This window comes from Puntigrus tetrazona, unplaced genomic scaffold, assembly GCF_018831695.1.
Source record: "Puntigrus tetrazona isolate hp1 unplaced genomic scaffold, ASM1883169v1 S000000689, whole genome shotgun sequence".
In the NCBI taxonomy this organism is placed as follows: domain Eukaryota; kingdom Metazoa; phylum Chordata; class Actinopteri; order Cypriniformes; family Cyprinidae; genus Puntigrus; species Puntigrus tetrazona.
This window is the reverse complement of record NW_025048303.1, coordinates 128,791-272,969: the sequence shown is the minus strand read 5'-3', so window position 1 is coordinate 272,969 and position 144,179 is coordinate 128,791. Positions and strand designations below refer to the sequence as shown.

The following is a 144,179-nucleotide window of genomic DNA, read 5'->3' as shown; positions in this document are numbered from 1 at the left end:
GATGGAATTTGGCTAGAGCAGGTTTCCCTGTGGGAGGCTTACCAAACCCCTCAGCTTTCCTTGGTTGAGTCTGTGGAAGATGGATCGACGGTCATTACCAAATCTCCAGGCCCAGGGCTTACTCTTCCCCTGGCAGCAACAAATACATCTGCCAAGGATGCCGCTTCTCCTGCCGTACTTGGGTCCCTTTCTCGAATCCACACCTGAAGTTCAGGAGATAACAATCTAAGGTATTGTTCCAAGATAATAATCTCACTCACCTCCTCCACAGTTTTCCCTTTAGGCTGGATCCATTTATTGAAAAATTCCTTAAGTCAATTGTAAAGCTCTTTTGGGCTCTCAGATGAATCTACTGATAAGGAACGGAACCTTTGACGATAAGTTTCAGAATTAACATCATATTTCTTCAAAATAGCAGACTTCACTTTATCATATTCAGTAGACTCACTCAGATCCATATTGACATATGCTGCTCTTGCTTTACCCGTCAATAAGGGAATAAGATGCCAAACTCCTTTCAGCCGAAGCTAGAGAATGTCTATCAGAATCTAGAGGGTTATGGTCTGACCTTTCAGTAGCTTCCTGGTCCGCCTCAGAAACATGAAGAGTAGGAGAAGTGCGTGCCTGGACCTCCATTTGTAATAAGCTGAACTGATGCTGAAGAGCCTTAAAGCGTCGTTCCTGATCTGCGTGCTCCTGCTGCCTCATTGTTTCTCTGCCTTCAGTCCTGGACATATGGGCTCGAAGCAGACCTGCCAACTCTGCCACTGAAACTTCGTTTCCACTGCCTCGCCTTCTACAGCCCCTTCCTCAATATCCTCATCCTTTTCTTCCTCCTGTTGCAAGGAAAAACAGCCACGTGGGGCAAAACAACAAAAAAAACCTGATGTCCTTAGGCAACCGGAGATCCCACTTCTGACACCATATGTCAGGGACCGAGAGGTCAAGAAAAGGAACACCCAGGTTTACACAAAAAAAATGGGTCTTTATTTACCTAAATCAAATAAATCAAACTTGTCGCAAAACCAAAACAAGTGAAAACAACAAAAACAAAACGAAAACAACCAAACAAGAACTCACACAGGGTAAGCTGGCCAATTACAACTCCCCAAATAAACAAAACGCACAGCTTATAAAGGAAAAGATGGGCCCATTACAACACAAAAAGGAGACACAAAAATGTTACATTACATTAAACATTCAACACAAAAATAAATGACAACATCAAACAATACAATTCAAAATTAATATTAAAAGAAACATTAAATAGATAACTACAATCCAAAACCCCAAACAATTATTTTAAAAAATCCTCAATTCTCTGTTTCCCCCATGCAGGCGGAACCAATAAACAAATCCTTTGTTCCCGCCAGGACTCAATTTCCCAAGTATCGCAACTCTCCCATCCATGCTAGCCAGGCCGGTTGTTACGACCCCACGTAGGTCTAGGGGTACAGGGTATAACATTTAAAAGATAGACCTTAAAAAGCGTGCGCATAGTGTGTGGGACAAAGAAAACAGTGCAAACTAATGTATAAGATAATAATTTTATTTGTGTAGGTGATGATTAAATACAAGAGGTGCAATGGTGATGGAAAATGGAAAAAGGTATACATACGCACGTACACTATTTACATTATTTACAGGAACAAAAAAACACAAGACAGAAGGAACGGGAAGAAGAGACGAGGGTGGTGCTAAAGTCAAGAAAATAAATCAAAACCGTCTCCAGCTACTTAACTTCCCCCCTAGACTATCTACCAACAATAATCATTTGAAAAGAAAAATGTCTTCAGCGTCCGTGGCCCCTAACTTATATTACGCTCACTGATCAAAACCAAAAAGTACATGGGGTGGCACGCGTCCCTAACCTAATGTACTATACAAAGTAGATTCCTACGTGTTGCAATGTAAGTCATGTGACGTTCTTACCTGTCCACTTCTCCCCGGCCTCATAACACACAACGAATGATAACTAACAATATGAGTGGAAAAGGGAACGGGAAGACAATACACAGTAACGAACATCAAACAACGCAATATACAATAATAATCAGTATTCCAAACAAGTAACGAGCAAACAGCAAAACAAAATGGGGGGGCTTGTGGGTGGTCTGGCGGGCTCTTTTATTTGAGGTGGTTTGGAATGATTGGAGATTGCGGAATGGGTGACGTCAGCGCTGATGATGATTGATGGGTGACGGGAACCAATGACCGGCAACTAAGAGTGTAAAGGGCGGAGAACAGAGAGAGGAAAAAAAAAACACACGACAAAACGCGAACACGTAACACCGGTAACTTAAACTCAGAATAGAAAACAAATATTAATAACAAAATACAATGCAATCCATCTGTGTGCACTCCAAATGAACGCGATTGTGAATGAAAGTGATGAAAAAAGGTATGCAAACCAAAATAAAGTAATAACTGTTTAACAGATGCGTGTTGTGTATTGTTACTATAAACGTGATTAAAAAAATAAACCAAACAAAGAATGGAAATGATAACCTTAAATCTATATGAAATGTATAAAAGAAACTGAGTGAGCTTTGGCTACCTTAATGATCTTGTGCGGCCACATCTCGGGCCGTCACAACACCCATTGACATGAATAAAGAAACTCCGTTCGGACTAATCACGTGGTCACGTGATGACGTGTCAAACAAATTAAAACTTCTAAAAGTTCTTTGACACGTACAAAATTAAATAAAATCTTTGAAACGTGTTCATAAATCGTAAAAACTACTCCCCGCTCAACGAGATCACTCCAAACTGTGTCTCTTTGTTCATGTAAACGGGAGTTTATATCGACTTTAGCAGAAATGGAGTGTTCAACGTGGTCGCTGTGCGATACTGATACCCTGTTTTCCGAACTACTAAGCGAATGAGATCAAATCAGTTCCACCACATCCACACTCCTGTAAATGGAGAGAGAAAAGGTTTGTCGGTCCGACACAGAGTGTCAGTAATGTACAACGACCACGTCAAACAGTCCATTTCCAGCTAAAGGCAATAAAAACACCCATTGACATTGTTGGAAAAATCTTCCTTGTTTCCCTCCCAGGTTCAGGTCTGTCAATGATGAGACTTACTCTTAAATTTACTATTTTAATTAGTTTAATAAAGTCAGAATAATTGAGACTGAGCTCAGGATACAGAACAACAGCATCAAGGCATGCAGGGCAGTCCTGTATGCTCACACTACATTTCACACAATAGTTATATTCTTGTGCTTGGGTCTTCCTCCCACTCAGGGTGTCCTTCACAGAACCAGGTGCAGTTGTTTTCTCCCTCTCAATCAGTAGATGGGCTCAGCAGCCTCCACGTCCTGTTTCTGTAGATAAGACATTTTGCACAGCACATACACACATAATATCAAATAGAAAAACTCAGAGCCTTTATGAGGCCTGGGCACAGTGCTTCTATTGAGTAAAACTTGTAAAACATAAATCCTTTAAAACATAAATACCACAACATGAATAAAGAAACTCCGTTCGGACTAATAAATCGTAAAAACTACTCCACGCTCAACGTGATCACATAACGTTTCCCACGTCTTGATTTTTCCATCTTGTAAAGTAAAGATTTGTAAAGATTTTTTGTCTTTGTAAAGTCACCCTGTTCAGTGAGCACACAGACTGCCTTGCGTACTTCTCTGATATATTGACGTGGGCAGCCACTCCACTTTATATACGGCAGCGCAATCTAAGAGAAGGCAGAAATGGAGCTCTGATTTTGGATGGAGATGATAAGCCACTGAAACCTCTACTACAATGTCTAAGTCGTTAGTTAGCATCACCCTCTGCATCCTCATCCCCACGGTTCATCCTCCTCTTGCATGAGCAGGCCATCAAACAGCAGCTTCCATCAAACCACTCTGGACAGACATGGGTCCTGCTTGTTAACCACCGTCACTCTCAGCCTTTGCTCAAGGATTTTCACTGGCAATGATGCACAGTGAGCGCATGTTTGTAGACCTGTCAGCGATATCTGAGTGTGTTTTGAGCTCATACACATGATGCACGCTCACAATGAGGATGGACGTGGGCGGGATGAAGATGTCACAATCTACTTCCTCATATTTGGTGATGGATTCCAATGACGTCTTGTCTGTTGAAATGTTTAGCGAAATCAGCAAAGACAGAATGTGCTGAGAGAACTTGCTGCAGTCTCCAATGGGACAAAAGTGCAAATGAGGTTGGTAGAGGTCAACTGACTGATAACTTCCGCACTTGATCAGGCCCAAAGCGACCCATTGAAAATAAAGAATCTAAAAAAAATACCAACTGATCAGCACAAGAATACTGATCCATGATGTTGATACAATTTTGCAGTCACAAACTGGCAACATGGCAACATATCCAGGAATTTAACTTGTCACAAGATAACTAGTTACGTCGCATTATATATATATATATATATATATATATATATATATATATATATATATATATATATATATATATATATATATATATATATATATATACACATAATATAAACATAATAAATATACAAAGTAAACATATGTAATCAAACACTTTGACTTTGTATTCAATTAATTGTAATTAATCATTTGACAATCATTATCTTATCAATATTACAAACAATACATCATTTGACATAGTCAGATAATAACATTGTGTGTCATTTTTAGTCAGATTGTATTAGTCAAAAATTCCACCACCATCATTTTCAACATGAAATTCATAATATAATACATAAGCCTATAATTTACCTATTGCCCAAACTATGTAGAAGCCAGATAGAGACTTTAAGGTGGGCTCTTTTGTAACCACCTGGCAACCGCCCTTAACACCCTGACTACTAAAAACTTCCTTCATCACCGCATATAACGCTACAAAGATTTACTGCTGCTAATTAGAACTGGAGCGGCGCCAGGTAAAAGAGCTACTGAATCACTTCCTCAGATGGGTTGATTGTGGCAAATGGAGCTCAGCTTTGTGCTGGGCTCTTTCTGTCCCATCAGGTCTGTGGCTGGCGCTGACCTCACTGACACCATCTCTCTGTTTAATGTGTGTGATGAGAAAGGAGACTTTTTCTGAGTCCACATTGGTAAAGAGGGTTCAATCCCAGAGGCAGCAGTCAGTCGACAGGGGTAACAAGGTGGGACTGGAGTTAGATAAGTTAGATAAATTAGCCATTGAGATAAATTTGGGTTTTCTGTATGATGGCTTGGAAAGACGGCTGTGCCATTACTTGAACTTCTTTTATAGGACATAGGACATAGGACATAGGATATATATATATATATATATATATATATATATATATATATATATATATATATATATATATATATATATATATATATATGTACTGTTTATAAACTAGGGTTGCGCAATGTGTCAGCACTGGATACAGGAAAATATTACATATTGTTTTATTTAAGCATATAAACTGACAATTATGCATTATCATTCTCATTTGCACTTTTTACCTTTGACATCATATATATATATATATATATATATATATATATATATATATATATATATATATATATATATATATATATATATAAATCTCATATAATATAGTGATGCCTGAAATTCACTTTTAGCATTGATTTTAGGGTCTTTTGCGTAAAAGTGAATTCTAGCCTAACAGAAAGATTTCAATTAGTAAATAATTGTTAAATATTAGGACAGATTTTGATTTGACAATCATTGTACTCTTGGAACTAGTCAGTAAAACTGACATTTTCATTGTATTAAAACCGTCAAAGCATCATACGTCTGAGCTGATCATAATGGATGGTTTCTACTTAGTCTTAAAATGTTTTTGGAAAATGTAGGACATTCTGCAAAATATAATTTTTTTGTGTTCCAAAGAAGAAAAAGTGAAATGACATCAGGGCAAATAAATGATGACAGAATTTTCATTTTCTTCCTCGAATTGTTTCCAATGCTCTGAGACAGAAAGCGAGATTGTATTGTGGTGTGAGTGATATCTGAACAGCATTTCACGCTTTCTGCTGGCCCAGACTTATCTGCGTCAGCTGTGTGCTGTTGTGGGCCAAAGGGTAATGACCCAGTTGAGCTGCTCTCACCCTTGATTGGTCCTTCCCGGAGTGAGACAGCCAGCCGAGAGAGAAAGTGAGGCATCTGTAAAAACCCTTCAATTGAGTTCCAAAAGATAGTTTGGGAGGAGCATGCTGATATAATTCCACCAATCACGACAAGGACATGTAAAATGCCTCCACACTCAATTTGACAATTCTTCTGACGTTCCTCCTCCGTCTCACCTCCTCCTTTAATTGTAATCAGATATAATCTTTAATTAAAAATAATTAATCTTTAATCTGTAATCTTTACTTAAAAATAATTCAACCCAGGGGAGAAACTTTGAGTTGGATTTGAGTTTCATGCTCCATTGAAGACACAAATCCAAATGTTTGCTCCGTCTCATTGCTTATTCTGATTAGAATGTGAACATTTTATCGTTCTGTCTAAACATGTTCATTTGAACACTTTTAGAAACTGTTTTCCTTCCTCTTTGTCTTTGATTAAAGCTTAAATCTGGGGACACAGTAAGTAACATTAAATGAATAGTCGTTCACCAAAAATGAACATTGACACACTTATGTCATTATAAACCTGTATGCATTATTTCATAATGCAATGGAATGTGATATGTAACTATTTTACATTTACAAGGACACTAAAGCTTAAAAAAATAAATAAATAAATTAGGCTATACAATATTTTAGGCATGATATTTATTTGCTATTTAGGCTTTAATATCTCTTAGAACGACAGATCAATAAAATGGTAGAATGAAGGGATGGACGTGAGTGAATCATTGAATCATTCACTCCGCTCTAAGATTCGATTCAGGCTGTTTGGAAATTTGGCGGTTTCTGTAAGTTTACTCCGCGTTGTTTTCATCGATGACACGGTGATGCTATGTAACTATAGTTGACTTAAATCTTTTTGAATAATTCATTTCAAGATCTGCTTATTTTTTTGTGATTTGAAGTCGCTGTTCGTTTAGGGTCGGACGCGTTTTCTCACGATTATTTCGTGATATCATTATTTACTGACTATCAATGCTGACTTGCCATGTTTCCAAACTCATTTACAGTCACATGCTTTGAAGCCTACTACCTTAAAGCTGTTTGGTAGGATTAACAGCGAACTGTGTGTAACATACTGTGGAGTTGTTTGTTTAATATTCATTGTGTTCTATTTTTGCATGTTTCTGTTAAGGACTTTTATTTTGGTGTTGCGTCCTCCTGGGAAGGAGGGGGCTGGTGAGGTAAAGGGAACGCGCGGAGAGAGGAAAAAGATTTAGCGGGCTCGGAGACGAGTGTGGTTGTCCTCCCAAAGCTGGCTCAATAAAAATTACTAGTCGTCGGTATTTTCAAGTCCTTCGTCTTTATTTACACCAGCAGAAACCTCACGCCTTACATATTTATTGGTGGCAGCGGTGGTTACCTCCGGCATCTTTGGAGAAGTTGCTGTTGGACTGGTATGGTGACAAAGCGTAAACTATATGATTATCACTGGCCTTTCGTCGTATACTGGATCAGTTGTACTGGTGGATTAATTTAGACTGAACCGTGTTTTGCTTTCCATACCATTACAAATTCGTGGACTGTATTCCGACAGACTATTTGTAATTTTAGAGTATTTTTGTTTTCACCATCGTGTGAGTTTTCATTTCATGTTAAGTTATTTCGTGATTTCGTTTCTTTTCTGAGAAAAAGTGCAAGAAGACGTTTGCGACTGGATTATTAGAAGTTGGCTTTTTGCCAGGATTGAACAGCGCTCACTTTTCTCACACGTGTGCGCGTTACTCCCTCCTGTGGCGGACTTGGTAACTGCACATAGACTCAGAATCCAAGGACACGTATTGTATTGCAAAAAAAAAGAAAAAGAAAAATAACTTCTTCATCGACCTTCACCATACTAAATCTGTCCTGCAGATCATTTTCATCAATAAGAGACTTTGCGGGATTGAACTGATAAAACACTTCATTGACTTCACTCTTTTGAAAAATGGCGGAGGACAATGGAACAAACCCACACGTGCACTTCAGAGCGTTTTACCCCAGACTTCACTGGGGATGGCAACGAAAGTTTTTCTCAATGGGCTCGTCGTTTTCAAGTATGCTGTGAGACCTCAGGTATGGACAAACCTCAGCTTGCCAAAGTCCTTCCTTCAAGATTGGCAGGTGCTGCATTCAGTTACTGGGATAGTTTGGCAGATGACACAAAAGCTGATTATGACGCAACGTGTAGCAAATTGGCTGCAGTTTTTGATCAAAAACAGCTACTAAGAACATTTCAAACTTACTTGCATGCCAGACCGCGTCTGAGTAACGAGCCATTGGAAGTATATGCTGCTGAATTGACCCGCCTTGTTCACCAAGCTTTTCCAGATTATGGAGCATCGGCCATTAAAGGTGAAATTTTGCGGAGATTTATAGCTGGACTTGAACCTGCATTGCAAACTAAGTTGTATGAGTTTGGTGTTACTACACTGGAAGAAGCCATTAAAGTAGCTGGTCGGTGTGAGAGGGCACGCCCGCAGCCACTGAGACTTTTTCTCTGCCAGCACCTGCTTCACCTCAGCCTGCCGCAGTGCACAGCCTCACAACAGAATCTGCCAATATGCTTGCAGCTCAGCTCAGCGAACTCCATCTGAAAGTAGACAAACTTCAGTCGGTTGTTACTATGCTGACACAACCCAAGTCTCCTTATACCAGTTCAGTCTCATCTCCTGACCGTCGCCGCCTATCGTCAGCGATCCCCTGTTCCTGAGAGAGCAAAAGATGATCGATATTTGTCACCTTCTCGCTATCATTTCACTGCATCTGATGAGCCCTACTGCAGGGGAAGGTCTCCTGTACGTTCCACTGACAGCTATCACAGACCACAAGGGAGCCCTAGGCCGAGTTATCAGCAGCAGCGAGGCTATGACAAATCTTTACACTATGACAGTCGAGATGTTCGCTTTAGCCCTCAGAGGAGATCTGCTGCATACAACGACTCAGTGACTTCTCAATGCAGCTACTGGCGTCATTCGAAGGATGACAGCAGCCCAGGTGGGGACCGAGATCGACGGAGGGTGAGCAGTACTACAGACACCGCTCTCCAAGTCCACAACGACCACATTCACGCCATGTACATTTCTCCGAACATCAGAGGTCGGGAAATGAATGGTAGCTGGAGATGAGGCCAATCTTCAGTTCAACTGTCAGCGGCCCATAGTGACAACAAAGTGGGATCTTCGGACTCTGCGATCTGGACACCATACATAAAATGACTCATTGAGGATCAAGAAGTCAGTGTTTTCCTTGACACTGGTGCTGGTTTGTCACTCATTAGTGAGTCTTTACGCCAGCGTATCCCTGCCTTGAAACATCGACCCTTACTGAAAAGTTTCCAGGTGGCACACACTCTGACAGGACAACAATTAGACATTTTAGGCTCATTACCTGTCACGTTACGTCTTGGGTCACACACATTCAGTATGAACATGTTTGTTGTAAGAGACTCTAGACAGGATGTTCTTCTTGGGTGGGACTTTTTCAAAACATATGGTGCCTCAGTTGACACAGCCTGTGGGGCTTTTATGTTTAATGATGAGAAAATTTCCCTTCTCAGTTCCTCACATGCATTGCCATTTTGCTGTAATGTGTTCTTGCTCTCACAAGTCTCAGTCCCTCCTGACATAGATTGTTGTTCCTGCCTCAGTAGCATGTTCCTCAGAATCAAGAACGCAGCTTCATGGTTTTCAGGGTATTCTAGAACCGAATTTGACATTTGACAAAGACTTAGCTGTTGCTCGTAGCTTCTCTAATGTTGAAAATGGGCTCACAGTAGTTCATCTACTTAATCCTACACACCAAGACATTGAGCTGCCCAAAGAAACCCAGTTAGGTCAATTTTACACTGCACGTAATGTGCCTTCTGATTTCTATAGGCCTGTAGATAGTCTTGTGGCTCAGGTTAGCCTTCCAAGCCCTTCATGCCAAATACCTGATGTTCACATGGGTACTGACACACTTACTTCCAGTGAGGTAGAAGTAGTTAACTCCCTCCTACAAGAGAACTGTGATGTCTTTAGCACCACCTCTACCGACCTAGGAAGGTCTGATTTGATTAAGCATAGCATACGGACATCCTCTACGTCCCCTGTGCGTCAAAGAGCATACTGTACATCCCCTGTCCTTTCGAAAGGAAATTGACAACCAAGTGCAGAAACTTCTTGATGCTGACTTAATTGAATCTAGTCATAGCCCATGGGCATCCCCAGTGATACTGGTCCGTAAGAAGGATGGCTCTTACAGATTTTGCATCGATTACAGACGTTTAAATTCAGTTACTATCAAAGATGCACACCCACTTCCACGTGTGGACGACAGTTTAGATGCCCTTTCTGGGGCCACCTTGTTTAGCACTCTAGATTTGTCCAGTGGCTACTGGCAGATTCAGATGGACGATTCTAGCAAGGAGAAAACTGCCTTTACTACAGGTGATTCCCTCTATCATTTTAAGGTCATGCCCATGGGCCTTACTAATGCCCCCAACATTTCAGCGACTGATGGAGCTCTTTCTCCGTGGTCTCCATTGGTCCAATACTCTAGTATATCTTGATGACATAATAGTCTTTAGTAAGACCTTTACAGACCACATTCATGATCTCTCTGAAGTGTTTGGTAGGTTACGGCAAGCTGGCCTCAAACTCCATCCTCAAAAGTGTCAGCTTTTCAAGCAGTCTGTACTTTTCCTAGGACATGTTGTTTTGAAGGATGGCATCCAACCAGACCCCAAAGTGACTGAGAAAGTACTGACCTGGCCTCGTCCGACTACACCTACAGAGGTTAGAGCTTTCATAGGCCTCTGTTCCTACTACCGGCGTTTTATCAAAGACTTTGCGGAAAAGGCAGCCCCCTTACATAATCTGACAAAGAAACATGCCAAATTTGCATGGAGTGAACAATGTGAGGACACTTTTCAGCATTTCAGACATGCTCTATCTTCTCCACCTATTCTCACCTACCCTGACTTTAGCAAGTCTTTTATTCTGTATACGGATGCATCTCACCATGCCCTTGGCTCCGTTCTTGCACAACAACAACAGGGTGTTGAGAAGGTAGTAGCCTATGCCAGTCATGTGCTAAGTGCAACAGAGCGCAACTGGTCCACTTTTGACAGAGAATGGTGGGCTATTGTTTGGTCTGTTAGACATTTTTCGCACTATTTGCAAGGGTGCCCCTTTGTAATTGTTACAGATCACCGCCCATTGTTGGGGTTAAAGAAAATGCCTATTGATCGAGATCCAACAGGTCGTAGGGCACGCTGGGCATTGGAGCTTGATGTGTACAGTTGGGTCATAAAACACAGGAATGGGGCTAAGCACACAAATGCAGACTCACTATCTAGACGCCCGACTCAAAGTGATGCCACTCCTCAGCCTAATTCTAATACCTTGTTGTCAGGTGAGCCAGGATCTTCTGTAATCCCAGCCCCTCTTACTGTGCACTCTGCCATAGACCTTTCTCAGACTTTGTCAGTCGATATAGCACAGTGTCAAAAAGATGATGTCACACTGAGGACAGTGAATGAGTGGTTGACGGAAGGAAGGAGACCTCCAGCTTGGGCACTAAAGAAAGGTTCGTCAGAGCTCAAAGTATACTGGCGACAGTTTGATAGACTGCATTTGCAGGATGGGAAAATCTACCGTTTTGCCTGTAACAAACCAAAAGAGCCACCTACTCTTCATGTAGTCATTCCCAGCAAAGCTGTTGCTCAGGTGTTACAGTTTTTACATGGACATTCCACTGTAGGTCACCTTGGACATAAAAAGACACTTGCAAGAGCTAGAGAGCACTTCTACTGGCCATACATGGCTAGAGACATAGAGAACTACTGCCAGCAGTGTGTCCCATGTCAGTCAAGATCTATGCCAGTCCCACATCGTGTAGCTCCCCTTCAGACTATTCATGCCGCTCATCATTTTTGAAAAAGTGGCAGCTGACATTACCGAGCTTCCTGTGTCACCATCAGGCCATAAATATGTCCTTGTCCTCCAAGACTATTTCACAAAGTATGTGAATTTGTACCCTATGAAAGACCAAAGAGCTGTAACGGTTGCACAATGTATTTTTGAACAGTATGTCACGGAGCATGGTGTTCCTGAATATCTTCATACAGATCAAGGCTGTCAGTTTGAGGCAGACTTAATCAAGGAGTTGTGTTCCAAGTTGGGTGTCACCAAAACCAGAACTTCTCCTTATCATCCTGAGGGAGATGGTTTAATCGAAAGGTTCAATCGCACCCTAAAAGACCAGCTGAGCAAATGTCTGTACCAGCAGACAGAGCCATGGGATACCATGTTAAGGGCAGTACAGTTCTCTTATAATACTAGTGTACACAGCAGCACTGGATACACCCCTTTCTTCCTTGTTCATGGACGTGAAGCTAGACTTCCGGTGCATTTACTCTTTCCTTGTCCTACTGAAGCTTCTAGTGCCTCTGCCGGCACCCCAGCAGAGTATGCTACGTCTGTCTACAGGAAATTGCAGTTCGCTTTCAAGTTCCGTCAGGAGAATCAGGAACATGCTCATGAGCAGCAAAAAGCACAATATGACAAAAAGGCGAAGTATACCACATACAATGTTGGAGACTTGGTTTGGTTAAATGATCCTGCTAATTCCCGATGTAAACTGGCCCCACGTTGGAAAGGACCCTACATTATAACAGGAAATGTTCAGACAAATGATGATCATTCTGTGCTGTATGCTATTAAGCCAAAAGGAATGCTTGCAAAGACAGCGCAAGTGGTACATCATAACCGTCTTAAACCTTACCTGTCTTCCACCTTTCCGCTTGGACAAACAGACGCATCATCTCCCATATTACAGCCTGTTGAAAGGGAAGCACCCCCTAGTACTTCCAATTCTTCTACACTTGCTGCCCAGGAGAACTTGCCTTCTGTTGTCTTTACTGGTGAGGTTCTAGTCGGAGTCCAGCTAGGTCTTTGCTTTTGGGGCAGTCCCCACTGAACTTATCTCGGAACACTGGAGAGATTAATCTCACACAGTCTGATGACATGGACAATGTATCTTCAAACATGGACCAGCCTCAAGATGTGACTCTGCAGGGTATGCTAAACCCTAGACCGCTAGGTCGCAGGCCTGTGAAATTGCCTGCAAAGTTTAAAGATTATGTTGTGAAAAAAAAAAAAAAAAAAATTAATGTTCTTTGTCTTAGAACCTTTGCTGTAGTTCACATACACACCCTGTATTATGTTTATTGAAAATTTGGGTTATATTGCAAGAATAACCTGCACATTGTTTTGTCTGGTTTAAGAACATTTGATACTTTTTGTATGTTGGAAACGTGGACGTTTCTTTTCCAACAGGGTAACTAATGTGGAGTTGTTTGTTTAATATTCATTGTGTTCTATTTTTGCATGTTTCTGTTAAGGACTTTTATTTTGGTGTTGCGTCCTCCGGGAAGGAGGGGCTGGTGAGGTAAAAGGGAAACGCGGGAGAGGAAAAAGATTTAGCGGGCTCGGAGACGAGTGTGGTTGTCCTCCCAAAGCTGGCTCAATAAAAATTACTAGTCGTCGGTATTTTCAAGTCCTTTGTCTTTATTTACACCAGCAGAAACCTCACGCCTTACAATACTATGATGTAAAATGAACACAGCGAACAGCAGCCATGTTCAGTTGCACCTGAACGTTCTGTTATTATTATTATTATTATTATTATTATTATTATTATTATTATTATTATGACATCATGTTTTTGAAAAACAGTTGTGTTGTAATCTTTACTCTGTTTTTAGCCATGTTGCCATGGTAATGGACATTAACATTAACAAGGTAAGTGCAGTAAACAAAAATGTATTACGATATAAAATCTCTATTTTATTGTCTTCTGTGTCTCTTTTTATACTTTATACTTTATCTACATACCACTGTTTGAGCCTTTACCGCGGTAAATGTGGGTTGTATAACAACATCCAACTAACAAGGCAGGTTTAGTAACCCAAATGTTTATTACAAAATAAAATCAATTTTTTTTATTCAAAAGCATAAAATCTGTGTATTTCTAAGACTTCTGTATTTTTTTCTACATTTCATCTACATGCCACTGTTTATAGTTTTTACCATGGTAAAAGTGGATTGCAATGTTGAATTAACAAGGTATGTTGAATAACCCAATTGTTCAATGCAATACAAAGTCTCAATGCATTTAATTTCAATGCACTACAAAATCATTGTATTTCTGATACTGGTCTTCTGTGACTCTTTATATATTTCATCTACATGCCACTGTTTGAGTTTTTACCGTGGTAAAAGTGGATGACAACATTAAATTAACAAGGTATGTTGAATAACCCTAATGTTCAATGCCATGCAAAGTCTCAATGCATTTAATTTTGATGCACTACAAAATCTGTGTATTTCTGATACTGTTTTTTTTTTTCTGTGCTTGAATCTCTCCATCTACATGCCACCATTTATGTCTTTACCGTGGTAAATGTGGATGACAACATTAAATTAAGAAGGTATGTTGAATAACACAAATGTTCAATGCAATGCAAAGTCTCAATGCATTTAATTTCAATGCACCACAAAGTCTGTGTATTTCTGATACTGGTCTTCTGTGTCTCTTTTTATATTTCATCTACATGCCACTGTTTGAGGTTTTACCGTGGTAAAAGTGGATGACAACATTAAATTAACAAGGTATGCTGAATAACCCAATTGTTCAATGCAATGCAAAATCTCAATGCATTTAATTTCAATGCACCACAAAATCTGTGTATTTCTGATACTGGCCTTCTGTATCTCTTTCTATATTTCATTTAAATGCCTCTGTTAATGTCTTTACCGTGGTAAATGTGAGTAAGTTACTAACATTAACTGAACAAGGTAATTTCAGTAAAAAAAACCCCAAACATTCACTATAGTATAAACCAATAATTTTTCTAATTTGTATACACCATGTTCAGTTTCACCTGAGCATTCTATTATTGTAATTATGACATCATGTTTTGGAACACAGTTGTGTTGTAATCTTTACTCTGTTTTAGCCACGTTGCCATGGTAATGGACATTAACATTAACAAGGTAAGTGCAGTAAACAAAAAATGTATTACGATATAAAATCTCTATTTTTTTCGTTATATACCATAAAATCAGTGCATTTCTGATACTGGTCTTCTGTGTCTCTTTTTATACTTTATACTTTATCTACATACCACTGTTTGAGCCTTTACCGCGGTAAATGTGGGTTGTATAACAACATCCAACTAACAAGGCAGGTTCAGTAACCCAAATGTTTATTACAAAATAAAATAAATTTTTTTCATTCAAAAGCATAAAATCTGTGTATTTCTAAGACTTCTGTATTTTTTTTCTACATTTCATCTACATGCCACTGTTTGAGTTTTTACCGTGGTAAAAGTGGATGACAACAATAAATTAACAAGGTATGTTGAATAACCCTAATGTTCAATGCAATGCAAAGTCTCAATGCATTTAATTTTGATGCACTACAAAATCAATGTATTTCTGATACTCGTCTTCTGTGACTCTTTATATATTTCATCCACATGCCACTGTTTGAGTTTTTACCGTGGTAAAAGTGGATGCCAACGTTGAATTAACAAGGTATGTTGAATAACCCAATTGTTCAATGCAATGCAAAGTCTCAATGCATTTAATTTCAATGCACCACACAATCAGTGTATTTCTGATACTGGTCTTCTGTGTCTCTTTGTATGTTTCATCCACATGCCACTGTTTGAGTTTTTATCGTGGTAAAAGTGGATGACAACTTTAAATTAACAAGGTATGTTGAATAACCCAATTGTTCAATGCAATGCAAAATCTCAATGCATTTAATTTCAATGCACCACAAAATCTGTGTATTTCTGATACTGGTCTTCTGTGACTCTTTATATATTTCATGTACATGCCACTGTTTGAGTTTTTACCGTGGTAAAAGTGGATGACAACATTAAATTAACAAGGTATGTTGAATAACCCTATTGTTCAAAGCAATGCAAAGTCTCAATGCATTTAATTTCAATGCACCACAAAATCTGTGTATTTCTGATACTGGTCTTCTGTGATTCTTTATATATTTCATCCTCATGCCACTGTTTGAGTTTTTACCTTGGTAAAAGTGGATGCCAACATTAAATTAACAAGGTATGTTGAATAACCCAATTGTTTAATGCAATGCAAAGTCTCAATGCATTTAATTTCAATGCACCACAAAATCTGTGTATTTCTGATACTGTTTTTTTTTTTTTCTCTGCTTGAATCTCTCCATCTACATGCCACCATTTATGTCTTTACCGTGGTAAATGTGGATGACAACATTAAATTAAGAAGGTATGTTGAATAACACAAATGTTCAATGCAATGCAAAGTCTCAATGCATTTAATTTCAATGCACCACAAAATCTGTGTATTTCATGGGATCTGTCGAGGAGAGATATTAGATATCTGAGAACCATATTCTGGTTGGCCAACGGGGCGCTATGAGTAAGAGGCGAGACCCCTGTTGACGGACCTTGGCTAGGACTCCGGGGAGCAGAGCAATCAGAGGAAATGCATAAAGACGCATTCTGGGCCACACATGGGCCATCGCGTCCAGACCCAGGGGAGCTGGATGAGTCAGAGAGAAGTAGAGGGGACATTGTGCTGTCTCCTGTGAAGCAAAGAGGTCCACCTCCGCTTCGTAAAATCTTTTTTCCAGATTTGACTGACTACTTCGGGGTGGAGTTTCCATTCCCCATGTGTCACAGCTTGTCTGGACAGCAAGTCTGCTCCCATGTTCATGTGCCCGGGAATATAAATCGCCCTGAGGGACAGGAACTTGTCCTGTGCCCAAAGCAGAACCTGCTGCGTTAGCTCGTTCAAGCGGCGCGACCGCAGTCCGCCCTGGCGATTTATGTAAGAGACTACTGCCATGTTGTCCACCCGCACTAGGACATGGTAGCCTCTCAACTGCTGGAGGAAGTATTTCAGGGCCAGAAATACAGCCTTCATTTCGAGGCAATTGATGTGCCATTCGAGAAGATGACCTCTCCAGATCCCTTGGGCTGGACGGCCATCTAAGACCGCTCCCCAACCCGTGAGGGATGCGTCTGTCGTTAGCAACTTGCGACGACAACACGGACCTAGAGTGGGACCCAAAGTCAGAAACCGGGGTCTGAACCACATAGATAGGGTACGAAGCCCTCGACGCGTAACCCTTATTTGCCTCTGGGGATTGGCCCTTGGATGAAATCCCCTGGCTCTGAACCACAACTGAAACGATCTCATGTGCAGGAGGCCCAAAGGTATCACTGTGGAAGCAGCTGCCATGAGACCTAGAACTCTCTGAAAGTGATGAAGAGTGACTTTCTGGCCTAGCTTGATGCTATTTAGAATGGATTTGAGGCGTGCAGGAGACAGCGGTGCCTGCATCGTGGTCGAATCCCATACGACCCCCAAATATGTTGTCCTCTGAACAGGGGAGAGAACGCTTTTCTTGGCATTGAGTCTCAACCCCAGCGATCCGAGATGAGCTAGGACGACATCCCGATGTCGAAGCGCAAGCTCTTGAGACTGAGCCAGAATCAGCCAGTCGTCTATGTAATTTAGAATGTGGATGCCCTGGAGTCGTAAAGGAGCCAGAGCTGCATTCATGCATTTTGTGTATGTGCGGGGTGACAATGCTAGGCCGAAAGGAAGAACCCGATACTGGTAAGCTTCGCCCCCGAAAGCGAACCTCAGGAACTTCCTGTGTTGTGGCAATATTTCTATGTGAAAATATGCGTCCTTTAGATCGATTGTCACAAACCAATCGCCCGGTTGGATTTGAGAAGCAATCATTTTTATTGTTAATATCTTGTATGTTCTGAGGTGATGGTTCAATCCTCGAAGATCTAAAATCGGACGCAGCCCCCCATCTTTCTTGGGAACGAGAAAATACCGGCTGTAATAGCCTGACTGTCTGTCTAGTAGGGGAACACGTTCTATGGCCCCTTTGTCCAGCAGAGTTTGCAACTCCTGTATCAACAAATGCGCCCGTTCCGGTTTCACGGAAGTGAAAATCACGCCGTTGAAACGCGGAGGACGATATGCGAACTGAATCCTGTAGCCTCTTTCTATGGTCTTTTGGACCCATGGGGAGATATTTGGCAGTAGCTTCCATGCTGCCAGCTTCTCTGAAAGGGGCACTAATTTTGACACTTCGTTTTGTTGGGGGGTTGTTAGATGTTCGGCGTCCTGAAACGTGGCAGGAGGCGACCGAACATCCAACGTTTCGTTGGAAACCATTGCTCCCCGAAACACCAGTGGTGGCGGAGATTGAACAATGGCTTCCTGGGGGTGCCGGGAAGGAGCCTTTATTCTCTGTTGGAATTTTTTGCGCCCCTCCCCGGGGGGAGGCACCCCCACGGTCCTGAGCGCACCAGTATCAGAGCTTCTTTTTCGTGGAGATTATGCTCCGCAGGTCCGGTCTCCTTGAGGCGGACTGTGAAGCGTGGCGAGCCACACCCCAGTCTCTACGAGGGGGTGCTCGGCTCGCTACACTGTCCTTCTGTGCCTCACTCTTCAAAGGAACTGGACCTGGTCAGGGCCGGGTGGCCGACGTCCCGACTCTTGAGCACGGCGGGGAAGAAACCTCACAAACGCTTCCTCATAGCGTTTCGCCTCCCGAAGCCTAGTGGCGACGGTATTAACTGCGTCGCCAAATAGGCCGGAAGGCGTGACAGGGGCATCAAGGAGGATGGCACGGCTTGGTGGGGAGGGGTCAGCTTTTTCAGGGACGATGAAGTCCCAGGGGAGAGATAGCCCGCTAGTGTCTCTTCCACCTGGGGCATCATTGAGTAGCCCCGTGCCTTCGCATCCACGATAGTCGAATAAATCGACGTCGATGGCACGAAGACACGGGACGAATAAGGCTTACTCCACGAGCGCACCAACTCCTCGTGGAGATTGCCAAAGAAGGGGAGAGACCGTCGCTGATGCCCTCCCCGGCCACCCGACAGAAATCTGTCGTCTAGTTTATCGAGCGCTTGAGGGTCTCTCGCTCCTGGGGCCAGTCTAGATTTAATCTTTCGACTGCGTGAGTTACCACCTCGAGTAGCTCCTCATACGATTTATTGTCGCGGGAGGAGCGCTCTGTGGTGGCACTTTCTGCTTCCCCAGAAGCAAGAGATAAAGTCTCCTCGGTCCGTTCAGAAGAAGCGCTGGGCGCGATAAAGAAGCGGACGCGAGGGGCTTCGCGATCGGCGAGAGCGCGAGAGAGAAAGGGGCTGGTCCGTCTCACGCGCCTCAGCCGGATTGGCACGCGATCCACTCGATCCTCCTTTAAAAAAGGCAAGGCGAGCGCGAAGCACCTTGATAGAAAATAAATCACAGTGCTCGCACTCGCCCTCGAGCCCGAGGATCACATGCTCTTCCTCCAAAACAAAAAGTATGATGATCGTCATCGGAGAGCTGCCTCTGGCACGGAGGCAAGCATCTCCTTTCTTGATGTGTCATTTTAGTTTTACTATCGTTTTTTTTTTTATATATATATATATATATATATATATTTTTGAGTTTTTTTTTTATTTTTTTTTTTTTTTTTTTTTTTTTCTCTCTCACACACTCACACACAATGCGGTCCTTGAAGACAAAAGACCTGAGGATGTTTCGCGTCACATCTATTTATAACCTCCAGGTGTTCGTGATCGGGTGACGTCACCTGACCGAGGTTATATAAGCCAAACTTTGGCGTGTTTGACACACATGCTTCAACAACCGGTCGAACAAAAGACGTTCTCATTAGCGCATTCAGCGCAGCATCGAGAGTAGCTTTTGATAGGGAACTGTGTATTTCTGATACTGGTCTTCTGTGTCTCTTTTTATATTTCATCTACATGCCACTGTTTGAGTTTTTACCGTGGTAAAAGTGGATGACAACATTAAAGGTATGTTGAATAACCCTAATGTTCAATGCAATGCAAAGTCTCAATGCATTTAATTTCAATGCACCACATAATCAGTGTATTTCTGATACTGGTCTTCTGTGTCTTTGTTCATTTAAACGGGAGTTTTTATCGACTTTAGCTGAAATGGAGTGTTCAACGTGGTCGCTGTGCGATACTGATACCCTGTTCTCCGAACTACTAAGTGAATGAGATCAAAAAAGGTCCACCACATCCACTCTCCTGTAAATGGAGAGAAAAGGTTTGTCGGTCTGACACAGAGTGTCAGTAATGTACAACGACCACGTCATTTCCAGCTAAAGGCGATTAAAAACACCCAATGACATGAACAAAGAAACGCCGTTCGGAGCGATCACGTGGCAAACAAACTAAAACTTCTAAACGTTCTTTGACACGAACAACATTAAATAAAATTATTGACACGTGTTTAGAAATCGTAAAAACTAAATAAATCGATAAAAAACACCCACTGACATGAATAAAGAAACGCCGATCGGAGTGATCACGTGGTCACGTGTCAAACAAACTAAAAGTTTTTGAAAAAACTACAACAAGTAGAATTAAATAAAACGGAATCAAATATTAAACAATGCAAACATAGACCAATTGAGTTCAACGAATCATTGATCCTGAAGAAATGGATCAGCATGTTCAGGTCGTTTGATTAGGGTCAGAGCTGAAATTTACAGGAGAGTGGATGTGGTGGATCTTATTTGAGGATTCCTGATGCAGGAAAAGGCAAATACAAATTTTGTAGTCAGGCACCCCGAGAGGAAACAAATGGGGGCCTAATGTCGAAGGACTTAAAGCGGCGTGTGTTTAGGATTTCTTTAAACGAATAAATAATTAGCTCTTCGGTTGATTCTTGAATTTTTTAAATCATTTATTTATTTCATTTATTTATTTATTTGTTTATATATTTATTTATTTTTTCCCCTGTGCAGTTTGCATTCAAGAGGTTGGACTGACAAACAAGACTGGCAACCTCTCAAGTCGAAGAGAAGGGCCCGAGTTGCAAAGGAACGTGCAGCTCTAAAGAGGTCGCTGTAGAGAGAGAGAGAAGGTCTGTCTATTGCTCCCTGGAGGAGAAAGCAAGAATGACGGAGGTGAGCTTAGCTTCTGAGATCGGGCGTGCTTTTTTTTTAATTTTTTTTTTTTATCAAAAGTATCAAATCAATACAACTCATTAACACAGTATGACATAGCCATCCATACAATACATAAACACAAAATCCTTCATTCAGATTGTCACATCACCAAACATTTACACACATATAATCATCCTATGTTATTTAACATTCTTTAGAAATTTAAACTCAATCCTCCTTTGTCATCCACAGATATAAGTCTACATCCATTAATAAAAGCTTTTTCAAAAACATCTTTGCTCAGATATTTCCACATTAGATAAATACTTTTTTCCACAACAGTCCTGAACATCACAGCTACGTCCACTTTTTTCCCTTCATAATATGCCAAATTCCTCCTCGCCCATATTGCATACCTTGCATGACTTAAAATAAAGTTACACAAATTAACCTTTTTTTTTTTTTGTAACAACATTTTTATTTTCAAACACTGTTGTACAAATCTGGATGACAATACAATATATTTTGTTATACCAGGTTGTATAAATGAACAAAGAACAGTGAACCAAGAAGAGAAAACAAAAATAATAATTTAAAAATAAATAATAAAGTAAAATAAAATAAAAATGAAAATAATAAATAAATAAAAATAATTTAGCACAGAGATATCATTAGAGAGAAAAAATATATATATATATATATATATATATATATATATATATATATATATATATATATATATATATATATATATATATATATATATATATATATATATATATATATATATATATATATATATATATATATATATATATATATAATATCTTACCTACAATATCTTTCATGTCTGTATACACTCAATGTCCATCATTTCCACAAAAGAGTCACCATCTAGACTCTGTAAAAAGTCAAAGAAAACTTTCCAGATAGACCAGAATACATTAAGTTTGTTTTTCAAAAATATGTAATCTTTTCTAATGCAAGGCAAGAAGTCATCCCTTTTATCCACTGCGCCACGCCAGGACTTTCTTCTTTCTTCCAAGAACATGCAATTACATGTTTAGCTTCCAATAAACAAAGAGTTAACAACACATTTTCATGTTTGGTAGTTTTAAAGTTCAGAGGTTGAATATGCAAAATACACAAACCAGGATCAAGAGGTATTACTTTGCTAATAATTTGACTTATAATACTCAATATTTTACCCCAAAAACACTTAACTTTGGTACATTCCCACATACAATGGAATAAAGTTCCCTTCTCCTGTTTACATTTGCAGCATACATCGGGAATATTCGGGTTGAAGTGATGTAGCTTCACTGAAGTAATATATTGTCTACCTAACCACTTTTATTGAAGCAGTGTAAAATTGGAGTTCACTGTTTGAGTTTGGGCTTTAGAACATGCTATTTGCCACTCATCCTCAGTTATATCAATCTGAAGGTCATTCCGCCATGCTTGAAGTCTATCATTAAAAGATTCTTTAGAATGGGCTACAAATTTTTTATACAGTAGTGAAATCTGACCTCTACCTTTTAAACTATTAAGTGTAATGCTTTCCAAACTAGAAAGAGTGGGTTCTACCAGGCTTTGGCCTTGTCTTGAATGAATGAAGCTACGTACTTGCAAGTATTTGAAAAAATGCTTTTATGAATTCCAAACCTTGTTCTAATTTCTTCAAAGGACATAAAAATTCCTCCGTTAAATAAGTCTGACACCTTACTAATACCTTGATTCGACCAGAATTTAAATCCTTGATCAGCTCTGCCAGGATGGAAATTTTCGTTGCCAAAAACTGGTGAAAAATATGAAAGTTTTGATAATTCACCTAAATAAGTAAGAGCCTCAAACCAAACTGCTATAGTGTTTCTGGTATATGGATTTTTAGTACACTTTATTAACTTTTTAACATCTGCTGAATATTAATATAAGTTCAAAGGAATTAGAATAGAGTAGGCCTCTATGGATACCCAGGACGGAGGAAAGTCTTTATCAAAGTAAAACATTGCTGCTCTAATTTGAGCCGCCCAGTAGTACCATTTTAGGTTTGGAAGGTTTAGCCCCTCTGTCATAAGGCAAGTAGAGCAAAGAAAGTCTGAGACGAGGCGCTTATTGTTCCAGATGAAATTTGTAAAAGTTTTTTCATCAGAGCAAAAAGATGAATGCGGAAGGAGTGGGATGGATTGGAAGAGGTATAGCAGTTTAGGCAAAATTGACATTTTTAATATATTAACACGGCCAATCAACGAGATAGGAGTTTTATCCATCTGTTCAGCAGGCCAAATATAATATCTGTTATGGGCTTATAATTAGCGGTTACAAGTTCATTAACAGTCGGTGTGATTTTAATCCCAAGATAAATAAAACCATTTTGTGAGATCCTAAAGGGTGTATGAACTGGGGAGAAGCCTCTCTGTTTTGTGGAGGAACAGCAACTCAGATTTAGAATTATTAATTTTATACCTTGAAAATTTTCCAAACATTTCAATCAGATTTAGCAAGGGTGGTATAGATTGTTTTAAATTTGAAAGGAATATAATAATATCATCCATAAGCAATGAAATGCGATGCTCTAAGGGTCCAACCTTAATACCTGAAATATGTGTATGTTTGCGAATTGCCATAGCCAGCGGTTCAATCGCTAGGGTGAAAAGCAAGGAGAGAGCGGGCAGCCCTGGCGTGTTCCTCTGAAGAGTCTGAAAGGGGCAGATATTATTCCATTTGTTAGAATCTCGGCTGAGGGGTTAGCATACAGGATTCGAACCCACTTCATGAAATTGTTACCAAATCCCATTCTCTCCATAGTTTGGAACAAATAATGCCACTCAATCCTGTCAAACGCTTTTTCAGCGTCTAGTGACAAAAGTGCATTATCCTTGGTATTAGATTTCTCATGTAATATGTTTAATACTCTACGAATGTTATGAAATCCTTGCCTCCCCCAAACAAAGCCATTTTGGTCCATATGAACAAGCTTAGGCAAGTGTACTTCTAATCTCTTTGCTAGTACCTTGCAAAGGATTTTTAAGTCATTATTTAGAAGAGAAATTGGTCTATCTGAACCACACTCCATTGGTGGCTTGTTAGGCTTTAACAGCAGAGTTATTATTGCTGTATTTAGAGAAGGAGGCAAAGCCCCATTTTCCAGGGATTCCTCGTACATGTCCAAAAGGGGGCGAGTTAATTTATGATGGAAAATTTTATATAGCTCAATCGGTATGCCATCTGGCCCTGGGGTCTTTCATACTGTTAATGGCCTCAGTTAGTTCTTCACATTTTAGATCATCCTCAAGTGGTTCCATGAAACACAGATTTGCAGACTCAAAATCCAAAGTATCCAGAAAGGCTTTTTGTCTTTCTGCGGCACTCTCTAGATAATCAGAGCTATAAAGAGCCTGATAGTAGTTTCTTGATCAAATGTTACCTCCCCCTCCTTTATCTGAATGGAATTTATGGCTCTTTCATTTTGTAACTGCTTAACACGCCAGGCTATAGCTTACCGCTCTCTCACCCCCTTCATAATAAGTCTGTTTAAGTCTCATCAAACTTTTCTTTGCATGTTCTAATGAAAGCTCATTATATTTAATTTTCAGTTTGTGCAGATCCAAAAGAAGATCAGGCGTAATTTTTTGTTATATTTCCGATTCAATGTTCTTTATTTTGCTTTCCAGGTCTATCATCTCAGCTTGACACTGTTTATATTTATAGTTTGTGTAACTAATCATCTGTCCTCTTATAAAAGCTTTAAAGGCCTCCCACCGAACTGAAGCAGATGTTTGATTTGTATTTATTTCAAAATAATAATCTATCTGTTTATCAATGAACTCCAAGAATTTGGGATCTCTCAGCCAGGTTATATGTAAGCGCCATCTTGGGGATCTGCTTAAAAATTTGGAAAGTTTATTATAAGTGAAACTGCTGCATGGTCTGAGATTAATATGCTATTATACCAGCAATCCTTGACTTTGGAAATTAGATCAACGGATAAAAGAAAATAATCAATACGAGAAAATGTTTTGTGAGTGTTAGAGTAACATGAATAAGTTATACTTTCTGGGTGTCTGTTCCTCCAAATATCAATTAAATTGAGCTCTTGCATAAACTGTTTTACCTCTGTTCTGGTCTGTAAATGAGAGAGGTCTGATTTAGTTGATCGGTCTAATTCTGGATATAAAGCACAGTTAAAATCTCCTCCTATGACAAAATGTCCCGACATTTCAGCCAATAGTAAAAATAGATTTCTGTAAAAGTAGGATTATCCACATTGGGCCCATAAACATTTACTAAATTCAGTTTAACAGAAAATATCTCAGCTTGAATAATTATATACCTCCCAAGTCTGTCCTTAATAGTGTTAATTATTTGTAAAGGTATGGATTTATGTATAAGTGTGATAACCCCCCTAGACTGTGAATTAAAGGAGGCAGAAAACACTTGCCCTGGCCATCTCTTCCTCACCATGTCCACATCCTCTGTAGCTAAATGCGTTTCCTGGAGAAATACTATTTTAGCTTTCATTTGCCGAATTCTATTCATCACTTGTTTTAACTTTACAATTTTGTTTAGACCCTTATATTCCAGGATATAAATTGGATATCAAATAGGGTAGCCATTATTGTATATAAAGCATAAGCTTATTCTGATCCTTGCAGAGAGTACTAGAGTGGATATACAGACTATTATTATTTTTGAAAAAAAAAATACACCATAGTAACATAACGGCAACAACATAGTGAAAGCAAAATACAGCCAAACAAAACTGGCCAACAAACAAGTATTTCAGAATTATTAACCCCATATTACGAAACATATACATATATTATTTAACATGCGTGGTAAACCATAAGTTTGTTTACGTTTATGCAACTGATCCCAGTGAGAAACATCTTCCTTAGAGTGTTGTTATACTTTGTCTTTCAGATCTCGCAAAAATCTCTGAGTATCTGAAGGATTGTCGAACAAGTGGTGCTTTCCTTGTATGTCACGCACAAAGTAGCTGGATGCAAAATCCCGTGCCGCAGTTCGGGAAAGTTGAGATCGCCAAGCTCCTTCTTAACCTCGTCAAATCGTTTCCTTTTCTAGTGCAGTTCAGCTGACACGTCAGAAAAAACATAAGTTTTCTTTTCGTCTAACATTACGGTGCCTGCTGCTCGGGCTGCTTTCAGGTACGGATTTTGTCAGCGTAGTTTTGGAATTTCATAATCACAGCTCGGCGGAGATGCAGAGCGATCTTCGGAGAATCTCCCGATTCGGTGAGCTCTCTCAATTACAAGAGGGCCTGGAAAACTTTCCCTGCCAAGGATTTCGGGAGTAATTTCTCTAAGAAAGCACACATGTCCTTCCCCTCCTTTTTTCTGGAAGTCCCACTAATCGTAGATTACTCCGACGACTGCGATTTTCCAGATCATCGACTTTTGATGATAGAGATTCTATGACCGATTTCAACTTTGTGTTTTGAGTTTGCAACTCTGTGACGTTATCCTCTTGGGTACTTACTCGATCCTCCGCTTCTGTTACCCGTGTTGTGAGAGCTTTAGCTCTCGCACTGCACTCCTAATCGCCTGGAGCAATCCTTCAAATCGCTCTGCAAAGTCCGATTTCAGTGAGTGAATAGCCTCGAGAATTGCAGACTGTTGGCTAACTTCTGGCGGTCCCTCGCTGTTAGCTTCGCTGGATTTAGCATCTGCCTCAGCCTCTTCAGGTACAGTCGATTTAGCTTGTTTCTGCGTCGGTTTAATTGGTTTTGGTGGCATCTTAAAATGTTAAGATGTAACAAAATTCTAAATGGGAACAGTTTGACAACGCTTGTTGGGTTAAAGTATAAGATTTAAATCAGTATTTGTAGCGGAGCTCCGACTCGCCTCCACTCAGCACCACGCCATAACCGGAAGTCCCAAATTAACCTTCTTATCCTTATAATTCATACATTCACCAAATAAAAACAATTTTTTCCATTCATTTCCTGTTACATCTTTTCCCATTCCTCCTTTACCACATTTTTCAATTTTTCATGAAACACATCAAGCTCTTTGCATTCAAAAAAGATATGCATCAAAGTTTCCGGGTCAATCTTACATACATCACATTCTCTGTTCATATTTTTATTTATTTGATGAATTACCACCTTTGTATATATTCTATTATGTCTTAATTTGAAGTCTAAATTTTCACAGTCCAGTCCATTATATTTCACACTTAAATTCTTCCATATTGTTTTAACGTTAAATCCTGGGAACAGTTTTGGCCAAACTGCTTCTGATGCAGGCAATTTAATTTCCCTTTTCAGGAATATTTTATATATCAGCTTAGTATTTATATCAGCCAAAGGTTTCTTTTTACCATTTTCAAAATAAAACATTTCTGGCATTCCCCAATTTCCCGGTTTAACCGTTTCTCTCTCAATCCCTTCTACCCAGCTCCTGGGCAAACTTATTTTAATGTTTTCACATACAGAGTCCACTTTTGATTTTTCAATTTCCTCATCCCACTCTACCCCTTAATCATAAATGGCTCTATTTGGTAAAAAACCTTTCACATATTCATAAGCCATATCCTTTACCTGTCGTACTCCTGCTTTCATGTACAGTCTATTATAAAACATTTTCCCTTTCATCCGTATCTTTGGGTTCAAAAATATTGGCTGCTTGTGTATTTGATTTATATTTTCACACTCGTACTCCACATTCACTAAAAACTCAGACCATGCACTCAATACTTCTTTATAAAACAGTGGCATATCTTCAATCATTGGCTTCTTTAAGGCCATGAATATCCCTTCTTCTCCACAACCACTACTTTTGTCCAGAAAATCTCTCATAAAACCCTTCCATCCATATTCCACTTTATCATATAAGTACTTCTTTATTGTTTTCACTCTTACTGCTTTCCTTTTACATCTAAATCAATCAGCCTCAATCCACCCTCCTTGTAATCTGCTATTAATGTTTTTGTTGATATTTTCACTCCTTTCCCCTTCCACAAAAATGTGTTCACAACCTCCTCATTTCATTCAACAACCAATCCGGTAGATCAATTACTCCCATCACATAATTGCATTTAACAAGCAATAGTGAATTAACTACAACTACCTTTCTTCTTAATCTTAAATCTCTTAATCTCCAAAACTGTAAAACCTGTTTTATTTTATTTAAAATCCCAGTCCATGTAGCATCTCTCGCCTCTTTTGCATTTACTCCTATATTCACACCTAGAATCTTTATATATTCTTTCGCTACTTTAAAAGGAATATCTTGTCCTTCTATATCTATTCCACCTACACTCATTATTTCTGATTTATCAACATTTATTTTAGCACCTGATGCTTTACCGTATGTTTCCATATGTTTCATTACCCTATTTATACTCTCTCTATCTTTGACTGTTAATGTTGTGTCATCTGCATACTGATGAATTATGCTCATTCCCCCATATGGAATTTGGATTCCTTTTATTTCCTTATCTTTTTTAACTAATGTCGCCAAAGGATCAGCCGTTATTGAATACAGCAATGCCGACAACGGACATCCCTGCCTAACTGACCTCTCTATAGGAAATGAGTCTGTTAAAACACCATTAATCTTTACACAACTTTTTGAATTACTATACAATAACTTTATCCATCTTAAAATCCTCTCCCCGAAACCAAATCTTCTCATTACTTGCTCTATAAAACTGTGCTCTACACTATCAAATGCCTTATTTAAATCCATACATAAAATTAAACCCCCCTCCCCATCCTTTCCCATTTTGTCCACAACATCTCTTATTGTGCACACTGTATCTGAAATATCCCTTCCTGGTATACTATATGCTTGACTTGGTGATATTATACTCCCCACTATCTCTTTTATTCTATTTGCCAATACTTTTGTCAATATCTTATAATCTGTATTTAAAAGGCTCAAAGGCCTGTAATTTTCCAACTTAAGCCGACTACCTTTATTTTTGTATACAAGATAGTGATTACGCCTAAAGTCAATGATTCTGGCACTTCCGCTCTCTCTTCCATAGTTTTATATAGCTTCCATAAAATGGGCGCTAAAACCTCGATGAACGTCTTATAAAACTCGTGTGTTAACCCATCCGATCCTGGGCTTTTATTTGGTTTTGTTTGTTTTATTGCTTCTTTTATTTCTTCTATGCTTATTTCTCTATCACACATATTTTTATCGCCCTCTTTTAACTTGGCACTCAACGTGTCTAAAACTTCATCTACGCACTCTTGTTTTACACCTTCTTTCTTAAACAATCCCGCATAAAATGCCTCCACCACTCCTATTATTTCAACATAATCAGTTACCTTTACACCTTTTCCATCCTCCAGTTCCATAATATGATTTCTCTTCTGCTTTCTTTTTTCTAAATTCAGAAAGAACTTTGTACTCCTCTCTCCCTCAACCGCATACTGTGCTCTACTCCTTACTTTTGCACCCTCACTTTTTACTATTTCATACTCATCCATTTCTGTTTTTATCTGACGATAACATTCTTTGCCGTACTCAGGATTACTTTCTATTTTTTTTGCTTCTTTCTCCAACGCCTTTTTCAGTGCTTCTATTCTACTTTCCCTCATAAAGTCCCTTTGCTTTGAATAGCTAATGCTTCTTCTTTTAATTTTTTCTTTCATTCCTTCCCACCACTCACACACATTTTCATCAAACAAAGGGTTTTCCATTTCATAACTTATGCATTTTCTGATATTTTCCTTATAAGCCTCTTCAGTTAATATAGATGAATTCAAACACCACACTCCCCCTCCTCTTTCTCCCAGATTTATACCTATCTTTACTTTTATAGCTGCATGATCACTTATTCCTAAAAAACTGTATTTCACATTTTTAACATAATTTAATATTTCTCTTTTAACTAAACACAAATCTATCCTGCTTTGTTTTAAGCTTCCCATTACCATTTGCCTTCTAGAAAACTCTCTCTCAAATGGGTTTTCTTCTCTCCAAACATCTACCATTTCTTCACTTTGCATCCACTCATTTAAATATTTCCTAGACACATCCGATTTGAAATTAGCAGTGCTTGAAGCATCTAATCTTGTGCACCACACATTGAAATCTCCAACCACTATACATTTACCTTTACATAATGGCTTTGTTTCTTTAAAAGTTCCTTTCTTTCAGCTTCTACATTTGGTGCATATATATTTATCAATCTAAACAATTCATTACAAAACACAAATTCTATAACTAACAATCTCCCCTTATCATCTTTATATATTTGCTTTACACATTTCAGTTTTTCTCTTTTTATCAAAATTGCAACACCACATGCTTTTTGAGTCCCATGATTAACTAAAATATCTTCTTCCCATAATTTTTTAATATTTTCCATAATATCCTCTGTCCAATGTGTCTCTTGTAAACAAATTATGTCTGCTTTCAACATACCAATCACCTTCTCAACCTTTTTTGATTCTCTTAGTCCATTACTATTTAAGCATGCAATGTTCATTGTGCCCCACATAGCGAATATTGCAGTTAAAAGGGTTCTATAGCGCATTTAAATATACTAAAAGTCTTACTTTTTCCCCCTATACTCCATCTCTTTCTTCTTTCTTTGCCTCTGCATGATCTTCTCCTCACATGTGTCCATTTCCTCTCCTCCATTTGATTCTGGAGTCTCTTGCACCACATTCTTTCCCCCTTCTCCACTGACCTTCTCCCTCACCTGAAACGCCATGCCTTGACTTTTGGCATTACTACCTTCTTGGCTTGCAATACCACTTTTTGCTGTCTTCCTCTCTTCTTCAGTCCTCGGTCCTTTCTCTTCTCTCTCCTCTCTCTGACCCGAGATCACGTCCTTTGGACAGGTCTCCTCCCCAGAGCCTCTCTGTTCTGCTGTGTCTTCTTTTCTGCTCCCGTTATCCCTTCTCACCTCCTCCACGGCCACAGAATCTTCCCCCTCCTCATTCTCCTCTTCCTCTTCCACCTCATACAGATCCGTCCACTTCCCATCACTTCCCTCTTCTTCAATCTCCACCACAGTTTCGCACACACAAAATCCAGTTCCCATCTTGCACACGTTGCAGATCCCTTCATTACATTCCCGTGCATAATGTCCTTGTTTGGCACACCTGAAACACTTGAAGCTCGGACAGTCTCTCACAACATGCCCAGGCTGAATGCACAAACGACACACTTTCACCTGTCTGTCATGTATTACTCGAAAGTGCTCAGCACCTCCCACTGTGTCTAACTTTGTAGAATATGGCAACGATTTGACGGTGTCTGTGAACTTAACTTTCAAAAATCTTGTTCCATCCGTGATATCAGTTCCTGGCCACATTCTCCTTTTAATTCTTGAAACCGCCATCACTCCCCATTCCGTCAGCTTTTTCAATATTTCATCGTCCTGGATATATGTGGGCAGACCCAGGAACGAAACCACCAACTCTGTGCTGCTTATTTCTCTCGCCATGATTCTGCTCTTTTTTATATTTAGTCTGTCCAGTAATTTCTCCTTTCCTTTCTCCTCCTGCATAGTCAGCTCATATTCTCCTGGCGTTTTATATCTGCATCCAATAACCACTCCACATTCTTCTTTTACTTTCTTCAACAATTCCATCATAGTAATTCTGTCATCTCCATCTATCACCACGTGTACAGTTAGATGCTTGTCATAATTTCTCTTCCTTTGTTCGCCATTGCTGACTGTCTCCTTCAAATTCCTCTTGTCCAATCTGTTTTCCTTCTCCATGTTCTTTTTCTGCATTTTCCACCTTCTCAGAAACAGAAATATTTATCCCCAAACAGCAAGAGCTGCCTGGGGATTAAAACAACCGTTCAAAGAAAAATCCCTGCTTATTTGACGTAGTTTTCCAACAATAAAGAGTTCCAAGCTCTTCCAAACAATCAATCTCCACCTGTTCTCGCCACTGACTCACTCACTTCCTGAATTCCAAAAGAGGGCGCTCAGGGTGGTATGGCCGTCAGCGAAAGCAGCCCGCGAATGCGAGCTATTTAAAGAAGGCACCGGCAGCAGGCCAAAGACGCACATTTACATTTACATTCAGTCATTTTGCAGACGCTTTTATCCAAAGCGACTTACAATTGAGAGTACAACAGCGATTGATTTTTTTGAGAGACAAACAGACAGAGTAAGTGCTCACACTACATTTCACACAATATTTATATTCTTGTGCTTGCGTTTTCCTCCCACTCAGGGTGTCCTTCACAGAACCAGGTGCAGTTGTTTCTTCTCGACCAGTAGATAGGCTCAGCAGTCTCCATATCTTGTTTCTGTAGATAAGACATTTTGCACAGCACATACACATAATATCAAGTAGAAAAACTCAGAGCCTTTATGAGGCCTGGGCACAGTGCTTCTATTGAGTAAAACCTGTAAAACATAAATCCTTTAAAACATAAATCCCACAATTCCCTGTCTTGATCTCTTTGAAAGAGATCACAACCTTTGCTCCACTTCTTCCTCATCTTCCATGTCACCGACTGCTTCTCCCTCTCTCTGACCTTCTCGAAGGTCAGCTCGAACTGTTGTCAGAGGCCTGCTAGGGGCAGAACAGAAACAGCAAGCAGACAGGTGAAACCATGTGTTACCTTTTCCAGCCAACTGTACGCAGTGCGAGGTTCGCACAGTTATTTTCATGGGCTCTGACCACCTGGGGGCAGACCATTTTCGTTTCATTTGTTTCAGCCTCACCCACTGCTCGTCAGGTCCTCTTTTCGTGTCCAATTCCTGTTGCCCTATTTCAGGCCAAAACTTCTGTGGGGAAAATGTGTCAATAACAGCTCCCACCTTCCGCGGGCAGGCCCCAGGTGCATCGGTGCACCCATACCCAGGCATTGGGGCCCAGGGGCCAGGAAACCGGCGTCCAGTGGTTAATTCAAAAGGAGTAAATCCAGTGGTTCTGTTTATTGAACATCTCACAGACATTAAAGCTATTGGTAATGCTTCTACCCAATTCAGAGAAGTGCTTGCACAGATTTCGGCTATTTTGTTTTTTAGGGTCTGGTTCAGTCGTTGAACTTTACCTTGGCTTTGAGGATGGTAGACTGCTCCATATGAGTGCTTCAATCCTAGAGCTGACTCTACTTGGTTCAGATGCTCATTTTTAAAGTGTGTACCATTGTCTGACCCTATGACTTTGGGGAACCCATGTATAGGTATGTAGTGATTGATGAGGCATTTTATCACTGACATTGCATCCTCCCTGGCACATGAGTAAGCTTCGGGCCATCCTGTGAAACTATCCACCATGACCAGTAAGTATCTCTTTTTTTGTGGACAGGATTTATCATGTCTGTGAAGTCAATCACAGTCATGTACCCAGGGCCTCTATCCGTGGGAAAGTGGCCAGGCAACGGATGTGTGGTGGGCTTGACATTATATTCACTGCAGGTCTGACATTCAGCAATAGTGTTACTGATCATGTGTGGTAAAAATGGATGCCACCACCCCTTTAACCTTTTGGTCATATCTTTTGAATTACTATGTGCTAGCGAGTGGGCCTCTGCTAGCACTGAGACAGCTACTCTAGCTGGCAACACAGGGCTTCCTTCTGGACCTCTCCACAGTCCCGAGGCTGTTTTTGTTCCCCCTTTTTGTAACCAGGTAGTTTGTTCTTCGGGGAGGATGCAGCTTGCTCTCTAATTATGAACTCTTTGATTGGCTTCCCTGTTGATGTCACAAATCCCACTTTGGCCCACCCTTGCAGCTCAACTGTAGCTGCCCCTACTGCATAGGCAGAATCTGAATATATGTTCACCCTTTTACCACTTCCCTTTTGCAATGCTGATGTTAAAGCTAATAATTCAGCTCTTTGAGCTGATGGTTTAGTTGACAACTTCTGTTGGACTGTTACTGTCAGGTCATCTCCCTCCTGTTAGGGTTATGTATTGACATTATGCAACTTTGATCCTTCAGTTTCAGTATCCATCGGGTGCCAGGCTTTGTCCGCTTGGTGAGAACGGAATGTTGGAGTTAAATGTTGACAGTTATGCACCTGTGGCCTTTTAGTTTCAGTTTGATTCTTGGTCATAACATGGCCTCCGTAGAATACTGATAGGGCCACCGGAAGAATCTGAAGGAGTGAAGATTCTGACGCACAAGAAATGTGGCCAATTGTTTTCATTTACTGTATCTTGTCCTTTCCTCTATAAATAAAGTGACTTGCAACCTGAGCGTCGGAGGAGGCAAAGCAGGGAAGGAGGCAGAAGGCGGGGGCCTGCCCCGCGCCCGGCCTCAGGCGGACTGAGATCCGTCTGGAGGCAAAAGGGATGTTAAGGAGAAACCTGCTTCTCTCCCGCTTGCAACCGACAGCGCAATCCTTGCAAGCTTAAAAATCCAAAAACTTGTCTTGTGTTTTATTTCGCTTTGAGTTGATCCTTCCTGGTAAAGAGCCGTTTGAGTGAAATAGTCTCAACATTTACTTGGTCCTTCGAGCCGGATCCCAACACGACAGAGCGGAGGAGGAGAGGACGAAGAGGAGCCGAGAGACAGTCTCTGATCAGAGCCAGGCAATAGCTGCCTGCAAAAATCCACCCGCGTGAATTCGAGGGGGGTCGGTGATTCTTCGTCTGGAAAAATCAACTTCTCCGGGCTGTCTGACGGGAGCCGTTGGAAGGACAACTCAACGCACTGATCAGGTGATATACCGGTATTGTTTTTATGGCTGAAGTATGTGGATGAGACTGCAGTATAATAGGTACCGGCTCGAGTTCGTAGCCAGTGATTTGCCTGTTAAGGTGAAGGATCTGTATCGACAGTGAAGCCAAGATTACTAGCTGCTTTGGAAGCACAGTAATCTCGACAGACGAATTCAGATTCCGTTTTTCCAGCCATCCAAGTGGCTAATCCACATTACGGTGTAGAGGACGATCGCAATAGATACCTTAATGCGTATCGCCCATGGTCAGACCAAGAACTTAAAGAGGCAGTAAATGCACTTGGTCCACTTGGAAATTTTACTGCATGGTTAGAGAATTTTCACCAACTGATACATACGCATCGTTTAAATGGCCAAGAGATTGATAGAGTTGTGAGATTGGCTTTTAAATACGAATATGGCCAGGATAGGGGTAACTTCATGGGTCTAGACAGGAATGATGATCCGTTAGCTCATGATGGAGCGGCATTGCGAGGCAGATGAGTAGAACATGGACAGGGATTGTTGAAAAATAAGAAAGGAAAAGCAGACAGGGCCCATACTTTCGCTGCACTCACTGCCCTCCCCCAAGGCATGACCTTGCTTGGTGCAGACACTTTCTACCAAGCTAATCGGAGAAGGAGAGGGAGGAAAGAAGAATGTGGTCGAGGTAGAGAGAGAGAGGTGTTGAGACAGAGACGCGATGACAGAGAATATGATAGGTGTTTTAATTGCCACAAGGAAGGCCATTATATCCGAGAATGCCCAGAACCGCTAAAGCCCAGAACACAGGGTAGAAGCCCCGAAGAAAGCCACAGACCAGCCCCATATAATGATCAATTATGACTAGGCGAGCCCAATAATGACCCCATAGATGACTCAGAAAATGACTCAGATCTAGGCGAGGCTGACAATGACCCCAAAACTGACCTAGACTTGCAGACCAGTATCGAGGCTTTTCTTAGCTTTGTCAAGAAGCACTCGCTCACCCGAACGAGAGCTAATAGTGAATTGAACCCGAGTAAAATTTCTCTGTGACTCCGGGGCAGACAGAACAGTATTACATGACAGAATTCCAGAATTGCTGCCTAGCTATATAAAAAAAAATATATATATATACAGACGTGGACAAAATTGTTGGTACCCTTTGGTCAATGAAAGAAAAACTCACAATGGTCACAGAAATAACTGTTATCTGACAAAAGTAATAATAAATAAAAATTCTATAAATGTTAACCAATGAAAGTCAGACATTGTTTTTCAACCATGCTTCAACAGAATTATTTAAAAAAATAAACTCACGAAACAGGCATGGACAAAAATGATGGTACCCTAGAAAACACTGAAAATAATGTGACCAAAGGGACATGTTAATTCAAGGTGTGTCCACTAATTAGCATCACAGGTGTCTACAACCTTGTAATCAGCCATTGGGCCTATATATATGGCTCCAGGTAATCACTGTGTTGTTTGGTGATATGGTGTGTACCACACTCGACATGGACCAGAGGAAGCAAAGGAAAGAGTTGTCTCAAGAGATCAGAAAGAAAATTATAGACAAGCATGTTAAAGGTAAAGGCTATAAGACCATCTCCAAGCAACTAGATGTTCCTGTGACTACAGTTGCACATATTATTCAGAAGTTTAAGATCCATGGGACTGTAGCCAACCTCCTGGACGTGGCCGCAGGAGGAAAATTGATGACAAATCTAAGAGACGGATAATCCGAATGGTAACAAAAGAGCCTAGAAAGACTTCTAAAGAGATTCAAGGTGAACTTCATGCTCAAGGAACATCAGTGTCAGATCGCACCATCCGTCGTTGTTTGAGCCAAAGTGGACTACATGGGAGGCGACCAAGGAGGACACCATTGTTGAAAACGAATCATAAAAAGCAAGACTGGAATATGCCAAACTACATGTTGACAAGCCACAAAGCTTCTGGGAGAATGTCCTGTGGACAGATGAGACAAAAATCGAAGTTTTTGCCAAGGCACATCAGCTGTATGTTCACAGACGAAAAAATGAAGCATATCAAGAAAAGAACACTGTCCCTACTGTGAAACATGGAGGAGGCTCTGTTATGTTCTGGGGCTGCTTTGCTGCGTCTGGCACAGGGTGTCTTGAATCTGTGCAGGGTACAATGAAATCTCAAGACTATCAAGGAATTCTAGAGAGAAATGTACTAGCCAGTGTCAGAAAGCTTGGTCTCAGTCGCAGGTCATGGGTCTTGCAACAGGACAATGACCCAAAACACACCGCTAAAAACACCCAAGAATGGCTAAGAGGAAAAATTGGACTATTGTAAAGTGGCCTTCTATGAGCCCTGACCTCAATCCTATTGAGCATCTTTGGAAGGAGCTGAAACATGCAGTCTGGAAAAGGCACCCTTCAAACCGGACACAACTGGAGCAGTTTGCTCATGAGGAGTGGGCCAAAATACCTGCTGAGAGGTGCAGAAGTCTCATTGACAGTTACAGGAAGCGTTTGATTGCAGTGATTGCCTCAAAAGGTTGCGCAACAAAATATTAAGTTAGGGGTACCATCATTTTTGTCCAGGTCTGTTTCATGAGTTTATTTTTTTTTAATAATTCTGTTGAAGCATGGTTGAAAAACAATGTCTGACTTTCATTGGTTAACATTTATAGAATTTTATTTATTATTACTTTTGTCAGATTAAAGTTATTTCTGTGACCATTGTGAGTTTTTCTTTCATTGACCAAAGGGTACCAACAATTTTGTCCACGTCTGTATATATATATAGATATAGATATAGATATAGTATATATATATATATATATATATATATATATATATATATATATATATATATATATATATATATAAAATCAGCCAATGGGCTGTTTTCTCACAGACACAAAAGTAGTGTTATGTCCAGGTTGCCCAGTAAACCTCCTGGGTAGGGACCTTATGTCCCCACTTCAAATTTCTATACACCCACTGACAAGAATCTACTAAATTTGTTACCAGAACCAACACCCCCAAAAACAGAAGTTAAAACTGACAGGGACCTACATGTGACTATGTATTACAAGCGAGACCCAGGGCCCAACCCAGACTACTATTTAGAAAGGTTTTCGAGGCTAGGCCCTCAACACGTGACATTGAGCACACTATACACAGACAGAAAAGGAAATGCTGTTTGCTCTGTAAAACTTTACAGCGAGGCACAGCGACTTTTTGAAGGTCAAGGCAGACCGCCACATTTATCTTTGTCTAAGGCAGATAAGATTGGTGGGAAGTGAATGAGAGGCGCTCTCTCTATTCCAAAACAGTGAACTAGATGTGTACACTTACCCCCAGAGCCCATCTGACTAAAAAAAAAATAGTATGACATGCTTTAGCTGCTGTTGAGATAGATCCCTTTTCTCAAAGCAGTGCCAGAAAAATTTTGGTCAAAAGGGAAGACAGACGTAGGGTTAATGACAACAGCATCACCTGTGGTTATAAAGCCAAAACACCCGCTTTCCTCAGGGATTTGTTGATAGCCCGACAATCTTTTCATCAGAACTAATGAGCTGTCTGTCACCCCTCGCAGTTCCAACCCACAGTCAGGTTTTAGTTTATGTCAATGACGTATTGATTGCCTCAGACACACAAGAGCACAACAAAGAAGCTGCTGTAAAAGTGTTTCAGCATTTAGCAGCGACAGGGAACAAAGCTTCTTTAGCCAAACTGCAATGGGCAAAACAGGAAGTGGTATTTTTAGGTCACAGAATAACCCCGCTAGGTAGAGCCCTAACTGACAGCAGAAAAGAGGCTATACAGCTAGCACCAAAACCCGAGACAAAGCAACAGATGTTGCAATTTTTAGGTTTGTGTAACTACTGCAGACAATGGATTGCAGACTACGCCATACTAACACAGCCCTTGTTAGACATGATTTATGGCATTCCTACAGCCATGAAAGATAAGATTAGCTGGACCCCGGAAGGGGAAAAAGCTTTCACACAGCTAAAGGAGGGATTGATTCAATCCACAGTGTTGAGTTTACCAGATTATTCCAAACCATTTAATCAGACAGTAGACTGCAAGGACAAATTTATGACGTCAGTGCTGACACAGGAGTCAGGTGGAAAGAACAAACCAGTAGCTTACTACTCCAAGAGGTTAGATCCAGTGGCTTGTGCACTTCCACCTTGTGTGAGAGCTGTATATGCAGCAGCCCTAGCAGTCCAGGCATCAGCTGAAGTAGTGTTGTTTCATAAACTCACACTATTGGTCCCACACTCAGTCGACGCACTATTAATTGAAACAAAAATGTCATTTCTATCACCAGCAAGACATTTAGCTGTCATGTCCATTTTAATGTCACAGCCACATCTCACCATCAAAAGATGTACGACATTAAACCCATCTTCTCTGTTGCCAACCTGTAATGACGGCACACCACACTGTTGTTTGACCAGCACAGAACAGAATTGCAAACCTAGGCCTGACTTGAGAGATGTTCCATTGACAGAGGGAGAGACACTGTTTGTAGATGGTTCATGCTCTAAAAATAGTCAAGGTGAAAATCAATGTGGTTATGCTGTTGTGTCAGAAAAAGAGATAGTGACTGCAGGGAAACTTCCCTCTCATTACTCAGCCCAGGCAGCCGAAGTTATAGCGTTAACAAAAGCGTGCCAAGTATCGCGAGAAAAAGACGTCACAATCTACACAGATAGCCAATATGCATTTTCTACTTTACACCATTTTGCGGCACAATGGGCGCGAAGGGGCATGAAAACTGCTAGTGGTCAAAACGTGAAACACGCCGCCCTCCTTACAGACTTATTAAAAGCCATTCAACTCCCTCGTACAATTGCAGTGTGTAAATGCGCCGCACACACAAAGGGTACTGACCCAGTTTCACATGGCAATGCAAAGATATGTGAGATACATAAAGTAACATCGGTAGAAACTCCATTAGACATGTCAGTAATATCAGACATGCAAAAGCAAGCACCAGCGTCTGAGAAGCAGATGTGGTTAACAACAGGTGCACAAAACAGCAACAATTTTGACATATGGTAAACATGTGTCAACAGGAGGGATGGTGCATAGGGTTTTATGCACCAGGTGTTATGCACCAGGGTTTAATAACTACTAAAAAAAAACAAATTTTTGTGAATCTTGTTTGATCTGCTGTAAACATAACTGCAGACCTAAGAGAGGTCAATTTCCAAAGCCAGACTACCTTTTCAGTTTATCCACATGGATTTTATTGAACTGACACCTTGCCAACAGTACAAATACTGTACGTTCAGTTTACCGCTGTGTGATGATGTGTGTGAGAAACCACAAGAGCAGCATACACTAGCAGAGTGGATGAACAAAATGTTGAAATTTAAAATGTTTGAAATGTTGTGAGAGCAAATGATCTGCCAGATATACCTCTGTCCCCACAGGAATCTCTCAAGAGTGAAACCAGGCGACAGCATCCTGATTAAAGCACCGTGGTGCTGACTACCCCAACTGCCTTGAAGACCGCTGAGAGGTCTACGTGGATTCATCAGAGCCACTGTAAAAAGGTCACAGAGTTTCCTGCCTAAAACGACGAGTATGGGTGTGAAGTCCGGTTACAAAGGGTGGTGAAGGCAATAGGCCTCGCTGGTCTCAACCCGGTGAAGAAACCAACAGAGCCCTACTCATTTTTAGCATGGCGTGGAAAGAAATCACCTTTGTGGCAGTAGCAGTCCTGGTGGGAGTCCTGCTGTGGATGGATGCGGAGGAGAGAGAGACGATTAAAGGGGAACTGAAACTAATTGAATTTTGACTGGTTCACAGAACAACATGAACTAAAGACTCATTTTGATTTGAACATGTTTATGCATTATCTGTGTTTTACCATGTTTAAGGGCAATGATTACTAAAATGATTAGCCAGACATTTCTCAGTTTTACCATGCTTCTCCACCAAGAGAGAAATGGAGAGCTTTAAGCATCATGTATGAAGTCTCAGTTAAAACCACAGCTGTGACATGGCTGAGTGCTGATGTTATGATACAAAAGGTACACTGATAAGCTACAGTAGCCGTGCTGAGAACAAGAGGCACCGTTTTATTTCATTCTTCCTTTTCAGTTTATTTTCACATTTTCCTCCTATGTTCAAGCTTAAAATTTTATATTGTATACATTATGATTAAGATGCAAGCCTTACAGGTGATCGCCCAGGTAACATTTTGGGGGTCGGTTGGGAATTTTTCCTCAGATACTGGGGTTTTCGCCCAACCTTGCTGTTTAAAGTAAGCATCGACTATGTAATCCAATAATCAGTAGAGATGTAGTTCAATATGCATATGCCTCATTATGTTATTTTTCAGGTGCTAAATGTCAAACAGGAGGGAGATGTTAGGGTTATGTATTGACATTATGCAACTTTGATCCTTCAGTTTCAGTATCCATCGGGTGCCAGGCTTTGTCCGCTTGGTGAGAACGGAATGTTGGAGTTAAATGTTGACAGTTATGCACCTGTGGCCTTTTAGTTTCAGTTTGATTCTTGGTCATAACATGGCCTCCGTAGAATACTGATAGGGCCACCGGAAGAATCTGAAGGAGTGAAGATTCTGACGCACAAGAAATGTGGCCAATTGTTTTCATTTACTGTATCTTGTCCTTTCCTCTATAAATAAAGTGACTTGCAACCTGAGCGTCGGAGGAGGCAAAGCAGGGAAGCCTGCCCGCCCGGCCTCAGGCGGACTGAGATCCGTCTGGAGGCAAAAGGGATGTTAAGGAGAAACCTGCTTCTCTCCCGCTTGCAACCGACAGCGCAATCCTTGCAAGCTTAAAAATCCAAAAACTTGTCTTGTGTTTTATTTCGCTTTGAGTTGATCCTTCCTGGTAAAGAGCCGTTTGAGTGAAATAGTCTCAACACCTCCCCTACACTGGACACCACTGCATACCCAGCAGAAAGAGTACCCTGATCATTTCTGAAACAACATCCATCACAAAACAAGGTCACGTCTGGTGATGACAGTGGCCTGCTACTCATACCCTCCCTGATCTTGCTGTCTTTTTCTACCCTTTCCTCACACATGTGGGGCTCTCCATCCACCACTAATTCTGCCATATTTATGCCCTTGTGTTCATGTACAATGTTTGGTGCAGTCAATATCTTGATCAATTTGTTTTGCCTTTGTGCAGAGAATGTGAACGAGGAGGAGGTAATGAATGCTACCAGTGAGTGGTTTGATAGAATTATCAATTGGTGTCCCATTTTCACATGATTGGTTTTTTCGATCATTTTAGCTACGCCAGCAGCGAATTGAGCACAAGGGCTTGTTTCTGTTCAACCACGCCCAATGGAGCACTCACATAACTCAACACTCGTCGTTGTTGAAATTGTTTCTGGTAGAGCACACCACTCACAGTTTTGCCCATGGTTGTCACATCTAAATGGAAAGGTTGGCCATAGTCTGGGGTTTGTAGAGCAGCAGCCTTTGCCATGTCCCCTTTTAGGGTAATGAAGGCCTGTTCAGCCTCTGTTGTCCAATTCAATTCACCCTTACTGTTTTTCATTCCAATTTCCTTCACTAAAGCTCTCAGAAAAGCTGTTCTTTCAGTGTAATTCACAATATACTGTCTGCTGTAACCTATTAGGCCCAGAAAAGACAACATATCTTTCACATTTTTGGGTTTTGGGTGGTTTAGTATGGCTTGTTTGGTGTCATTTGTCATAGAGGTTCCCTGCCGACCCACTAATCATCCTAGAAAAGTGACCTCTGGCCGGCAGACTTGCAACTTTTGTTTGCTTGCCTTCAACCCTACCTCAGCCAGAAGTGACAGCACCCTCTCTGTGTCTGTCAGACAGGTGGCAGCAGATGTAGATGCAATGAGCAAATCATCCACATATTGAACCACAATTGTGTTGGTATCGACTGTCAGATTGTCCAGCAGCTTTCTTAGCTCTTGGTTGAAAATGCCAGGGCTCAAAATGAAGCCTTGTGGTAATCTGGTGTAAGTGCACTTCCGGCCGTTGTATGTGAAGGCAAACACGTCCCTACTCTGCTCTGCTAAAGGTATACAGAAAAATGCATATGCCAGATCTTTACAGGAGAAGTGGGGTCAATCTGGTTAAAATGGTGTAAGGATTTGGAGTGGGCAGTGGTGTTGTCAGAACCCTCTCATTTATTTTTCTCAGGTCATGGACCATTCTATATTTCCCTGTGGAGTGTTTAATGACAGGCAGTATTGGGGTGTTCCACTCAGAGGTGGTCTCACACAGCACTCCCTTGTTCAATAGACTCTGAATGGTGGGGGCAATACCAGTCATGGCCTCACAATTATTTCTATACTGTTTCTCCTTTACCACTGTTGTTTTGTCTATTTCAAAAGACACTGGCTGAATATCACAATAGCCCACATGCTCACTTCCTGTTGACCATAACTTTTCTGGTAGGTTGGCTAGCATCTCTTCTGCTCCTGGCCCATCCATTACAGCATTAGTCTTTTCTCTGTTTGACCTTAACTTCTCGTAGCTGCCCTCACATATTTCCTCTATGTGTAGTCTGTGACCTCCTGTCATGTGGGATCTTTCCCAACCCTGTCTCTCATCTGCCCAATCTGCTGGAGATGTGTGGTACAGAGACAGTTTTCATTTCAAACCAGTCATATTGTTCCTCACTTAACCTTACTTCCACAGCTACCCCTTCCTTTCCAATGTAGATGACTGAGCCTTTCAGGTTGGTATGTCTTTGATCTACATATTGGCTAAACTCTGTTGCATAAACCTCATCATTACTTTTGTCATAGTATAGAGTACAGTGGAATGGATCAGAAACTGGCAGGAAGTGTCTCAACAGGTCTGGTCTCTGGTTTATCAGCTGCCTAAAGTTGGTTTGTTCTGGATGCAGCACTCTGACCCAATAAATGTCCACCCCCACTCTTCCTGCTGTAGTTAATACCCATTGACCAGCTGCAGGTACTAGACCACCCTTAATGCAGCAGTTTTGTGTTTTTCCATTTGGAAAAGTTAAAATGATGCCCTCTGGGCTACACAGAATTTTCACCCCCAATTTTACTAACAGGTCTCGTCCGAGGAGAGCAGAGGGCACACTGGCAGAGCATAGGAAAGGGTGCATGACCTTTTGACCTGCTACTTCTACAGACAGAGGTTTGGATATTGGCCAGGCTACAATTTCCCCAGAGAACCCTTTGACTTCCTGTACTTTACAGGAGAGTGCGTCCTTTCTCAACCATTCCAGCCTGATGGTAGAGAAGGAGGCCCCAGTGTCCACTAAGGCCTGTACTGGCTGTCTGTTGACCAGTATAGTTAGGTAGGGCTCAGCCTCAGCCCCCTTACAGGTTCTCTGTGGGTCTTGTCAATAATCCGCCTGGTCTGCCTGGCCCCAGACTGGGCTTTGTCTGGGCACCTGTTGGTTGGTAGACCACGGGACATTTCTGGGGACACCTCTTCCTCTTCCCTGAGGCCCTCCTCTGACAGGAGCCCGTCCCCGTGCAGGAGGTTGTCCCCCTCTATTCAGTGGGCAGTCTCTTTTCCAGAGATAACACCCCTGCTCTCTCCCTGGTCTCCCGTAATTCCCCCTATAATTTTGGTTTTGCCACCCATGTCCATATCAATCAATCAATCAATCATTTTTATTTATATAGCGCTTTTAACAACACAGGTTGCATCAAAGCACTGTACAGTATAATGACAGGGATATATAGTGACGAGAGTGACCAATTTCTTATTAAATGCAGAGACGGTCTCTGTAGTCAATTCAACGATAGTCACTAGAAGTTAAGTGTCCCCAACCAAGCAAGCCAGAGGCGACAGCGGCAAGGAAACAAAACCCCATGCATATAGAATGGAGAAAAAAACCTTGGGAGAAACCAGACTCAGTTGGGGTCAGTTCTCTCTCTGACCGGACGCCCAGCACTTAACCTCCAGTTCAATTTTAAACGCAGCTGTGTCAGATAGTGTAAATGACTTAGTGTGTGTGTGTGTGTGTGTGCATCAGGATCTGGTGATCTGTCGACGGGCGCATCTAGGTTTTCTGGTCTCTGATGAACATAATCTCTGGGTGCTGATCCACCATCTAGTCTGGATACAAACTGTGAAAACAGATTGAGAAAGAAACAGGACTAATATTAGCGTAGATGCCATTCTTTTTACGATGTCACAAGTACATCGTATTTTAGGAGTAGTGTTCCCGGTTCCAGCAAATCTAAGTAATGCAGCCTAAAAACCTTTAACGGATTTGAATAATAAAAGGTGTGTTGGTGTGTTATGTGTAGGCTAAGTTAAAAGATGTGTCTTTAATCTAGATTTAAACTGGCAGAGTGTGTCTGCTTCCCGAACAGAGTTAGGAGATTGTTCCAGAGTTTAGGTGCTAGATAGGAAAATGATCTGCCGCCCGCAGTTGATTTTGATATTCTAGGTATTATCAAATGGCCAGAGTTTTGAGAACGCAGCGGACGTGCAGGACTATAATGTGATAAGAGCTCGCTCAAGTATTGAGGAGCTAAACCATTCAGGGCTTTATAGGTAATTAATAGGATTTTAAAATCTATTCGATGTTTGATAGGAGCCAGTGCAGTGTTGACAGAACTGGGCTAATGTGATCATACTTCCTAGTTCTAGTAAGGACTCTGGCTGCTGCGTTTTGGACTAGCTGAAGTTTGTTTATTAAGCGTGCAGAACAACCACCCAATAAAGCATTGCAATAATCTAACCTTGAGGTCATAAACGCATGAATTAATATTTCTGCATTAAAGGGTTGAAAGCATAGGTCGTAATTTAGATATATTTTTAAGATGGAAAAACGCAGTTTTACAGATGCTAGAAACATGATTTTCAAAGGAAAGATTGCGGTCAAACAGCACACCTAGGTTCCTAACTGATGATGAAGAATTAACAGAGCAGCCATCAAGTGATAGGCTGTGTTCTAGATTATTATATGTGGGGTTTTTAGGTCCAATTAGTAGCACCTCTGTTTTTTCAGAATTTAACATTAAGAAGTTACTCATCATCCAGCTTTTTATATCGACTATGCATTCTGTTAGATTCTCAATTTGGTGTGTATCACCAGGCTGCGCTGAAATATAGAGCTGAGTATCATCAGCATAGCAGTGAAAGCTAACACCATGACTCCTGATAATATCTCCCAGAGGTAACATGTAAAGGTTGAAAAGTAACGGTCCTAGCACTGAGCCTTGAGGAACTCCATATTTCACTTTTGATCGATATGATACCTCCTCATTTAATGCTACAAACTGATAGCGGTCAGATAGATATGATTTAAACCATGCTAAGGCGCTTCCTCTAATGCCAACATAGTTTTCTAGTCTATCCAAGAGAATGTTGTGATCGATAGTATCGAATGCTGCGCTAAGATCTAATAGCACTAATAACGAGATAAAACCACGATCAGATGATAGAAGCAGGTCATTAGTAACTCTAATGAGAGCAGTCTCAGTACTATGGTACGGTCTAAAACCTGATTGGAAATCCTCACAGACACCATTTTTTTCTAAAAAGGAATACAGTTGTGAGGATACTACCTTTCTAGTATCTTTGACAGAAAAGGGAGATTAGAGATTGGTCTGTAATTTACTAAGTCTTTGGGATCAAGATGTGGTTTCTTAATGATAGGTTTAACTACAGCCAGTTTAAAGGTTTTGGGAACATATCCTAATGACAATGATGAATTAATAATGTTCAAAATAGGATCTATGACTTCTGGAAGCAGATCTTTTAATAGTTTAGATGGAATAGGGTCTAACATACATGTTGCTGGTTTAGATGATTTAACAAGTTTGTACAAGTCTTCTTCTCCTATAATAGAGAAAGAGTGTAATTTTTCCTCAGGGGATCTAAAGCTCATTATCTGATGTGAAACTGTAGTTGACGGCTGCATAGTTACAATTTTATCTCTGATGGTATCAATCTTAGCAGTAAAGAAATTCATGAACTCATTGCAGCTATACTCTTGGGGCATATTAGCACCTGTTGATGCTTTATTTTTGTTAATTTAGTCACTGTACTGAATAAATACCGGGGTTGTGTTTGTTTTCTTCTAAAAGGGATGAAAAATAATCAGATCTTGCTATTTTTAATGCTTTTCTGTATGACAGCATACTCTCCCGCCAGGCAATACGAAATACTTCTAATTTGGTTTTTCTCCACCTGCGCTCCATTTTCCGGGCTGCTCTCTTTAGGGTGCGTGTGTTGTCATTATACCATGGAGTCAGATTGTTTTCTTTTATCTTTTTAAGTGCAAAGGAGCAACTGTATCTAAAGTGCTAGAAAAAAGAGAGTGTATAGTTTCTGTTACATCATCAAGTTTTTGCATCGTATTGGATGAACTAAGGAATTGAGATAAGTCAGGAAGGTTATTTAGAAAGCTTTCTTTTGTGGTGGAAGTGATGGTTCTACCATACTTGTAATAAGGTGCAGAGTTTACAGGTTTAACTATACAGAGTTCACACAAGACTAGATAGTGATCTGAAATGTCATCACTTTGCTGCAGTACTTCAACCATTTTAACATCTATTCCATGTGACAGTATTAGATCTAGAGTATGATTTTGACAATGAGTAGGTCCAGATGGATAATCACGTGGGCCCTGAGGCTGATAGTTTGCTGCCCCTTGTGACACTTCCTGTCCCTGCATCCCCTGATTCATTACAGGCATTTGCAGAGCTCCCTCTCTAGGCTTCTTTTTATTCTTTTCTTTTTCTGCCTCTATTTGCAATTTTAGTAGTTGTGTTTTCAGTTTTTCTACCTCAGAATCCTCCCTTTCTTGTTTTTCCATGGCTTTGTCTACATAGTAAATGAAATACCTGGCCCATGTCTCTCCACTACCCCCACACATTTCTGGACTGTTTTCTACTTGTTGTTTTGCTTTTTCTGGAACTCCCTTCACTACTGCCTGCCTGTAAAACTCTTTACAGATGTCTCTGCAATCTGGGTGCTGCCCTGTCCTTTCTTCCCATTCAGCTTCTGTCCTATGCAGATATGTTGATGCAGATTCTTCTGCTCCTATCTTAAATTTGATAGATTGATAAGTCATTTTTGGTGTTGGATAGAGGTTTGTAAGAGCCCTGCTTATTTGGGTAATTACTTTGGACAGTGGTTTCTCATTGGCCATGTCTTCTATTCAAGCTTCATCCTCTAGAGTAGTCATCTGGGTTCTGGTAAGCAGATGTCCCATTAGGGCCCTAAAGTCCCCTATTGCTAGTTCATTACCATGGGTTAATGTGGTGAGTTTATTTAACAATCTCATTCCTCCCTTAGTTAGATCTGGCAATTTCTGCAGTACTGCATTCATGTCTGCATTTCCCCATGGTCTATACTCTGAATTCTGGTGTCCTCCTATCCTGTACAGTGGATACTGGGTTGGGTATGTTGTTCTAACCCCCATGTCTTTCTTTAAATTTAAGGCTTGTAATAAGGTGGTTCCTGGGGCACCTTCCTCTCCTTTGTGGGGGCTGGTAGCTGTACCAGCCCTGGGTGGGGCCTGTGCCGCCTGTTTAGAACCCCCGTCTATGTCCAGCTCATATCCAGTGATTGTTACACTATCCTTTTCTTCACCCTGACCTTTAGCTAGGCTTAGCCCTTTCATTGAATCTTCCCTACATTCTTCTCTGATTTCCCTTTCCCTTCTTTCGAGTTCTGTCCTCAGCATTCTGACATTTTCCTCCTCATGTATACTTTCTTCTCCATACAGACTACCTTTTCTGCTTCCACATGCTGCCTCCTCCTTATGCACACCCATCAGTCTTTTCCTTTCTCCAGTCAGCTGCCCTACGTGTCGCTCTAATTCCTCTACTTCCTGAGTTCTCTGAAGTATTTCTCTGTCTAAACTACTGTTAATGATTGAACTCATGGGTTGTTTTGTCAGTTCTTCATTTATTAGCTCTCTTACTCTTTTTTTCTTCTTCTAACCTAGCCTCCTCACTTGGTTCTACCTCAACTGTTCCTCCTGTTAGGACAAACCTTCCATTTTTATTTGCCTGTTTGGTTGTCGTGGACACTTCCCCTGCCACAACATGCATCACATTCAGCATTAAAGGAGCGGAAGGGGACTTTTCTACATAAGGAGGGGGTGCTTAGGTTTTTCTTCTTCTGATTGTTTCTCATTAAGAGCTGCAATTTTTACCCTGCAGATCATGACACTGTTTATTCTGCTCCATAGTCTAGTCTGATAGGCCTTTTCTTTCACCTCTTTTTCTAATTTCCCTTCAGTAAAAAATGTTGCAGCTTGCCTGTTCTGTACCGCCATTTTATGCTCTTTGTCTGCTCTTTCTTTTTCTCTCATTATGGCCCTTAATAGTTCCCCTTTGGTCTCAGTGGAATTGTCCCACCCATTAATACACTCTAATTGCTTCCATGCCTTTTCTAATTCTCTTGTCACCCTTGGTTTTTCTTTAATTTCAGCCTGTGCCAACATTTGTCTACACAATTTATCCCATACTTCCTTATAGGTAGTCATTTTATCAGTTTATATTTTGCCCTAGTCCAATTACACTTCTCAAAATTTGGATTATGACCAAACAGTCTGCACCATCAGGTTATTGGGGTGTTTGTATGTCTAACTTTTTTATGCTTCCCTATGGGTAATAATTGGCTTTTTATTATTTAATCTAACACCACCTACTTTCCCAGGATCAATGTCCTTAATACAGAAACCACTGTGTGTGTACTGCTTCTTTCACTCATTTAGTGTCCCAATCTCTTGGGCTCATGCATTCAGCTTTCTCCGCACTTGAGGCCAAACCCTCGCGTCCGCTCCTACCAGGTCACACTTAAGTGAAGTGCGACAATTTGGTCTCAAAATACTTGAGATCAGCTTATCTCATTCACACACGCACTCAGGTACACACATAGATCGATATAACACCACACTTCACAATATTTCTTATACGTTTTTTTTTGTACCACGCCGGGTTTCACAAACTGCAATTTACCACGCCGGGTTTCACAAACTGTAGAGTACCACGCGGGTTTCACAAACTGTAGAGTACCACGCCTGGTTTCACGAAATCACTCTTTTAGTGAATTTCAACCTTGCCAGAAAGTTACCTTTGCAGTTCAACCTTGCCAGGAAATTACTTATACAGTTCAACATTTCTAAAAGGACATTACCATTTTTCTATTATTTTTGACTGCATTTACTTCTTTAAATCCTTTGAATTCGTCAATTATTCTGATTTCAATATACAGAAAACCACTGGTGCCTCCACCACTCCAACCAGATAATTTAGAGTAATCAATCCTGCAGTTCTTTTGTGAAAAAGGTGACTGCTTACCTGTTTCGTTGTTCAGTACTGATGGTTGAAGCAGAGGATTCCCAGCAGAAACCTCGTCTCAGACAGATCCGGGTGCCCCCTCCAAATTGTTGGGACAATCTTTGTTGTTTCCCTCCCAGGTTCAGGTCTGTCAATGATGAGACTTACTTTTAAATTTACTATCTTAATTAGTTTAATAAAGTCAGAATAATTGAGACTGAGCTCAGGATACAGAACAACAGCATTAAAGGCATGCAGGGCAGTCCTGTATGCTCACACTACATTTCACAGAATATTTATATTCTTGTGCTTGCGTCTTCCTCCCACTCAGGGTGTCCTTCACAGAACCAGGCGCAGTTCTTTCTTCTCGACCAGTAGATGGGCTCAGCAGTCTCCATGTCTTGTTTCTGTAGATAATACATGAATTGACATGAACAAAGAAACGCCGTTCGGAGCGATCACGTGGCAAACAAATTAAAACTTCTAAAAGTTCTTTGACACAAACAAAATTAAATAAAATCTTTGACACGTGTTCATAAATCGTAAAAACTACTCCCAGCTCAACGTGATCACTCCAAACTGTGTTTCATTGTTCATGTAAACAGGAGTTTTTAAATCGACTTTATTTGAAATGGATTATTCAACGTGGTCGGTGTGCAATACTGATACCCTGTTGTACCATTACAACACAAAAAGGGGAGACACAAAAAAGTTAAATTACATTAAACACAAAAATAAATGACAACATCAAACAATACAATTCAATATTAATATTAAAGAAACAACACTAAATAGATAACTACAATCCAAAACCCCCAAACAATTAATTAAAAAATCCTCAATTCTCTGTTTCCCCCATTCCACCTTAGCCAATGGTACATCCAGGCGGAACCAATAAACAAATCCCTTGTTCCTGCCAGGACTCCAATTTCCCCAAGTATCGCAACTCTCCCGTCCGCGGCTAGCCAGGCAGGTAACTTAAACTCAGAATAGAAAACAAATATTAATAACAAAATACAATGCAATCCATCTGTGTGCACTCCAATGAATCGCGATTAGAATAAAAGTGATGAAAGGGGTATATGTAAACCAAAATAAAGTAATAATTGTTTAACAGATACGCATCTGTTAAAGAATTATTACTTTATTTTGGTTTGCATACCTTTTTTCATCACTTTCATTCACAATCGCGGTTCATTGTGTGTATTGTTACTATAAACGTGATTAAGAAAATAAACCAAACAAAGAATGGAAATGATAACCTTAAATCTATATGAAATGTATAAAAGAAACTGAGTGAGCTTTGGCTACCTTAATGATCTTGTGCGCCACATCTCGGCGTCACAACACCCATTGACATGAATAAAGAAACTCCGTTCGGACTAATCACGTGATCACGTCATGACGTGTCAAACGAACTAAAACTTCTAAAAGTTCTTTGACACGAACAAAATTAAATAAAATCTTTGAAACGTGTTCATAAATCGTAAAAACTACTCCACGCTCAACGTGATCACATAACGTTTCCCACGTCCTGATTTTTCCATCTTGTAAAGTAAAGATTTGTAAAGATTTTTCGTCTTTGTAAAGTCACCCTGTTCAGTGAGCACACAGACTGCCTTGCGTGACTTCTCTGATATATTGACGTGGGCAGCCACTCCACTTTATACGGCAGCGCAATCTAAGAGAAGGCAGAAATGGAGCTCTGATTTTGGATGGAGATGATAAGCCACTGAAACCTCTACTACAATGTCTAAGTCGTTAGTTAGCATCACCCTCTGCATCCTCATCCCCACGGTTCATCCTCCTCTTGCATGAGCAGGCCATCAAACAGCAGCTTCCATCAAACCACTCTGGACAGACATGGGTCCTGCTTGTTAACCACCGTCACTACTCTCAGCCTTTGCTCAAGGATTTTCACTGGCAATGATGCACAGTGAGCGCATGTTTGTAGACCTGTCAGCGATATCTGAGTGTGTTTTGAGCTCATACACATGATGCACGCTCAAAATGAGGATGGACGTGGGCGGGATGAAGATGTCACAATCTACTTCCTCATATTTGGAGATGGATTCCAATGACGTCTTGTCTGTTGAAATGTTTAGCGAAATCAGCAAAGACAGAATGTGCTGAGAGAACTTGCTGCAGTCTCCAATGGGACAAAAGTGCAAATGAGGTTGGTAGAGGTCAACTGACTGATAACTTCCGCACTTGATCCATTAAAAATAAAGAATCAAAAAAAAAATACCAACTGATCAGCACAAGAATACTGATCCATGATGTTGATACAATTTTGCAGTCACAAACAGGCAACATGGCAACATATCCAGGAATTTAACTTGTCACAAGATAACTAGTTACGTCAAGACTATATATATATATATATATATATATATATATATATATATATATATATATGTATACATAATAAATATACAAAGTAAACATATGTAAACTCGGCATGGCTGCGGCCATTCGTGACCTGTTTGAGTGAATGCTGGAGAAGGGGTAGGTGTTAATTTAACTTTAGTTTACTTCATGTTATGCTTAGGTTAGGAGTGACAGCCTCCCGTGTACTTGTGTTTTATTAGGTAGTGTAGTTAATTTGGGCGTCGGATACGCTGAAGACCTTGGTTTTGTTTCTACATTTTCTTTTTGCTAGTTAGATTAGTTGGGTTGGGGCCTTAGTTATTAGGAACGTTTTGCTTTTTATTTTTTCTTTGATTTGGCGTCACTCATTCTTTTCTCTTCTCTTTTAAGTTTATGAATCTATCTCTTCTGTTTAAAAAGAAACTGTTAAAATAAAAGCAGATTGATTGATCTATGTTTGCCTCACGGACATTCTTTATTGCAGTTCTTCGCAGCAGTTGCATCTCACTTAAATGTTACTACATCCCCATTTAACAACGAACACGTAACAGTATGTTGAATAACCCTAATGTTCAATGCAATGCAAAGTCTCAATGCATTTAATTTTGATGCACTACAAAATCAATGTATTTCTGATACTGGTCTTCTGTGACTCTTTATATATTTCATCCTCATGCCACTGTTTGAGTTTTTACCGTGGTAAAAGTGGATGCCAACGTTGAATTAAGAAGGTATGTTGAATAACCCAATTGTTCAATGCAATGCAAAGTCTTAATGCATTTAATTTCAATGCACCAAAAAATCTGTGTTTTTCTGATACTGGTCTTCTGTGACTCTTTATATATTTCATACACATGCCACCGTTTACGTCTTTACCATGATAAATGTGGATGACAACCTTAAATTAAAAATCTGTGTTTTTCTGATACTGGCCTTCTGTGTCTCTTTCTATATTTCATTTACATTGCCTCTGTTTATGTCTTTACCGCGGTAAATGTGGGTTGCATAACAACATCCAACTAACAAGTCAGGTTCAGTAACCCAAATGTTTATTACAAAATAAAATAATTTTTTTTCATTCAAAAGCATAAAATCTGTGTATTTCTAAGACTTCTGTATTTTTTTTCTACATTTCATCTACATGCCACTGTTTGAGTTTTTACCGTGGTAAAAGTGGATGACAACATTAAATTAACCAGGTATGTTGAATAACCCTAATGTTCAATGCAATGCAAAGTATCAATGCATTTAATTTTGATGCACTACAAAATCATTGTATTTCTGATACTGGTCTTCTGTGTCTCTTTGTATATTTCATCCTCATGCCACTGTTTGAGTTTTTACCGTGGTGAAAGTGGATGCCAACGTTGAATTAACAAGGTATGTTGAATAGTTTAATTTTTCAATGCAATGCAAAGTCTCAATGCATTTAATTTCAGTGCACCACAAAATCTGTGTATTTCTGATACTGGTCTTTTTTTCTCTGCTTCAATCTCTCCATCTACGTGCCACCGTTTATGTCTTTACCATGGTAAAAGTGGATGACAACGTTGAATTAACAAGGTATGTTGAATAACCCAATTGTTCAAAGCAATGCAAAATCTCAATGCATTTAATTTCAATGCACCACAAAATCAGTGTATTTCTGATACTGGTCTTTTGTGTCTTTTTCTATGTTTCATCCACATGCCACTGTTTGAGTTTTTAGCGTGGTAAAAGTGGATGACAACTTTAAATTTACAAGGTATGTTAAATAACCCAGTTGTTCAATGCAATGCAAAATCTCAATGCATTTAATTTCAATGCACCACAAAATCTGTGTATTTCTGATACTGGTCTTCTGTGTCTCTTTGTATGTTTCATCCACATGCCACTGTTTGAGTTTTTACCGTGGTAAAAGTAGATGACAACATTAAGTTGAGAAGGTATGTTGAATAACTCAATTGTTTAATGCAATGCAAAGTCTCAATGCATTTAATTTCAATGCACCACAAAATCTGTGTATTTAAGATACTGTTTTTTTTTTTCTCTGCTTGAATCTCTCCATCTACATGCCACCGTCTATGTCTTTACCGTGGTAAAAGTGGATGACAACATTAAAATAACAAGGTATGTTGAATAACCCAATTGTTCAATGCAATGCAAAATCTCAATGCATTTAATTTCAATGCACCGCAAAATCAGTGTACCTCTGATACTGGCCTTCTGTGTCTCTTTCTATATTTCATTTAGATGCCTCTGTTTATGTCTTTACCGTGGTAAATGTGAGTAAGTTACTAACATTAACTGAACAAGGTAATTTCAGTAAAAAAAACCCCAAACATTCACTATAGTATAAACCAATAATTTTTCTAATTTGTATACACCATGTTCAGTTGCACCTGAACATTCTATTATTGTTATTATGACATCATGTTTTGGAACACAGTTGTGTTGTAATCTTTACTCTGTTTTAGCCACGTTGCCATGGTAATGGACATTAACATTAACAAGGTAAGTGCAGTAAACAAAAAATGTATTACGATATAAAATCGCTATTTTTTTCGTTATATACCATAAAATCAGTGCATTTCTGATACTGGTCTTCTGTGTCTCTTTTTATACTTTATACTTTATCTACATACCACTGTTTGAGCCTTAACCGCGGTAAATGTGGGTTGTATAACAACATCCAACTAACAAGGCAGGTTCAGTAACCCAAATGTTTATTACAAAATAAAATCTATTTTTTTCATTGAAAAGCATAAAATCTGTGTATTTCTAAGTCTTCCGTATTTTTTTTTCTACATTTCGTCTACATGCCACTGTTTGAGTTTTTACCGTGGTAAAAGTGGATGACAACATTAAATTAACCAGGTATGTTGAATAACCCTAAAGTTCAATGCAATGCAAAGTCTCAATGCATTTAATTTTGATGCACTACAAATTCATTGTATTTCTGATACTAGTCTTCTGTGACTCTTTATATATTTCATCCTCATGCCACTGTTTGACTTTTTACCGTGGTAAAAATGGATGCCAACGTTGAATTAACAAGGTATGTTGAATAACCCAATTGTTCAATGCAATGCAAAGTCTCAATGCATTTAATTTCAATGCACCACAAAATCTGTGTATTTCTGATACTGTTTTTTTTTTCTCTGCTTGAATCTCTCCATCTACATGCCACCATTTATGTCTTTACCGTGGTAAATGTGGATGACAACATTAAATTAAGAAGGTATGTTGAATAACACAAATGTTCAATGCAATGCAAAAGTCTCAATGCATTTAATTTCAATGCACCACAAAATCTGTGTATTTCTGATACTGGTCTTTTTCTCTGCTTCAATCTCTCTATCTACATGCCACCGTTTATGTCTTTACCGTGGTAAATGTTGATGACAACATTACATTAACAAGGTATGTTGAATAACCCAATTGTTCATTGCAATACAAAGTTTCAATGCATTTAATTTCAATGCACTACAAAATCGTCTCGGTTACTTGACTGTAACCTATTCCCTGAAAAAGCGGAGCGAGATGCTGCGCTGAATGCGCTAATGAGAACGTCTTTTGTTCGACCGGTTGTTGAAGCATGTGTGTCAAACACGCCAAAGTTTGGCTTATATAACCTCGGTCAGGTGACGTCACCCGATCACGAACACCTGGAGGTTATAAATAGATGTGACACGGAAACGTCCTCAGGTCAAATTTTTGTCTGAAAGGACGTCCAGTCACGCCCACAGTGCGGCATTGAGACGCAGCATCTCGCTCCCGCTTTTTCAGGAACAGGGTTACAGTCAAGTAACCCGAGACGTTCCCTATCAAAAGCTACTCTCCATGCTGCGCTGAATGCGCTAATGGGAACGAGAATACCAAAGCCGCCGCACTAGGAGTGTCTGGACCCCCAGCGTTGTGTAGTGTGTGCACGCAACACTGAAGAGGTCTCAGACATTACTCTGGGATGTAGACTCAAGGACATGCGAGCCCGGAGTAGCATGGGACATAGTAGGGACATCCAAACTATAAAATCTAACAAATGTGTTGACCACGCACCTCATAGGCTAGGGCAGTAGCATCTCTCACCCAGTGTGACATAGTCTGTCTCTAGTGGCAGCCGCCCGGTTGCGGCCACCATAGCATACGGTAAAAGCTGCTCTGACTTATGCCACTGGCTAGTGCGGTGGGCGTAAATCTGGAGAGCACGTACTGGACACAGTAAGTGAAGTTTCTCCTGCTCCGGTGTCAGGAATGGCGGAGGGCAGAAGGCTTCAAGGGCGACCGGATTTACAGTCGAGAATGGAACTTTCGGAAGATAACTAGGGTGAGGATGCAAAATAGCTTTTACCAGCCCAGGGGCAAAATCTAGGCAGGATGGCGAGACTGACAGAGCCTGCAAATCCCAATTCTCTTCAGAGAAGTAATAGCTGTTAGAAAAACCATCTTTAGGGTCAGAAACCTGACAGGCGCTGACTCTAGTGGTTCGAAAGGGTGTCCACCAAGCCCTCAAGCACTATAGCTAGATCCCATGAGAGAACTGTCGCCCTAGTGGGCGGCCTCAACCTCTTAGCTCCTCGAATGAAGCAAACAACTAGAGGGTGTTTCCCTACGGAAGCCCCTTCAATCAGAGCATGGCAAGCCGAAATGGCAGCCACGTAAGTTCTGAGAGTATTAGGACGTGTGCCTGAGGACATTTTCTCTTGCAGAAACTCTAGCACTGAAACAATCTGGCAGTGAACTGGGTCTGCATGGTGTGTTGTACACCAACTTTCGAAGATGTGCCATTTCGTGGCATATGTTCTTCTAGTGGAGGGAGCCCTAGCACTAAGAATAGTCTCTATTACATTGGCTGAAAGGCCAGCATCACTTAGTTGGTCCCTCTCAGGGGCCAGACGTGAAGATTCCAGAGCTTGGGACGGGGATGAAATATTGTCCCCTGTGCCTGAGAGAGAAGGTCCCTCCTCACAGGAATCGCCCACGGCGAGCCATCGAGGAGATATATTAGATCTGAGAACCATATTCTGGTTGGCCAACGGGGCGCTATGAGTAAGAGGCGAGACCCCTGTTGACGGACCTTGGCTAGGAGCAGAGCAATTGGAGGAAATGCATAAAGACGCATTCTGGGCCACACATGGGCCATCGCGCCCAGACCCAGGGAGCTGGATGAGTCAGAGAGAAGTAGAGGACATTGTGCTGTCTCCTGTGAAGCAAAGATGTCCACCTCCGCTTCGTAAAATCTTTCCCAGATTTGACTGACTACTTCGGGGTGAAGTTTCCATTCCCCATGTGTCACAGCTTGTCTGGACAGCAAGTCTGCTCCCATGTTCATGTGCCCGGGAATATAAATCGCCCTGAGGTACAGGAACTTGTCCTGTGCCCAAAGCAGAACCTGCTGCGCTAGCTCGTTCAAGCGGCGTGACTGCAGTCCGCCCTGGCGATTTATGTAAGAGACTACTGCCGTGTTGTCCACCCGCACTAGGACATGGTAGCCTCTCAACTGCTGGAGGAAGTATTTCAGTGCCAGAAATACAGCCTTCATTTCGAGGCAATTGATGTGCCATTCGAGAAGATGACCTCTGCAGATCCCTTGGGCTGGACGGCCATCTAAGACCGCTCCCCAACCCGTGAGGGATGCGTCTGTCGTTAGCATCTTGCGACGACAACACGGACCTAGAGTGGAACCCAAAGTCAGAAACCGGGGTCTGAACCACATAGATAGGGTACGAAGCCCTCGACGCGTAACCCTTATTTGCCTCTGGGGATTGGCCCTTGGATGAAATCCCCTGGCTCTGAGCCACAACTGAAACGTATCACTGTGGAAGCAGCTGCCATGAGACCTAGAACTCTCTGAAAGTGATGAAGAGTGACTTTCTGGCCTAGCTTGATGCTATTTAGGGTGTTCAGAATGGATTCGAGGCGTGCAGGAGACAGCTGTGCCTGCATCGTGGTCGAATCCCATACGACTCCCAAATATGTTGTCCTCTGAACAGGGGAGAGAACGCTTTTCTTGGCGTTGAGTCTCAACCCCAGCGATCCGAGATGAGCTAGGACGACATCCCGATGTCGAAGCGCAAGCTCTTGAGACTGAGCCAGAATCAGCGAGTCGTCTATGTAATTTAGAATGCGAATGCCCTGGAGTCATAAAGGAGCCAGAGCTGCATCCATGCATTTTGTGTATGTGCGGGTGACAATGCTAGGCGAAAGGAAGAACCCGATACTTCGTCCCCGAAAGCGAACCTCAGGAACTTCCTGTGTTGTGGCAATATTTCTATGTGAAAATATGCGTCCTTTAGATCGATTGTCACAAACCAATCGCCTGGTTGGATTTGAGAAACAATCATTTTTATTGTTAACATCTTAAACTTGTATGTTCTGAGGTGATGGTTCAATCCTCGAAGATCTAAAATCGGACGCAGCCCCCCATCTTTCTTGGGAACGAGAAAATACCGCTGTAATAGCCTGACTGTCTGTTTGGTAGGGGAACACGTTCTATGGCCCCTTTGTCCAGCAGAGTTTGCAACTCCTGTATCAACAAATGCGCCGTTCGGTTTCACGGAAGTGAAAATCACGCCGTTGAAACGCCGGAGGACAATATGCAAACTGAATCCTGTAGCCTCTTTCTATGGTCTTTTGGACCCATGGGAGATATTTGGCAGTAGCTTCCACACTGCCAGCTTCTCTGAAAGGGGCACTAATTTTGACACTTCGTTTTGTTGGGGGTTGTTAGATGTTGGCGTCCTGAAAGCGTGGCAGGAGGCGACCAAACATCCAACGTTTCGTTGAAACCGTTGCTCCCGAAACACCAGTGGCGGCAGAGACCAGTATCAGGGCTTCTTTTTCGCGGAGATTATGCTCCCAGTCTCTACGAGGGGGTGCTTGGCTCGCCACACTGTCCTTCTGTGCCTCACGCCTCAAAGGAACTGGACCTGGTCAGGGCCGGGTGGCGGCGGTCCCGACTCTTGAGCACGGCGGGAAGAAACCTCACAAACGCTTCCTCATAGCGTTTCGCCTCCCGAAACCTAGTGGCGACGGTATTAACTGCGTCGCCAAATAGGCCGGAAGGCGAGACAGGGGCATCAAGGAGGATGGCGCGGTCTTTGTCCTTGATGCCCGTGAGGTTGAGCCACAGATGTCTCTCCGTGGACACCATAGCAGCCATAGAACGGCCGATGGCACAGGCCGTCTGCTTGGTCGCACGAAGAGACAGATCTGTAGCTCGGCGCAGCTCTAAAAACGCCTCTTCGTCTATGGACCCGCCTGTGCTCAAGTCCTTCAGCAGGTCAGCCTGATACGCCTGCAGAACCGCCATGGTGTGCAGGGAAGCACCAGCCTGACCCGCTGCCTGAAAAGCTTTCCCTACCAGCGAAGATGTCATACGGCACGGCTTGGTGGGGAGGGTCGGCTTTTCAGGAACGATGAAGTCCCAGGGGAGAGATAGCCCATGGCGTCTCTTCGACCTGGGGCATCATCACATCCACGATAGTCGAATAAATCGACGTCGATGGCACGAAGACAGGGGACGAATAAGGCTTACTCCACGAGCGCACCAACTCCTCGTGGAGATCGCTAAAGAAGGGGAGAGACCGTCGCTGAGGCCCCTCCCCCCGGCCACCCGACAGAAATCTGTCGTCTAGTTTCGGGGGTCTCTCGCTCCTGGGGCCAGTCTAGATTTAATCTTTCGACTGCGTGAGTTACCACCTCGAGTAGCTCCTCATACGATTTTTGTCATGGAGCTGCCTCTGCACGAGGCAAGCATTTCCTTTCTTGATCGTCATTTTAGTTTCACTATCGTTTTTTTTTTTTTTTTTTTTTTTCCTCACACACACTCACACACAATGCGGTCCCTGAAGACAAAAGACCTGAGGATGTTTCCGCGTCATATCTATTTATAACCTCCAGGTGTTCCTGATCGGGTGACGTCACCTGACCGAGGTTATATAAGCCAAACTTTGGCGTGTTTGACACACATGCTTCAACAACCGGTCGAACAAAAGTTCTCATTAGCGCATTCAGCGCAGCATCGAGAGTAGCTTTTGATAGGGAACTGTGTGTTTCTGATACTGGTCTTCTGTGTCTCTTTGTATGTTTCATCCACATGCCACTGTTTGAGTTTTTACCGTGGTAAAAGTGGATGACAACATTAAATTAAGAAGGTATGTTGAATAACCCAATTGTTCAAAGCAATGCAAAGTCTCAATGCATTTAATTTCAATGCACTACAAAATCAGTGTATTTCTGATACTGGTCTTCTGTGTCTTTGTTCATTTAAACGGGAGTTTTTATCAACTTTGGCTTAAATGGAGTGTTCAACGTGGTCACTGTGCGATACTGATACCCTGGTCTCCGAACTACTAAGCGAATGAGATCAAATAAGGTCTACCACATCCACACTCCTGTAAATGGAGAGAGAAAAGGTTTGTCGGTCTGACACAGAGTGTCAGTAATATACAACGACCACGTTAAACAGTCCATTTCCAGCTAAAGGCGATGAAAACACCCATTGACATGAATAAAGAAACTCCGTTCGGACTAATCACATGGTCACGTGATGATGTGTCAAACAAATTAAAACTTCTAAAAGTTCTTTGACACGAGCAAAATTAAATGAAATCTTTGAAACGTGTTCATAAATCGTAAAAACTACTCCACACTCAACGTGATCACTCCATACTGTCTCTCTTTGTTCATGTAAACGGGAGTTTATATCGACTTTAGCTGAAATTGAGTGTTCAATGTGGTCGCTGTGCGATACTGATACCCTGTTCCCAGTGGTCCACCACATCCACTCTCCTGTAAATGGAGAGAGAAAAGGTTTGTCAGTCTGACACAGAGTGGCAGTAATGTACAACGACCACGTCATTTCCAGCTAAAGGCGATAAAAACACCCAATGACATGAACAAAGAAACGTCGTTCGGAGCGATCACGTGGCAAACAAACTAAAACTTCTAAAAGTTCTTTGACACAAACAAAATTAAATAAAATTATTGACACATGTTTAGAAATCGTAAAAACTAAATAAATCGATAAAAACACCCACTGACATGAATAAAGAAACAAACTAAAAGTTTTTTTTAAAAAAACTACAAGTAGAATTAAATAAAAACGGAATCAAATATTAAACCATGCAAACATAGACCAATTGAGTTCAACGAATCATTGATCCTGAAGACATGGATCAGCATGTTCAGGTCGTTTGATTAGGGTCAGAGCTGAAATTTACAGGAGAGTGGATGTGGTGGATCTTATTTGAGGATTCCTGGCGCAGGAAAAGGCAAATACGAATTTTGTAGTCAGGCACCAGAGAGGAAACAAATGGGGCCTAATGTCGAAGGACTTAAAGCGGCCGTGCCTAGGATTTCTTTAAACTAATAAATAATTAGCTCTTCGGTTGATTCTTGACTTTTTTTAAATTATTTATTTATTTTATTTATTTATTTTATTTATTTATTTTTTCCCCTGTGCAGTTTGCATTCAAGCGGTTGGACTGACAAACAAGACTGGCAACCTCTCAAGTCAAAGAGAAGGGCCCGAGTTGCAAAGGCAGGTCGCTGTAGAGAGAGAGAAGGTCTGTCTATCGCTCCCTGGAGGAGAAAGCAAGAATGGCGGCGGTGAGCTGTCCTCCGTCTGGCGAAGCAGAAAGGCGGCACAGAGAAGGGCAAATCAAAGCAGCAGCAAATGTAAAAGGGTAAAGGAGCGAGCAAAAACAGTCGGCCCCCGGAGAAGAGCGCTCGCTGACTGGTGAAGGAAAAGCAAAAGCTTACAGCACCTGGTATTCCCAGGCGGTCTCCCATCCAAGTACTAACCAGGCCCGCCCCTGCTTAGCTTCCGAGATCAGGCGTGCTCAGGGTGGTATGGCCGTAAGCGAAAGTGGCGCGCACATGCGAGCTATTTAAAGAAGGCACCGGCAGCAGGCCAAAGACGCACACAAGCTTTTCCACTCCACTCTTTTCCTGTCTTCTGCAACTCTTCTACATTGTCTGCCCGAGAAAAAGGCGCCCCACTGGCAAACCTGGTCGGAGCGCAGCATTTCGCCTGCCTCTCACCACACCAAAACAACACGTCCATTTCGCCTTCTTTTTCATGTCTTCGTCCCTACATCAGTTCCTTCCTTCTGTTAGGAAAATCTTTGTTGTTTCCCTCTCAGGTTCAGGTCTGTCAATGATGAGACTTACTTTTAAACCTAAAAATCTTAATTAGTTTAATAAAGTCAGAATAATTGAGACTGAGCTCAGGATACAGAACAACAGCATCAAGGCATGCAGGGCAGTCCTGTATACTCACACTACATTTCACACAATATTTATATTCTTGTGCTTGGGTCTTCCTCCCACTCAGGGTGTCCTTCACAGAACCAGGTGCAGTTGTTTTCTCCCTCTCAATCAGTAGATGGGCTCAGCAGCCTCCACGTCCTGTTTCTATAGATAAGACATTTTGCACAGCACATACACACATAATATCAAATAGAAAAACTCAGAGCCTTTATGAGGCCTGGGCACAGTGCTTCTATTGAGTAAAACTTGTAAAACATAAATCCCACAACATGAATAAAGAAACTCAGTTCGGACTAATCACGTGGTCACGTGATGACGTGTTAAACGAACTAAAACTTCTAAAAGTTCTTTGACACAAACAAAATTAAATAAAATCTTTGAAACGTGTTCATAAATCGTAAAAAACTACTCCACGCTCAACGTGATCACATAACGTTTCCCACGTCCTGATTTTTCCATCTTGTAAAGTAAAGATTTGTAAAGATTTTTCGTCTTTGTAAAGTCACCCTGTTCAGTGAGCACACAGACTGCCTTGCATACTTCTCTGATATATTGCCGTGGGCAGCCACTCCACTTTATACGGCAGCGCAATCTAAGAGAAGGCAGAAATAGAGCGCTGATTTTGGATGGAGATGATAAGCCACTGAAACCTCTACTACAATGTCTAAGTCGTTAGTTAGCATCACCCTCTGCATCCTCATCCCCACGGTTCATCCTCCTCTTGCATGAGCAGGCCATCAAACAGCAGCTTCCATCAAACCACTCTGGACAGACATGGGTCCTGCTTGTTAACCACCGTCACTCTCAGCCTTTGCTCAAGGATTTTCACTGGCAATGATGCACAGTGAGCGCATGTTTGTAGACCTGTCAGCGATATCTGAGTGTGTTTTGAGCTCATACACATGATGCACGCTCAAAATGAGGATGGACGTGGGCGGGATGAAGATGTCACAATCTACTTCCTCATATTTGGTGATGGATTCCAGTGACGTCTTGTCTGTTGAAATGTTTAGCAAAATCAGCAAAGACAGAATGTGCTGAGAGAACTTGCTGCAGTCTCCAATGGGACAAAAGTGCAAATGAGGTTGGTAGAGGTCAACTGACTGATAACTTCCGCACTTGATCACGCCCAAAGCGACCCTGTCACATCTCTGGACTTTTGTTGTTGTTTTTTTGTCTCGAGCCACGTGCTGTCTGTGCCCTGCCTTCCCTTGGTGTTTAATTGTTTAATTGTCTTCAGCCTTGTCTCGTTAATTTCCTTGTGTATTTAAGTTTATTTGTATTTTTGAGTCTCGAGCGTTCCTTCTCTCCCGAGAAACCACGGAAAACGTGACAGGCCTGTTAATTAAACACCAAGGGAAGGCAGGGCACAGACAGCACGTGACTCGAGACAAAAAAAAACAACAACAAAAGTCCAGAGATGTGACAGACCCATTAAAAATAAAGAATCTAAAAAAATACCAACTGATCAGCACAAGAATACTGATCCATGATGTTGATACAATTTTGCAGTCACAAACTGGCAACATGGCAACATATCCAGGAATTTAACTTGTCACAAGATAACTAGTTACGTCGCACTATATATATACACATAATAAATATATATACACATAATATATACATAATAAATATACAAAGTAAACATATGTAATCAAACACTTTGTATTCAATTAATTGTAATTAATCATTTGACAATCATTATCTTATCAATATTACAAACAATATATCATTAGACATAGTCAGATAATAACATTGTGTGTCATTTTCATTAAAAACTTCCTTCATCACCACATATAACGCTCGTTTTTTGGGGTGGTTGGAGTGCTGGAGCGGCGCCAGGTAAAAGAGCTACTGAATCACTTCCTCAGATGGGTTGATTGTGGCAAATGGAGCTCAGCTTTGTGCTGGGCTCTTTCTGTCCCATCAGGTCTATGGCTGGCGCTGACGTCACTGACACCATCTCTCTGTTTAATGTGTGTGATGAGAAAGGAGACTTTTTCTGAGTCCACATTGGTAAAGAGGGTTCAATACCAGAGGCAGCAGTCAGTAGACAGGGCTAACAAGGTGGGACTGGAGTTAGATAAGTTAGATAAATTAGCCATTGAGATAAATTTGGGTTTTCTGTATGATGGCTTGGAAAGACGGCTGTGCCATTACTTGAACTTCTTTTATAGGGCATAGGACATAGGACATATATATATATTGTGACGGGAGGAGCCAACGACAGACACAGTGGGCGTGGCGTCAGGCCTCGGAGAGGCTTTTTTTATTAACAGAAATAAAATAAATACAAAATAAAGTGTCCAGGGAAAAGTGTCCAAATAAAAGGGGATCTGGTGTCCTCGTCGTGCTCCGGGAAAGTGCAGGTTGAGGCCGTGTTTCAGGGGAAGGGTCCAGGTAAGGGGCGGAGTCCGGCGGTCGCACACGCCCCTTTTTCTGGTCCGGGCGCGAGGGGCGGCGGCTTCTTCCGGCGTCTCCGTCGCTTCGTTGCGTTCGGGCGGCAGAGTGGGATGAGCTCTGTGTTCACGGACGGCGGGTGAGGTCCATCGCGCACCCTTCCTGGACCCACGAGGACACCAGCGTGCATGCACGGGGAAGAGACCGGTCTCCCGAGGAGAGGCGCAGACGGCCCTTTAACGGCGACGGTAACGAGGCTAAATCCACGTCAGGTGTGCCTCGTCACACGCCGCCAGACCTGAACAATACCACGCCCCTCCTCTCGAACACACCCACTCCCGCCGGGAGCCTGGGTGAAGGGCGCGCGAATAAAGGACGGGTGATGGTGACGATAAAGAGGAGGGGCAGCCGACTTGTCACAATATATATGTACTGTTTATAAACTAGGGTTGCGCAATGTATTCAATTCAATTCAATTCAATTCAAGTTTATTTGTATAGCGCTTTTACAATGGCTATTGTTTCAAAGCAGCTTCACAAAAGCAAGCAAATCATTACACAACAAAAGCAAATCACTACACAGCAGGATGAATTACAATAAAATTCAAGATAGAATTAGTCCAGACGGAAGGTTAAGTTTTCCTCGACGTCATCGCAGGAAGGTCATCTCCTCACTGGGTCCACTGGAGAGGCTCGGTACCTAGATGCCTCGGGATGAAAGGATAATTAGCGTAGTGCCATTCATACTATTGGGAATCACAATGTACTGTAGCATAGGTTTATGTGAATCTTTATGAGTATGCTTTGCTAAAAGATATGTCTTTAGTCTAGACTTAAACTGAGAGAGTGTGTCTGATCCCGAACATTAGCAGGAAGGTTATTCCAGAGTTTGGGTGCCAAATGTGAAAATGCTCGACCACCTTTAGTGGACTTTGCTATACGAGGAACTACCAGGAGCCCTGAGTTTTGAGATCTTAAAGAGCGTGAAGGGTTGTAGCGAGACAGAAGGCTGGTCAGATAAATGGGGCTAAACCATTTAGAGCCTTGTAGGTCAGTAACAGTACTTTATAATCAATTCGGAAATTAACAGGCAGCCAGTGCAGGAGGATAAAACTGGGGTTATATGATCATATTTCCTTGTCCTGGTAAGAACTTGACCGGCTGCGTTCTGCACTAACTGAAGCTTGTTTATTGAAGATGCTGGACAACCAGCAAGCAGCGCATTACAGTAATCCAGTCTAGATGTCATGAACGCATGAACTAGCTTTTCTGCATCTGAGAGAGAGCATGTTTAGCAATATTTCTAAGATGAAAGTAGGCAGATTTTGTAACATGAGTGATATGGTGTTCGAAGGACAGGTTGCTGTCCAATATCACACCCAAGTCTTTAACTGTCGGAGTAACGTTTATATCACATCCATCTAATTGTAGTTTGAGCTCAGAAATTTGCTGTAAACATGAATTTGGGCCGATAAGAAGCACCTCTGTTTTATTAGAGTTTAATAGAAGAAAATTTCTAGTCATCCAGTCTTTTATGTCTTTAACACACTCTGTTAATTTAGACATTTTTGATAACTCATCAGGCTTAGATGAAATGTATAGCTGTGTGTCATCTGCATAACTGTGGAAATTAACCCCGTGCTTTCTAATAATGTTCCCCAGGGGCAGCATGTATATCGAGAACAGTAAGGGGCCTAAAACTGATCCTTGAGGCACTCCACACTTTACAGGGATTATACTAGAGCGGTCTCCGTTTATATCTACAAATTGATAACGGTCTGATAGGTATGAGTTAAACCACTTTAAAGCCTGTCCCTGTACACCAGCGGTGTTTAAACGCTCCAGGAGATTATTATGATCTATAGTGTCAAATGCAGCTGTGAGATCCAATAAAACTAGTAGCTTAGACGCAGCCTCAGTCAGAGGCTAAGAGCAGGTCATTAGTGATTTTAACTAATGCGGTTTCTGTGCTATGGTGCGGTCTAAAACCTGACTGAAACTCCTCATAGACGTCATTCATCTTTAAGAAGGAGCATAACTGCGCTGACACAACTTTTTCTAATATTTTTGATATAAATGGGAGATTTGATATCGGTCTGTAGTTAGATAGTTCATTAGGATCAAATTGTGTTTTTTTGATCAGAGGCTTAATAATTGCTAATTTGAATGGATTAGGAATGTGACCTAATGATAGGGAGGAGTTAATAATATTTAGAAGAGATTCACCAGCAGCTGGTAATATATCTTTCAGAAATTTAGTTGGAATAGGATCTAATACACATGTGGCAGATTTAGACTTATTGATTAGTTTATTTAACTCTTCCTGTCCTATGGTTGCAAAACACTGTAACTGAATTTGCTGGGTACTGAGTAAGGCTGGACTATAGGACAAAGTTAAGGGTTGATTTTCCGTTATTTTAAGTCTGATATTATCTATTTTATTAGTGAAGAATTGTATGAAGTCATTGCTACTTAACTGAGAGGGTGTGCAGCTGCGTTCTATTGCTGACCGATCATTTGTTAAGCCACTGTGCTAAATAAAATCTAGGATTGTTTTGGTTGCTTTCAATGAGTTTACGGAGGTGCTCGGCTCTGGCTGCTTTTAGTGACTGTCTATAAATGCACATATTGTCCTTGTAGGCAATTCTAAAAACCTCTAGTTTAGTCTTTCTCCACTTACGTTCTAGTGAACGAGTAGCTGTTTTTAGAGCGTGTGTATGACTATTGTACCAGGAAAATATTACATATTGTTTTAAGCATATAAACTGACAATTATGCATTATCATTCTCATTTGCACTTTTAGATAACCTTGACATCATACATATATATATTGTCACGGGCGGATGAAGCACAGCACAAACAGAGGCGTTTGAACCCCGGAGGGCACGTTTATTCAACGATATAAGTGATGCGTGAATAGTGAGCCGGTGCACAACCGCTGTCAGTGGCGTTATCTTCTGGGTGCTCGGTGCTCAGGGTGCAGTCGGTGAGTACGGCAGCGGCGAATCTTAGGGGAATTAGCTCCGTGTCGTGGTTCAAGGACTGGCTTCTAGAATACACAAAAAAAAAAAAAAAAAGTCAGAGACAGTATGTGGGAGTGTGGTCGCCACTGGAGCGCGGGCCTGACGTGGCTTATCTGGCCACCGCAAACGAGCTCCAGGTGCGGCGAGTCCGTGATCAGTGGCTTTTCCAGGTGCTCGTGGTTTAATCCCAGGGCAACGCTGATGGTAGCTCGACGCGCCCGTCACATATATATATATATATATATTGCAAATCTCATATAATATAGTGATGCCTGAAATTCACTTTTAGCATTGATTTTAGGGTCTTTTGCGTAAAAGTGAATTCTAGCCTAACAGAAAGATTTCAATTAGTAAATAATTGTTAAATATTAGGACAGATTTTGATTTGACAATCATTGTACTCTTGGAACTAGTCAGTAAAACTGACATTTTCATTGTATTAAAACCGTCAAAGCATCATACGCCTGAGCTGATCATAACGGATGGTTTCTACTTAGTCTTAAAATGTTTTTGGAAAATGTAGGACATTCTGCAAAATATAATTTTTTGGTGTTCCAAAGAAGAAAAAGTGAAATGACATCAGGGCAAATAAATGATGACAGAATTTTCATTTTCTTCCTCGAATTGTTTCCAATGCTCTGAGACAGAAAGCGAGATTGTATTGTGGTGTGAGTGATATCTGAACAGCATTTCACGCTTCTGCTGGCCCAGACTTATCTGCGTCAGCTGTGTGCTGTTGTGGGCCAAAGGGTAATGACCCAGTTGAGCTGCTCTCACCCTTGATTGGTCCTTCCCGGAGTGAGACAGCCAGCCGAGAGAGAGAAAGTGAGGCATCTGTAAAACCCTTCAATTGAGTTCCAAAAGATAGTTTGGGAGGAGCATGCTGATATAATTCCACCAATCACGACAAGGACATGTAAAATGCCTCCACACTCAATTTGACAATTCTTCTGACGTTCCTCCTCCGTCTCACCTCCTCCTTTAATTGTAATTCAGCCCAGGAGAAACTTTGAGTTGGATTTGAGTTTCATGCTCCATTGAGGACACAAATCCAAATGTTTGTTCCGTTTCATTGCTTATTCTGATTGAAATGTGAACATTTTATCGTTCTGTCTAAACATGTTCATTTGAACACTTTTAGAAACTTTTTCACTTCCTCTCTGTCTTTGATTAAAGCTTAAATCTGGGGACACAGTAAGTAACATTAAATGAATAGTCGTTCACCAAAAATGAACATTGACACACTTATGTCATTATAAACCTGTATGCATTATTTCATAATGCAATGGAATGTGATATGTAACTATTTTACATTTACAAGGACACTAAAGCTTAAAAAAAAAAATTAGGCTATAAAATATTTTAGGCATGATATTTATTTGCTATTTAATATCTCTTAGAACGACAGATCAATAAAATGGTAGAATCAAGGGATGGACATGAGTGAATCATTGAATCATTCACTCCGCTCTAAGATTCGATTCAGGCTGTTTGGAAATTTGGCATGTTTCTGTAAGTTTACTCCGAGTTGTTTTCATCGATGACACGGTGACGCTATGTAACTATAGTTGACTTAAATCTTTTTGAATAATTCATTTCAAGATCTGCTTATTTTTTTGTGATTTGAAGTCGCTGTTCGCTTAGGGTCGACGCGCTTTCTCACGCATTATTTCGTGATATCATTATTTACTGACTATCAATGCTGACTTGCCATGTTTCCAAACTCATTTACAGTCACATGCTTTGAAGCCTACTACCTTAAAGCTGTTTGGTAGGATTAACAGCGGACTGTGTGTAACATACTATGATGTAAAATGAACACAGCTTAACAGCAGCCATGTTCTGTTGCACCTGAACGTTCTGTTATTATTATTATTATTATTATTATTATTATTATTATTATTATGACATCATGTTTTGAAAAACAGTTGTGTTGTAATCTTTACTCTGTTTTAGCCATGTTGCCATGGTAATGGACATTAACATTAACAAGGTAAGTGCAGTAAACAAAAATGTATTACGATATAAAATCGCTATTTTTTCAAGTTATATACCATAAAATCAGTGCATTTCTGATACTGGTCTTCTGTGTCTCTTTTTATACGTTATACTTTATCTACATACCACTGTTTGAGCCTTTATCATGTAAATGTGGGTTGTATAACAACATCCAACTAACAAGGCAGGTTCAGTAACCCAAATGTTTATTACAAAATAAAATCATTTTTTTCATTCAAAAGCATAAAATCTGTGTATTTCTGAGACTTCTGTATTTTTTCTACATTTCATCTACATGCCACTGTTTGAGTTTTTACCGTGGTAAAAGTGGATGACAACAGTAAATTAACAAGGTATGTTGAATTACCCTAATGTTCAATGCACTACAAAATCAATGTATTTCTGATACTGGTCTTTTTGTCTGCTTGAATCTCTCCATCTACATGCCACTGTTTGAGTTTTTACCGTGGTAAAAGTGGATGCCAACGTTGAATTAACAAGGTATGTTGAATAACCCAATTGTTCAAGGCAATGTAAAATTTCAATGCATTTAATTTCAATGCACTACAAAATCAATGTATTTCTGATACTGGTCTTTTTTGTCTGCTTGAATCTCTCCATCTACATGCCTCCGCTTATGCCTTTACCGTGGTAAATATGGATGACAACCTTAAATTAAGAAGATATGTTGAATAACACAAATGTTCAATGCAATGCAAAATTTCAATGCACCGCAAAATCAGTGTACCTCTGATACTGGCCTTCTGTGTCTATTTCTATATTTCATTTAAATGCCTCTGTTTATGTCTTTACCGTGGTAAATGTGAGTAAGTTACTAACATTAACTGAACAAGGTAATTTCAGTAAAAAAAAAAAAAAACCCAAACATTCACTATAGTATAAACCAATAATTTTTCTAATTTGTATACACCATGTTCAGTTGCACCTGAACATTCTATTATTGTTATTATGACATCATGTTTTGGAACACAGTTGTGTTGTAATCTTTACTCTGTTTTAGCCACGTTGCCATGGTAATGGAAATTAACATTAACAAGGTAAGTGCAGTAAACAAAAAATGTATTACGATATAAAATCGCTTATTTTTTTCAAGTTATATACCATAAAATCAGTGCATTTCTGATACTGGTCTTCTGTGTCTCTTTTTTATACTTTATACTTTATCTACATACCACTGTTTGAGTCTTTACAGGTAAATGTGGGTTGTATAACAACATCCAACTAACAAGGCAGGTTCAGTAACCCAAATGTTTATTACAAAATAAAATCAACTTTTTTTCATTCAAAAGCATAAAATCTGTGTATTTCTAAGACTTTTTTTTTTTTTTTCTACATTTCATCCTCATGCCACTGTTTGAGTTTTTTACCGTGGTAAAAGTGGATGCCAACGTTGAATTAACAAGGTATGTTGAATAACCCAATTGTTCAATGCAATGCAAAGTCTCAATGCATTTAATTTCAATGCACCACATAATCAGTGTATTTCTGATACTGGTCTTCTGTGTCTCTTTATATATTTCATCTACATGCCACTGTTCGAGTTTTTACCATGGTAAAAAAGTGGACACAACATTAAATTAACAAGGTATGTTGAATAATCCAATTCTTTATTGCAATACAAAGTTTCAATGCATTTAATTTCAATGCACTACAAAATCCGTATATTTCTGATACTGGTCTTCTGTGTCTTTTGTATGTTTCATCCACATGCCACTGTTTGAGTTTTTACCGTGGTGAAAGTGGATGACAACATTAAATTAACAAGGTATGTTTAATAGTCTAAATTTTCAATGCAATCCAAAGTCTCAATGCATTTAATTTCAATGCACCACAAAATCTGTGTATTTCTGATACTGTTTTTTTTTCTCTGCTTGAATCTCTCCATCTACATGCCACCATTTATGTCTTTACCGTGGTAAAAGTGGATGACAACATTAAATTAAGAAGGTATGTTGAATAACCCAATTGTTCAATGCTATGCAAAGTCTCAATGCATTTAATTTCAATGCACCACAAAATCTGTGTATTTCTGATACTGGTCTTCTGTGTTCTTTGTATGTTTCATCCACATGCCACTGTTTGAGTTTTTACAGTGGTAAAAGTAGATGACAACATTAAATTAAGAAGGTATTGTGACGAATGTCCCGAGCAGCCATCAGCGTCGCCCTGGTAAACAACGAGGAGCACGTGCATGCACTCATTACAGGCTGACCGGTCTCAGCTGTCGCTCATCAGCGGGCCAGGATAAAAAGGCTACGCGGCATGCTGTCAGTGAGCTTTTGCCTCCATGACTCTTGTCCCCCCGCAGAAAGCAGCGTGTAGACTGGTCAGCTGGCACCCCACGGCACGCACTTCACTCTGCACCACGAAGAAAGAGAACGAGCACCGGAGCACGCGTATCCCACGGACCGGCACTTTCACCCGTACTTCTTTTGTCATTTTTTTGCTTTCTGGAATAAAATCCACCCTCCGGGGTTTTCACTTGAGCCCTCCTTGCTGTGTGTTTCTTCACCCCGTCACACTGGTGGAGAATGCGAGCAAGAGTGTGAAGAAACACCGGCAAGTGATCTCGTCTTTGCTTCCTTATATATATTTTTTTTTTCTCTGCCCCCTTTTAGTTTACCACGTGGTGTAGTGCTCCTCCCCCGCCATGGAGGAACTGATACAACGGCTCACCGAGGTTAGCGTCCGCCAGCAACAAATCATGGAGCACTTGGCTACTCTACAGGGCGAAGCGGAGCGGGAGCTCGCCGCCCTACGATCCGCCGCTGCCCAACAGATTCCGCTGCCGGAACCCCGAGCCCAAGCCACCAAACTGCTGCCGAAAATGTCCGTGGATGATGATCCAGAGGCGTACTTGAAAATGTTCGAGACTACAGCGAACGCAGAGGGTTGGCACCCCGAGGAGTGGGCGCGGATACTAGCCCCCCCTCTTAATCGGCGAGGCGCAGCGCGCATATTTCTCGCGTAGCGCGGCGCAGAAAGCTACCAAGAAGTGCGCCGAGAAATCCTCTCGCCGGTAGCCACGGCCCAACAGTTTCACAGCTGGGAGTATAACCCACGCCTTCCTGCCCCGTGCAAGCAGCCGAGCTCACGCACTCGCCCAACACTGGCTTCTAGACGGGTCCCAACCACAGGTCAGGTGGTGGAGCGCGTGGTAGTGGATTGATTTTTGAGAGGCCTTACCGCGCGCCACAGACAGGGGTCAAAATGCGGAACCCAGCCACAACCAACGAGCTCGCCGAGGCAGTGGAACTGGCGGACGCGCCCAATATCGGGAGCCTGGGGAGAGAGCGCTGCCTTTTCCCGGAGGGTGGTCCAGGAGCGATGCGCGCCAGAGGGCAGGTTGAGACCAGTCAGCAGGCCGGCGGTTCCTCTCCACGTGATGAACCCATGCCAACGGAAGATCCGCACCCCCTGCACCTGCATGGCTGGCCGGCTGCATCGGCACCACGAGCTGCCCAAGGGGGCTCCGGAGGCCAAGGTCCAGGTGAACGGGAAATCCTTCCGGCTCTGCTGGACTCGGGCAGCACAGTCACCCTGGTGCGCCGCAAACATCCTGGCCCCTGCACGGAGAAGAAGAAGAAACTCCTTCCCATCACCTGTGTGCACGGGACACTCTGCAAGTTCTGGCTCGACGCGTTGATATCTCGGCCAAGCCAGGGACCTGGACAGTGGAAGTCGGGTGGTGAAGGACCTACCAGTACCAATCCTGTTGGGAAAGGACTGGCCGGGATTTGATCACCTGCTCGCCGCCGCCACTCAGCCTGCCGACCCCAGTGGGAACCGCCAACAACCACGGCCAGCCCGCGTGCCACGGACACGCCCGGCATTACTGGCCTCAGACAGTGGGAGAGAAGAGAGACCCCTCCCAGAGTTCTAACCTGTTTTTTGATGTGTTCCAACAGGTATCTGGGGGGGGGCTCATTCGCCAAGGCCCAAAAGGAAGACGACCGCCTTAAACACTGTTGGCCGCAGAAGTGCGTTTGTAGTAGGGACAGGACGTGCAGCCAAGGCCCCATCCTCTCCCACATTTTGTGGTGAAAAATGGCCTGTTGTACTGTGTCGCCCAGCGGAGGGGGAGGAGAAGCTGCTGTTGGTTGTCCCAAAAACAAAGACTGAGGCAATATTAGAGCTGGGCCACTCCCATCCGATGGCCGGACACCTTGGGGCCGCCAACACGGCGCAAAGAATTCGGGACTGGTTTCACTGGCCAGGTCTCGATGCTGAGGTGAAACGGTTCTGCCAGGCCTGCCCGACGACGCCAGCTAACGACGCCGCACTCTTCCCCAGTCCTCTCATTCCGCTACCCATCATCGATGTGCCCTTCGAGCGCGATCGATGGACCTAGTGGGGCCGTTGTCGAAGTCCGCCCGGGACACGAACACGCGCTGGTTATCGCCGACCACGCCACCCGCTTCCCGAGAAGGTACCCTCCGAAGGCCACCGCGAAGGCAATCGCCAAGGAGCTGTTCCTCCTCTTCAGCCGGTCGGCATACCAGCCGAGATCCTGACCGATCAAGGTACCCCTTCATGTCCCGCTAATGGCTGACCTCTGCCGGCTGCTGCAAGTAAAACAGTTGAGGACCACGGTCTACCACCCACAGATAGACGGCCTGGTTGAGAGGTTCAACCAGACACTCAAACAGATGCTCCGACATGTGGTGGCCGAAGACAGACGGGACTGGGACTTGATGCTGCCGTGATATACTCTTCGGCATCCGGGAGGTTCCCAAGCCTCAACGGGTTCACGCCTTCAAACTCCTCTTTGGCCGACAGCCTCGGGCCTCCTGGACGCCGCCAAGGAGGCCTGGGAGCAGCAGCCGGCAGCCCATCCTACCGCTGTGGAGCACGCCAAGAAGATGAGGGACCGGATAGACCGCGCCATGCCATTAGTCCGGGACCACCTGTGTAAAGCTCAACAGGCCCAACAACGAGACTACAACCGGGCAGCCCAACCACGGGAATTCCAGCCCGGTGACAAGGTCTTGGTCCTCGCTCCTCACGGCCCGCCTTGCGACTACCAGTCCCGTGGTTGTTGACACCAACCCCATCTTTCGGCTGCCCAGAAGGGGGAGCTCCAGCACCTGGTCGGTCAGTTCTCGGACGTGTTCTCCCCTAGCCCTGGGCGGACCTACGTCATCGAAAGCACGAGATCCGGACGCCCCTGGAGTTATCGTCCGCAGCGCCCTACTGCGTGTCCCGGAGGCTCGCCGGCAGGCTATCGAGGAGGAAATACAACAAATGCTCAAATTGGGGGTAATCGACCCATCCCGTAGCCCGTGGTCCAGTCCTATAGTGATGGTGCCAAAACCCGACGGCTCCCTCCGCTTCTGCAACGATTTCCGCCGGTTGAACGAGGTCTCCGAGTTTGACGGGTACCCCATGCCCCGTGTGGACGAGTTGTTGGACCGACTGGGAAGGGCCCGCACATCTCTACACTTGACCTGACGTAAAGGCTACTGGCAGGTACCCTCTCTAAGTCCTCAAGACCTAAAACTGCATTTTCTACCCCTAGCGGACACTGGCAATACCGGACCCTTCCCTTCGGACTTCACGGGGCCCCCGCAACCTTCCAGCGTATGATGGACGTTGTCCTCCCTCCCCATCAGAGCTACGCCGCGGCCTGTCTGGACGACGTTGTCATCCACTCGGAGACCTGGGAGGACCACCCAGAGCGCTGCGGAGGGTGCTGTCCGAACTCCGGAGGGCTGGGCTCACAGCCAACCCCAGGAAATGTCACCTGGCACTGTCTGAAGCAAGGTACCTGGGTTAGCACCAAGTCGGGAGGGCCTTATCCGGCCCCAGGAAGACAAGGTGGAAGCGGTCAAGAATGCCCCGAGGCCCCTCACCAAAACCCAGGTACGAGCCTTTCTGGGGTTGGCGGGCTACTATCGTTGTTTTATCCCCAACTTCTCCTCTTTAGCCGCCCCTGACGGACCCAACCAGGAAGGGGCAGCCGGAGAAGATAAAGTGGACACCGAGACCGAGGAGGCGTTCGAAGATCGAGAAGGCGCTAACATCGGAACCGGTCCTTCGAAAGTGCCGGATTTCAGCTGCCCCTTTCTGTTACAGACGGATGCCTCCGATACACGGGTTGGGGCAGTTCTCTCCCAAACCGGGAGGGCGAGGAGCATCCGGTCTTATACACCAGTCGGAAGCTGTCCCCAGCCGAGAGAAACTACGCGCGGTAGAAAAGGAGGCCCTGGCCCTTGTCCGAAGTTCACCTCTCACCGACCACGCCCCACTGCAATGGATGGCCCGGCCAAGGAAACCAACGCGAGGGTGACCTGGTGGTTCCTAGCGCTCCAGGACTTCAACTTTGTTGTGCGCCACCGAGCTGGAGCGGCGAACGCCAATGCGGACGGGCCCTCTCGGATCTGGGCAGCCGCGCAGGTCTGTCAGGGTCACCCCGCCCACCCCTGGCTTCTCCCTAACGGCACGTTTCATTTCAGGACCAGGACGACACTTAGGGGAGGTGACGAGCGCCCCGAGCAGCCATCAGCGCCGCCCTGGTAAACAACGAGGAGCACGTGCATGCACTCATTACAGGCTGACCGGTCTCAGCTGTCGCCATCAGCGGCCAGGATAAAAAGGCTACGCAGCATGCTGTCAGTGAGCTTTTGCCTCCATGAACTCTAACGCTAACTTTAACGACTCTTCTCTTGTCCCCCCGCAGAAAGCAGCGTGTAGACTGGTCAGCCGGCACCCCACGGCACGCACTTCACTCTGCACCACGAAGAAAGAGAACGAGCACCGGAGCACGCGTATCCCACGGACCGGCACTTTCACCCGTACTTCTTTTGTCATTTTTTTGCTTTCTGGAATAAAATCCACCCTCCGGGATTTTCACTTGAGCCCTCCTTGCTGTGTGTTTCTTCACCCCGTCACAGTATGTTGAATAACCCAATTGTTTAATGCAATGCAAAGTCGCAATGAATTTAATTTCAATGCACCACAAAATCTGTGTATTTCTGATACTGTTTTTTTTTTTCTCTGCTTGAATCTCTCCATCTACATGCCACCGTTTATGTCTTTACCGTGGTAAATGTTGATGACAACATTAAATTAACAAGGTATGTTGAATAACACAAATGTTAAATGCAATGCAAAGTCTCAATGCATTTAATTTCAATGCACCACAAAATCTGTGTACTTCTGATACTGGTCTTCTGTGACTCTTTATATATTTCATCTACATAAAAGTGTTTGAGTTTTTACCATGGTAAAAGTGGATGACAACATTAAATTAAGAAGGTACGTTGAATAACCCAATTGTTCAATGCAATGCAAAGTCTCAATGCATTTAATTTCAATGCACGACAAAATCTGTGTATTTCTGATACTGGTCTTTTTTTCTCTGCTTCAATCTCTCCAACTACATGCCACCGCTTATGTCTTTACTGTGGTAAATGTGGATGACAACATTAAATTAAGAAGGTATGTTGAATAACCCAATTGTTCAATGCAATGCAAAGTCTCAATGCATTTAATTTCAATGCACCACAAAATCTGTGAATTTGTCATACTGGTCTTCTGTGACTCTTTATATATTTCATCTACATGCCACTGTTTGAGTTTTTACCATGGTAAAAGTGGATGACAACATTAAATTAAGAAGGTATGTTGAATAACCCAATTGTTCAAAGCAATGCAAAGTCTCAATGCATTTAATTTCAATGCACTACAAAATCTGTGTATTTCTGATACTGGTCTTCTGTGTCTTTGTTTATTTAAACGGGAGTTTTTATCGCCTTTAGCTGAAATGGAGTGATCAACGTGGTCGCTGTGCGATACTGATACCCTGTTCTCCGAACTACTAAGCGAATGAAATCAAATAAAGTCCACCACATCCACTCTCCTGTAAATGGACAGTGAAAAGGTTTGTCGGTCTGACATAGAGTGTCAGTAATGTACGACCACGTTAAACAGTCCATTTCCAGCTAAAGGCGATAAAAACACCCAATGACATGAACAAAGAAACGCCGTTCAGAGCGATCACGTGTCAAACAAACTAAAACTAAAAGTAAAAAAAAAAACTATAACAAGTAAAATGAAATAAAAACGGAATCAAATATTAAACAACGCAAACATAGACCAATTGAGTTCAACGAATCATTGATCCTGAAGACATGGATCAGCATGTTCAGGTCGTTTGATTAGGGTCAGAGCTGAAATTTACAGGAGAGTGGATGTGGTGGATCTTATTTGAGGATTCCTGATGCAGGAAAAGGCAAATACGAATTTTGTAGTCAGGCACCCCGAGAGGAAACAAATGGGGGCCTAATGTCGAAGGACTTAAAGCGGCCGTGCCTAGGATTTCTTTAAACGAATAAATAATTAGCTCTTCGGTTGATTCTTGAATTTGTTTATTTATTTATTTATTTTTTCCCCGGTGCAGTTTGCATTCAAGCGGTTGGACTGACAAACAAGACTGGCAACCTCTCAAGTCGAAGAGAAGGGCCCGAGTTGCAAAGGAACGTGCAGCTCTAAAGAGGTCGCTGTAGAGAGAGAGAGAAGGTCTGTCTATCGCTCCTGGAGGAGAAAGCAAGAATGACGACGTTGAGCTGTCCTCCGTCACAGCGACGAAGCAGAAAGGCGGCACAGAGAAGGGCAAAGCAAAGCAGCAGCAAATGTAAAAGGGTAAAGGAGCGAGCCAAAACAGTCGGCCCCCGGAGAAGAGCGCTCGCTGACTGGTGAAGGAAAAGCAAAAGCTTACAGCACCTGGTATTCCCAGGCGGTCTCCCATCCAAGTACTAACCAGGCCCGCCCTGCTTAGCTTCCGAGATCGGACGAGATCGGGCGTGCTCAGGGTGGTATGGCGTGAGCGAAAGCAGCTCGCGAACGCGAGCTATTTAAAGAAGGCACCGGCAGCAGGCCAAAGACGCACACCAGCTTTTCCACTCCACTCTTTTCATGTCTTCTGCAACTCTTCGACATTGTCTGCCCGAGAAAAAGGCGCCCCACCGCAAACTTGGCCGGAGCGCGCGGCGTTTCGCCGCCCCTCACCACGCCAAAACAACACGCCCATTTCCCTTCTTTTTCACGCCTTCGTCCCTACATCAATGCCTTCCTTCCTTAATAAATCAACTCACATTAATTCAGTTGGAAGACAAACATCGCTGACGCCATGAGCCACACTGAGTGCAAGTAAACGCAAGTCTATTTCTCAACGATATCAAATTAATCAGGCACCTTTATTTACATTTCAACCATATCCTGTCAAAGCACTCAACGCTATACAATTCGGAGCACAGAGTGTCAGTAATGTACAACCACCACGATGAACACTCCATTTCCAGCTAAAGGCGATCAAAACACCCATCGACATGAACAAAGAAACGCTGCTCGAGCGATCACCTGGCAAACAAACTAAAACTTCTAAAAGTTCTTTCACACGAACAAAATTAAATAAAACCTTTGACACCTGTTTAGAAATCGTAAAAACTAAATAAATAAATAAAAACACCCACTGACATGAATAAAGAAACACCGCTCGGAGTGATCACGTGTCAAACAAACTAAAAGTTAAAAAAACTAAAAACTACAACAAGTAAAATGAAATAAAAACGGAATCAATTATTAAACAATGCAAACATAGACCAATTGAGTTCAACGAATCGTTGATCCTGAAGACATGGATCAGCATGTTCAGGTCGTTTGATTAGGGTCAGAGCTGAAATTTACAGGAGAGTGGATGTGGTGGATCTTATTTGAGGATTCCTGACGCAGGAAAAGGCAAATACGGATTTTGTAGTCAGGCACCCCGAGAGGAAACAAATGGGGGCCTAATGTCGAAGGACTTAAAGCGGCCGTGCCTCAGGATTTCTTTAAACGAATAAATAATTAGCTCTTCGGTTGATTCTTGAATTTCTTAAATCATTTGTTTATTTATTTATTTTTTCCCGGTGCAGTTTGCATTCAAGCCGTTGGACTGACAAACAAGACTGGCAACCTCTCAAGTCGAAGAGAAGGGCCCGAGTTGCAAAGGAACGTGCAGCTCTAAAGAGGTCGCTGTAGAGAGAGAGAGAGAAGGTCTGTCTATCGCTCCTGGAGGAGAAAGCAAGAATGACGACGTTGAGCTGTCCTCCGTCACAGCGACGAAGCAGAAAGGCGGCACAGAGAAGGGCAAAGCAAAGCAGCAGCAAATGTAAAAGGGTAAAGGAGCGAGCCAAAACAGTCGGCCCCTGGAGAAGAGCGCTCGCTGACTGGTGAAGGAAAAGCAAAAGCTTACAGCACCTGGTATTCCCAGGCAGTCTCCCATCCAAGTACTAACCAGGCCCGCCCCTGCTTAGCTTCCGAGATCGGGCGTGCTCAGGGTGGTATGGCCGTAAGCGAAAGCAGCCCGCGAATGCGAGCTATTTAAAGAAGGCACCGGCAGCAGGCCAAAGACGCACACCAGCTTTTCCACTCCACTCTTTTCATGTCTTCTGCAACTCTTCGACATTGTCTGCCCGAGAAAAAGGCGCCCCACCGGCAAACTTGGCCGGAGCGCGGCGTTTCCGCCGTCCCTCACCACGCCAAAACAACACGTCCATTTCCCCTTCTTTTCACGCCTTCGTCCCTACATCAATTCCTTCCTTCCTTAATAAGTCAACTCACATTAATTCAGTTGGAAGACAAACATCGCTGACGCCACGAGCCACACTGAGTGCAAGTAAACGCAAGTCTATTTCTCAACGATATCAAATTAATCAGGCACCTTTATTTACATTTCAACCATATCCTGTCAAAGCACTCAACGCTATACAATTCGGAGCACAGAGTGTCAGTAATGTACAACCACCACGATGAACACTCCATTTCCAGCTAAAGGCGATCAAAACACCCATCGACATGAACAAAGAAACGTCGTTCGAGCGATCACCTGGCAAACAAACTAAAACTTCTAAAAAAGTTCTTTCACACGAACAAAATTAAATAAAACCTTTGACACCTGTTTAGAAATCGTAAAAACTAAATAAATCAATAAAAACACCCACTGACATGAATAAAGAAACACCGCTCGGAGTGATCACGTGTCAAACAAACTAAAAGTAAAAAAACTAAAAACTACAACAAGTAAAATGAAATAAAAACGGAATCAATTATTAAACAATGCAAACATAGACCAATTGAGTTCAACGAATCGTTGATCCTGAAGACATGGATCAGCATGTTCAGGTCGTTTGATTAGGGTCAGAGCTGAAATTTACAGGAGAGTGGATGTGGTGGATCTTATTTGAGGATTCCTGATGCAGGAAAAGGCAAATACGGATTTTGTAGTCAGGCACCCCGAGAGGAAACGAATGGGGGCCTAATGTCGAAGGACTTAAAGTTGCCGTGCCTAGGATTTCTTTAAACGAATAAATAATTAGCTCTTCAGTTGATTCTTGAATTTCTTAAATCATTTGTTTATTTATTTATTTTTTCCCGGTGCAGTTTGCATTCAAGCGGTTGGACTGACAAACAAGACTGGCAACCTCTCAAGTCGAAGAGAAGGGCCCGAGTTGCAAAGGAACGTGCAGCTCTAAAGAGGTCGCTGAAGAGAGAGAGAGAAGGTCTGTCTATCGCTCCCTGGAGGAGAAAGCAAGAATGACGACGTTGAGCTGTCCTCCGTCACAGCGACGAAGCAGAAAGGCGGCACAGAGAAGGGCAAAGCAAAGCAGCAGCAAATGTAAAAGGGTAAAGGAGTGAGCCAAAACAGTCGGCCCCTGGAGAAGAGCGCTCGCTGACTGGTGAAGGAAAAGCAAAAGCTTACAGCACCTGGTATTCCCAGGCGGTCTCCCATCCAAGTACTAACCAGGCCCGCCCCTGCTTAGCTTCCGAGATCGGACGAGATCGGGCGTGCTCAGGGTGGTATGGCCGTAAGCGAAAGCAGCCCGCGAAAGCAGCCCGCGAAAGCAGCCCGCGAAAGCAGCCCGCGAATGCGAGCTATTTAAAGAAGGCACCGGCAGCAGGCCAAAGACGCACACCAGCTTTTCCACTCCACTCTTTTCATGTCTTCTGCAACTCTTCGACATTGTCTGCCCGAGAAAAAGGCGCCCCACCGCAAACTTGGCCGAGCGCGCGGCGCTTTTCCGCCGCCCTCACCACGCCAAAACAACACGTCCATTTCCCCTTCTTTTTCACGCCTTCGTCCCTACATCAATGCCTTCCTTCCTTAATAAATCAACTCACTTTAATTCAGTTGGAAGACAAACATCGCTGACGCTGCGAGCCACACTGAGTGCAAGTAAACGCAAGTCTATTTCTCAACGATATCAAATTAATCAGGCACCTTTATTTACATTTCAACCATATCCTGTCAAAGCACTCAACGCTATACAATTCGGAGCACAGAGTGTCAGTAATGTACAACCACCACGATGAACACTCCATTTCCAGCTAAAGGCGATCAAAACACCCATCGACATGAACAAAGAAACGTCGTTCGAGCGATCACCTGGCAAACAAACTAAAACTTCTAAAAGTTCTTTCACACGAACAAAATTAAATAAAACCTTTGACACCTGTTTAGAAATCGTAAAAACTAAATAAATCAATAAAAAACACCCACTGACATGAATAAAGAAACACCGTTCGGAGTGATCACGTGTCAAACAAACTAAAAGTTAAAAAAACTAAAAACTACAACAAGTCAAATGAAATAAAAACGGAATCAATTATTAAACAATGCAAACATAGACCAATTGAGTTCAACGAATCGTTGATCCTGAAGACATGGATCAGCATGTTCAGGTCGTTTGATTAGGTCAGAGCTGAAATTTACAGGAGAGTGGATGTGGTGGATCTTATTTGAGGATTCCTGACGCAGGAAAAAAGGCAAATACGGATTTTGTAGTCAGGCACCCGAGAGGAAACGAATGGGGGCCTAATGTCGAAGGACTTAAAGCGGCCGCGTGCCTAGGATTTCTTTAAACGAATAAATAATTAGCTCTTCGGTTGATTCTTGAATTTCTTAAATCATTTGTTTATTTATTTATTTTTTCCCGGTGCAGTTTGCATTCAAGCGGTTGGACTGACAAACAAGACTGGCAACCTCTCAGTCAAGTCGAAGAGAAGGGCCCGAATTGCAAAGGAACGTGCAGCTCTAAAGAGGTCGCTGTAGAGAGAGAGAAGGTCTGTCTATCGCCCCTGGAGGAGAAAGCAAGAATGACGACGTTGAGCTGTCCTCCGTCACAGCGACGAAGCAGAAAGGCGGCACAGAGAAGGGCAAAGCAAAGCAGCAGCAAATGTAAAAGGGTAAAGGAGCGAGCCAAAACAGTCGGCCCCTGGAGAAGAGCGCCGCTGACTGGTGAAGGAAAAGCAAAGCTTACAGCACCTGGTATTCCCAGGCGGTCTCCCATCCAAGTACTAACCAGGCCCGCCCCTGCTTAGCTTCCGAGATCGGACGAGATCGGGCGTGCTCAGGGTGGTATGGCCGTAAGAGAAAGCAGCCCGCGAAAGCAGCTCATGAAAGCAGCCCGCGAATGCGAGCTATTTAAAGAAGGCAACGGCAGCAGGCCAAAGACGCACACCAGCTTTTCCACTCCACTCTTTTCATGTCTTCTGCAACTCTTCGACATTGTCTGCCCGAGAAAAAGGCGCCCCACCGGCAAACTTGGCCGGAGCGCGGCGTTTCCGCCGTCCCTCACCACGCCAAAACAACACGTCCATTTCCCCTTCTTTTCACGCCGTCCCTACATCAATTCCTTCCTTCCTTAATAAATCAACTCACATTAATTCAGTTGGAAGACAAACATCGCTGACGCCATGCGAGCCACACTGAGTGCAAGTAAACGCAAGTCTATTTCTCAACGATATCAAATTAATCAGGCACCTTTATTTACATTTCAACCATATCCTGTCAAAGCACTCAACGCTATACAATTCGGAGCAAAATTCAAATTCAAATTCAAATTTTATTTGTCACATACACATACATACATGGTACGACATGCAGTGAAATGTTCTTTACAACCGTCCAGCATCAAAATAGAAACAAAATTTAAATGTATATATAAATATAAAATATAAGAAATATATATAAAAAGAAGTGTGCAAAGTAGAATATAAAAAAATAAATAAAATAGAATATAAATATAAAGTATAAGATATAAAGTGTAAAGTGTAAGTGTAAAGTGGCTGTGCAATGTCCAGTGCAAAGTGGCTAGTGCAATTGTCCAAATGTAAGTGGTGAGTATCTGGGGAAAGAGGGGTGAACATGGGAATTCCGGTATTTAGGTGCTGGGTGTTCTCTGGTTCAGACTCGAATGGCCTGCGGGAAGAAGCTCCTCTTCATTCTCTCTGTGTTTACCTTCAGGGAACGAAAGCGCTTTCCTGAACGCAGCAGAGAAAAGAGTCCATTGTTGGGATGGCTGAGGTCTTCCACGATCTTCCTGGCCCTGGTACAGCACCGCTTGTTGTAGATGTGCTGCAGCACAGGGAGCTCAGTGCGGATGGTGCGCTCAGCTGACCGCACCACCTTTTGGAGAGCTCGCCTGTCCTGCATGGTGCTGTTTCCAAACCAGGAGGTGATGTTTCCCGTCAGGACACTCTCGATGGTGCAGGTGTAAAAGTTCCTGAGCACCTGAGATGGGAGTCTGAAGTCCCTTAAAGCGCCTCAGATGGTATAGGCGCTGCCGGGCCTTCTTCACCAGGGTGTTGATGTGACAGGACCAAGACAGGTCCTGCGTGATGTGAATACCCAGGTACCGAAACTGTCCACTCTCTCCACTGGGGTCCCGTCGATCTTGATGGGATGGTAAGAGCGCACCTGCTTCGTGCTGAAGTCCACTATTAACTCCTTTGTTTTGCTGACGTTCAGGAGAAGATTGTTCTCCTGACACCATCTCTCCAGGTTGTTGATCTCCTGAAGGTAGGCCATCTCATCGTTGTTGGAGATCAGGCCCACCACGACAGTGTCGTCAGCAAATTTAATGATGGTGGTGGAGTTTGTAGTGGCCACACAGTCATGTGTGTACAGCGAGTACAGCAGGGGGCTCAGAACACAACCCTGAGGGGCTCCAGTGCTGAGAGTGAGGGAGGATGAGGTGTGTTTTCCCATCCGTACGGCTTGTGGTCTGTCGGTCAGGAAGTTGGTGATCCAGTGACGCAGGGATGGGCTGAGTCCCAGGACCTCCAACTTCGAGGTGAGCGTGGAGGGAACTATGGTGTTGAACGCTGAACTATAGTCCACGAACAGCATTTTCACATAGTTCCCTTTCCTAAAATCCAGGTGGCTTGTGGTTTGTGTGGAGGAGGTGTGTGATGGCATCCTCCGTGAGACCGGTTTTGGTGGTAAGCAAACTGTAGTGGGTCGAGTGTGTCCGGTAGTGATGCGGTGATGAAGTCTCTGACGAGTCTCTCAAGCACTTCATCACTACAGACGTCAGAGCTACAGGGCGGTAATCATTAAGGCAAGATGGTTGAGGTTTCTTCGGCACAGGAACAATGATGGACTCTTTGAAACACGAGGGGACTACAGACTGTTTCAGGGAGAGATTAAATATCTCAGTGAACACCGGTGCTAGCTGGTCAGCACAGGCTCTCAGAACCCGACCTGTGATGCCGTCAGGTCCTGCTGCCTTCCTGGTGTTCACTCTCCTGAATGCCCTCCTTACGTGCGTGCTCGAAATGGTGAACGCGATTTCCTCTCCGGCTCTCTCGGCGTGCGTGCTGTTCATCATGCCGCTAGCGGCGCTAGCGTGATTAGCTGCAGCCTCGAAACGAGCATAAAGGTGTTTAGCTCGTCTGCCAGAGAAGCATCCGCTCTCCACTCTGGAGGTTGGCATTTTATAGTCCGTGATGTTTCTCAGTCCCTGCCAAAGGCTCCTAGAGTCACTGTGTTGAAACTGTGACTCAAGTTTCCTCCCGTAGCGCCTCTTTGCCTCCTTTACCGCTCTGCGCGCACGCCGTATGACGCAGCCTTGTATTCAGACATATCCCGTTGACAATCCCGTATTATAGGCTGCGGAGCAGGATCTCAGAGAGTCGCGGATAGTTTTGTCTACCCACGGCTTCTGGTTGGGAAACGCCCTGAGTTTCCCCTGAGTTTCCCACCTAGTTTCCCCGATGAATCCCACCACCGCTTCCGTGAACACGTTGACGCGTCCTCGGAGCTACACCTGAACATGGCCCAGTCTGCGTCATCCAAAGCGTCCTGCAGAGCGGCCACCGAATGGTCAGTCCAGCGTGACACCTCCTCTGTACCGGGCTTCCTGTTTCAGCCTCTGTTTGTAAACAGGTACAAGGAAAATGGCGGCATGGTCCGATTTACCAAACGGTGGGCATGATTTTGCCTTGTATTTGTCTCTGAAGGGTGTGTAACAGTGATCCAGTGTCCTTTCGCCCCTGGTGGGCAGGTGATGTGCTGGTGAAAGTTCGGCAGTGCGCGCTTGAGGTTTGCACTGTTAAAATCCCCAGCACTATGAGTGCGGCGTCCGGTGTTGTGACTGGTGTGTTGTGAGGTGGTCGTGTAAATCCCATATTGCAGCGTCCGTGTCCGCTTGAGGTGGAATATAAACGGCGCTGACTATGACCGAGCTGAATTCCGTGGAAGATAGAAAGGGCGACATTTGATGGTCAGAAGTTCCAGGTTTGGTGTGCAGGAGCGTGAGAGAAGAACAACGCTCGCGCTGTCGCACCAGCGGTTGTTCACCATCAGACACACTCCACCTCCCCGTGTCTTCCCCGACTCCATTGTTCTGTCCATGCGGTAAACGGAGAAAAACTCGGCCGGTTGTATGGCGTGGTCCGGTACCGCTGGGTTCAGCCATGTCTCGGTGAAGCAGAGGAGGTTGCAGTCCCGAATGTCTCTCTGGAACTTGATCCTTGCCCTGAGGTCATCGAGCTTGTTTTCCAGAGACTGGACGTTGGCTAACAGGACACTAGGTAGGGGAGCGCGGTGTGAGCGTGCCCTCAACCTGTTCCTGACGCCGGCTCGTTTCCCTCGTGGACGCCGGTGCGGGTCAGTAATGTACAACCACCACGATGAACACTCCATTTCCAGCTAAGGGCGATCAAAACACAGAGTGTCAGTAATGTACAACCACCACGATGAACACTCCATTTCCAGCTAAAGGCGATCAAAACACCCATCGACATGAACAAAGAAACGTCGTTCGGAGCGATCACCTGGCAAACAAACTAAAACTTCTAAAAGTTCTTTCACACGAACAAAATTAAATAAAACCTTTGACACCTGTTTAGCAATCGTAAAAACTAAATAAATCAATAAAAAACACCCACTGACATGAATAAAGAAACACGTTCGGAGTGATCACGTGTCAAACAAACTAAAAGTTAAAAAAACTAAAAACTACAACAAGTCAAATGAAATAAAAACGGAATCAATTATTAAACAATGCAAACATAGACCAATTGAGTTCAACGAATCGTTGATCCTGAAGACATGGATCAGCATGTTCAGGTCGTTTGATTAGGTCAGAGCTGAAATTTACAGGAGAGTGGATGTGGTGGATCTTATTTGAGGATTCCTGACGCCGGAAAAGGCAAATACGGATTTTGTAGTCAGGCACCCCGAGAGGAAACAAATGGGGGCCTAACGTCGAAGGACTTAAAGCGGCCGTGCCTAGGATTTCTTTAAACGAATAAATAATTAGCTCTTCGGTTGATTCTTGAATTTCTTAAATCATTTGTTTATTTATTTATTTTTTCCCCGGTGCAGTTTGCATTCAAGCGGTTGGACTGACAAACAAGACTGGCAACCTCTCAAGTCGAAGAGAAGGGCCCGAATTGCAAAGAACGTGCAGCTCTAAAGAGGTCGCTGTAGAGAGAGAGAGAGAAGGTCTGTCTATCGCTCCCTGGAGGAGAAAGCAAGAATGACGACGTTGAGCTGTCCTCCGTCACAGCGACGAAGCAGAAAGGCGGCACAGAGAAGGGCAAAGCAAAGCAGCAGCAAATGTAAAAGGGTAAAGGAGCGAGCCAAAACAGTCGGCCCCTGGAGAAGAGCGCCGCTGACTGGTGAAGGAAAAGCAAAGCTTACAGCACCTGGTATTCCCAGGCGGTCTCCCATCCAAGTACTAACCAGGCCCGCCCCTGCTTAGCTTCCGAGATCGGACGAGATCGGGCGTGCTCAGGGTGGTATGGCCGTAAGAGAAAGCAGCCCGCGAAAGCAGCCCGCGAAAGCAGCCCGCGAATGCGAGCTATTTAAAGAAGGCAACGGCAGCAGGCCAAAGACGCACACCAGCTTTTCCACTCCACTCTTTTCATGTCTTCTGCAACTCTTCGACATTGTCTGCCCGAGAAAAGGCGCCCACGGCAAACTTGGCGGAGCGCGGCGTTTCCGCCGTCCCTCACCACGCCAAAACAACACGTCCATTTCCCCTTCTTTTTCACGCCTTCGTCCCTACATCAATTCCTTCCTTCCTTAATAAATCAACTCACATTAATTCAGTTGGAAGACAAACATCGCTGACGCTGCGAGCCACACTGAGTGCAAGTAAACGCAAGTCTATTTCTCAACGATATCAAATTAATCAGGCACCTTTATTTACATTTCAACCATATCCTGTCAAAGCACTCAACGCTATACAATTCGAGACAAAATTCAAATTCAAATTCAAATTTTATTTGTCACATACACATACATACATGGTACGACATGCAGTGAAATGTTCTTTACAACCGTCCAGCATCAAAATAGAAACAAAATTTAAATGTATATATAAATATAAAATATAAGAAATATATATAAAAAGAAGTGTGCAAAGTAGAATATAAAAAAATAAATAAAATAGAATATAAATATAAAGTATAAGATATAAAGTGTAAAGTGTAAGTGTAAAGTGGCTGTGCAATGTCCAGTGCAAAGTGGCTAGTGCAATTGTCCAAATGTAAGTGGTGAGTATCTGGGGAAAGAGGGGTGAACATGGGAATTCCGGTATTTAGGTGCTGGGTGTTCTCTGGTTCAGACTCCGAATGGCCTGCATGGAAGAAGCTCCTCTTCATTCTCTCTGTGTTTGCCTTCAGGGAAGAAAGCGCTTTCCTGAACGCAGCAGAGAAAAGAGTCCATTGTTGGGATGGCTGAGGTCTTCCACGATCTTCCTGGCCCTGGTACAGCACCGCTTGTTGTAGATGTGCTGCAGCACAGGGAGCTCAGTGCGGATGGTGCGCTCAGCTGACCGCACCACCTTTTGGAGAGCTCGCCTGTCCTGCATGGTGCTGTTTCCAAACCAGGAGGTGATGTTTCCCGTCAGGACACTCTCGATGGTGCAGGTGTAAAAGTTCCTGAGCACCTGAGATGGGAGTCTGAAGTCCCTTAAGCGCCTCAGATGGTATAGGACGCTGCCGGGCCTTCTTCACCAGGGTGTTGATGTGACAGGACCAAGACAGGTCCTGCGTGATGTGAATACCCAGGTACCGGAAACTGTCCACTCTCTCCACTGGGGTCCCGTCGATCTTGATGGGATGGTAAGAGCGCACCTGCTTCGTGCTGAAGTCCACTATTAACTCCTTTGTTTTGCTGACGTTCAGGAGAAGATTGTTCTCCTGACACCATCTCTCCAGGTTGTTGATCTCCTGAAGGTAGGCCATCTCATCGTTGTTGGAGATCAGGCCCACCACGACAGTGTCGTCGCCAGCAAATTTAATGATGGTGGTGGAGTTTGTAGTGGCCACACAGTCATGTGTGTACAGCGAGTACAGCAGGGGCTCAGAACACAACCCTGAGGGGCTCCAGTGCTGAGAGTGAGGGAGGATGAGGTGTGTTTTCCCATCCGTACGGCTTGTGGTCTGTCGGTCAGGAAGTTGGTGATCCAGTGACGCAGGGATGGGCTGAGTCCCAGGACCTCCAACTTCGAGGTGAGCGTGGAGGGAACTATGGTGTTGAACGCTGAACTATAGTCCACGAACAGCATTTTCACATAGTTCCCTTTCCTAAAATCCAGGTGGCTTGTGGTTGTGTGGAGGAGGTGTGTGATGGCATCCTCCGTAGACCGGTTTTGGTGGTAAGCAAACTGTAGTGGGTCGAGTGTGTCCGGTAGTGATGCGGTGATGAAGTCTCTGACGAGTCTCTCAAGCACTTCATCACTACAGACGTCAGAGCTACAGGGCGGTAATCATTAAGGCAAGATGGTTGAGGTTTCTTCGGCACAGGAACAATGATGGACTCTTTGAAACACGAGGGGACTACAGACTGTTTCAGGGAGAGATTAAATATCTCAGTGAACACCGGTGCTAGCTGGTCAGCACAGGCTCTCAGAACCCGACCTGTGATGCCGTCAGGTCCTGCTGCCTTCCTGGTGTTCACTCTCCTGAATGCCCTCCTTACGTCGTGGCTCGAAATGGTGAACGCGATTTCTCTCCGGCTCTCTCGGCGCGTGCGTGCTGTTCATCATGCCGCTAGCGGCGCTAGCGTGATTAGCTGAAGCCTCGAAACGAGCATAAAGGTGTTTAGCTCGTCTGCCAGAGAAGCATCCGCGCTCTCCACTCTGGAGGTTGGCATTTTATAGTCCGTGATGTTTCTCAGTCCCTGCCAAAGGCTCCTAGAGTCACTGTGTTGAAACTGTGACTCAAGTTTCCTCCCGTAGCGCCTCTTTGCCTCCTTTACCGCTCTGCGCACGCCGTATGACGCAGCCTTGTATTCAGACATATCCCCGTTGACAATCCCCGTATTATAGGCTGCGGAGCGGGATCTCAGAGAGTCGCGGATAGTTTTGTCTACCCACGGCTTCTGGTTGGGAAACGTCCTGAGTTTCCCCTGAGTTTCCCACCTAGTTTCGATGAATCCCACCACCGCTTCCGTGAACACGTTGACGTCCTCGGAGCTACACCTGAACATGGCCCAGTCTGCGTCATCCAAAGCGTCCTGCAGAGCGGCCACCGAATGGTCAGTCCAGCGTGACACTTCCCCTCTGTACGGGGCTTCCTGTTTCAGCCTCTGTTTGTAAACAGGTACAAGGAAAATGGCGGCATGGTCCGATTTACCAAACGGTGGGCATGATTTTGCCTTGTATTTGTCTCTGAAGGGTGTGTAACAGTGATCCAGTGTCCTTTCGCCCCTGGTGGGGCAGGTGATGTGCTGGTGAAAGTTCGGCAGTGCGCGCTTGAGGTTTGCACTGTTAAAATCCCCAGCACTATGAGTGCGGCGCCCCGGTGTTGTGACTGGTGTGTTGTGAGGTGGTCGTGTAAATCCCATATTGCAGCGTCCGTGTCCGCTTGAGGTGGAATATAAACGGCGCTGACTATGACCGAGCTGAATTCCCGTGGAAGATAGAAAGGGCGACATTTGATGGTCAGAAGTTCCAGGTTTGGTGTGCAGGAGCGTGAGAGAAGAACAACGCGCTGCTGTCGCACCAGCGGTTGTTCACCATCAGACACACTCCACCTCCCGTGTCTTCCCGACTCCATTGTTCTGTCCATGCGGTAAACGGAGAAAAACTCGGCCGGTTGTATGGCGTGGTCGGTACCGCTGGGATCAGCCATGTCTCGGTGAAGCAGAGGAGGTTGCAGTCCCGAATGTCTCTCTGGAACTTGATCCTTGCCCTGAGGTCATCGAGCTTGTTTTCCAGAGACTGGACGTTGGCTAACAGGACACTAGGTAGGGAGCGCGGTGTGAGCGTGCCTCAACCTGTTCCTGACGCCGGCTCGCTTCCTCGTGGACGCCGGTGCGGGTCAGTAATGTACAACCACCACGATGAACACTCCATTTCCAGCTAAGGGCGATCAAAACACAGAGTGTCAGTAATGTACAACCACCACGATGAACACTCCATTTCCAGCTAAAGGCGATCAAAACACCCATCGACATGAACAAAGAAACGCTGCTCGAGCGATCACCTGGCAAACAAACTAAAACTTCTAAAAGTTCTTTCACACGAACAAAATTAAATAAAACCTTTGACACCTGTTTAGCAATCGTAAAAACTAAATAAATCAATAAAAAACACCCACTGACATGAATAAAGAAACACCGTTCGGAGTGATCACGTGTCAAACAAACTAAAAGTTAAAAAAAAACTAAAAACTACAACAAGTAAAATGAAATAAAAACGGAATCAATTATTAAACAATGCAAACATAGACCAATTGAGTTCAACGAATCGTTGATCCTGAAGACATGGATCAGCATGTTCAGGTCGTTTGATTAGGTCAGAGCTGAAATTTACAGGAGAGTGGATGTGGTGGATCTTATTTGAGGATTCCTGACGCAGGAAAAGGCAAAACACGGATTTTGTAGTCAGGCACCCCGAGAGGAAACAAATGGGGGCCTAATGTCGAAGGACTTAAAGCGGCCGTGCCTAGGATTTCTTTAAACGAATAAATAATTAGCTCTTCGGTTGATTCTTGAATTTCTTAAATCATTTGTTTATTTATTTATTTTTTCCCCGGTGCAGTTTGCATTCAAGCGTTGGACTGACAAACAAGACTGGCAACCTCTCAAGTCGAAGAGAAGGGCCCGAGTTGCAAAGAACGCGTGCAGCTCTAAAGAGGTCGCTGTAGAGAGAGAGAAGGTCTGTCTATCGCTCCCTGGAGGAGAAAGCAAGAATGACGACGTTGAGCTGTCCTCCGTCACAGCGACGAAGCAGAAAGGCGGCACAGAGAAGGGCAAAGCAAAGCAGCAGCAAATGTAAAAGGGTAAAGGAGCGAGCCAAAACAGTCGGCCCCTGGAGAAGAGCGCTCGCTGACTGGTGAAGGAAAAGCAAAGCTTACAGGACATGGTATTCCCAGGCGGTTTCCCATCCAAGTACTAACCAGGCCCGCCCCTGCTTAGCTTCCGAGATCGGACGAGATCGGGCGTGCTCAGGTGGTATGGTCAGAGCGAAAGCAGCCTGCATAAAGCAGCTCATGAAAAGCAGCCGCGAACGCGAGCTATTTAAAGAAAGCACCGCAGCAGGCCAAAGACGCACACCAGCTTTTTCCACTCCACTCTTTTCATGTCTTCTGCAACTCTTCGACATTGTCTGCCCGAGAAAAAGGCGCCCACCGGCAAACTTGGCTGGAGCGCGGCGTTTCCGCCGCCCTCACCACGCCAAAACAACACGCCCATTTCCCCTTCTTTTTCACGCCTTCGTCCCTACATCAATTCCTTCCTTCCTTAATAAATCAACTCACATTAATTCAGTTGGAAGACAAACATCGCTGACGCTGCGAGCCACACTGAGTGCAAGTAAACGCAAGTCTATTTCTCAACGATATCAAATTAATCAGGCACCTTTATTTACATTTCAACCATATCCTGTCAAAGCACTCAACGCTATACAATTCGGAGCACAGAGTGTCAGTAATGTACAACCACCACGATGAACACTCCATTTCCAGCTAAAGGCGATCAAAACACCCATCGACATGAACAAAGAAACGCTCGTTGGAGCGATCACCTGGCAAACAAACTAAAACTTCTAAAAAGTTCTTTCACACGAACAAAATTAAATAAAACCTTTGACACCTGTTTAGAAATCGTAAAAACTAAATAAATCAATAAAAACACCCACTGACATGAATAAAGAAACACCGCTCGAGTGATCACGTGTCAAACAAACTAAAAGTAAAAAAAAACTAAAAACTACAACAAGTAAAATGAAATAAAACGGAATCAATTATTAAACAATGCAAACATAGACCAATTGAGTTCAACGAATCGTTGATCCTGAAGACATGGATCAGCATGTTCAGGTCGTTTGATTAGGTCAGAGCTGAAATTTACAGGAGAGTGGATGTGGTGGATCTTATTTGAGGATTCTGACGCGAGGAAAAGGCAAATACGGATTTTGTAGTCAGGCACCCCGAGAGGAAACAAATGGGGGCCTAATGTCGAAGGACTTAAAGCGGCCGTGCGTTTAGATTTCTTTAAACGAATAAATAATTAGCTCTTCGGTTGATTCTTGAATTTCTTAAATCATTTGTTTATTTATTTATTTTTTCCCCGGTGCAGTTTGCATTCAAGCGGTTGGACTGACAAACAAGACTGGCAACCTCTCAAGTCAAGAGAAGGGCCCGAGTTGCAAAGGAACGTGCAGCTCTAAAGAGGTCGCTGTAGAGAGAGAGAGAAGGTCTGTCTATCGCTCCCTGGAGGAGAAAGCCAGAATGACGACGTTGAGCTGTCCTCCGTCACAGCGACGAAGCAGAAAGGCGGCACAGAGAAGGGCAAAGCAAAGCAGCAGCAAATGTAAAAGGGTAAAGGAGCGAGCCAAAACAGTCGCCCCTGGAGAAGAGCGCCGCTGACTGGTGAAGGAAAAGCAAAAGCTTACAGCACCTGGTATTCCCAGGCGGTCTACCATCCAAGTACTAACCAGGCCCGCCCCTGCTTAGCTTCCGAGATCGGGTGTGCTCAGGGTGGTATGGCCGTAAGCGAAAGCAGCCAGCGAATGCGAGCTATTTAAAGAAGGCACCGGCAGCAGGCCAAAGACGCACACCAGCTTTTCCACTCCACTCTTTTCATGTCTTCTGCAACTCTTCGACATTGTCTGCCCGAGAAAAAGGCGCCCCACCGCAAACTTGGCCGAGCGCGGCGCTTCCGCCGCCCCTCACCACGCCAAAACAACACGCCCATTTCCCCTTTTTTTCATGCCTTCGTCCCTACATCAATGCCTTCCTTCCTTAATAAATCAACTCACATTAATTCAGTTGGAAGACAAACATCGCTGACGCCATGAGCCACACTGAGTGCAAGTAAACGCAAGTCTATTTCTCAACGATATCAAATTAATCAGGCACCTTTATTTACATTTCAACCATATCCTGTCAAAGCACTCAACGCTATACAATTCGGAGCACAGAGTGTCAGTAATGTACAACCACCACGATGAACACTCCATTTCCAGCTAAAGGCGATCAAAACACCCATCGACATTGTGGCGAGGCAGAGGAAGCACAAGAGAAACAGGTGCGGTGAAATTCCCGGAGGGTGTATTTATTAGGCAATACACAGAAGGTGAGCAGTGAGTCCGTGCGCAGGAGTGCGGCGGTGAGTCCGGGGTGGTGTAGCGGTGAATCCGGTGAGTGCAGCGGTGAGTCGCCTCGGTGCTTCCCGTGCTTAGAAACGTGAGGGAGTCCACTGTGAGGTAGAAGGGGAAGTAGCTCAGGCAGGCCCGTCACGTTGTAGCTTCTGGGAGACAAAGAAAGAGACAACAGGTTAGCTTGCGTTTCCGGAGTCTCGTGGCTCCCTGAAGCCGTCGCCTGGCCGGGCTTATCTGGCCCGCGGCTGATGAGCTCCAGGTGTGGCGAATCCGCTGTTGAGTGGCTGGTGTAGGTGTTTCAGGTTTGTTCCCAGGGCAACGCTGATCCTTCCTCGGACGCACACACTCCCCCCCAAGCGCTGTCCTGGTCCTGGTGGATAAAGCAGAGCGTAGTAACGGGGAAATTTGGGGTGGGTGGGGAGTGACCCCTGACAGACCTGCAAAAGTAGACCACATCCGCGAGCAGGCCGCCGGCGTTGGCGTTGGCTGCCCCAGCGGTGTTGCACGCCAAAGTGGAAGTCCTGGAGCGCGAGGAACCAGCGGGTCACCCTGGCGCTTGTGTCCTTAGCCCTGGCCATCCACTGTAGGGGTGCGTGGTCGGTAAGTAGGGTGAACCGCCGGCCCAGGAGGTAGTACCGCAGTTCCAGGACTGCCCACTTGACGGCTAGGGCCTCCTTCTCTACCGCGGCGTAGTTCTTCTCGGCGGGGGTCAGCTTCCTACTGATGTATAGGACCGGATGCTCCTCACCCTCCTGGATCTGGGACAGCACGGCCCCAGACCCACATCAGAAGCATCCGCCTGTAGCAGGAAGGGGCAGCCGAAGTCCGGGGCTCTCAGGACAGGGTCCGAGGTGAGTGCGGCCTTAATCCTCCCGAACGCCTCCGCGGCCGGGTTCCACAGAACCCGCTCAGGCTGCCCCTTCCTGGTCAGGTCTGTCAGAGGGGCGGCTATGGAGGAGAAGTCGGGATGAAACAACGGTAATACCCTGCCAACCCCAAGAAGGCGCGTACCTGGGTTTTGTTGGTGGGCCTCGGTGTCTCCTGGACCGCGGTGACTTTGTTCTCCTGTGGCCGGATCAGTCCTCTCCCAACTCGGTAACCCAGGTACTTTGCTTCAAAGAGCGCCAGGTGACATTTCTTGGGGTTGGCGGTGAGTCCAGCCCGTCGAAGATCCCGAAGCACCCTCCGTAGGCGCCGAGATGGTCCTCCCAGGTCTCCGAGTGGATCACAAGGTCATCAAGATAGGCAGCAGCGTACTGTTGGTGGGGTCGGAGTAAGATGTCCATGAGTCTCTGGAAGGTGGCTGGTGCCCCGTGTAGGCCGAAGGGAAGGGACCGGTATTGCCAGTGGCCGCCGGGGGTGGAGAAGGCTGTTTTTGGTTTGGCTTCCTCTGACAGTGGGACCTGCCAGTATCCTTTTGTGAGGTCGAGGGTGGAGATATACCGGGCCCTTCCGAGACGTTCCAGCAGTTCGCCTACACGGGCATGGGATATCCGCCGAACTCGGAGACCTGGTTGAGTCGCCGTAGTCATTGCAGAAGCGGAGGGTGCCGCCAGGTTTAGGAACCAGGACGATGGGGCTGACCACGGGCTCGCCGATGGTTCAATCACCCCAACTTCAGCATTTGGTTTACCTCCTCCTCAACAGCTCGCCGACGAGCCTCAGGGATCCGGTAGGGCCGCTGCCGACGATGACGCCGGGAGGGTCCGGATCTCGTGCTGGAGGAGGTTAGTCTGCCCGGCGTGGACGCAGAACACATCCGAGAACTGACCGACCAAATGTTGGAGTTCCGCCTTCAGCGGAGCGAGCAGGGCGCTTGTGTCGACGTGACGGGCCCTCCTGAATGGCGAGTGTGGAAAGGTGTTCCCTAGTCCCCACCCACTTCTTCAACAAGTTGATGTGGTATATTTGTTCAGTGCGTCGACGGTCTGGTTGGCGGACTCGGTAAGTAACCGGGCCGATCTTTTCCAGGATGGTATATGGACCCTGCCAGGTGGCCAGGAATTTGCAGGCATTGGTGGGGACTAGTACCATGACCCGGTCGCCGACCTGGAATTCCCGGGTTGTGCAGGGCGGTTATAGTGCCGTTGTTGTTGCTGCTGGGCCTGCGCCATGTGCTCCCGCACGAGGGGCATCACCCGTTCAATCCGGTCCCGCATGGCTTGGACGTGTTCTACGACCGACCTCTGTGCATCCGGCTGCTGCTGCTGCTCCCAGGCCTCTTTCGCCACGTCCAGCAGGCCTCGCGGCTGTCGGCCGAACAGCAACTCGAATGGGGTGAAGCCGGTGGAGGCCTGGGGCACCTCTCGCACTCAAGAGGACGAGGGGAGCATCTGGTCCCAGTCCCGCTTGTCCTCGGAGACAACCCTTCTCAACATCTGCTTCAGTGTCTGGTTGAACCGCCCACAAGTCCGTCCGCCTGGGGTGGTACACTGAGGCGCGCAGCTGCTGGATCCGTAGCAGCCGGCAGAGGTCGGCCATCACTCGGGACATGAACGGGTGCCTTGGTCTGTCAGTATCTCCCCGGTATCCCCACTCTGGTGGACAGGGTGAAGAGCTCCTGGGCGACGCCTTGGCGGTGGCTTTGGCGGAGTGGGATGGCTTCGGGTACCGGGTGGCGAGTCCACGATCACCAGGATGTGTTCGTGGGCGCGGGCAGACCTCGCAGCGGCCCACCAGATCCATCCCGATGCGCTCGAAGGGCACCTCGATTATGGGCAGCGGGATAAGTGGACTAGGGGAGATGGCCGGGCGAGGTCTTCTGGCACTCGGGCAGGCCTGGCAGAACAGTTTCACGCTCCGCCGAGCCCCGGCCAGTGGAAACGGTCCCGGATCCTCTTGATAGTGTTGGCGGCCCCGAGGTGTCCGGCCAACGGGTGGGCGTGGGCGAGCTCCAAGATGGTGTCCACTTTTCCTCGGGCACCACCAGGAGCCGTTTCTCCTCCCTCCTCGCTGGGCGACACAACAGAGCAGGCCGTTCTCCACAATAAAATGGGGAAGAGGATGGGGCCGGGCCGTCTCTTCTCCATCCATGAAATGTACCTGGTTCCAGCCATTCTTGAGCCGGTCATCCTCCCGCTGAGCCCGGCCGAACGAGCCCTCCGACTACCTGTTGAACACATCAAAGAATACATTAGTAGTATTCGGAGGGGACTCACCATCTCTTCCGCTGTCCGATGCTAGGAGAACGGCAGGGCGGCGCGGTCCTCTCCCCTCGCTCTTCCGGCGTGGGCTTTGGGGCTGACAGGCTGCGCCGCGGTATGTAGCGCCTCTCAAGCCCGGCCAGTCCCGCCGAGGATGATTGGTACCGCAGGTCCTGTACGAGACCCACCTCCAGGGGCCAGCTTCCTCCTGCCGCTGCCACGGTGATGAGGCGGGTGGACACTTTCCTGGTGTCCCCGTGGACGCAGGTCAGTGGCAGCCGCTTCCGCGTTCCGCGCGCGGGTAGGGAGGCTGGACTGAACCAGGCTGATGGTACTGCCAGGGTCAAGGAGGGCTCTGAACTTCCGCCCATTCAGGCCGACGGGATTTCCGTGCGCGCGCGGGAAGCTCCCCGGTGGAGACTGCAGCCTGCCAGCCACGCCTAGAGGAGTTGGAAGCCTCTTCGGTTGGCATCGCTCATCTCTCACGGTCGGGACCGCCGCCTCTCCATCGGTCGCCGGGTGCCCTCCGCGCTGGGTCGCTCCTGGGACACCCTCCGGGAAAAGATGGCGCCCGCCTCCCGGCCTCTCGACGCCTGCGCGGCTTCCGCCAGCTCGACCGCCTCAACCAACTCCATGACGTTCTTGGGGTTTCTCATACCGACCGCCTGGCGAGCACTCCGGGAGAGCCCGCAGGAGCCGGTCTATCACCACCCTTTCCACAATGATGGCGGGGTTGGTGTCCCGTCCAGGAGCCAGTGTTGCGCTAGCCGAGTAAGTTCGGGCGGCCTGGGTCCTTGCCGGCTGGCGCAGACTGGAAGACCCACTCTTGAAGGCTTGGGCTGCGTGAGACCGGTGATAGACCGACCCTGCCCAAGATTTCCCTCTTTAGGTCGTCGATACATTCGCCAGGTCGGCCGGCATGCTGAAGTAGGCACGCTGGGGCTCTCCTGACAGCAGCGGGCCAACGCGCGCGCCCAATCTCTCCGGTCCCATCCTTCCCGTGGTTGCGACGCTCACTAACATCTCGAGATATATTTCGGGGTCATCGCTGGCGGCCATTTTGGGTAGCAGCTGTGTGGCTTGCATCCGGGGATCAGGCACGACGGGCGTGGTTGAGTGGCGGCGCTGAGAGAGCAGCGAAGCTCCTGCTCGGTCTCGTTCTGGCGGGTAGCCAAATGCTCGACGATCTGTTGCTGGCGAATGGAAACCTCTGAGAGGCGTTGAGGAATTCCTCCATCCTCGCCGGGAAGCGAGCGCTGCCTGGGGGAAAACAAAGAGAGAAGTTGATGTTGTGGGGAACCTTTAATAGAGGCGGCGATAGCGCTCTTCCTTTTTCTCTTTGTTTCTCCGTTTCTTCTTGCGCTTAAAACCGCTCGCATTCTCCACCACTTGTGGCGAGGCAGAGGAAGCACAAGAGAAACAGGTGCAGTGAAACTCCCCGGAGGGTGTATTTATTAGACAATACACAGAAGGTGAGCGGTGAGTCCGCGGCGAGGAGTGCGGCGTGAGTCCGGGGGTGGTGTAGCGGTGAATCCGCTGAGTGCAGCGTGAGTCGCCTCGGTGTTTCCGTGCTTAGTAACGTGAGGGAGTCCACTGTGAGGTAGTAGGGGAAGTAGCTCAGGCAGGCGCCACGTTGTAGCTTCTGGGAGACAAAGAAAGAGACAACAGGTTAGCTTGCGCGCTCCGAATCTCGTGGCTCACTGAAGCCGCCGCCTGGCCGGGCTTATCTGGCCCGCGGCTGATGAGCTCCAGGTGTGGCGAATCCGCCGTTGAGTGGCTGGTGTAGGTGTTCCGTGTTTGTTCCCAGGGCAACGCTGATCGATCTCGGACGCCGTCACAGTGTCAATGGGTGTTTTGTCGCCTTCAGCTGGAAATGGACTGTTTAACGTGGTCGTTGTACGTTACTGGCACTCCGTGTCAGACCGATAAACCCTTTCTCTCCATTTAAAGGAGAGTGGATGTGGTGGACCTTATTTGATCTTATCCGCTTAGTAGTTCGGAGAACAGGGTATCAGTATCGCACAGCGACCACGTTGAAAACTCCATTTCAGCTAAAGTCGATAAAAACTCTCGTTTACATGAACAAAGAGACACAGTTTGGAGTTTTCGTTGAGCGTGGAGTAGTTTTATGATTTATGAACAGGCTTCAAAGATTTAATTTAATTTTCTTCCTGTCAAACAACTTTTAGAAGTCTTAGTTTGTTTGACACGTCATCACGTGACCACGTGATTAGTCCGAACGGAGTTTCTTTATTCGTGTCAATGGGTGTTTTTGTCGCCTTCAGCTGAAAGTGGACTGTTTAACGTGGTCGTTGTACGTTACTGACACTCCGTGTCAGACCGATAAACCTTTTTTTCTCTCCATTTAAAGGAGAGTGGATGTGGTGGACCTTATTTGATCTTATTCGCTTAGTAGTTCGGAGAACAGGGTATCAGTATATCGCACAGCGACCACGTTGAAAACTCCATTTCAGCTAAAGTAGATAAAAACTCGTTTATATGAACAAAGAGACACAGTTTGGAGTGATCGCGTTGAGCGTGGAGTAGGTTTACGATTTATGAACACGCTTCAAAGATTTTATTTAATTTTGTTCGTGTCAAACAACTTTTAGAAGTCTTAGTTTGTTTGACACGTCATCACGTGACCACGTGATTAGTCCGAACGGAGTTTCTTTATTCGTGTCAATGGGTATTTTTGTCGCCTTCAGCTGGAAATGGACTGTTTAACGTGGTCGTTAGACGTTATTGACACTCCCGTGTCAGACTGATAAACCTTTCTCTCCATTTAAAGGAGAGTGGATGTGGTGGACCTTATTTGATCTTATCCGCTTAGTAGTTCGGAGAACAGGGTATCAGTATCGCAGAGCGACCACGTTAAAAACTCCATTTCAGCTTAAAGTCGATAAAAACTCTCGTTTACATGAACAAAGAGACACAGTTTGGAGTGATCGCGTTGAGCGTGGAGTAGTTTTACGATTTATGAACACGCTTTCAAAGATTTTATTTAATTTTGTTCGTGTCAAACAACTTTTAGAAGTCTTAGTTTGTTTGACACGTCATCACGTGACCACGTGATTAGTCCGAACGGAGTTTCTTTATTCGTCAATGGGTGTTTTTGTCGCCTTCAGCTGGAAATGGACTGTTTAACGTGGTCGTTGTACGTTACTGGCACTCCGTGTCAGACCGATAAACCCTTTCTCTCTCCATTTAAAGGAGAGTGGATGTGGTGGACCTTATTTGATCTTATCCGCTTAGTAGTTCGGAGAACAGGGTATCAGCATCGACAGACAGCGACCACGTTGAAAACTCCATTTCAGCTAAAGTCGATAAAAACTCTCGTTTACATGAACAAAGAGACACAGTTTGGAGTGATCGCGTTGAGCGTGGAGTAGTTTTACGATTTATGAACACGCTTCAAAAGATTTTATTTAATTTTGTTCGTGTCAAACAACTTTTAGAAGTCTTAGTTTGTTTGACACGTCATCACGTGACCACGTGATTATTCCGAACGGAGTTTCTTTATTCGTGTCAATGGGTGTTTTTGTCGCCTTCAGCTGGAAATGGACTGTTTAACGTGGTCGTTGTACGTTACTGACACTCCGTGTCAGACCGATGAACCTTTTTCTCTCCATTTAAAGGAGAGTGGATGTGGTGGACCTTATTTGATCTTATCCGCTTAGTAGTTCGGAGAACAGGGTATCAGTATCGCAGAGCGACCACGTTAAAAACTCCATTTCAGCTTAAAGTCGATAAAAACTCTCGTTTACATGAACAAAGAGACACAGTTTGGAGTGATCGCGTTGAGCGTGGAGTAGTTTTACGATTTATGAACACGCTTCAAAGATTTAATTTAATTTTGTTCGTGTCAATCAACTTTTAGAAGTCTTAGTTTGTTTGACACGTCATCACGTGACCACGTGATTAGTCCGAACGGAGTTTCTTTATTCGTGTCAATAGGTATTTTTGTCGCCTTCAGCTGAAAGTGGACTGTTTAACGTGGTCGTTGTACGTTACTGGCACTCCGTGTCAGACTGATAAACCTTTTCTCTCTCCATTTAAAGGAGAGTGGATGTGGTGGACCTTATTTGATCTTATCCGCTTAGTAGTTCGGAGAACAGGGTATCAGTATCGCACAGCGACCACGTTAAAAACTCCATTTCAGCTAAAGTCCATAAAAACTTTCGTTTACATGAACAAAGAGACACAGTTTGGAGTGTTCGCGTTGAGCGTGGAGTAGTTTTACGATTTATGAACACGCTTCAAAGATTTACTTTAATTTTGTTCGTGTCAAACAACTTTTAGAAGTCTTAGTTTGTTTGTCACGCCATCACGCGACCACGTGATTAGTCCGAACGGAGTTTCTTTATTCGTGTCAATGGGTGTTTTGTCGCCTTCAGCTGGAAATGGACTGTTTAACGTGGTCGTTGTACGTTACTGACACTCCGTGTCAGACCGATAAACCCTTTTCTCTCCATTTAAAGGAGAGTGGATGTGGTGGACCTTATTTGATCTTATCCGCTTAGTAGTTCGGAGAACAGGGTATCAGTATCGCAGAGCCACCACGTTAAAAACTCCATTTCAGCTTAAAGTCGATAAAACTCTCGTTTACATGAACAAAGAGACACAGTTTGGAGTGTTCGCGTTGAGCGTGGAGTAGTTTTACGATTTATGAACACGCTTCAAAGATTTAATTTAATTTTGTTCGTGGTCAATCAACTTTTAGAAGTCTTAGTTTGTTTGACACGTCATCACGTGACCACGTGATTAGTCCGAACGGAGTTTCTTTATTCGTGGCAATGGGTGTTTTTGTCGCCTTCAGCTGAAATGGACTGTTTAACGTGGTCGTTGTACGTTACTGGCACTCCGTGTCAGACTGATAAACCTTTTTCTCTCCATTTAAAGGAGAGTGGATGTGGTGGACCTTATTTGATCTTATCCGCTTAGTAGTTCGGAGAACAGGGTATCAGTATCGCAGAGCGACCACGTTAAAAACTCCATTTCAGCTTAAAGTCGATAAAACTCTCGCTTATATGAACAAAGAGACACAGTTTGGAGTGTTCGCATGGAGCGTGGAGTAGTTTTACGATTTATGAACACGCTTTCAAAGATTTAATTTAATTTTGTTCGTGTCAAACAACTTTTAGAAGTCTTAGTTTGTTTGACACGTCATCATGTGACCACGTGATTATTCCGAACGGAGTTTCTTTATTCGTGTCAATGTGTGTTTTTGTCGCCTTCAGCTGGAAATGGACTGTTTAACGTGGTCGCTAGACGTTACTGACACTCCGTGTCAGACCGATAAACCCTTTTCTCTCCATTTAAAGGAGAGTGGATGTGGTGGACCTTATTTGATCTTATCCGCTTAGTAGTTCGGAGAACAGGGTATCAGTATCGCAGAGCGCACCACGTTAAAAACTCAATTTCAGCTTAAAGTCGATAAAAACTCGTTTACATGAACAAAGAGACACAGTTTGGAGTGATCGCGTTGAGCGTGGAGTAGTTTTACGATTTATGAACACGCTTCAAAGATTTAATTTAATTTTTGTTCGTGTCAAACAACTTTTAGAAGTCTTAGTTTGTTTGATACGCCATCACGTGACCACGTGATTATTCAACGGAGTTTCTTTATTCGTGTCAATGGGTGTTTTTGTCGCCTTCAGCTGAAATGGACTGTTTAACGTGGTCGTTGTGACGTTACTGACACTCCGTGTCAGACCGATAAACCCTTTTCTCTCCATTTAAAGGAGAGTGGATGTGGTGGACCTTATTTGATCTTATCCGCTTAGTAGTTCGGAGAACAGGGTATCAGTATCGCAGAGCGACCACGTTAAAAACTCCATTTCAGCTTAAAGTCGATAAAAACTCTCGTTTACATGAACAAAGAGACACAGTTTGGAGTGTTCGCGTTGAGCGTGGAGTAGTTTTACGATTTATGAACACGCTTCAAAGATTTAATTTAATTTTGTTCGTGTCAATCAACTTTTAGAAGTCTTAGTTTGTTTGACACGTCATCACGTGACTCACGCGTGATTAGTCCGAACGGAGTTTCTTTATTCGTGGCAATGGGTGTTTTGTCGCCTTCAGCTGAAATGGACTGTTTAACGTGGTCGTTGTACGTTACTGGCACTCCGTGTCAGACTGATAAACCTTTTCTCTCTCCATTTAAAGGAGAGTGGATGTGGTGGACCTTATTTGATCTTATCCGCTTAGTAGTTCGGAGAACAGGGTATCAGTATCGCACAGCGACCACGTTAAAAAAACTCCATTTCAGCTAAAGTCCATAAAAACTTTCGTTTACATGAACAAAGAGACACAGTTTGGAGTGTTCGCGTTGAGCGTGGAGTAGTTTTACGATTTATGAACACGCTTCAAAGATTTACTTTAATTTTGTTCGTGTCAAACAACTTTTAGAAGTCTTAGTTTGTTTGTCACGTCATCACGTGACCACGTGATTAGTCCGAACGGAGTTTCTTTATTCGTGTCAATGGGTGTTTTTGTCGCCTTCAGCTGGAAATGGACTGTTTAACGTGGTCGTTGTACGTTACTGACACTCCGTGTCAGACCGATAAACCCTTTCTGTCTCCATTTAAAGGAGAGTGGATGTGGTGGACCTTATTTGATCTTATCCGCTTAGTAGTTCGGAGAACAGGGTATCAGTATCGCAGAGCGACCACGTTAAAAACTCCATTTCAGCTTAAAGTCGATAAAAACTCTCGTTTACATGAACAAAGAGACACAGTTTGGAGTGTTCGCGTTGAGCGTGGAGTAGTTTTACGATTTATGAACACGCTTCAAAGATTTAATTTAATTTTGTTCGTGTCAAACAACTTTTAGAAGTCTTAGTTTGTTTGACACGTCATCACGTGACCACGTGATTAGTCCGAACGGAGTTTCTTTATTCGTGTCAATGGGTGTTTTTGTCGCCTTCAGCTGGAAATGGACTGTTTAACGTGGTCGTTGTACGTTACTGGCACTCCGTGTCAGACGGATAAACCTTTTCTCTCTCCATTTAAAGGAGAGTGGATGTGGTGGACCTTATTTGATCTTATCCGCTTAGTAGTTCGGAGAACAGGGTATCAGTATCGCAGAGCGACCACGTTAAAAACTCCATTTCAGCTTAAAGTCGATAAAAACTCTCGTTTACATGAACAAAGAGACACAGTTTGGAGTGTTCGCGTTGAGCGTGGAGTAGTTTTACGATTTATGAACACGCTTCAAAGATTTAATTTAATTTTGTTCGTGTCAAACAACTTTAGAAGTCTTAGTTTGTTTGACACGCCATCACGCGACCACGTGATTAGTCCGAACGGAGTTTCTTTATTCGTGTCAATGGGTGTTTTTGTCGCCTTCAGCTGGAAATGGACTGTTTAACGTGGTCGTTGTACACTGTAAAAAATGTCCGTAAATTTAACAGTAAAATACCGTATAAATGGTACAGAATAAAACCGTATTCCACAAAACATGGGATAACCATAGATTTTACAGTGAAAACCGTAATTAGTTTTACAGAGTATGACCTTAAATTTAACAGTTAAAACATATAAAAATACGGTTTACTGCCGTGAAAACAGTAAAGTACCGTATAAATGCTACAGGATAAAACCGTATTCCAAAAAACATGTCATAACTGTAAAATTTACAGTGAAAAAACGTATTTAGTTTTACAGAGTAAGACCGTAAGTTTTACAGTTAAAAACATATGAAAATACGGTTTAGTGCAATAAAAAAACAGTAAAGTACAGTATAAGTCTACAGGATAAAACCGTATTCCAAAAAACATGTCATAACTGTAAAATTTACAGTGAAAAACATATTTATAGTTTTACAGAGTAAGACCGTAAGTTTTACAGTTAAAAACATATGAAAATACGGCTTATTGCAGTTAATTAACAATATACTAAGACTAAGAATATGAATTTCATGTGTTTCACATGTGATCCGTGTACCACATGTTCTTACATGCAAAAACATGTGAAATGTGTGTTTTTGGAACATTTTTGTGTGAATCCCATATGAGTTCTTATTTGAAAGCCCATAGTATAAATGTCCAACATGTGATGACACGTGAAAAAAAATTTGATCATTAAATTAACATTAAAGAAAAACATTATGTCTTGGGCAATTCCAGGTAATTCCATATTTTGACATGACAAGCCTCACACAGGACACAGCGAACACATATTTTGGATTATAGCAGGCCTGGAAGAACTGTTCATATTTTACCAAACCCTTGATAGAGTTTAAAAGTGAAAATAATATCTGCCTAGATATGCACTAGTTTTCTATTTTAAAAAGGAAATAAACATGTGCTATACTCCTTATTCAGCCTGCAGCCATCTTGATTCCAAATCAAGGCTGTGAGGGATAGCATTCAAGAGCATGTGCTTTAAACCAGTGTTTCCCAACTCCAGTCCTCACAACCCACATCTCAAAATGTTTTAGATGTCTTTTTAAAATTAATATAAACACCTGATTTAACTCATCATCTTGTTAGTGTGTTAATTAAGGAAATAGGTTTGTTCAACGCTGTGCATACCGATCGGCATGTGACAAGTACAGGACTTTGTATGCTTTCAAATCGCTCTCGCGGTACTGTGATGTCACAAGCTGATTGTTCTGCATGATACAACAAAGAGGGTTAAGACAACAAAACGTTCTTAAAGGTGGGTCGTGAGGATTGGAATTGAGAAACACTACTTTAAGCGCATTGATTTGTACCGATATGCTGGTCATTCTACCATCAAAACAGAAAATACATTACTTAAATTTCAACAGCACAAAGAACTTCAGAAAACATTGATGTTTAAAATTAGAATTAGAATGTGACCTAATTTGATATAAGAATAGAGCTCCTGCAGTTGACATCACGCAGCCTAAACTCCACACTTTTGGCAGGCAAACAGAGATATTTTGAGCACTGTAGCATTGGTATCATTGGTGGTTGAACAATAATTTAAAACCAGACTGTTTATACCTTACAAACCTTACAATTTCAACATGTTGGATACGGGGTTTTATGTTTGATAGTAACCCTAAAATGACATTAAAGAGCTTAAAATCTGGTAAATATCTTTGAATTAAAGTTTGCAGTGAACTCTGTTGCCATGAAACTTCTGCTGGCCCCATTTATTTCAAATATGCTCCCGGCTGTTCTTTTCCTGCCAGTATGGCGGCGTAAGCAGAACTGGTCACGTGAATGCCAGACCTCTGTAGCACATTGTGTACATAAGAACTGTTTTGGATATATTAGCTTGTTAGCTAATAGCTAATTTCTAATGTTGTAAACATGTTTACTTTCATTTAAAACAACAGTACAGTGCTTTGATTATATTTTATGACAACAATTAAGTATACATAAGAGTATATTCCAAACATATTTGTCAGTAATGTTTTAAGTCAGATATTGACATCTGTGTTATAGTAAAAGCTTTTTTTTTTCATTTTGTAAGGTTATGTGCAATTATTGCCCTCTTAACATGTCTTATTAAAAATACATAAACATATTTGACACCTCTGTACAGTGTGCACTTGAAAAACACAATTCAGGAGACAGGACATAAACATTTTTAACATGTGTGATAAAATCATCTTTTTGTGCAACACTGTATAGAAGGACTTTACAATTGTATGGTTAAATTGTCTGCCTACGTCCACTTTAACATTTGTATATTTGATTTTAAAAATTGAAATATTCTTTTGCTGTAATTAACAGTGGTTTTACATTTTTATTATGGTATGTTAGATGAAATATATGAAATTTCTGAAATTCAATGCTCTGTTTTGACTCTGACCTCAGGAATTAGTTTTAAGAATTTGAAAGAGAACCGTTAAGCATCATCCAATCATTATAAACATCGCGCTCTTAGGCGAAGAATTTGATTGGCTGAATTCTCATTGGCGCGGAGAGTTTAGCTTTCCAGCACATCTGCAGTGGAGTGGACCAGTGGCTTTTCTTGCGAAACACTGAAGAGGCCGAACTACAAACTCGTGGGAATACTGTCTGAAATAAATGTGTCTGGGCACATTGGTAAGTTGGATTAAACAGTTTTAAGCAGTGTGTGGTTTTAAACATGAGTAGCATGTACCCTGCCACATAAGCGCAGAATTTCAGTTACAATGTTTAGCTGTTATTTCTGTGGAATATCAATGCAAACCCTTAGGGAACATGTTTTACATGTAAAACTTCACTGTAATGAACCACGATGCATGTTCAAGTGCGCCGCTACAGATTGTCGCGATACGTTTCGTTCATATGGGGCATTTAAGGTTCATTTTTACCGTAAACATAACACAGATTCATATGTTGATACTACAAATGCCCTTACGGTGTTTACGTGTAATGTGTCTATGTGCCAGTGCCAGTGTCGCGATGTCAAATTGCTAACAGCTCACTTAAAGGAACATATAGGCGAAGGACGTGTTGTGACATGTCCGGTGACAGGATGCCACCATACGTTTACTGTAAGGTCGTCGTTTACATCCCACATGTCCAGGAAACACAGACAATGTTCTGTGGACAGTATAAGAGATCATTATAAGGAGACAGTTTCTCAGTCTCTTGAAACCGAACCATTAGTATCAGGCCCTACAGAGAGATTTAGTGAGATGATGGCGAAGTTCATCTTACAGAAAATTTCAATGACCTGTTTCTCAGAAATATTTTCTTTTCTACTTGAAATTACATGGACAATTTCTTCTGCCAGCATCAACTATACAAAATATTGTTGAAGAGATGCAAAGCATACATGAACTAGGACAGACATATACTTTAAATAAATTGAGTGCATTTCTGAAAAGTGATTTAGAATTAACAGATGAAGACATTGGTAGAATATGTGATGTGAAGGAATCTGACTTTTCAGCATTAGTCACGAGGACCAATGAGAACCAATTTTTCAAGAACAAAGGCTTTTAAAGAGATGTTCAGATACACAGAACCTGTAATGTTGTACTTAGGAAGAGATGAAACAAGGTCACAAAGGTTTGCCTACTATGTTCCATTGAAAGACACTTTGACGTGTTTATTGGAGTCTGACCTATGGCGAAATTGTGCTACACAGGGTACATGCTTATCATGCACAGATGTGCTTTGTGATGTCACTGATGGTCAGGTATACAAAAACAATGAGTTCTTTTCTCAGAACCCATCAAGTCTCAAACTAATTCTATACCAAGATTCTTTTGAGGTGGTGAACCCATTAGGTTCAGCAAAAAGCAAGCACAAAGTACTAGCTGTATATTTGTCTCTGGCTAATTTGCCACCTCATATAAGATCAAATACAGACCACATGTCACTTGTAATGCTGTGTCGAGAAAAAGACTTTAAACACTTTGGCCATGACAGGCTAATTTCAGACTTAAAAGACCTGGAAGACAATGGAATAACTGTGGCAGAGAAAAAAGTTAAAGGGACTGTTTTGTGCATTGCAGGGGACAATTTGGGGTCTCATAATATTGGTGGTTTTACAGAAAAATTTTAGTTTTTCTGAATATTTCTGCAGGTATTGCCGGATAACACGAGCAGATTTTCAAACAGATCCAAATGCATGTGGACCTCAGCGCACTCCTGAAAACTACCAATCTGCAGTAGACATTTTACAGTCTGAGGGACAACAAAACGTTGAAGGTATAACATCTGAGTCAATTTTTAATTCACTGAATTACTTTAATGTTTGTATGCCTGGCCTACCACCTTGTTTAGGCCATGACATTTTTTGAGGGTATCCTTTCCTATGATTTAGCCCTTTACCTCAAGTACTTCATCAAGCAGAAAAAGTGGTTCACTTATTCAGTTCTGAATAGACGCATTAGCAATTTAAGTACAGTGCCTCTGATGCGCTTGAGTAAGCCATGTGCAGTGAACTCCAATGGAGTAAGGCTTTCTGGTCAGGCTGTTCAGAACTGGCATTTTCTAAGACTTCTTCCTGTGATCATGTGTGACAAGGTGAAAGAGCCCATGGATGATGTTTGGCAGTTGACCCTTCAACTAAAAGACATTGTGGAGATGATTTGTGCGCAGAAAATTTCATTGCCAGAGGTCGCATACCTTTGATGTTCTTATCCAAGAATATCTTGCTTGCAGATTCTCTCTTTCCAGGACATGGACTAAAGCCTAAGCATCACTACTTATGACACTACCCTGCACTGATTTTAAAGTTTGGTCCTTTAATCAGGTTGTGGACAATGCGGTTTGAGAGCAAGCACAGTTACTTTAAAAGATGTGCTAGAAACTTAAAGAATTTCAAAAACCTGTGCTTCACTCTCTCTGAAAGGCATCAATTGTACCAGGCTTATCTGTCAGAAGGGTCAATGTGTGATCTAACTTTGAGAGAAAAACAGCACTGCATATTACCCAGAGCTCAGCAGAAGTAATGTACAGGGGTACGCTTATACAAAAAGGCCAGTTCTTGTGACAAACCATATGGACTCAGTAGAGTTTGGAGAACTTGCACTTATTTTCATTAAAGATGAAGTTGTTCATTTTCTGCTGAGAAAGTATGTAACAGAGTTCATTCCTGCATACCATTTGCATGAATTGAAAAATCAGACTGAAATAATGCACTGTGTGAAAATCAATGACCTGGCAGATTTTCTATCCTTTAACATCATATATGATGAATGAAAACAGGGTAATTCCATTAAAGCACAGTGTGATGTCACACTGAACATGATGGTTGATCTATATTTTCTCAAGTTTTGGTTAATTTATGTGAATTTTTATTTTGGTTGTTTTTCAGAAATGGATGATTCAGAGATAAACATTTCAAACATTAGCAATGCCATTGATGCTGTATTACCTGAACTCCCAATCGCAACTAAAAATCTCTTGAGGACACCTTAAAATCACTTGGAGTGGAGACCCCAGAAGATTTCAGATTTCTTCAGGAATCGGATCTGGGAGCTGTACTGAGGCCCATTCAAGCCAGGAAATTTATTTCTGTTCTAAAGGAGACCAGTAAGTCCATGTATATTTTAACAAAAAAAGGGATAGTTTTATTTCAAAATGACAATTCTGTCAGTTACTCACTCTCCGATTGTTCCAAACGTATATACACATTTCTTTGTTCTGCTAAACACAAAGGAAGATATTTGTAAGTAACCAAGCAGATCTCATCCCCTATTTACTCCCTGTTTGGCTACTGACATTCTTACTAATATCTTACTAATAACATCTTTTTAACTTAGCCTACACATAACACACCAACACACCTTTTATTATTCAAATCCGTTAAAGGATTTTTAGGCTGCATTACTTAGATTTGCTGGAACCGGGAACACTATCTTCTACAATACGATGTACTTGTGACATCGTAAAAAGAATGGCATCTACGCTTAATATTAGTCCTGTTTCTTTCTCAATCTGTTTTCACAGTTTGTATCCAGACTAGATGGTGGATCAGCACCCAGAGATTATGTTCATCAGAGACCAGAACACCTAGATGCGCCCGTCGACAGATCACCAGATCCTGATGCACACACACACGCACACGCACACACTAAGTCATTTACACTACCTGACACAGCAGCGTTTAAAATTGAACTGGAAGTTAAGTGCTGGGCGTCCGGTCAGAGGAGAACTGACCCCAACTGAGTCTGGTTTCTCCCAAGGTTTTTTTTTTTCTCCATTCTGTATGCATGGGGTTTTGTTTCTTGCCGCTGTCGCTCTGGCTTGCTTGGTTGGGGACACTTAACTTCTAGTGACTATCGTTGAATTGACTACAGAGACCGCCTCTGCATTTAATAAGAAACTGGTCACTTTCGATCATTATACATCCCTGTCATTATACATCCCTGTCATTATACTGTACAGTGCTTTGATGCAACCTGTGTTGTTAAAAGCGCTATATAAATAAAAATGATTGATTGATTGATTGATCTTCCTTTGTGTTTAGCAGAACAAAGAAATGTATACACGTTTGGGAACAATCTGAGAGCGAGTAAAGGATGACAGAATTGTAGAATTTTTAGATTAACTATCGCTTTTATGGTCAGACATATTTATTACTTTTGTTATTAAAAAGCAGCAAATGCTTTTGTTATTACTTCTGGTAATGTATTATATTTAATACATTTTATTTTAACAGTGAGGCAAAATATAATTGTGACCATTAAAGGATAGTTCAATTAAAATTGAAAATTCTGTCAATATTTACTCACCCCTTGTTGATCCAAACCTGTATAAAGGTCTATGTTTTGCTGAACACAACTGAATACATTTTGAAGAATGTTTGAAAATAAACGGATCAGAGGCCCCATTCACTTTCATAGTAAAAAAAATCATTCTATGAAATATAAATGGTGCCTCTGTTCTGTTTATTTTCAAACATTCTTCAAAATATCTCTTTAGTTGTCTTCAGCAAAACAAATAAATATATACAGGTTTGGGTCAACTTGAGGGTGAGTAATTGATTGCAGAATTTTTATTTTTGGGTGAACTATACTTTTAATGGTCACAATAATATTTTGCCTCACTGTTAAAATAAAATGTATTAAATAAAATATATACACAAAATAAATTTTGGGTGGACTATCCCTGTAAAGTCACTGTTCAACTGTTAAAACAAGTTTGGAATTTACTTACTATTTTGTCATTCTAAATGAACACCTGTTTTTAATAACAATAGGATAATAAACAGTGATGGTGGTTTTCATTTTGGTTGAACTATTCTGGTCCAACTTTTTTACAGCACAAATTTCTGAAACCCCAGAGCAACCAGTCAGTTTGTCTCCAGGATCTTTTCTGTCCCAGAGTTCTTCCTACTCCTCTCCCAGCACCTCCTTCTATTGTGAACTGGGTGGACAGCTTTGAAGTCCCATGGAATAAGTTTCTGAGGAATTAATGCAGGCACTTGAGAGACAGAAAAGGCCAAGTCCTCGGTTGCGAGGGAAATGGTGAGGATTGTTGTTGCGGCAATGATGAAAGTTTGTGCTTGTCCAAGTAGGGAAGAATTTAACAGAGGTCGCCAAAAGGATTGTTGCCAAATATCCAAAGTCTTTACAAGATGTGATTGAAGAGAGTGTGATTGGTCCTGGATACTACTCCTTGGTCAAACAATTTCAAGCCAGGGTCGAAAATGCAAGAAGGACCAGCACACCAAAAATAAAAAAGCGCATTCATGATACAGACGAATGTGACACTGAGGAAGTCACACCTGAAAAAGAGCTGCAGTCCAAGATACATACGGCTGCATTAATTGGGAAGTTAGATTTATGCCCCTCAGTGAAACTGCTGAGAGTCAGCTGTTGAAAAAGAGAAGATGAGGAGTCTGTCACAAACAACTGACTGTAATGAAGAGGAAGTGAAGGTTCTCATGAAGCCTACCTACTACAGTCAACGAAAAGATATCAACAATGGAACAGACATGAAAACTCTCACTGAGGAGTGGCCATTTTTGTTTCAGGAAAGTGGAATGGAAGTGCACTTTAAAGACCTCACAGGGATACCACTTAAAGAGACCTTCCTGAACAGCATTGACAGAAAAGGAAACAAGCTGTTGAACTTTATGAGGAATGTTTGTGCAACCAGGAACAAGCGTGTCTTACAGGCTGTCACAAAACTTGAAGTTTTGAGAGGACAGACGAATGGTTGCTCAGAGGATGTGAAAGACATGATTCTTCTACTTTTCTCCTATTTTGATGAGAAAGAAGAGCTCCTTCCTCATTATGTAGAAGAGACAAGCCTTGCAAAGGATGTAGAGTTGGACAACCTGCCTCCGACGCCTTGCATTATTGTGTGTGGTAAGTTTAAGTTTTCTTCTCTTACAGTAGCACCTCAAAGCTTTAATGATTAAATGTTTATCTTGTGTTTATATATTTTACATACTCCTTTGCAGTATATGTTTAATTAGGATTGCCCAGATCAAACTGCACCACATAATAGATGGTTTTACATATATTTCACAACACAGACTAGTAACTCAGTTTACAAAATAATTCAGTTCAAAAGTTTAGATACCCTAGATGCTTAATACTGTATGATTTTACCTAAATCATGAGCGTTTCTGTGTTTGTGGTAGTTTTTCACAAGTCTTGTTTAATATTAGACATAAAACTTGCACATCATTTGCTTTTGACATGTTCTCTGCATATTTGGCCTTAAAGTAATAGTTGTAAATGACCTTATACTTTTAATTATTAACCGTTTGGGGTAACTAAACTTTCAAACTAGGTTACTTTAGTAAAAGGAGTCAGTAATCTGTGTTGTAGAATGTGTAAAATATATTATGTGAAATAGTTTTTCAGGGCAGGACTAAATAAACTGCAATTTTTATGATCAAATGAGTCAAATATGTAAATACACATACCTTGCTACATGCACATAACTTTATTGTATTGAAATGTATCCACAGGACCCTCCTGCTATGCTGCTGTTCGATTTATGCTCAGTGTGGACCGCAAGATTGTGAATGATGACATCACTACATTCATCGCTGCTGTTTGCCTAATGTTCGGCAGTTATTACTGTTTCAATATACACTACCCTACTGAACTGGCATCAGTGCTTGAATTTTTGCAAAGGTATGTAAAGACACCTAGGAGGCGAGAGGTTTACAATATCCTCAAAAGTGTGTACACCCCTTACATTTCAGAAATCATTTTAGTATATCTTCTTAAGGGACAATACTACAGAAATGAAATATGGATATATTGTAAAGTAGTCAATATGTTACTTGTAGAGAAGTATAGATTTTCTTCTCTAAAAATAACTTAACATACGGAAACATTATTGTCAAATAGCTGGCAACAAAAAGTGAGTATAACTTACAGATGGATGTCATTTAACCATGCATTGCCACATGTCCTATTCATCATGTTAATGTTTTTGTCTGCTTGACAGACCATACAAATTTGTGTATATTGTATTAGAGATGTTCAAATTTGGTATGTGTACAATTATCTCATACTAACATGAATGTGATGAATAGGATATATGGCAATGCATGATTAAATGACATACATCTGTTTTAACATTAGGTGTACTCACTTCTGTTGCAAGCTATTTTGACACTTATGGCTGTATGTTAAGTTATTTTTAGAGAGGAAATATATACTCTGGGGGTCACAAACTGGCTTGGTGGGAAACAACTACACTTCCACAATGTACTTCAAGTGCTCAATGTGCTCTATTTTCATGCACTAATTTTGTACTTAATATACTAGAAATTCTTCTTTGGTACGCCTTAAGATAAACTTATTGACTACTCTAAAATATATCCATATTTCATTTCTATAGTATTTTCCCTTAAGAATATATATCAAAATGATTGTTGAAATGTGAGGGGTGTATTTTTGTGAGATTTTGTATATGTGGCTACATTTGCAGAGGTTTTCAGTGTTGTTGTTTTTTTTTCTTTTAAAGGTGCTTCTTCATCATCAATCCTGAAAAGGGCACAAAGGTTGTGGAAAAGAAGAACAAAAACGACTCCCAGTGAACCCAAGAGTCTTCACCTTAATCTCTGACCTTTCTGATCACGAGTGGCGAGAGACCTCGTAAAGGTGGCCTGCAACGAAACGGTTTCCATGTTTAAACTTTTGTTAAACGTTGAAATGTATACTCTCTAAGCACTTGTGTTGTGCTTTGTTCTGCTTTAGTAGTTATTATTGTAAATATTTGACAACCTTTATTTATTCCCAAGCTCAGTTTGAAGTGGCAGTTAGGTAACAGAAATGTTTTAAACTCTGAATCTAAATTTTTAAATGCGTAGTCTGATGCTGATTTTAAGACTGATCTTAAGCCATTGTATACTTCTGATAAAACACAAGAACAGAAAAAAACTGTAATGTTGTTTGAAATGCCTGCCAGTCTTCATTAAAAATACTTGGGACACGGTTTTTGATTATTTAATTTTGATTTGTATTCATCAATTAGTATGTAAGTACTTTAATAGTTTCTTAAAGGAAAAATCTGAATGTTTAGCAATGTTTACTTATTTAAACGATTTATGAACACGCTTCATAGATTATATTTAATTTTGTTCGTGTCTAACAACTTTTAGAAGTCTTAGTTACTGAAACTCGTGTCAGACCGATAAACCTTTTTCTCTCCATTTAAAGGAGAGTGGATGTGGTGGACCTTATTTGATCTTATTCGCTTAGTAGTTCGGAGAACAGGGTATCAGTATCGCACAGCTTACCACGTTGAAAACTCCATTTCAGCTAAAGTCGATAAAAACTCTCGTTTACATGAACAAAGAGACACAGTTTGGAGTGATCGCGTTGAGCGCGGCAGGTTTGCGATTTATGAACACGCTTCAAATATTTTATTTAATTTTGTTCGTGGCTCAACAACTTTTAGAAGTCTTAGTTTGTTTGACACGCCATCACGAGACCACGGATTAGTCCGAACGGAGTTTTTTATTCGTGTCAATGGGTGTTTTTGTCGCCTTCAGCTGAAAATGGACTGTTTAACGTGGTCGTTAGACGTTACTGACACTCGTGTCAGACCGATAAACCTTTTCTCCATTTAAAGGAGAGTGGATGTGGTGGACCTTATTTGATCTTATCCGCTTAGTAGTTTGAAGAACAGGGTATCAGTATCGCACAGCGACCACGTTGAAAACTCCATTTCAGCTAAAGTCGATAAAAACCTCGCTTACATGAACAAAGAGACACAGTTTGGAGTGTTCGCGTTGAGCGTGGAGTAGTTTTACCATTTATGAACACGCTTCAAATATTTAATTTAATTTTGTTCGTGTCAAACAACTTTAGAAGTCTTAGTTTGTTTGATATGTCATCACGTGACCACGTGATTAGTCCGAACGGAGTTTCTTTATTCGTGTCAATGGGTTTTTGTCGCCTTCAGCTGGAAATGGACTGTTTAACGTGGTCGTTGTAACGCTACTGAAACTCCGTGTCAGACCGATAAACCTTTTCTCTCCATTTAAAGGAGAGTGGATGTGGTGGACCTTATTTGATCTTATTCGCTTAGTAGTTTGAAGAACAGGGTATCAGTATCGCACAGCACCACGTTGAAAACTCCATTTCAGCTAAAGTCGATAAAAACTCTCGCTATACATGAACAAAGAGACACAGTTTGGAGTGTTCGCGCTGAGCGTGGAGTAGTTTTTACGATTTATGAACACGCTTCAAAGATTTTATTTAATTTTGTTCGTGGCTCAACAACTTTTAGAAGTCTTAGTTTGTTTGACACATCATCACGTGACCACGTGATTAGTCCGAACGGAGTTTCTTTATTCGTGTCAATGGGTGTTTTTGTCGCCTTCAGCTGAAAATGGACTGTTTGACGTGGTCGCTAGTACGTTTGACACTCCTGTCAGACCGATAAACCTTTTTCTCCATTTAAAGGAGAGTGGATGTGGTGGACCTTATTTGATCTTATCCGCTTAGTAGTTCGGAGAACAGGGTATCAGTATCGCTTAGCGCACCACGCTGAAAACTCCATTTCAGCTAAAGTCGATAAAAACTCTCGTTACATGAACAAAGAGACACAGTTTGGAGTGTTCGCGTTGAGCGTGGAGTAGTTTTACGATTTATGAACACGCTTCAAAGATTTTATTTAATTTTGTTTGTGTCTAACAACTTTTAGAAGTCTTAGTTTGTTTGATACGCCATCACGTGACCACGTGATTAGACCGAACGGAGTTTCTTTATTCGTGTCAATGGGTGTTTTGTCGCCTTCAGCTGGAAATGGAATGTTTAACGTGGTCGTTGTACGTTACTGACACTCCGTGTCAGACCGATAAACCTTTTCTCTCTCCATTTAAAGGAGAGTGGATGTGGTGGACTGTAGCGGACCCCGTCCGAATGATGGCCGAAACTTTTACTGATGTTTCCAGACTTTATTTCTGTTCCCTTTCGCTCTTCAGAAATCACCGTAAGAGCTGAACAAAGTGATACAAAACGTATATCAACATTACTCTGACATATTCAGCGATGCTGACAAAAACATTTGTATTAAATCAACAGCGTATAAAAAACACAAACCTTATGCCTTTCGGGGTTGCTAACAAACTTGTTACATCGCTTTTCGTGAACGAGTTTTAAGCCGTCATGAAGCGTTCACTCTCCCATTCCCTTTTCTCTTTAGTGCCGTAGCGTTGTTAAAAGCGGATTTTGTTTCAAAATAAAAGTCCCCAATAAACAAACGAAAATAATTTGGTCATTACACATTAAATATTACAAAGGCAACACCAAACAAAATGAATTAAAATGAACTCTTATTAAAGTCTGTTACATGGACCTTATTTGATCTTATTCGCTTAGTAGTTCGGGAGAACAGGGTATCAGTATCGCACAGCGACCACCACGTTGAAAACTCCATTTCAGCTAAAGTCATAAAAACTCGCTTATATGAACAAAGAGACACAGTTTGGAGTGTTCGCGTTGAGCGTGGAGTAGTTTTACGATTTATGAACACGCTTCAAAGATTTAATTTAATTTTGTTCGTGTCAAACAACTTTTAGAAGTCTTAGTTTGTTTGACACGTCATCACGTGACCACGTGATTAGTCCGAACGGAGTTTCTTTATTCGTGTCAATGGGTGTTTTTGTCGCCTTCGGCTGGAAATGGACTGTTTAACGTGGTCGTTGTACGTTACTGAAACTCCGTGTCAGACCGATAAACCTTTTCTCTCTCCATTTAAAGGAGAGTGGATGTGGTGGACCTTATTTGATCTTATTCGCTTAGTAGTTCGGAGAACAGGATATCAGTATCGCACAGCGACTACGTTGAAAACTCCATTTCAGCTAAAGTCGATAAAAACTCTCGTTTACATGAACAAAGAGACACAGTTTGGAGTGTTCGCGTTGAGCGTGGAGTAGTTTTACGATTTATGAACACGCTTCAAAGATTTAATTTAAATTTGTTCGTGTCAAACAACTTTTAGAAGTCTTAGTTTGTTTGACACGTCATCACGTGACCACGTGATTAGTCCGAACGGAGTTTCTTTATTCGTGTCAATGGGTGTTTTTGTCGCCTTCAGCTGAAAATGGACTGTTTAACGTGGCTCGTTAGACGCTACTGACACTCCGCGTCAGACCGATAAACCTTTTCTCCATTTAAAGGAGAGTGGATGTGGTGGACCTTATTTGATCTCATCCGCTTAGTAGTTCGGAGAACAGGGTATCAGTATCGCACAGCGACCACGTTGAAAACTCCATTTCAGCTAAAGTCGATAAAAACTCTCGTTTACATGAACAAAGAGACACAGTTTGGAGTGTTCGCGTGTTGAGCGGAGTAGTTTTACGATTTATGAACACGCTTCAAAGATTTAATTTAATTTTGTTCGTGTCAAACAACTTTTAGAAGTCTTAGTTTGTTTGACACGTCATCACGTGACCACGTGATTAGTCTGAACGGAGTTTCTTTATTCGTGTCAATGGGTGTTTTTGTCGCCTTCGGCTGAAAATGGACTGTTTAACGTGGTCGTTGTACGTTACTGAAACCCGTGTCAGACCGATAAACCTTTTCTCCATTTAAAGGAGAGTGGATGTGGTGGACCTTATTTGATCTTATTCGCTTAGTAGTTCGGAGAACAGGATATCAGTATCGCACAGCGACTACGTTGAAAACTCCATTTCAGCTAAAGTCGATAAAAACTCTCGTTTACATGAACAAAGAGACACAGTTTGGAGTGTTCGCGTTGAGCGTGGAGTAGTTTTACGATTTATGAACACGCTTCAAAGATTTAATTTAAATTTGTTCGTGTCAAACAACTTTTAGAAGTCTTAGTTTGTTTGACACGTCATCACGTGACCACGTGATTAGTCCGAACGGAGTTTCTTTATTCGTGTCAATGGGTGTTTTTGTCGCCTTCAGCTGAAAATGGACTGTTTAACGTGCTCGTTGTACGTTACTGACACTCCGTGTCAGACCGATAAACCTTTTCTCTCTCCATTTAAAGGAGAGTGGATGTGGTGGACCTTATTTGATCTTATTCGCTTAGTAGTTCGGAGAACAGGGTATCAGTATCAAGACAGCACACCACGTTGAAAACTCCATTTCAGCTAAAGTAGATAAAACTCTCGTTTACATGAACAAAGAGACACAGTTAGGAGTGATCGCGTTGAGCGTAGGTTTACGATTTATGAACACGCTTCAAAAGATTTTATTTAATTTTGTTCGTGTCAAACAACTTTTAGAAGTCTTAGTTTGTTTGACACGTCATCACGTGACCACGTGATTAGTCCGAACGGAGTTTCTTTATTCGTGTCAATGGGTGTTTTTGTCGCCTTCAGCTGGAAATGGACTGTTTAACGTGGTCGTTGTACGTTACTGACACACCGTGTCAGATCGATAAACCTTTTCTTTCTCCATTTAAAGGAGAGTGGATGTGGTGGACCTTATTTGATCTTATTCGCTTAGTAGTTCGGAGAACATGGTATCAGTATCGCACAGTGACCACTTGAAAAACTCCATTTTCAGCTAAAGTAGATAAAAACTCTCGTTTACATGAACAAAGAGACACAGTTTGGAGTGATCGCGTTGAGCGTGGAGTAGGTTTACGATTTATGAACACGCTTCAAAAGAATTTATTTAATTTTGTTCGTGTCAAACAACTTTTAGAAGTCTTAGTTTGTTTGACACGTCATCACGTGACCACGTGATTAGTCCGAACGGAGTTTCTTTATTCGTGTCAATGGGTGTTTTTGTCGCCTTCGGCTGGAAATGGACTGTTTAACGTGGTCGTTGTACGTTACTGAAACTCCGTGTCAGACCGATAAACCTTTTCTCTCTCCATTTAAAGGAGAGTGGATGTGGTGGACCTTATTTGATCTTATTCGCTTAGTAGTTCGGGAACAGGGTATCAGTATCGCACAGCGACCACGTTGAAAACTCCATTTCAGCTAAAGTCGATAAAAACTCTCGTTTACATGAACAAAGAGACACAGTTTGGAGTGTTCGCGTTGAGCGTGGAGTAGTTTTACGATTTATGAACACGCTTCAAAGATTTAATTTAAATTTGTTCGTACAAACAACTTTAGAAGTCTTAGTTTGTTTGACACGTCATCACGTGACCACGTGATTAGTCCGAACGGAGTTTCTTTATTCGTGTCAATGGGTGTTTTTGTCGCCTTCAGCTGAAAATGGACTGTTTAACGTGCTCGTTGTACGTTACTGACACTCCGTGTCAGACCGATAAACCTTTTCTCTCTCCATTTAAAGGAGAGTGGATGTGGTGGACCTTATTTGATCTCATCCGCTTAGTAGTTCGGAGAACAGGGTATCAGTATCGCACAGCGACCACGTTGAAAACTCCATTTCAGCTAAAGTAGATAAAAACTCTCGTTTACATGAACAAAGAGACACAGTTAGGAGTGATCGCGTTGAGCGTGGAGTAGTTTTACGATTTATGAACACGCTTCAAAGATTTAATTTAATTTTGTTCGTGTCAAACAACTTTTAGAAGTCTTAGTTTGTTTGACACGTCATCACGTGACCACGTGATTAGTCCGAACGGAGTTTCTTTATTCGTGTCAATGGGTGTTTTTGTCGCCTTCAGCTGAAAATGGACTGTTTAACGTGCTCGTAGTACGCTACTGACACCGTGTCAGACCGATAAACCTTTTTCTCTCCATTTAAAGGAGAGTGGATGTGGTGGACCTTATTTGATCTTATTCGCTTAGTAGTTCGGAGAACAGGGTATCAGTATCGCACAGTTTAACCACGTTGAAAACTCCATTTCAGCTAAAGTCGATAAAACTCTCGCTTACATGAACAAAGAGACACAGTTTGGAGTGATCGCGTTGAGCGTGGAGTAGTTTTACGATTTATGAACACGCTTCAAAGATTTAATTTAAATTTGTTCGTGTCAAACAACTTTTAGAAGTCTTAGTTTGTTTGACACGTCATCACGTGACCACGTGATTAGTCCGAACGGAGTTTCTTTATTCGTGTCAATGGGTGTTTTTGTCGCCTTCAGCTGAAAATGGACTGTTTAACGTGGTCGTTAGAACGTTACTGAAACTCCGTGTCAGACCGATAAACCTTTTCTCTCTCCATTTAAAGGAGAGTGGATGTGGTGGACCTTATTTGATCTTATTCGCTTAGTAGTTCGAGAACAGGGTATCAGTATCGCACAGCGACCACGCTTGAAAACTCCATTTCAGCTAAAGTCGATAAAAACTCTCGCATACATGAACAAAGAGACACAGTTTGGAGTGTTCAAGCGTTGAGCGTGGGAGTAGTTTTTTACGATTTATGAACACGCTTCAAAGATTTAATTTAATTTTGTTCGTGTCAAACAACTTTAGAAGTCTTAGTTTGTTTGACACGTCATCACGTGACCACGTGATTAGTCCGAACGAGTTTCTTTATTCGTGTCAATGGTGTTTTTGTCGCCTTCAGCTGAAAATGGACTGTTTAACGTGGTCGTTGTACGTTACTGAAACTCCGTGTCAGACCGATAAACCTTTTCTCTCCATTTAAAGGAGAGTGGATGTGGTGGACCTTATTTGATCTTATTCGCTTAGTAGTTCGGAGAACAGGGTATCAGTATCGCACAGCTTACCACGTTGAAAACTCCATTTCAGCTAAAGTCGATAAAAACTCTTGCCATACATGAACAAAGAGACACAGTTTGGAGTGTTCGCGTTGAGCGTGGAGTAGTTTTACGATTTATGAACACGCTTCAAAGATTTAATTTAATTTTGTTCGTGTCAAACAACTTTAGAAGTCTTAGTTTGTTTGACACGTCATCACGTGACCACGTGATTAGTCCGAACGGAGTTTCTTTATTCGTGTCAATGGGTGTTTTTGTCGCCTTCAGCTGGAAATGGACTGTTTAACGTGGTCGTTAGTAACGCTACTGAAACTCCGTGTCAGACCGATAAACCTTTTCTCTCCATTTAAAGGAGAGTGGATGTGGTGGACCTTATTTGATCTTATTCGCTTAGTAGTTCGGAGAACAGGGTATCAGTATCGCACAGCGACCACGTTGAAAACTCCATTTCAGCTAAAGTCGATAAAAACTCGTTTACATGAACAAAGAGACACAGTTTGGAGTGATTCGCGTTGAGCGTGGAGGTTTTTACGATTTATGAACACGCTTCAAAAGATTTTATTTAATTTTGTTCGTGTCAAACAACTTTTAGAAGTCTTAGTTTGTGTTTGACACGTCATCACGTGACCACGTGATTAGTCCGAACGGAGTTTCTTTTTTCGTGTCAATGGGTGTTTTTGTCGCCTTCAGCTGGAAATGGACTGTTTAACGTGGTCGTTGTACGTTACTGAAACTCCGTGTCAGACCGATAAACCTTTTCTCTCCATTTAAAGGAGAGTGGATGTGGTGGACCTTATTTGATCTTATTCGCTAGTAGTTCGGAGAACAGGGTATCAGTATCGCACAGCGACCACGCTTGAAAACTCCATTTCAGCTAAAGTCGATAAAAACTCGTTTACATGAACAAAGAGACACAGTTTGGAGTGATCGCGCTGGAGCGTGGGAGTGTTTTACGATTTATGAACACGCTTCAAAGATTTTATTTAATTTTGTTCGTGTCAAACAACTTTTAGAAGTCTTAGTTTGTTTGACACGTCATCACGTGACCACGTGATTAGTCCGAACGGAGTTTCTTTATTCGTGTCAATGGTGTTTTTTGTCGCCTTCAGCTGGAAATGGACTGTTTAATGTGGTCGCTAGACGTTACTGACACTCCGTGTCAGACCGATGAACCTTTTTCTCTCCATTTAAAGGAGAGTGGATGTGGTGGACCTTATTTGATCTTATTCGCTTAGTAGTTCGGAGAACAGGGTATCAGTATCAGACAGCGACCACGTTGAAAACTCCATTTCAGCTAAAGTAGATAAAAACTCGCTTACATGAACAAAGAGACACAGTTTGGAGTGATCGCGTTGAGCGTGGAGGTTTACGATTTATGAACACGCTTCAAAAAGATTTTATTTAATTTTGTTCGTGTCAAACAACTTTTAGAAGTCTTAGTTTGTTTGACACGTCATCACGTGACCACGTGATTAGTCCGAACGGAGTTTCTTTATTCGTGTCAATGGTGTTTTTGTCGCCTCAGCTGGAAATGGACTGTTTAACGTGGTCGTTGTACAATGTTACTGAAACCCGTGTCAGACCGATAAACCTTTTTCTCTCCATTTAAAGGAGAGTGGATGTGGTGGACCTTATTTGATCTTATTCGCTTAGTAGTTCGGAGAACAGGGTATCAGTATCAAGACAGCGACCACGTTGAAAACTCCATTTCAGCTAAAGTAGATAAAAACTCGTTTACATGAACAAAGAGACACAGTTTGGAGTGATCGCGTTGAGCGTAGGTTTACGATTTATGAACACGCTTCAAAAGATTTTATTTAATTTTGTTCGTGTCAAACAACTTTAGAAGTCTTAGTTTGTTTGACACGCCATCACGTGACCACGTGATTAGTCCGAACGGAGTTTCTTTATTCGTGTCAATGGGTGTTTTTGTCGCCTTCAGCTGGAAATGGACTGTTTAACGTGGTCGTTGTACGTTACTGAAACTCCGTGTCAGACCGATAAACCTTTTCTCTCCATTTAAAGGAGAGTGGATGTGGTGGACCTTATTTGATCTTATTCGCTTAGTAGTTCGGAGAACAGGGTATCAGTATCAAGACAGCGACCACGTTGAAAACTCCATTTCAGCTAAAGTCGATAAAAACTCTCGTTTACATGAACAAAGAGACACAGTTTGGAGTGATCGCGTTGAGCGTGGAGTAGTTTTACGATTTATGAACACGCTTCAAAGATTTAATTTAATTTTTTGTTCGTGTCAAACAACTTTAGAAGTCTTAGTTTGTTTGACACGTCATCACGTGACCACGTGATTAGTCCGAACGGAGTTTCTTTATTCGTGTCAATGGGTGTTTTGTCGCCTTCAGCTGGAAATGGACTGTTTAACGTGCTCGTTGTAACGCTACTGAAACTCCGTGTCAGACCGATAAACCTTTTCTCTCCATTTAAAGGAGAGTGATGTGGTGGACCTTATTTGATCTTATTCGCTTAGTAGTTCGGAGAACAGGGTATCAGTATCGCACAGCGACTACACGTTGAAAACTCCATTTCAGCTAAAGTCGATAAAAACTCTCGCTTACATGAACAAAGAGACACAGTTTGGAGTGATCGCGTTGAGCGTGGAGTAGTTTTACGATTTATGAACACGCTTTCAAAGATTTTATTTAATTTTGTTCGTGTCAAACAACTTTAGAAGTTTAGTTTGTTTGACACGTCATCACATGACCACGTGATTAGTCCGAACGGAGTTTCTTTATTCGCGGTCAATGGGTGTTTTTGTCGCCTTCGCTGGAAATGGACTGTTTAACGTGGTCGTTGTACGTTACTGAAACTCCGTGTCAGACCGATAAACCTTTTCTCTCCATTTAAAGGAGAGTGGATGTGGTGGACCTTATTTGATCTTATTCGCTTAGTAGTTCGGAGAACAGGGTATCAGTATCGCACAGCTTACCACGTTGAAAACTCCATTTCAGCTAAAGTAGATAAAAACTCTCGCTTACATGAACAAAGAGACACAGTTTGGAGTGATCGCGCAAGGAGCGTGGAGTAGGTTTACGATTTATGAACACGCTTCAAAGATTTAATTTAATTTTGTTCGTGTCAAACAACTTTAGAAGTCTTAGTTTGTTTGACACGTCATCACGTGACCACGTGATTAGTCCGAACGGAGTTTCTTTATTCGTGTCAATGGGTGTTTTTGTCGCCTTCGCTGGAAATGGACTGTTTAACGTGGCTCGTTAGACGCTACTGAAACTCCGTGTCAGACCGATAAACCTTTTCTCTCCATTTAAAGGAGAGTGGATGTGGTGGACCTTATTTGATCTTATTCGCTTAGTAGTTCGGAGAACAGGGTATCAGTATCAAGACAGCGACCACGTTGAAAACTCCATTTCAGCTTAAAGTCGATAAAAACTCTCGTTTACATGAACAAAGAGACACAGTTTGGAGTGATCGCGTTGAGCGTGGAGTAGTTTTACGATTTATGAACACTCTTCAAAGATTTAATTTAATTTTTGTTCTGTGTCAAACAACTTTTAGAAGTCTTAGTTTGTTTGACACGTCATCACGTGACCACGTGATTAGTCCGAACGGAGTTTCTTTATTCGTGTCAATGGGTGTTTTTGTCGCCTTCAGCTGAAAATGGACTGTTTAACGTGGTCGTTGTAATGCTACTGAAACTCCGTGTCAGACCGATAAACTTTTTTCTCCATTTAAAGGAGAGTGGATGTGGTGGACCTTATTTGATCTTATTCGCTAGTAGTTCGGGAACAGGGTATTAGTATCGCACAGCGACCACGTTGAAAACTCCATTTCAGCTAAAGTCGATAAAAACTCTCGTTTACATGAACAAAGAGACACAGTTTGGAGTGTTCGTTGAGCTGTGGAGTAGTTTTACGACGGCGAACACGCTCAAAGATTTAATTTAATTTGTTCGTGGTCAAACAACTTTTAGAAGTCTTAGTTTGTTTGACACGCCATCACGCGACCACGTGATTAGTCCAACCGAGTTTCTTTATTCGTGTCAATGGGTGTTTTTGTCGCCTTCAGCTGAAAATGGACTGTTTAACGTGGTCGTTGTAACGCTACTGAAACTCCGTGTCAGACCGATAAACCTTTTCTCCTCCATTTAAAGGAGAGTGGATGTGGTGGACCTTATTTGATCTTATTCGCTTAGTAGTTCGAGAACAGGGTATCAGTATCGCAGACAGCGACCACGTTGGAAAAACTCCATTTCAGCTAAAGTAGATAAAAACTCTCGCTTATACATGAACAAAGAGACACAGTTTGGAGTGATCGCGTTGAGCGTGGAGTAGGTTTACGATTTATGAACAGCTTCAAAGATTTTATTTAATTTTGTTCGTGTCAAACAACTTTTAGAAGTCTTAGTTTGTTTGATACGTCATCACGTGACCACGTGATTAGTCCGAACGGAGTTTCTTTATTCGTGTCAATGGGTGTTTTGTCGCTTTCAGCTGGAAATGGACTGTTTAACGTGGTCGTTGTACGTTACTGAAACTCCGTGTCAGACCGATAAACCTTTTCTCTCCATTTAAAGGAGAGTGGATGTGGTGGACCTTATTTGATCTCATTCGCTTAGTACTTCGGAGAACAGGGTATCAGTATCGCACAGCTAATTTCACGTTGAAAACTCCATTTCAGCTAAAGTCGATAAAAACTCGTTTACATGAACAAAGAGACACAGTTTGGAGTGATCGCGCTGAGCGCGGAGTAGTTTTACGATTTATGAACACGCTTTCAAAGATTTAATTTAATTTTGTTCGCAGGCCAAACAACTTTTAGAAGTCTTAGTTTGTTTGACACGTCATCACATGACCACGTGATTAGTCCGAACGGAGTTTCTTTATTCGTGTCAATGGGTGTTTTTGTCGCTTCAGCTGGAAATGGACTGTTTAACGTGGTCGCTGTACGTTACTGAAACTCCGTGTCAGACCGATAAAACCTTTTCTCTCCATTTAAAGGAGAGTGGATGTGGTGGACCTTATTTGATCTTATTCGCTTAGTAGTTCGGAGAACAGGGTATCAGTATCGCACAGCCACCACGTTGAAAACTCCATTTCAGCTAAAGTCGATAAAAACTCTCGCTTACATGAACAAAGAGACACAGTTTGGAGTGTTCGCGCTGAGCGTGGAGTAGTTTTACGATTTATGAACACGCTTCAAAGATTTAATTTAATTTTGTTCGTGTCAAACAACTTTTAGAAGTTTTAGTTTGTTTGACACGCCATCACGTGACCACGTGATTAGTCCGAACGGAGTTTCTTTATTCGTGTCAATGGGTGTGTTTGTCGCCTTCAGCTGAAAATGGACTGTTTAACGTGGTCATGTACGCTACTGAAACTCCGCAGTCAGACCGATAAACCTTTTCTCTCCATTTAAAGGAGAGTGGATGGTGGACCTTATTTGATCTTATTCGCTTAGTAGTTCGGAGAACAGGGCATCAGTATCAAGACAGCGACCACGTTGAAAACTCCATTTCAGCTAAAGTCGATAAAACTCTCGTTTACATGAACAAAGAGACACAGTTTGGAGTGTTTCGCTGAGCGTGGAGTAGTTTTACGATTTATGAACACGCTTCAAAGATTTAATTTAATTTTGTTCGTGTCAAACAACTTTTAGAAGTCTTAGTTTGTTTGACACGTCATCACGTGACCACGTGATTAGTCCGAACGGAGTTTCTTTATTCGTGGTCAATGGGTGTTTTTGTCGCCTTCAGCTGGAAATGGACTGTTTAACGTGCTCGTTGTATGCTACTGACACTCCGTGTCAGACCGATAAACCTTTCTCTCCATTTAAAGGAGAGTGGATGTGGTGGACCTTATTTGATCTTATCCGCTTAGTAGTTCGGAGAACAGGGTATCAGTATCGCACAGCGACCACGCTGGAAAACTCCATTTCAGCTAAAGTCGATAAAAACTCTCGCTTACATGAACAAAGAGACACAGTTTGGAGTGTTCATTGAGCGTGGAGTGAGGTTTCACGCATTTATGAACACGCTTCAAAAGATTTTATTTAATTTTGTTCGTGTCAAACAACTTTTTAGAAGTCTTAGTTTGTTTGACACGCCATCACGTGACCACGTGATTAGTCCGAACGGGAGTTTCTTTATTCGCGTCAATGGGTGTTTTTGTCGCCTTCAGCTGGAAATGGACTGTTTAACGTGGTCGTTGTACGTTACTGAAACTCCGTGTCAGACCGATGAACCTTTTTTCTCCATTTAAAGGAGAGTGGATGGTGGACCTTATTTGATCTTATTCGCTTAGTAGTTCGGAGAACAGGGTATCAGTATCGCACAGCGACCACGTTGAAAACTCCATTTCAGCTAAAGTAGATAAAACTCTCGTTTATATGAACAAAGAGACACAGTTTGGAGTGATCGCGTTGAGCGTGGAGTAGGTTTACGATTTATGAACACGCTTCAAAAGATTTTATTTAATTTTGTTCGTGTCAAACAACTTCTTAGAAGTCTTAGTTTGTTTGATACCGTCATCACGTGACCACGTGATTAGTCCGAACGGAGTTTCTTTATTCGTGTCAATGGGGTTTTTGTCGCTTTCAGCTGGAAATGGACTGTTTAACGTGGTCGTTGGTACGTTACTGAAACTCCGTGTCAGACCGATGAACCTTTTCTCCATTTAAAGGAGAGTGGATGTGGTGGACCTTATTTGATCTTATTCGCTTAGTAGTTCGGAGAACAGGGTATCAGTATCGCGACAGCCACCACGTTGAAAACTCCATTTCAGCTAAAGTGGCAGATAAAAACCTCGCTTACATGAACAAAGAGACACACAGTTTGGAGTGATCGTTGAGCGTGGAGTAGGTTTATGATTTATGAACACGCTTCAAAGATTTTATTTAATTTTGTTCGTGTGTCAAACAACTTTAGAAGTCTTAGTTTGTTTGACACGTCATCACGTGACCACGCGGATTAGTCCGAACGGGAGTTTCTTTATTCGTGTCAATGGTGTTTTTTGTCGCCTTCAGCTGAAATGGACTGTTTAACGGTCGTTGCAATGCTACTGAAACTCCGCGGTCAGACCGATAAACCTTTTCTCTCCATTTAAAGGAGAGGATGTGGTGGACCTTATTTGATCTTATTCGCTTAGTAGTTCGGAGAACATAGGGTATCAGTATCAAGACAGCCGACCACGTTGAAAACTCCATTTCAGCTAAAGTAGATAAAAACTCTCGTTTATATGAACAAAGAGACACAGTTTGGAGTGATCGCGTTGAGCCGAGGTTTTATGATTTATGAACACGCTTCAAAAAGATTTTATTTAATTTTGTTCGTGTCAAACAACTTTTAGAAGTCTTAGTTTGTTTGATACGCTCATCACGTGACCACGTGATTAGTCCGAACGGAGTTTCTTTTTATTCGTGTCAATGGTGTTTTGTTCGCTTCAGCTGGAAATGGACGTTTAACGTGGTCGTTGTATGCTACTGAAACTCCGCGGTCAGACCGATAAACCTTTTCTCTCCATTTAAAGGAGAGTGGATGTGGTGGACCTTATTTGATCTTATTCGCTTAGTAGTTCGGAGAACAGGGTATCAGTATCAAGACAGCTAATTCACGTTGAAAACTCCATTTCAGCTAAAGTCGATAAAAACTCTCGCTTACATGAACAAAGAGACACAGTTTGGAGTGATCGCGTTGAGCGTGGAGTAGTTTTACGATTTATGAACACGCTTCAAAGATTTAATTTAATTTTGTTCGTGTCAAAACAACTTTTAGAAGTCTTAGTTTGTTTGATACGCCATCACGTGACCACGTGATTAGTCCGAACGAGTTTCTTTATTCGTGTCAATGGTGTTTTTGTCGCCTTCAGCTGGAAATGGACTGTTTAACGTGGTCGTTGTAACGTTACTGAAACTCCGTGTCAGACCGAGCAAACCTTTTCTCCATTTAAAGGAGAGTGGATGTGGTGGACCTTATTTGATCTTATTCGCTTAGTAGTTCGGAGAACAGGGTATCAGTATCGCACAGCGACCACGTTGAAAACTCCATTTCAGCTAAAGTCGATAAAAACCTCGCTTACATGAACAAAGAGACACAGTTTGGAGTGATCGCGCGTTGAGCGTGGAGTAGTTTTACGATTTATGAACACGCTTCAAAGATTTAATTTAATTTTGTTCGTGTCAAACAACTTTTAGAAGTCTTAGTTTGTTTGACACGCCATCACGTGACCACGTGATTAGTCCGAACGGAGTTTCTTTATTCGTGTCAATGGGTGCGTTTTGTCGCTTTCGGCTGGAAATGGACTGTTTAACGTGGTTTGTACGCTACTGAAAACTCCGTGAAGGTCAGACCGATAAACCTTTTCTCTCCATTTAAAGGAGAGTGGATGGTGGACCTTATTTGATCTTATTCGCTTTAGTAGTTCGGAGAACAGGGTATCAGTATCGCGACAGCGACCACGCTGAAAACTCCATTTCAGCTAAAGTCGATAAAAACTCTCGTTTACATGAACAAAGAGACACAGTTTGGAGTGATCGCGTTGAGCGTGGAGTAGGTTTACGATTTATGAACACGCTTCAAAAGATTTTATTTAATTTTGTTCGTGTCAAACAACTTTAGAAGTCTTAGTTTGTTTGACACGTCATCACGTGACCACGTGATTAGTCCGAACGGAGTTTCTTTATTCGTGTCAATGTGTTTTTGTCGCCTTCGCTGGAAATGGACTGTTTAACGTGGTCGTTGTACGCTACTGAAACTCCGCAGTGGTCAGACCGATAAACCTTTTCTCTCTCCATTTAAAGGAGAGTGGATGTGGTGGACCTTATTTGATCTTATTCGCTTAGTAGTTCGGAGAACAGGGTATCAGCATCGCGACAGCGACCACGTTGAAAACTCCATTTCAGCTAAAGTAGATAAAAACTCGCTTACATGAACAAAGAGACACAGTTTGGAGTGATCGCGTTGAGCGTGGAGGTTTTACGATTTATGAACACGCTTCAAAGATTTTATTTAATTTTGTTCGTGTCAAACAACTTTTAGAAGTCTTAGTTTGTTTGATACGTCATCACGTGACCACGTGATTAGTCCGAACGGAGTTTCTTTATTCGTGTCAATGGGTGTTTTTGTCGCCTTCAGCTGGAAATGGACTGTTTAACGTCAAGTCGTTAGTAACGTTACTGAAACTCCGTGTCAGACCGATAAACCTTTTCTCTCCATTTAAAGGAGAGTGGATGTGGTGGACCTTATTTGATCTTATTCGCTTAGTAGTTCGGAGAACAGGGTATCAGTATCGCACAGCCACCACGTTGAAAACTCCATTTCAGCTAAAGTCGATAAAAACTCGTTTACATGAACAAAGAGACACAGTTTGGAGTGTTCGCGTTGAGCGAGCGGAGTAGTTTTACGATTTATGAACACGCTTCAAAGATTTAATTTAATTTTGTTCGTGTCAAACAACTTTGAAGTCTTAGTTTGTTTGACACGTCATCACGTGACCACGTGATTAGTCCGAACGGAGTTTCTTTATTCGTGTCAATGGGTGTTTTTTGTCGCCTTCAGCTGAAATGGACTGTTTAACGTGGTCGTTGTACGCTACTGAAACTCCGCGTGTCAGACCGATAAACCTTTTCTCTCCATTTAAAGGAGAGTGGATGTGGTGGACCTTATTTGATCTTATTCGCTTAGTAGTTCGGAGAACAGGTATCAGTATCAGACAGCGACCAGTGCTGAAAACTCCATTTCAGCTAAAGTCGATAAAAACTCGTTTACATGAACAAAGAGACACAGTTTGGAGTGTTCGCGTTGAGCGTGGGAGTAGTTTTACGATTTATGAACACGCTTCAAAGATTTAATTTAATTTTGTTCGTGTCAAACAACTTTTAGAAGTCTTAGTTTGTTTGACACGCCATCACGCGACCACGTGATTAGTCCGAACGGAGTTTCTTTATTCGTGTCAATGGGTGTTTTTGTCGCTTCAGCTGGAAATGGACTGTTTAACGTGGTCGTTGACGCATTGAAATCGTGTCAGACCGATAAACCCTTTTTCTCCATTTAAAGGAGAGGATGTGGTGGACCTTATTTGATCTTATTCGCTAGTAGTTCGGAGAACAGGGTATCAGTATCGCACAGCATTACCACGTTGAAAACTCCATTTCAGCTAAAGTCGATAAAACTCTCGCTTATATGAACAAAGAGACACAGTTTGGAGTGTTCGCGTTGAGCGTGGAGTAGTTTTACGATTTATGAAACACGCTCAAAGATTTAATTTAATTTTGTTCGTGTCAAACAACTTTTTAGAAGTCTTAGTTTGTTTGACACGCCATCACGCGACCACGTGATTAGTCCGAACGAGCTTTATTCGTGTCAATGGTGTTTTTGTCGCTTTCAGCTGAAATGGACTGTTTAACGGGGTCGCTGTATCGCCATTGAAACTCCGTGTCAGACCGATAAACCTTTTCTCTCCATTTAAAGGAGAGTGATGTGGTGGACCTTATTTTGATCTTATTCGCTTAGTAGTTCGGAGAACAGGGTATCAGTATCGCACAGCGACTAACGCTTGAAAACTCCATTTCAGCTAAAGTCGCATAAAAACTCTCGCCATATGAACAAAGAGACACAGTTTGGAGTGATCGCTGAGCGGAGAGTAGTTTATTGATTTATGAACACGCTTCAAAGATTTAATTTAATTTTGTTCGTGTCAAACAACTTTTAGAAGTCTTAGTTTGTTTGACACGCCATCACGTGACCACGTGATTAGTCCGAACGGAGTTTCTTTATTCGTGTCAATGGGTGTTTTTGTCTCCTTCAGCTGGAAATGGACTGTTTAACGTGGTCGTTGTACGCTGTTACTGAAACTCCGTGTCAGACCGATAAACCTTTTTTCTCCATTTAAAGGAGAGTGGATGGTGGACCTTATTTGATCTTATTCGCTTAGTAGTTCGGAGAATAGGGTAATCAGTTTATCGCATTGCAGCCATTACGTTGAAAACTCCATTTCAGCTTTACTTATAAAAACTCTCGTTTACATGAACAAAGAGATACAGTTTGGAGTAACGTCGAGCTGAGCGTGGAGTAGTTTTACGATTTATGAACACGCTCAAAAAGATTTTATTTAATTTTGTTCGTGCCAAACAACTTTTAGAAGTCTTAGTTTGTTTGACACGCCATCACATGACCACGTGGATTAGTCCGAACGGAGTTTCTTTATTCGTGTCAATGGGTGTTTTTGTCGCTTTCAGCTGGAAATGGACCGTTTAACGTGGTCGTTGTATCGCTATTGAAACTCGTCAGACCGATAAACCTTTTCTCCATTTAAAGGAGAGTGGATGTGGTGGACCTTATTTGATCTTTTATTCGCTTAGTAGTTCGGAGAACAGGGTATCAGCATCGCGACAGCCACCACGTTGAAAACTCCATTTCAGCTAAAGTCGATAAAAACTCTCGTTTATACATGGAACAAAGAGACACAGTTTGGAGTGTTCGGCGTTGAGCGTGGAGTAGTTTTACTGATTTATGAACACGCTTCAAAGATTTAATTTAATTTGTTCGTGTCAAACAACTTTTAGAAGTCTTAGTTTGTTTGACACGCCATCACGCGACCACGCAGATTAGTCCGAACGGAGTTTCTTTATTCAAACAATGGTGTTTTTGTCGCCTTCAGCTGTAAAATGGACCGTTTAACGTGGTCGTTGTACGCTACTGAAAGTTCCGTGTCAGACCGATAAACCTTTTCTCCATTTAAAGGAGAGTGGATGTGGTGGACCTTATTTGATCTTATTCGCTTAGTAGTTCGGAGAACAGGGTATCAGTATCGCATGCCAGCGCACAATGTTGAAAAAACTCCATTTCAGCCAAAGTCGATAAAAACTCTCGTTTACATGGAACAAAGAGACACAGCTTGGAGTGTTCGCGCATGAGAGTGGAGTAGTTTTACGATTTATGAACACGCTTCAAAGATTTAATTTAATTTTGCTCGTACAAACAACTTTTTAGAAGTCTTAGTTTGTTTGATACGCCATCACGTGACCACGTGATTAGTCCGAACGGAGTTTCTTTATTCGTGGCCAATGGTGTTTTTTGTCGCCTCTCATTGCTGGAAATGACTGTTTAACGTGGTCGTTTGTTCACGTTACTGAAACTCCGTGTCAGACCGATAAACCTTTTCTCCATTTAAAGGAGAGTGGATGTGGTGGACCTTATTTGATCTTATTCGCTTAGGTAGTTCGGAGAACAGGTATCAGTATCACACAGCCACCACGTTGAAAACTCCATTTCAGCTAAAGTCGATAAAACCCTCGCTTATATGAACAAAGAGACACAGTTTGGAGTGATTCGCGTTGAGCGGAGTAGTTTTACGCATTTATGAACACGCTTCAAAGATTTTATTTAATTTTGTTCGTGTCAAACAACTTTTAGAAGTCTTATTTGTTTGAGTACGCCATCACGTGACCACGTGATTAGTCCGAACGGAGTTCTTTATTCGTGTCAATGGTGTTTTTGTCGCTTCAGCTGGAAATGGACCGTTTAACGTGGTCGCTTGTAATGCTACTGAAACTCCGTGTCAGACCGATAAACCTTTTTCTCTCCATTTAAAGGAGAGTGGATGTGGTGGACCTTATTTGATCTTATTCGCTTAGTAGTTCGGAGAACAGGGTATCAGCATCGCTCAGCACTACGTTGAAAACTCCATTTCAGCTAAAGTCGATAAAAAACTCGCTATACATGAACAAAGAGACACAGTTTGGAGTGTTCGCATGGAGCGTGGAGTAGGTTTACGATTTATGAACACGCTTTCAAAGATTTAATTTAATTTTGTTCGTGTCAAACAACTTTTTAGAAGTCTTAGTTTGTTTGATACGCCATCACGTTATGACCACGTGGGATTAGTCCGAACGGAGTTTTTTATTCGTGTCAATGGTGTTTTGTCGCTTCAGCTGAAAATGGACTGTTTAACGTGGGTCGTTGTATTTACTAAAACTCCGTGTCAGACCGAGCAAACCTTTTCTCCATTTAAAGGAGAGTGGATGTGGTGGACCTTATTTGATCTTATTCGCTTAGTAGTTCGAGAACAGGGTATCAGTATCGTTACAGCCACCACGCTGAAAACCCATTTCAGCTAAAGTTTCTATAAAAACTCTCGCTTACATGAACAAAGAGATTACAGTTTGGAGTGTTCGCATATGAGCGTGGAGTAGTTTTACGATTTATGAACACGCTTCAAAGATTTAATTTAATTTGTTCGTGCCAAACAACTTTTAGAAGTCTTAGTTTGTTTGACACGTCATCACGTGACCACGTGATTAGTCCGAACGGAGTTTCTTTATTCAAGTCAATGGGTGTTTTTGTCGCCTTCAGCTGGAAATGGACTGTTTAACGTGGTCGCTGTTACGCTACTGAAACTCGTGTCAGACCGATAAACCTTTTTCTCTCCATTTAAAGGAGAGTGGATGTGGTGGACCTTATTTGATCTTATTCGCTTAGTAGTTCGGAGAACAGGGCATCAGTATCGCACAGCCACCACGTTGAAAACTCCATTTCAGCTAAAGTGAGATAAAAACTCGTTTACATGAACAAAGAGACACAGTTTGGAGTGATCGCGTTGAGCTGCGGAGTAGTTTACGATTTATGAACACGCTTCAAAGATTTTATTTAATTTTGTTCGTATCAAACAACTTTTAGAAGTCTTAGTTTGTTTGACACGTCATCACGTGACCACGTGATTAGTCCGAACGGAGTTTCTTTATTCGTGTCAATCGGTGTTTTTGTCGCCTTCAGCTGGAAATGGACTGTTTAACGTGGTCGTTGTAACGCTACTGAAACTCCGTGGTCAGACCGATAAACCTTTTTCTCTCCATTTAAAGGAGAGTGATGTGGTGGACCTTATTTGATCTTATTCGCTTAGTAGTTCGGAGAACAGGTATCAGTATCGCACAGCGCACCACGTTGAAAACTCCATTTCAGCTAAAGTCGATAAAAACTCTCGTTTACATGAACAAAAAGACACAGTTTGGAGTGTTCAGCGTTGAGCGTGGAGTAGTTTTACGATTTATGAACACGCTTCCAAAGATTTAATTTAATTTTGCCTCGTGTCAAACAACTTTAGAAGTCTCAGTTTGTTTGATACGTCATCACGTGACCACGTGATTAGTCCGGAACGGAGTTTCTTTATTCGTGTCAATGGGTGTTTTTGTCGCCTTCAGCTGGAAATGGACTGTTTAACGTGGTCGTTGTAACGCTACTGAAACTCCGTGTCAGACCGATAAACAAAGTTTTCTCTCCATTTAAAGGAGAGTGGGATGTGGTGGACCTTATTTGATCTTATTCGCTTAGTGAGTTCGGAGAACAGGGTATCAGTATCGCACAGCGACCACCACGTTGAAAACTCCATTTGAAGCTAAAGTAGATAAAAACTCGTTTACATGAACAAAGAAAGAGACACAGTTTGGAGTGATCGCGTTGAGCGTGGAGTAGGTTTAAGATTACATGAACACGCTCAAAAGATTTTATTTAATTTTGTTCGTGTCAAACAACTTTTAGAAGTCTTAGTTTGTTTGATACGCCATCACGTGACCACGCGATTAGTCCAACGGAGTTTCTTTATTCGTGTCAATGGGTGTTTTTGTCGCCTTCGGCTGGAAATGGACTGTTTAACGTGGTCGTTGTACGCTACTGAAACTCCCGTGTCAGACCGGAGCAAACCTTTTTCTCCATTTAAAGGAGAGTGATGTGGTGGACCTTATTTGATCTTATTCGCTTAGTAGTTCGGAGAACAGGGTATCAGTGACGCACAGCCACCACGTTGAAAACCCATTTCAGCTAAAGTCGATAAAAAACTCGCTTACATGAACAAAGAGACACAGTTTTGGAGTGATCGCGTTGAGCGTGGAGTAGTTTTACGATTTATGAACACGCTTCAAAGATTTAATTTAATTTTTGTTCGTGTCAAACAACTTTTTAGAAGTTCTTAGTTTGTTTGATACGCCATCACGTGACCACGTGATTAGTCCGAACGGAGTTTCTTTATTCGTGTCAATGGGTGTTTGATCGCCTTCAGCTGGAAATGGACTGTTTAACGTGGTCGTTGTACGTTACTGAAACTCCGTGTCAGACCGATAAACCTTTTTCTCCATTTAAAGGAGAGTGGATGTGGTGGACCTTATTTGATCTTATTCGCTTAGTAGTTCGGAGAACAGGGTATCAGTATCGCACAGCGACCACGTTGAAAACTCCATTTCAGCTAAAGTCGATAAAAACTCTCGCTTATACGAACAAAGAGACACAGTTTGGAGTGATCGCGCTGAGCGTGGAGTAGTTTTATGATTTATGAACACGCTTCAAAGATTTAATTTAATTTTGTTCGTGTCAAACAACTTTAGAAGTCTTAGTTTGTTTGATACGTCATCACGCGACCACGTGATTAGTCCGAACGGAGTTTTTATTCGTGTCAATGGGTTTTTTTGTCTCCCTGGCTGGAAATGGACTGTTTAACGTGGTCGTTGTACGCTACTGAAACTCCGTGTCAGACCGATAAACCTTTTCTCCATTTAAAGGAGAGTGGATGTGGTGACCTTATTTGATCTTATTCGCTTAGTAGTTCGGAGAACAGGGTATCAGATCGCACAGCGACCACGTTGAAAACTCCATTTCAGCTAAAGTCGATAAAAACACCTCGCCATACGTAGAACAAAGAGACAGTTTGGGAGTGTTCGGCAAGAGCGTGGAGTAGTTTACGATTTATGAACACGCCAAAGATTTAATTTAATTTTGTTTGTGTCAAAACAACTTTAGAAGTTTTAGTTTGTTTGACACGTCATCACGTGACCACGTGATTAGTCCGAACGGAGTTTCTTTATTCGTCAATGGGTGTTTTTGTCGCTTTCGGCTGGAAATGGATCATATTTAACGTGGTCGTTGTATGTTACTGAAACCCGCGGTCAGACCGGAGCAACCTTTTTCTTCTCCACGAAGGAGAGGATGTGGTGGACTCATTTGATCTTATTCGCTAGTGCTCGGTGAACAGGGTATCAGACGACAGCCGACCACGTTGAAAACTCCATTTCAGCTAAAGTGATAAAAACTCGCCATACGAACAAAGAGACACAGTTTGGAGTGTTCGCTGAGCGGAGTAGATTTATTTATCATGAACACTTTTAAAGATTTAATTTAATTTTTCTTCGTGACAACAACTTTTTGTCTTAGTTTGTTTGACACGCCATCACGTGGGACGCGATTAGTCCGGAACGTGAGCTTTTTAATGCCAATGGGTGTTTTTGTTCCTTCAAGCTGAAATGGACTGTTTAACGCGGTCGTTGCAATGCTACTGAAACCCGTGTCAGACCGATAAACCTTTTTCTCCATTTAAAGGAGAGGATGTGGACTTATTTGATCTTATTCATTTAGCAGTTCTGAGAACAGGGCATCAGTATCGCGACAGCCACCACGTTGAAAACTCCATTCTCAGCTAAAGTCGATAAAAACTCTCGCATAAGGAACAAAGAGACACAGTTTGAGTGTTCGTTGGAGCGTGGAGTAGTTTCACATTTATGAACAACGCCTAAAGATTTAATGAATTTGAACTATCAAACAACTTTTAGAAGTCTTAGTTTGTTTGATACGTGACCACGTGATTAGTCCAACGGAGTTTCTTTTTCGTGTCAATGGGTGTTTTTGTCGCTTCAGCTGGAAATGGCCTGTTTAATCGGTCGCTGCACGCTACGAAAACTCCGTCAGACCGGAGCAAACTCCTTTTCTCTCCATTTAAAGCGAGAGTGGGATGTGTGGACCTTATTTGATCTCATTCGCTAGTAGTTCGAGAACAGGGTATCAGTATCGCATGTTTAATTAATGCGCTGAAAACTCCATTTCCAGCTAAAGTCGAGAAATCCCTGCTTACAGCGAACAAAGAGACACAGTTTGGGAGTGTTCGCGTTGAGCGTGTGGAGAAGTTTTACGACGGCGAACACGCTTCAAAGATTTAATTTAATTTTGTTCGTGGCCAACCACTTTAGAAGTTCAGTTTGTTTGACACGCCATCACGCGGGACTACGTGATTAGTCCGAACGGAGTTTCTTTATTCGCGTCAATGGTGTTTTTGTCGCCTTTCAGCTGAAATGGACTGTTTAACGTGGTCGTTATCGCTATTGACACTCCGTGTCAGACCGATAAACCTTTTCTCCATTTAAAAGAGAGTGGATGTGTGGACCTTTATTTGATCTCATCGGGCTTAGGTGAACGGAGAACAGGGTATCAGCGCACGCATACAGCGACCACTGCTTGAAAACTCCATTTCAGCTAAACTCGATAAAAACTCTCGTTTACATGAACAAAGAGATACAGTTTGGAGTGATCGCGCTGAGCGAGGTTTACGCATTTGGCGAACACGCCAAAGATTTTATTTAATTTGTTCGTCAAACAACTTTTTGAAGTCTTAGTTTGTTTGACACGCCATCACGTGACCATGATTAGTCCGGAACAGAGTTTCTTACCGTGTCAATGCGTTTTTGTGTCCTTTAGCTGAAAATGGACCGTTTAACGGGTCGCTGTGACGTTACTGAAATCTGCACAGACCGATAAACCTTTTCTCTCCATTTAAAGGAGAGTGATAGGACTCATTTGATCTTATTCGCTAGTAGTTCGGAGAACAGGTATCAGTGAGGTTTGATAACGTAATTAATGTGTTGAAAATCCCCTCCATTTCAGCTTAAAGCCGATAAAAACTCGCCATGAACAAGAGACACAGTTTGGAGTGTTCGCGCAAGGAGCGTGGGAGTAGTTTTACGCATTTATGAACACGTTTCAAAGATTTAATTTAATTTTGTTCGTACAACAACTTTTAGAAGTCTTAGTTTGTTTGACACGCCACCACGTGACCACGTGATTAGTCCGAACGTGGAGTTTCTTTATTCGCGTGTCAATGGGTGTTTTTGTCGCCTAGCTGGAAATGGACTGTTTAACGGGTCGCTAGACGCTATCACACCGTGGTCAGACCGATAAACCTTTCTCTCCATTTAAAGGAGTATGGATGGTGGACCTATTTGATCTTGTATTCATTAGCAGTTCGGAGAATAGGTATCAGTATACGCATGTATGCACCACGCTGGAAACCCATTTCAGCTAAAGTCGTATAAAAACTCTCAAGCACATGAACAAAGAGACACAGTTTGGGAGTGATCGCGTTGACGCGGAGTAGGTTTACGATTTATGAACACGCTTCTTCAAAGATTATATTTAATTTTGTTCGTATCGAAACAACTTTAGAAGTCTTAGTTTGTTTTGACACGTCATCACGCAGACTAATGCGGATTAGTCCGAACGGAGTTTCTTATTCGTACAATGGGTGTTTTTGTCGCTTTCAGCTGAAAATGGATTGTTTAACGTGGTCGCTAGGGACGCGCACGGACACAATCGCGGTCAGACCGGAGCAACCTTTTCTCTCCATTTAAAGGAGAGGATGTGGTGGACCTTATTTGATCTCATTCGCTTAGTAGTTCGAGAACAGGTATCAGTATCAAGATACAACCACGCAAATCTCCATTTCAGCTAAAGTGGATAAAAACTCGCTACATGAACAAAGAGACACAGTTTGGAGTGTTCGTAAGGAGCGTGGGAGTAGTTTTACGATTTATGAACACGCTTTCAAAGATTTAATTTAAATTTGTTCGTACTGAAACAACTTTTAGAAGTCTTAGTTTGTTTGATGACGCTTCATCACGCGACTAATGCGGATTAGGTCCGAACGGGTTTCTTTTTTCGCGTCAATGTGTTTTTGTCGCTTCAGCTGAAATGGACTGCTTAATCGTGGTTTATATCGCTAATAAAACTCCTGTCAGAACGATAAGCTTTTCTCTCCATTTAAAGGAGAGGATGTGGTGGACCTTATTTGATCTTATTCGCTTTAGTGTTCGGAGAACAGGTATCAAAGACAGATGCCACCACGCTGGAAAACTCCATTTCAGCTAAAGTGATAAAACTCGCTGACATGAACAAAGAGACACAGCCTGGAGTGTTCTTGCGCTTGGAGCGGAGTAGTTTCTTACACGCATTTATGAACACTTAAAGATTTAATTTAATTTTTTCTTCTGCGGTCAAACTACTTTTGTAGTTTTAGTTGTTTGACACGCCATCACCACGTGATTAGTCCGAACGAGTTTCGTCTGTGTCAATGCGTTTTTGAGTCACCAGCTGAAAGCGGACTGTTTAACGGTCGCTAGGCGCCATTGACACCGTCAGACCGATAAACCTTTCTTCTCTCCCATTTAAAAGAGAGTGATGTGGTGGACCTTATTTGATCTCATCCGCTTTAGTAGTTCGGAGAACAGGGTATCAAAAATGACAGCGTACCACGTTGAAAACTCCATTTCAGCTTAAAGTAGATAAAAACTCTTTGCCATATGAACAAAGAGACATACAGTTTGGAGTGATCGCGTTGAGCCGTGATAGGTTTACGCATTTATGAACACGCCAAAGATTATATTTAATTTTGTTCGTGCTCCAAATAACTTTAGAAGTCTTAGTTTGTTTGACACTGCCACCACGACCACGGATTAGTCCGAACGGAGCTTTCATTCGTGTCAATGGTGTTTTTGTCGCTTCAGCTGGAAATGGACTGTTTAACGGGTCGTTGCACGCACTGAAACTCCGTGTCAGACCGAGCAACCTTTTTCTCCATTTAAAGGAGAGTGGATGTGGTGGACCTTATTTGATCTTATTCGCTTAGTAGTTCGGAGAACAGGGTATCAGTATCGCATACAGCTTACTCACGCTTGAAAACTCCATTTCAGCTAAAAGTCGATAAAAACTCGCTACATGAACAAAGAGACACAGTTTGGAGTGTTCGCTTTTGAGCGTAGAGTGTTTTAACGATTTATGAACACGCTTCAAAAGATTTTATTTAATTTTGTTCGTGTCAAACAACTTCTTTAGAAGTCTTAGTTTGTTTGACACGCCATCACGTGACCACGTGATTAGTCCGAACGGAGTTTCTTTATTCGTGTCAATGGGTGTTTTTGTCGCCTTTTAGCTGGAAATGGACTGTTTAACGTGGTCGTTGTAATGCTACTAAAACTCCGTGTCAGAACGATAAATCCTTTTCTCTCCATTTAAAGGAGAGTGGATGTGGTGGACCTTATTTGATCTTATTCGCTAGTAGTTCGGAGAACAGGGTATCAGTATCGCACAGCGACCACGCTGAAAACTCCATTTCAGCTAAAGCCGATAAAACTCTCGTTGAGCATGAACAAAGAGACACAGTTTGGAGTGTTCGCGATTGAGCGCGGAGTAGTTTTAATGATTTATGAACACGCTTTCAAAGATTTAATTTAATTTGTTCTTCGTCAAACAACTTTTAGAAGTCTTAGTTTGTTTGACACGCCATCACGCGACCACGGATTAGTCCGAACGGAGTTTCTTTATTCGTGTCAATGGGTGTTTTTGTCGCCTTCAGCTGAAATGGACTGTTTAACGTGGTCGCGGTATCGTTACTGAAACCCGCGTCAGACCGATAAACCTTTTCTCTCATTTAAAGGAGAGTGGATGTGGTGGACCTTATTTGATCTTTATTCGGCTTAGTAGTTCGGAGAACAGGTATCAGCATCGCACAGCGGTAATTCACGTTGAAAACCCATTTCAGCTGCTAAAGTCGATAAAAACTCGCTTATATGAACAAAGAGACACAGTTTGGAGTGATCGCATGAGCGGGAGTAGTTTTACGATTTATGAACACGCTTTTTAAAGATTTAATTTAATTTTGTTCGTGTCAAACAACTTTTAGAAGTCTTAGTTTGTTTGACACGCCATCACGGACTCACGTGATTAGTCCGAACGGAGTTTCTTTTATTCGTGTCAATGGGTGTTTTTGTCGCCTTCAGCTGGAAATGGACTGTTTAACGTGGTCGCTGTACGCTACTGAAACTCCGCGGTCAGACCGGAGCAACCTTTTCTCTCCATTTAAAGGAGAGTGGATGTGGTGGACCTTATTTGATCTTTATTCGCATTAGTAGTTCGGAGAACAGGGGTATCAGTATCGCACAGCTTACCACGCTGAAAACTCCATTTCAGCTAAAGTCGATAAAAACTCGGCTTACATGAACAAAGAGACACAGTTTGGAGTGTTCGCGTTGAGCGTGGAGTAGTTTTACGATTTATGAACACGCTTTCAAAGATTTAATTTAATTTTGTTCGTGGTCAAACAACTTTTAGAAGTCTTAGTTTGTTTGACACGTCATCACGTGACCACGTGATTAGTCCGAACGGAGCTTCTTTTTATTCGCAGTCAATGGGTGTTTTTGTCTCCTTCAGCTGGAAATGGACTGTTTAATCGCGGTCGTTGTAATGCTACTGAAACTCCGTGGTCAGACCGATAAACCTTTTCTCCATTTAAAGGAGAGTGGATGTGGTGGACCTTATTTGATCTTATTCGCTTAGTAGTTCGGAGAATAGGGTATCAGTATCGCACAGCGAACATCGTTGAAAACTCCATTTCAGCTAAAAGTTTATAAAAACTCTCGCTATATGAAACAAAGAGACACAGTTTGGAGTGATCGCGCTGAGCGTGGAGTAGGTTTACGATTTATGAACACGCTTCAAAGATTTAATTTAATTTTGTTCGTGTCAAACAACTTTAGAAGTCTTAGTTTGTTTGACACGCCATCACGGAGACCACGCGATTAGTCCGAACGGAGTTTCTTTATTCGTGTCAATGGGTGTTTTTGTCGCTTCAGCTGGAAATGGACTGTT

General features: G+C 42.6%; 2 long non-coding RNA genes, 3 other non-coding genes and 6 pseudogenes across 5 annotated transcripts; 2 read left to right on the top strand and 9 right to left on the bottom strand.

The window, feature by feature from the left end:
• Positions 1–32,360: 32,360 nt before the first annotated feature.
• Positions 32,361–60,053, bottom strand: LOC122334942 (annotated as a pseudogene).
• A 1,980-nt stretch (positions 60,054–62,033) lies between these two features.
• LOC122334952 lies at positions 62,034–62,142 on the bottom strand (annotated as a pseudogene).
• A 16,562-nt stretch (positions 62,143–78,704) lies between these two features.
• Positions 78,705–78,821, bottom strand: LOC122334951 (annotated as a pseudogene).
• Positions 78,822–80,219: 1,398 nt separating this feature from the next.
• Positions 80,220–80,328, bottom strand: LOC122334953 (annotated as a pseudogene).
• A 1,397-nt stretch (positions 80,329–81,725) lies between these two features.
• Positions 81,726–81,844, bottom strand: LOC122334945. Its single transcript, XR_006248854.1, has one exon. It is a non-coding gene; the product is annotated as a 5S ribosomal RNA (ribosomal RNA).
• Positions 81,845–83,283: 1,439 nt separating this feature from the next.
• On the bottom strand, positions 83,284–83,402 carry LOC122334947. The gene has a single exon (XR_006248856.1). It is a non-coding gene; the product is annotated as a 5S ribosomal RNA (ribosomal RNA).
• A 4,551-nt stretch (positions 83,403–87,953) lies between these two features.
• Positions 87,954–88,072, bottom strand: LOC122334946. The gene has a single exon (XR_006248855.1). It is a non-coding gene; the product is annotated as a 5S ribosomal RNA (ribosomal RNA).
• A 4,548-nt stretch (positions 88,073–92,620) lies between these two features.
• Positions 92,621–92,735, bottom strand: LOC122334955 (annotated as a pseudogene).
• Positions 92,736–94,158: 1,423 nt separating this feature from the next.
• Positions 94,159–94,267, bottom strand: LOC122334950 (annotated as a pseudogene).
• Positions 94,268–107,923: 13,656 nt separating this feature from the next.
• On the top strand, positions 107,924–110,770 carry LOC122334943. Its single transcript, XR_006248852.1, has 3 exons — positions 107,924–108,043; positions 109,518–109,642; positions 110,754–110,770. It is a non-coding gene; the product is annotated as an uncharacterized LOC122334943 (long non-coding RNA).
• Positions 110,771–113,659: 2,889 nt separating this feature from the next.
• LOC122334944 lies at positions 113,660–115,435 on the top strand. Its single transcript, XR_006248853.1, has 3 exons — positions 113,660–113,754; positions 114,366–114,534; positions 115,376–115,435. It is a non-coding gene; the product is annotated as an uncharacterized LOC122334944 (long non-coding RNA).
• The last annotated feature ends 28,744 nt before the right edge of the window (positions 115,436–144,179 follow it).